Genomic DNA, 144,179 nt, shown 5'->3' with positions numbered 1-144,179 from the left:
CCTTCAGTACTGCACTGGGAACATCAGCGTGTGACAGTGCAGCTCCCCTTCAGTACAGCACTGGGAACTTCAGCATGTGACAGTGCAGCTCCCCTTCAGTACTGCACTGGGAACATCAGCGTGTGACAGTGCATCTCCCCTTAAGCACTGCACTGGGAACATCAGCGTGTGACAGTGCAGCTCCCCTTCAGTACTGCACTGGGAACATCAGCGTGTGACAGTGCAGCTCCCCTTCAGTACTGCACTGGGAACATCAGCGTGTGACAGTGCAGCTCCCCTTCAGTACTGCACTGGGAACATCAGCGTGTGACAGTGCAGCTCCCCTTCAGTACTGCACTGGGAACATCAGCGTGTGACAGTGCAGCTCCCCTCTAGCACTGCACTGGGAACATCAGTGTGTGACAGTGCAGCTCCCCTTCAGTACAGCACTGGTAACATCAGTGTGTGACAGTGCAGCTCCCCTTCAGTACTGCACTGGGAACATCAGCGTGTGACAATGCAGCTCCCCTTCAGTACTGCACTGCGAACATCAGTGTGTGACAGTGCAGCTCCCCTCTCGTACTGCACTGGGAAAATCAGCGTGTGACAGTGCAGCTCCCCTTCAGTACTGCACTTGGAACATCAGCGTGTGACAGTGCAGCTCCCCTTCAGTACTGCACTGGGAACATCAGTGTGTGACAGTGCAGCTCCCCTTCAGTACTGCACTGGGAACATCAGGGTGTGACAGTGCAGCTCCCCTTCAGTACTGCACTGGGAAGATCAGCGCGTGACAGTGCAGCTCCCCTTCAGTACTTCACTGGGAACATTAGCGTGTGACAGTGTAGCTCCCCTTCACTACTGCACTGGGAACATCAGCCACTGACAGTGTAGCTCACCTTCAGTACTGCACTGGGAACATCAGCGTGTGACAGTGCAGCTCCCCTTCAGTACTTCACTGGGAACAAGAGCCCCTGACAGTGCCGCTCTCCTTCAGTACTGCACTGGGAACATCAGGGTGTGACAGTGCAGCTCCCCTTCAGTACTGCACTGGGAAGATCAGCGCGTGACAGTGCAGCTCCCCTTCAGTACTTCACTGGGAACATTAGCGTGTGACAGTGTAGCTCCCCTTCACTACTGCACTGGGAACATCAGCCACTGACAGTGTAGCTCCCCTTCAGTACTGTACTGGGAACATCAGCGTGTGACAGTGCAGCTCCCCTTCAGTACTACACTAGGAACATCCGCCACTGACATTGCAGCTCCCCTTCAGTACTACACTGGGAACATCAGCGTGTGACAGTGCAGCTCCCCTTCAGTACTGCACTGGGAACATCAGCGTGTGACAGTGCAGCTCCCCTTCACTACTGCACTGGGAACATCAGCCACTGACAGTGTAGCTCCCCTTCAGTACTGCACTGGGAACATCAGCATGTGGCATTGCAGCTCCCCTTCACTACTGCACTGGGAACATCAGCCACTGACAGTGTAGCTCCCCTTCAGTACTGCACTGGGAACATCAGCGTGTGACAGTGCAGCTCCCCTTCAGTACTACACTAGGAACATCAGCGTGTGACAGTGCAGCTCCACTTCAGTACTACACTGGGAACATTAGCGTGTGACAGTGCAGCTCCCCTTCAGTACTACACTGGGAACATCAGCGTGAGACAGTGCAGCTCTCCTTCAGTACAGCACTGGGAACATCCGCATGTGACAGTGTAGCTACCCTTCAGTACTGCACTGGGACCAACAGTGTGTGACATTGCAGCTCCCCTTCAGTACTTCACTGGGAACATCAGCGTGTGACAGTGCAGCTCCCCTTCAGTACTGCACTGGGAACATCAGTCTGTGATAGTGCACCTCCCCTTCAGTATTGCACTGGGAACATCAGCGTGTGACAGTGCAGATCCCCTTCAGTACTAGACTGGGAACATCAGCCCCAGACAGTGCAGCTCCCCTTCAGTACTGCACTGGGAACATCAGCGTGTGACAGTGCATCTCCCCTTCAGTATTGCACTGGGAATATCAGCCCCTGACAATGCAGCTCCCCTTCAATACTGCACTGGGAACATCAGCCCCTGACAGTGCAGCTCCCCTTCAGTACTGCACTGGGAACATCAGCGTGTGACAGTGCAGCTCCCCTTCAGTACTGCACTGGGAACATCAGCCCCTAACAGTGCAGCTCCCCTTCAATACTGCACTGGGAACATCAGCCCCTGACAGTGCAGCTCCCCTTCAGTACTGCACTGGGAACATCAGCGTGTGACAGTGCAGCTCCACTTCAGTACTGCACTGAGAACATCAGCGTGTGAGTGTGCAGCTCCCCTTTCGTACTGCACTGGGAACATCAGCGTGTGACAGTGCAGCTCCCCTTTAGTATTGCACTGGGAACATCACCCCCTGACAGTGCAGCTCCCCTTCAGTATTGCACTGGGAACATCAGCGTGTGACAGTGCGGCTCCCCTTCAGTTTTGCACTGGGAATATCAGCCCCTGACAGTGCAGCTCCCCTTCAGTACTGCACTGGGAACATCAGGGTGTGACAGTGCAGCTCCCCTTCAGTATTGCACTGGGAATATCAGCCCCTGACTGTGCAGCCCCTCTTCAGTACTGCACTGGGAACATCGGCGTGTGACAGTGCAGCTCCCCTTCAGTATTGCACTCGGAATATCAGCCCCTGACAGTGCAGCTCCCCTTCAGTACTGCACTGGGAACATCAGCGTGTGACAGTGCAGCTCCAATTCAGTAGTGCACTGGGAACATCAGCGTGTGACAGTGCAGCTCCCCTTCACTACTGCACTGGGAACATCAGCCTGTGACAGTGCAGCTCTGCTTCACTATTGCACTGGGAACATCAGCGTGTGACAATGCAGCTCCCCTTCAGTACAGCACTGGGAACAACAGCGCCTGACAGTGCAGCTCCCCTTCAGTACTGCACTGGGAACATCAGCGTGTGACAGTGCAGCTCCCCTTCAGTACTGCACTGGGAACATCAGCGTGTGACAGTGCAGCTCCCCTTCAGTACAGCACTGGGAACTTCAGCATGTGACAGTGCAGCTCCCCTTCAGTACTGCACTGGGAACATCAGCGTGTGACAGTGCATCTCCCCTTAAGCACTGCACTGGGAACATCAGTGTGTGACAGTGCAGCTCCCCTTCAGTACTAAACTGGGAACTTCAGTATGTGACAGTGCAGCTCCCCTTCAGTACTGCACTGGGAACATCAGCGTGTGACAGTGCAGCTCCCCTTCAGTACTGCACTGGGAACATCAGCGTGTGACAGTGCAGCTCCCCTTCAGTACTGCACTGGGAACATCAGCGTGTGACAGTGCAGCTCCCCTTCAGTACTGCACTGGGAACATCAGCGTGTGACAGTGCAGCTCCCCTCTAGCACTGCACTGGGAACATCAGTGTGTGACAGTGCAGCTCCCCTTCAGTACAGCACTGGTAACATCAGTGTGTGACAGTGCAGCTCCCCTTCAGTACTGCACTGGGAACATCAGCGTGTGACAATGCAGCGCCCCTTCAGTACTGCACTGCGAACATCAGTGTGTGACAGTGCAGCTCCCCTCTCGTACTGCACTGGGAAAATCAGCGTGTGACAGTGCAGCTCCCCTTCAGTACTGCACTTGGAACATCAGCGTGTGACAGTGCAGCTCCCCTTCAGTACTGCACTGGGAACATCAGTGTGTGACAGTGCAGCTCCCCTTCAGTACTAGACTGGGAACATCAGTGTGTGACATTGCATCTCCCCTTCAGTACTTCACTGGGAACAAGAGCCCCTGACAGTGCCGCTCTCCTTCAGTACTGCACTGGGAAGATCAGCGTGTGACAATGCAGCTCCCCTTCAGTACTGCACTGGGAAGATCAGCGTGTGACAGTGCAGCTCCCCTTCACTACTGCACTGGGAACATCAGCCACTGACAGTGTAGCTCCCCTTCAGTACTGCACTGGGAACATCAGCGTGTGACAGTGCAGCTCCCCTTCCGTACTGCGCTGTCATCATCAGCCCCTGACAGTGCAGCTCCCCTTCAATACTGCACTGGGAACATCAGTCCCTGACAGTGCAGCTCCCCTTCAGTATTGCACTGGGAACATCAGCGTGTGACAGTGCAGCTCCCCTTCAGTACTGGACTGGGAACATCAGCCCCTGACAGTACAGCTCCCCTTTAGTACTTCACTGGGAAAATCAGCCCCTGACAGTGCAGCTCCCTTTCAGTACTGCGCTGGGAACATCAGCCCCTGACAGTGCAGCTCCCCTTCAGTACTGCACTGGGAACATCAATCCCTGACAGTGCAGCTCCCCTTCAGTACTACACTGGGAACATCAGTCCCTGACAGTGCAGCTCCCCTTCAGTACTTCACTGGGGACATCAGCCCCTGACAGTGCAGCTCCCCTTCAGTCCTGCACTGGGAACATCAGCGTGTGACAGTGCAGCTCCCCTTCAGTACTGCACTGGGAACATCAATCCCTGACAGTGCAGCTCCCCTTCAGTACTGCACTGGGAACATCAGTCCCTGACAGTGCAGCTCCCCTTCAGTACTTCACTGGGAACATCAGCCCCTGACAGTGCAGCTCCCCTTCAGTACTGCACTGGGAACATCAGCCCCTGACAGTGCAGCTCCCCTTCAGTACTTCACTGGGAACATCAGCCCCTGACAGTGCAGCTCCCCTTCAGTCCTGCACTGGGAACATCAGCGTGTGACAGTGCAGCTCCCCTTCAGTACTGGACTGGGAACATCAGCCCCTGACAGTGCAGCTCCCCTTCAGTACTTCACTGGGAACATCAGCCCCTGACAGTGCAGCTCCCCTTCAGTACTGCACTGGGAACATCAGTCCCTGACAGTGCAGCTCCCCTTCAGTACTGCACTGGGAACATCAGCGTGTGACAGTGCAGCTCCCCTTCAGTACTTCACTGGGAACATCAGTCCCTGACAGTGCAGCTCCCCTTCAGTACTGCACTGGGAACATCAGCGTGTGACAGTGCAGCTCCCCTTCAGTACTTCACTGGGAACATCAGTCCCTGACAGTGCAGCTCCCCTTCAGTACTGCACTGGGAACATCAGCGTGTGACAGTGCAGCTCCCCTTCAGTACTGCACTGGGAACATCAGACTGGTTTTTATTTTCAACCCAAGTGTTTCTTTGCGAATCACCCCCACCCTCCCACAGACTAGTCCCTGTTATAATGATTGGAATGTGATACTAACTTGGGATTTACGTCAGCACGTTGTTCAGGGGACATTTATAACAAAAACATTCTTCCCCAGAAAAATGATAATAAAACACATGGTGCTCTTATCAACTGACTCTCACCAGCAGTAACAATGTTAACCCATCTGATTGACACCAACATTAGACAGCTCAATGACACCATCCACTCACAGTCCAGTACAAAGCTCAGAATAATTCCCAGCTGTGTATTCAGATGCCCTGCTCTAGAATCTCCTGCATTTTGAGAACTCATCCCTCCTCAAATTCTCAGCCCCATGCTCATTCTCAATTTGTAATCATTCTACCATTAGTGTACATGCCTTCAGCTGCACGAGCTTTAGTTTCTGGTATTTCCTGTTAAAACTTCTCTGTCGCTCTGATCATTAAACTGCTCCTTAAAAATACCCGCTTTGACCAAGTTTCAGGTCACCTTTCCTACTATCTCCTTATAGAGTCATCATGTCTCGCAGTAATAGAGATTCACAGCACAGATAAAGACCTTTCAGCCCTTCGCATTTACAAATACTACCCCCTCACTATTCTAAACCCCTTTCCCAGCACTTAGCCCATAGCCCTGTACACCTTGACATTACAAGTGCACATCTAAATCCTTCTTCAATGTGATGGGGGTTCCTGCCTCTCCCAGGCAGACAGTTCCAGGTTCCCCACCCCACTCTGGGTGAGAAAAGTCTTCCTTGCATCCTCTCGAAACCTCTGCTCCTTCCTTACAATCTATCTCCCTCCCTCCGCCGGACACCGATCCCTCTACCAAGGGGAAATGTCTATCCCCCTCACCATTTTATCCATCACAATCATGTCCCCTCTAAATCTCCTGTGCCCTAAAGAAAACACCTGTAGTCTATCTAATTGTTCTTTGCAACTAAATCTCTCCAGCCCAGATAACACCCTGGTCAATCTCCTCTGCACCCTCTCCAGTGCTGTCACATCCCTCCTGTAATGTGGAATACCGAAATCTTCCAGCTGAGGCCTCACCAGCTTTTTAGACAGTTTCAGCATAACCTCCCTGTTCTTAACCTCTTTGCCTCAATACGCTGAGTAGCCTAGTGTCGAAGACCTTGGATAACCAGTTCTGGGTAGCATCTTAGAACAAGGGGCTTTGTTAACAACACCACATAAATGCAAGTTGTTGTTGTTTTGGGGCATGACAATGTGTGTGTAATTGCTCTGTTGTGATTGTGTGAGACAGTGTGAGTGTAATTGAAACGTGCTTCTCCTAATTGTGATTCTATCTTTTCGCACACGCTGGTCCCAGGTACAACAGAGTTAAAATGAGTGTCTACAGCACCAGAGAGATACAATGCAGAAAGGTCACTGTCACTGTCACTGAGTCCTGGGAGTAGGAGCACTGATGTATGAAGACAGACTGGATCAGTTAGGACTGTACTCACTGGGGTTCAGAAGATTGAGGGGTGGGGGGGGGGGGTGCAATCTCATAGAAACCAGTAAAATTCTAACCGGACTGGACAGGGTCATCACAGGAAAATGTTCTTGATGATGGGTGAGTCCACAACCGGGGGTCACAGTGTTAAGATATGGGGTGGGCCATCTAGGACTGAGCTGAGGAGAAAGGTCTTCACCCAGAGAGTGGGGAATCTGTGGGATTCTCTCCCACAGAAAGCAGCTGAGACCAAAACATTGAATATTTTCAAGAAGGTAATGGATACATTTCATAGGGCTAAAGGGATCAAAGGAGTATGGGGAGAAAGTGGGAACATTGGGACTGAGTTGGATTATCAGCCACGACCATATTGAATGGTGGAGCAGGCTTGAAGGGCTGAATGGCCTACTCCTGGTCCTAGTTTCTATGTTTCTAAGGCCTCTCAGCGAGAGATTGGAAACTGGGATGAATACCTTGACCTCTGTGACTTTGTATAAAGAACATACTTTATGGACAGGAAAGTATTGAAACTGGAAAAAGGCACCTTGGAGTGGAACATGGCGCCTGGAGAAAAGTTTATTATTTGCATTTTCCATAATTTCCAACTTGGAATGGTTCACCCTTGGGCTGGATACCTGATGTGGAGTGCTCATCTTAATTAAAATATTGCTATCATATTGAGGTGCCCAAGAAGGCCGCAGGCTGTATGAAGACAAATCGAATATTTTTGCAAATTCTGTAATATTCAAGTTCAACTGCTTTGTAATGTACTTTTTACAAATGTTATGAACAAAGGGTGTTTTTGGAAAATAAAGCTAACACATTATATAGAACAAACCTAAACCTCCAGTGACTGAAAACACAGTACATGGAATGCATTAACTTGTGATGAATGGATTATGGATTACTGGAGTTTGCTAGAACAACTTTTGCAAAATACTATAGCCAAAGGCAAACAGTGCAGTTTCAAGATGTATGTTGCCATTTCAAAACTTCCTCTGATGGGTTCTGAAGTCAACCCATGGGAAGCGTGAATATGAGATTAAACGTGTGAACATTATTTTGGGGAAAAAAAATTGAAAACAGATAAAGAACTAATAAAAGACTCCTGTTTGTGAGTCATGATTCCAATTATCTCTGGTTTCTGGTGATACCAAAGTTTTACTTTTCAGACAGTTCTTTACAAATATAACGCATCAGCAAAGTTCAGTATTTGGTTGACCTGTCGAAGCAACTCCCTGTGCCCATAAATAATGTCGAATGTATTCTTTGATTAATTGTGTGAAAAACATTTTCCAAATTAGATTTATTGTGTTCTAAGCTTCATTAACTTTTTTTTGCCGTAAACAGATTACTTAGCAGAATAAAATGGTTTTTCCATCTCAGTATCTGATGTTACTTTCTCTCCATTTTACCAGCCTGCCCAGGTCACAGATCTCTTTCTGATCTAAGTTCAAGTACAGGGCCACCGCGTTTGGGAAAGAGTGGGGATTAATTGGATAGTTCTGTCAAATAGCAGTGACAGGAACAAGGGGCCGAGTGGCCGCTAGCAACATGTGCTTCCAGTCAATACATAAAATTGAAGTGGTGCATTATCATTTAGGTTGACAGCCTGCTAACGCTTCAATGTAAAAATCCTTATCCTTGTCTACAAATCTGCCCCACTTCTTCCTATCTCAGCAGCCTCCTCCAGCCCGATTACCTACAGAGTTAAATAAAAGCCCAGCGCTGTGGGGGCTGAAGATCTGAAATAAAAGCAGGAGTGCTGGAGGAACTCAGCAAGTCTGGCGGCAACTGTTGAGAAAGAAGCAGAGTTTTGAGTCCAGGGTGAATCTTCTTCAGAATTTCAAAAGATTGACCCTCCTGCAGATCCAGAGTTTTGCACATTGTCACATTTATCCTCTCCACCGTCAGTGTGCCTTCAGCTCCCTTTGCCTTAAACTGTGAAATTCCCTTTTGAGATCTCTCTAAAACTTCTCCACCTTTAAGATGGACCTTATAATCCTTCCTTTTAACCAATCTTTCACCTCACGTCCTATAATGAACAAGGAACAAGATCAGGCCACTCGGCCCTTTGAGGCTGCCCCACCATCAATATGATCCTGGCTGGTCTGATTTTAACTCTGAGTCTACACTCCTGTATATCCCCCCGATAATCTTCCATGCCCTTGGTCATCAGGAATCTATCCACCTTCACCTTCAAAATATTTACAGATTCTGCACCCACTGCCGTTTGAGAAAGGGAATTCCAAAGACCCTCAACCTATCCCTATTTCCCTATCTCTGATCTAAATGGGCTGACCCCCCCCCCCCCTTATTTTTAAACTCAGACCCCAAGTTCTAGATTTTCTCATTCTCCCACATCCACCTGGTCAGGGTCCCTCAGGATCTGAAATGTTTCAATAAAGTCTCCTCTGTCTCTTCTAAACTCCAGAGGATACAGGTCTCAGCCTGTCCAGCCTTTCCTCATCAGGCAATCCCCACATTCCAGGGATTAGTCTGGGAAACCTGCTCTGAGCTGCGTCCAACACATGAACATGTGTGGACGCACGGTGGTGGGGGGCGGCACGGTGGCACAGTGGTTAGCACTGCTGCCTCACGGCGCCAGAGACCCGGGTTCAATTCCCGCCTCAGGCGACTGACTGTGTGGAGTTTGCACTTTCTCCCCGTGTCTGCGTGGGTTTCCTCCGGGTGCTCTGGTTTCCTCCCACAGTCCAAAGATGTGCTGGTCAGGTGAATTGGCCATGCTAAATTGCCCGTAGTGTTAGGTAAGGGGTAGATGTAGGGGTATGGGTGGGTTGCGCTTTGGCGGGGCGGTGTGGACATGTTGGGCCGAAGGGCCTGTTTCCACACTGTAAGTAATCTAATCTAATCTAAACATCCATCTGTAAGTACGGGAACGACACAGTACACAGGACTCCAGATCCGGTCTCATCAACACCCTGTTTAACTGTTTCATTATGTTGCTGAGTGAACATTTTTTTTTGATAACACTCCAGTGGCACTTCTTGGGATGTTTTACTGAAATAAAGGTGCTATGTAAATGCAAGGCATGTAGTGTATAAATGAAGTTTGAGATTCTGGTGCTAACCCCATTACACTATACCACTTTCAAGCAACCACCCACGCAAAAAACTTCATCAGCACTTTTATAATATCTTTCACATGACCTTTCACACATATGAATTTTTACAGTCTTACCATTGGTTATGTGACTTTTTCTGTTCAGACACCCAGCCACTCCTGCAGCTTTGCTGCACTGTATTTTTGCAAAACAAGAATAACAATTGCCTTTGCTTGTTCTTAAACCGTGCTGTAAGCCATTGGGAAGGGGGTGGTGATTGGGTACACCACATCCTGAAAACTGTTTCCAGTTATCTGTACATTAGCAACCTGCTGCATCCCTGATGTGCCACCTCAAAACATATTTTTACTCAGATTCAGATTCAGTGGTAATTTTCCCAAGCAAGGAATGAATGCAAAACGTTCAGAGGGCATTGGTCAGGCTTCAGGGTGGGTTTTGTGCCCAGTTCTGAGCTTCATACTTTAGGAAGGTCAGCCAAGAGTGAGAAGGAGATTTAGTCAAATGAGAGCACATGTGCGGGACTTCAATAACGTGGAGAAGCCGGGATTGGTCCTCAGAAAGGAGAACGTTGAGGGGTCATTTAAAGGACGTGTTCAAAATTATGAAGGATTTGATAGAATTCCTACTGTGTGGAAGCAGGCCATTTGGCCCATTGAGTCCACACTGGCCCTCTGAAGAACAAACCACCCAGACACACCTCATCCCTGTAACCCTGCGTTTCCCAAGGCTAACCCACCTAGCCCGCATATCCATGGACACTATGAGCAATTTAGCATGGCCAATCCACCCTAATCTGCACATGTTTGGACTGTGGGAGGAAACTGGAGCGCCCCCATGCAAACACAAGGAGAATGTGCAAACTCCACACAGTCTCCCAAGGGAATCAAACCCGGGTCCCTGGCACTGTGAGGCAGCAGTGCTAACCACCGAGCCACTATGTCACCCTTAGATTAAATACTGAGATGTTTTCCATTGATGGGGGTGTCATTAAATCCTTCCAATTTATATTGTGTATTCCTGACTTCAGGATGTGTTTTACAGCCCATTGAGGAAGTGTAATGACCATAATAATGGAGACAAAGCAGCAACTAAACGGCACACAGGAGGAGACCACAACAGTAACATGAGAATGACCACACAATGAGTTTGGACAACATTGGTTGAAGGATAAATATTGGTCAAGATAGCAGGGAGAACTCCCCCTCTTCCTTGAGATCTGCTTTGAAAGATGACACTTTGATTCCTCTAACATTTCCTCAGTTTTGCATCAGTTTTGTACTCAAGGTCTGGATTGAGATTTGAAACACAACCTTTAGGTTCGAAGGTGAGGAGAGCGACCAACTGAGTCACACCAAAAACCAGATACTGAAGATTTCAGCAGATTTGGCAAAAAGAAACAAAGGAGGAAATGAGGTGTTTGTATGCAATGACTTGGATCTTATTGTATGATGGGTAAGAGGCAGGCACAGTCTGTAAAGACAGGGCAAGCCATTTCAACAGCAACATTTATCTGAGAATTATAGAATACCAGAAAAGGGAAAAAGATTGTTGGGCTATTGAGGAAGAGCAGGGTGACTGAGATTAATTGGATAATTTCTTTTTAGCAAGGATTTGGCATAGACCCATTAGAATGAATAGTCTTCTGCATTTTTTGTACGCTTTGTGTAAAGAAAACCAGTCAAATTTCCATCTTTGGTCATCAACAAGACCCTTTCCTGTAATTGCTAGACAACGAGATGTGTGTGGTGCAGCCTCGTTTTATGAGACAGGAAGAGGTTATGGTTTGTATATCACTCCGGTGCCATCCAGAGGCAGCTGCTGTCAACAAGGAAGCACTGTGTGCTGATTGACTCGATTAAACCTCTTCCATCGTGCAGTTTGATGTCAGATTAGGAGTTTGGGCTCTCTCCAGACCAGTCAAGGAGAAGGTAAAGTCAAGAAAGGTCTTCAGCCTTAAATCTCCAATTCACACAATTCGCTACATTTTAAGACTATATGCAATACTTAGTAAACATAGGCATAGGCTGTGATCATATAGTTTCCTTCAGTAAGGTGACAAATCTGTCTTTTATAAGCATTCATCTCCAGGTGCTCTCAGACTCACAGAATGTTTATGGTGCAGAAAAAGGCCATTCAGCCCCTCATGCCTGTACCAGTCCCCTTCCCCAGTGCAATCTCCAGCCTCTTCCCTTTATCCCCGGACACTCAGCTGTCTGCTGGAGAGTAAGATGTTAGAGTGTACTTCCAGTGTGTTCTGACTGAGCCCACACTGTTTCAGTGACAGTGATATACACTTACTCGTGGGAATAGCCTGAGATCTCCCAGGAGACACAGACACAGCGTAACTAGCTGTTTGGCAAGACTGAGCTTCTCTTCTGTTGAAGACTTTGTGGGAGCTTCTTTTTTCATTTGCTATCAGTAACACAGACTAACACCAATCGGGACGATTGAAGGTAAGGCAGAAGGTTTTCAGGAATATCTTCATGGAGGAACCAGAAGCTGAGAGGGTCAGGGAGGGATAATCCAGAGTTTAGGGACTAGGCAGCTGAAGGCAAGGCCAACAGTGCAGACCAATACAAAGGAAGAAGGATCTAGAAGCCCAAAGGGCATCAATACAGAAACCTCAGAGGGTTAGACAGAGCGAAAGGGGTGACAGAGATAGGGAGGGGGTGTAGGGGCTGAAGGAGGTGACAGATAGGGAGGGGGTGTAGGAGCTGGAGGGGGTTACAGAGATTAGATTCCCTACAGTATGGAAATAGGCCCTTCAGCCCAACAAGTCCACATTGACCCTCCGAGGAGTAACCCACCCAGACCCATTTCCCTCTGAATAATGCACCTGACTCTATGGGCAATTTAGCATGGCCAATTCACCTAATCTGCACATCTTTGGACCATGGGTGGAAACCACAGCACCCAGTGGAAACCTGCGCAGACACGGGGAGAATGTGCAAACTCCACACAGACAGTCACCTGAGGTCCCTGGTGCTATGAGGCAGCAGTGCTAACCACTGAGCCACCGGGAGTGGTGTAAGGGTTGGAAGAGCTGACAGAGATAGGGAGGGCGTGGAGGTTAGAGGTGGTTACAGAGGGACTGTAGGGGCTGGAGGTGGGTACAGAGATGGGGGGGTGCAGGGGCTGGAGCAGGTTACAGATAGGGAGGGGGTGTAGGAGCAAGAGGAGGTGACAGAGAAAGGGAAGGGGTGTAGGGGCTGGAGGAGGTGACAGAGATAGGGAGGGGGTGTAGGGGCTGGAGGTGGTGACAGAGTTAGGGAGGGGGTGTAGGGTCTGGAGGGGGTTACAGAGATAGGGAGGAGTGTTCTAGAGGATCTGGTTGCTAAGAGGCCATGTGGACAGTGGGGTAATACTGAGAGTTAACCTGGCAGTGACAGCTGGTATAGGAGCTAAAACAGTCTTGGTTTGGTTGTGCTGCCACAGAATCTGCTGTTGGAAGGAAAAGATTCCCTTTAACCGAGAAACATCTTACTATGGCTGCAAGATCATGAGGCTGCAAGATCATATGATATTATATCATATCCTATAATGATGAATACTCTCATTCTCATTCGCATATCGGTCTGACTTAACCCTTTCCACTTCATTACCAGATGACGTGATTTACAATGTAAGGTAAATACAGAGAGACCCTTCATTTTTGATGTTATAAGAATATAGGAACAGGAGGAGGCCACTCAGCCTCTCTTCTGCCTGTTTCCCCATTTCTGTTCGATTGTGGTTGAGCTTGGTCTTGGCCCCATTTAACCACTTTGCTTCAATAAAAAAAACCTATGTCCATAAACCCCTATATCCATAAAACTCCTTATCCAAAAAGTCCAATATCCATAAACCCCAATATTCATAAATCCCTATATCCATAAACCTCAATATCCATAAACCTCAATATCCATTTCCATATATCCCTATATCCATAAACCCCAATATCTATTAATCCCTATAGCCTATAAACCCCTATATCCAAAAACCTCTACAACCATAAACTCCTCAATCCATAAACTCCTATATCCATAAACCCCTGTATCTATAAACCTCTACATCCATAAACCTCTATATCTATAAATCCCTATCTCCATAGACCTCTATATACATAAAGCCCCAAATCCATAAACCCCTATAATCATAAACCTCTATATCCATAAACCCCAATATCCATAAACTCCAATATCCATAAACCCCAATATCCATTAATCCCTATATCCATAAACCCCTATATCCATAAACCCCAATATCCATAAACACAATATCTATTAATCCCTATATCCAATAAATCCCTACATCCATAAACCCCTACATCCATAAACCTCAATATCCATTAATCCCTATATCCATAAACCTGTATATCCATAAACCAAAATATCCATTAATCCCTATATCCATAAACCCCTATATGCATAAATTCCAATATCTATTAATACCTATATCCAATAAATCCCTATATCCATAAACCCCTATATCCATGAACCCCAATATCCATAAACCCCAATGTCCATTAATCCCTATATCCATACATCCATATCCATAAACCCCAATGTCCATTAATCCCTATATCCATAAACCTCTATATCCATAAACCCCAATATCCATTAATCCCAATATCCATAAACCCCTATATTTATAAACCCCAATATCCATAAACCTCTACATCCATAAAACCCTATATCAATAAACACCAATATCAACTAATCCCTGTATCCATAAACCCCAATATCCATTAATCCCTATATCCATAAATCTCTATATCCATAAACCCCAATATATATTAATCCCTATAACCAATAAACCCCTGTATCCATAAACCTTTACATCCATAAACTCCTATATCCATAAACCCCTGTATCTATAAACCTCTACATCCATAAACCTATATATCTATAAATCCTTTTCTTCATAAACCTCTATATCCATAAAACCCCATATTCATAAACCCCTATATCTATAAACCTCTACATCCATAAACCTCTATGTCCATAAACCCCATATCCATAAACTCCAATATCAATACACCCCTATATCCATATACCTCTAAATCCATAAACCCCTCTATCCATAAAACTCTATATCCATAAACCCCAATATCCATTAATCCCTATATCCATAGGCCTCTGTATCAATAAACCCAATAGCCACAAACCCTTCTATCCATAAACCACTAGATCCATAACCCCTTTTTCCATAAAACTCTACATCCATAAAATACTATATCCATAAACCCTATATCTATAAACCGCTACATCCATGAACCTCTATATCGAGAAATCCCTATCTCCATAGACCCCTATATCCATAAACTCCCATAGCCATAACTCCCTATATCCATAAACCTCTAAATGCATAACCCCCTATATCCATAAACCCCTATATCCATAAACCTCTATATCCATAAACCCCTGTATCCGTAAACCTCTATATCCATAAACCCCAATATCCATTAATCCCTATATCCATTAACCTCTATATCCATAAACCCCAATATCCATAACCTCTATATCCATAAACCCCAATATCAATAAACCTCTATATCCATAAACCACTATATCCATAAAACCCAATATCCATTAATCCCAATATCCATAAACCCTATATCCATAAACCCCAATATCAATTAATCCCTATATCCATAAACCCCAATATCTATTAATCTCTACAGACAATAGGCAATAGACAATAGGTGCCTGAGTAGACCATTCTGCCCTTCGAGCCTGCACCACCATTCAATATGATCATGGCTGATCATCCTTAATCAGTATCCTGTTCCTGCCTTATCTCCATAACCCTTGATTCCACTATCTTTGAGAGCTCTATCCAACTCTTTCTTAAATGAATCCAGAGACTGGGCCTCCACTGCTCTCTAGGGCAGAGCATTCCACACAGCCACCACTCTCTGGGTGAAGAAGTTTCTCCTCATCTCTGTCCTAAATGGTCTACCCCGTATTTTTAAGCTGTGTCCTCTGGTTCGGCACTCACCCATCGGCGGAAACATGTTTCCTGCCTCCAGAGTGTCCAATCCTTTAATAATCTTATATGTCTCAATCAGATCCCCTCTCAGCTTTCTAAACTCAAAGGTATACAAGCCCAGTCGCTCCAGTCTTTCAGCGTAAGGTAGTCCCCCCATTCCAGGAATTGACCTCGTGAACCTACGCTGTACTCCCTCAATAGCCAGAATGTCTTTCCTCAAATTTGGAGACCAGAACTGCACACAATACTCCAGGTGTGGTCTCACCAGGGCCCTCTACAGCTGCAGAAGAACCTCTTTGCTTCTATACTCAATTCCTCTCGTTATGAAGGCCAGCATGCTATTAGCCTTCTTCACTACCTGCTGTACCTGCATGCTTACCTTCATTGACTGGTGTACAAGAACACCCAGATCTCTCTGTACTGCCCCTTTACCTAAATTGATTCCATTGAGGTAGTAATCTGCCTTCCTGTTCTTGCCACCAAAGTGGATAACCATACATTTATCCACATTAAACTGCATCTGCCATGCATCTGACCACTCACCTAACCTGTCCAGGTCACCCTGTAATCTCCTAACGTCCTCATCACATTTCACCCTGCCACCCAACTTAGTATCATCAGCAAATTTGCTAATGTTATTACTAATACCATCTTCTATATCATTTACATATATTGTAAAAAGCTGTGGTCCCAGCACTGATCCCTGCGGTACCCCACTGGTCACTGCCTGCCATTCTGAAATGGAGCAGTTTATCACCACTCTTTGTTTTCTGTCAGCCAACCAACTTTCAGTCCAAGTTAGTATTTTGCCCCCAATACCATGCACCCTAATTTTCTCACCAACCTCCTATGTGGGACTTTATCAAAAGCTTTCTGAAAGTCCAGGTACACTACATCTACTGGATCTCCTTGTCCATCTTCAGAGTTACATCCTCAAAAAATTCCAGAAGATTAGTCAAGCATGAATCTATGCTGACTCTGACCTATCCTGTTACTACTATCCAGATGTGTCGTAATTTCATCCTTTATAATAGACTCCAGCATCTTTCCCACCACTGAGGTCAGACTAACTGGTCTATAATTTCCTGCTTTCTCTCTCCCACCTTTCTTATAAAGTGGTACAACATTAGCCACCCTCCAATCCGCAGGAACTGATCCCGAATCTATTGAACTCTGGAAAATAATCACCAACGCATCCACGATTTCTCGAGTCACCTCCTTCAGTACCCTGGGATGTAGACCATCAGGCCCCGGGACTTATCAACCTTCAGACCTAACAGTCTCTCCAACACCAATTCCTGGCAAATATAAATTCCCTTCAGTTCCGGTCCTTTAGCTACTGTTACCTCAGGGAGATTGCTCGTGTCTTCCCCAGTGAACACAGATCTGAACTACAAATTCAATTCTTCTGCCATTTCTTTGTTCCTCGTAATATATTCCCCTGTTTCTGTCTTCAAGGGCCCAATTTTAGTCTTAACCATTTTTTTGCCTTTCACATACCTAAAAAAGCTTTTACTATCCTCCTTTATATTTTTGGCCAGTTTACCTTCATACCTCATTTTTCCTCTGCGTATTTCCTTCTTAGTAATCCTCTGTTGTTCTTTAAAAGCTTCCCAGTCCTCCGTTTTCCCACTTATCTTTGTTATGTTATACTTTTTCTCTTTTAACTTTATATGTTTCTTAACTTCCTTCATCAGCCACGGCCACCCATGCCTCCTCCTAGGATCTTTCTTCCTTTTTGGAATGAACTGATCCTGCATCTTCTGCATTATACACAGAAATATCCGCCATTGTTCCTCCACTGTCATCCCTGCTAAGGTATTGTACCACTGAACTTTGGCCAGCTCCTCCCTCATAGCTCCATAGTTCCCTTTATTCAACAAAAATGTTGTCACTACCGATTGTACCCTCTCCCTCTCAAATTGCAGATTGAAGCTTATTGTATTATGGTCACTACTTCCCAATGGCTCCTTCACTTCGAGGTCCCTGACCAATTCTGGTTCGTTGCACAATACCAGATCCAGAATTACCTTCTCCCTGGTCGGCTCCAGCACCAGCTGTTCTAAGAATCCATCTCTGAAGCACTTCATAAATGCTCTTTCTTGAGGTCCAATACCATCCTGATTCTCCCAGTCTACCTGCATGTTGAAATCCCCCATAACAACTATAGTAAGATCTTTGCGACAGGCCAATTTCAGCTCCTGATTCAACTTACATCCGACATCCAGATTACTTTTTGGGGGCCTGTAGATAACTCCCAAGAGGGTCTTTTTACCCTTGGAATTTGTCAGGTCTATCCACACTGACTCTACATCCCCTGATTCTAGGTCCCCCTGCGCAAGGGACTGAATATCATCCCTTACCAACATGGCCACCCCACCCCCTCTGCCCGTCAGTCTGTCCTTACGATAGCACGTGTAGCCTTGAATATTCATTTCCCAGGCCCTGTCCACTTGAAGTCACATCTCTGTTATCCCCACAATATCGTATCTGCCAATTTCCAAAAGAGCCTCAAGCTCATCCATCTTATTTCTAATGCTTCGTGCATTCATATATATAGTTAATTCTATATCTAATAAATCCCTATATCCATAAACCCCATTATCCATTAATCCCTATATCGAATAAATCCCTACATCCATCAACCCCTATATCCATAAACCCCTATATCCATAAACCTCTATATCCATAAACTCCTATACACATGAACCCCTATATGTATAAACCTTTACATCCATAAACCTCGATATGTATAAATCTCTTTCTCCATATACCTCTATATCCATAAATCCCCATATCCATAAACCACTATATCCATAAACCTCTACATCCATAAACCTCTAAGTCCATAAGCCCCTATATCCATAAACCCCAATATCCATAAAACCATATATCCATAAATCCCAATAACCATAAACCTCTATATCAATAAACCGCTATATCCATAAACCCCTATATTTATTAATACCTATATCCAATAAATCCCTATATGCATAAACCCATATATCCATAAATCCCCATATCCATAAACCCCTATATCCACAAACCTCTATATCCATAAATCCCTATGCCCATTAACCTCTACATCCATAAACCCCAATAATAATAAACTTCTACACCCATAAACCTCTATATCCACAAACCCGTATATCCATAATCATCTGCATCCATGAACCCCTATATCCATAAACCCCTATATCCATAAACCCCAATATCCATAAACACCTATATCCATAAACCTCTATATCCATAAACCCCAATATCCATTAATCCATATATCCATAAACCTCTATATCAATAAACCCCAATATCCATAAAACTCTATATCCATAAACCCCAATATCGATTAATTGCTATATCCATAAACCTCTACATACATAAATCTCTATATCGATAAACTCAATATCCATTAATCCCTATATCCGTAACACTCTACATCTATAAATCCCTATATCCATAAACCGGAATATCCATTTATCCCTATATCCTTAAACCCCAAAATCTATTAATACCTATATCCAAAAATCCCTATATGCATAAACTCCTATATCCATAAACCCCCATATCCATAAACCCCTATATCCATAAGCCCTAATACCCATAAACCCCTATATCCATAAACTCCTATATCCATAAACCTCTCTATATATACCCCTCTATATCCATAAACCTCTATATCCATAAACCCCTATATCCGTAAACCTCTACATTTATAAACCTCTACATTCATAAACCTCGATATCTATAAACCTCTACATCCATAAACCTCTATATCCATTAATCCCTATATCCATAAATCCATATATTCATAAACCCCAATATCTATTCATCCCTATATCCATAAACCTCTTTATCGATAAACCCCTATATCCACAAACCTTTATATCCATAAACCTCTAAATCCATAAAGTCCTATATCCATAAACCCCAACATCCATTAATCCCTATATTCATAAACCCCTATATCCATAAACCCCAATATCCAATAATCCCTATATCCATAAACCTTGATATCCATAAACCCCAATATCCATAAACCTCTATATCCGTAAAACACTATATCCATAAACCCCTATACCCATAAATCTCTATATCCATAAACCCCTATATCCAAAAACCCCAACATCCATAAACCTCTATATCCATAAACACCTATATCCATAAACACCAATATCTATTAATCCCTGTATCCATGAGCCCCTTTATCCATAAACCCTAATATCCATAAACCCCAATATCCATAAACATCTATATCCATAAACCCCTATACCCAATAACCCCAATATCCATTAATCCCTGTATCCATAAACCCCTATACCCATAAACCCCTATATCCATCAATCTCAATATCCATAAAAGTCTATATCCAATAATCCCTATATCTATAAACCCCTATATCCATAAACCTCAATATCTATTAATCCCTATATGCAATAAATTCCTATATCCATGAACACCTATATCCATATACCCAAATATCTATTAATCCCAATATCCAATAAATCACTATATCATTCATTCCTATATCCATAAACCCCTGTATCCATAAACCTCTACATCCATAAACCCCTATAACTACAAAACCTCTTCATCCATAAACCTCGATATGTATAAATCCCTATCTTCATAGACCTCTATATCCATAAAACCCAATACCCATAAACCCAAATATCCATTAATCCTTTATACCCATAATTCTCTATATCCATAAACCCCATATCCATAAACTTCTATATCCATAAACCTCTATATCCATAAACACCTATATCCATAAACCCTAATATCCACTAATCCCTGTATCCATAAATCCCTTTATCCATAAACCCCAATATCCATAAACCCCAATATCCATTAACCTCAATATCCATAAAACTCTATATCCCTAAATCACTATATCCATAAACCTCTATGTACATAAAACCCTATATCTATAAACCCCAATACCCATTAATCCCTATACCCATAAATCTCTATATCCATAAACTCCTTTATCCAAAAACCCCAATATCCATAAACCTCTATATCCATAAACACCTGTATCCATAAACACCAATATCCATTAATCCCTGTATCCATGAACCCCCTATACCCAATAACCCAATATCCATTAATCCCTGTATCCATAAACCCTATACCCATAAACCCCTATATCCATCAACCCCAATATCCATAAATCCCTATATCCATAAACCCCTATATCCATAAACCCCAAGATCTATTAATCCCTATATGCAATAAACCCCTATATCCATGAACACCTATATACATATACCCAAATATCCATTAATCCCTATATCCAATAAATCATAATATCCATTCGTCCCTATGTCCATAAAACCCTGTATCCACAAACCTCTACATCCATAGACCCCTATAACTACAAAACCTTTACATCCATAAACCTCTATATCCATAAATACAAATATCCATTAATCCCTATATCCATAAACTCCTATGTCCATAAACCCAGTATCCATAAACCCCTACATCCATAAACCTCTATATGCATAAACCCCAATATCCATAAACCTCTATATACATAAACCACTATATCCATAAAGCACAATATCCATAAACCCTATATCCATAAACCCCAATATCAATAAACCTCTATATCCATTAATCCCTTTCTCCATAAACCCCTATATTCATAAACCCCAATATCTATTAATCCCTATATCCAATAAATCCCTATATCCATAAACCACTATATCCATATACCCCAATATCCATTAATCCCTATATCCAATAAATCCCTATATCCATTAATCCCTATATCCATAAACCCCTATATCCATAAACCTCTACATCCATAAACTCATATATCCGTAAACCCCTGTATCTACAAAACCACTACATCCATAATCCTCGATATCTATAAATCCCTATCTCCATAGACTTCTATATCCATAATCCCTTATATCCATAAGTCTCTACATCCATAAATCTCTATGTGCATAAACAGCAATACCCATAAACCACTATATCCGTAAACCCCAATATCCGTAAACCTATCCATCCATAAACCCCTATATCCATAAACCTCAATATCCATTAATCCCTATATCCATTAACCCCTATATCCATAAACCCCAATATCTATTAATCACTATATCCAAAAAAACCCTAAATCCATTAATCCCTCTATCTATAAACCCCTATATCCGTAAACCTCGACATCCATCAACTCCTATATCCATAAACCCCTCTATCGATAAACCTCCACATCCATAAACCTCTATATCCATAACCACCTATATCCATAAACCTCTATATCCATAAACCCCAACATCCATAAACCTCTACATCCATAAACCCATATATCCATAAACCCAAATATCCATTTTTCTCTATATCAATAAACCCCTATATCTATAAACCCCAATATCCAATAACCCCTATATACATAAACCCCTATATTCATACACCCCAATATCCATACATCCCTAAATCCATACACCCCAATATCCATACATCCCTAAATCCATAAACCCAATATCCACAAACCACTATATCCATAAACCCCAATATCCATTAATCCCTATATCCATAACCCCATATCCATTAACCCAATATCCATTAATCCCTATATCCATAAACCTCTACATTCTTAAACCCCAATATCCATAAATCTCTATAGCCATTAATCACTACATCCATAAACCATGGCATCTATTAATCCCTATATCCATAAAACCCTATATCCATAAACCCCAATATCCATTAACCTCTATATTCATAAACCCCTATATCCATAAACTCAAATATCCATTAATCCCTATATCCATAAAACCCTATATCCATGAAACTCTATATCCATAAACCTCTATATCCATAAACACCCATATCCATAAATCTCTATATCAATAAACCCCTATATCCATAAACCCCAATACCCATTAATCGCTATATCCATAAACCTCTATATCCATAAACCCCTATTTCCATAAACCCCAATATCCATAAACCTCTCCATCCATAAACCCCTATATCCATAAACCTCAATATCCATAATCTCTATATCCATAAACCCCTATATCCATAAACCCCATTATCCATTAATCACTATATCCAATAAATCCCTATATCCATTAATCCCTATATCCATAAACCCCTATATCCATAAACCTTGACTTCCATGAACTCCTATACCCATAAACCGCTCTATCAATAAACATCTACAACCATAAACCTCAATATCCATAACCCCATATATCCATAAACCTCTATATCCATAAACCCCAACATCCATAAATCTCTATAACCATAAACCCCTATATCCATAAACCCCGATATCCATTTTTCCCTATATCTATAAACCCCAATATCCATAAAACCCTATATACATATGCCCCTATCTCCATACGCCCCTATATCCATAAACCCTATATCCATAAACATCTATATCCATAAACCCCTGTATCCATAAACCTCTACATCCATAAACCCCTATATCCATATACCCCAATATTCATTAATCCCTATATCCATTAACCCCTATATCCATAAACCCCAATATCCATTAATCCCTATATCCATTAATCCCTATATCCATAAACCCCAATGTCCATTAACCTCAACATCCATAAACCCCTCTATCCATACACCCCCCCTCTATCGATAAACCTCTACATCCATAAACCTCTATATACATAAACGCCTATATCCATAAACCTCTATATCCATAAACCCTATATCCATAAACATCTATATCCATAAACCCCTGTATCCATAAACCTCTCCATCCATAAACCCCTATATCCATATACCCCAATATTCATTAATCCCTATATCCATTATCCCCTATATCCATAAACCCCAATATCCATTAATCCCTATATCCATTAATCCCTATATCCATAAACCCCAATGTCCATTAACCTCAACATCCATAAACCCCTCTATCCATACACCCCCCCCCTATCGATAAACCTCTACATCCATAAACCTCTATATACATAAACGCCTATATCCATAAACCTCTATATCCATAATCCCCAACATCCATAAACCTCTATATCCATAAACCCCAATCTCCATTTTTCCCTATATCTATAAACCCCTATATCTATAAACCCCAATATCCATAACCCCATATACATAAACTCCTATATCCATACACCCCAATATCCATACACCCTATATCCATAAACCTATGTATCTATAAACCACTATATCCATAAACCCCAATATCCATTAATCCCTATATCCATGAGTATCTATATCCAAAACCCCCAATATCCATTAATCCCTATATCCATTAACCCTATATCCATAAACCCCAATATCTATTGATCACTATATCCAATAAACCCCTATACCCATTAATCCCTATACCCATGAACCTCTATATCCATAAACCTCAACATCCATAAACTCCTATATCCATAAACCCCTCTATCGATAAACCTCTATATCCATAAACCCCAACATCCATAAACCTCTATATCCATAAACCCATATATCCATAAATCCCAATATCAATTTTCCCTATATCTATAAACCCCTATATCTATAAACCCCAACATCCATAAATGCTGAGATACATAAACCCCTATGTCCATACACTCCAATATCCATACACCCCTATATCCATAAACCCTAATATGCCTTAATCCCTATATCCATAAATCTCTATATCCATAAACCCCTATATCCGTAAACCCCAATATCCATAAACCTCTCCATCCATTACCCTCTATATCCATAAACCCCATTATCCATTAATCATTATAGCCATAAACCCATATATCCATAACCCTCGATATCCATCAACCCAAATATCCATTTACTCCTGTATCTAATAAATCCCTATATCCATAAACCCCAATATCCATTAACCCCTGTATCCAATAAATCCCTATATCCACTAATCCCTATATCCATAAACCCTTATATCCATAAACCCCTATATCTATAAACCTTTGCATCCATAAACCTCTATATGTATAAATCCCTTTCTCCATATACCCACATATCCATAACCCCTATATCCATAAACCTCTACATTCATAAACCTCTATGTTCATAAACCCCAATATCCATAAACCCCAATATCCATTATTCCCTTTAACATAAACCCCTTTATCCATCAACCTCTATATCCATTAATCCCTATATCCATAAACCACAATATCCATTAATCCGTATATCCATAAACCCCTGTATCCATAAACCTCTATATCCATAAACCCTAATATCCATAAACCTGTATATCAATAAACCCCTATATCCATAAACCCCAATATCCATTAATCCCTATATCCGTAAACCTATATATCCATAAACCCCTATATCCGTAAACACCAATATCCATAAACCTTTCTATTCATAAACCCCTATATCCATAAACCCCAATATCCATTAACCCCTGTATCCAATAAAACCCTATATCCACTAATCCCTATATCCATAAACCCCTATATCCATAAACCCCCCTATATCTATAAACTTTTGCATCCATAAACCTCTCTATGTGTAAATCCCTTTTTCCATAAACCCACATATCCATAAATCCCTATATCCATAAACCTCTACATTCATAAACCTCTATCTCCATTAACCCCTATATCCATAAATCCCAATATCCATTAATCCCTATATCCATAAACCACAATGTCCATTAATCCCTATATCCATAAACCACAATATCCATTAATCCGTGTATCCATAAACCCCTGTATCCATAAACCTCTATATCCATAAACCCCAATATCCATAAACCTGTATATCAATAAACCCCTATATCCATAAACCCCAATATCCATTAACCCCTGTATCCAATAAATCCCTATATCCACTAATCCCTATATCCATAAACCCCTATATCCATAAATCCCTATATCTATAAACCTTTGCATCCATAAACCTCTATATGTATAAATCCCTTTCTCCATATACCCACATATCCATAAATCCCTATATCCATAAACCTCTACATTCATAAACCTCTATGTCCATAAACCCCAATATCTATAAACCCCAATGTCCATTAATCTCTATATCCATAACCCTCTATACCCATAAACCCCAATATCCTTAAACCTGTATATCCATAAACCCCAATATCCATTAATCCCTTTATCATAAACCCCTTTATCCATCAACCTCTATATCCATAAACCCCTATATCCATAAATCCCAATATCCATTAACCCCTATATCCATAAACCACAATATCCATTAATCCATATATCCATAAACCCCTATATCCATAAACCTCTATATCCATAAACCCCAATATCCATAAACCTGTATATCAATAAACCCCTATATCCATAAACCCCAATATCCATTAATCCCTATATCTGTAAACCTATATATCCATAAACCCCTATATCCGTAAACACCAATATCCATAAACCTTTCTATTCATAAACCCCTATATCCATAAACCCCAATATCCATTAACCCCTGTATCCAATAAATCCCTATATCCACTAATCCCAAATCCATAAACCCCTATATCTATAAACCTTTGCATCCATAAACCTCTATATGTATAAATCCCTTTCTCCATATACCCACATATCATAAACCCCTATATCCATAAATCTCTACATTCATAAACCTCTATGTCCATAAACCCCAATATCCATAAACCCCAATGTCCATTAATCTCTATATCCATAACCCTCTATACCCATAAACCCCAATATCCATAAACCTGTATATCCATAAACGCGTATATCCATAAACCCAATATCCATTAATCCCTTTATCATAAACCCCTTTATCTATCAACCTCCATATCCATAAACCCCTATATCTATATATCCCAATATCCATTAATCCCTATATCCATAAACCACAATATCCATTAATCCGTATATTCATAAACCCCTATATCCATAAACCTCTATATCCATAAACCCCAATATCCATAAACCTATATATAAATAAACCCCTATATGCATAAACCCCAATATCCATTAATCCCTATATCCATAAACCTATATATCCATAAACCCCTATATCCGTAAACACCAATACCAATATCCATAAACCTCTCTATTCAAAAACCCCCATATCCATAAACCCCAATATCCATTAATCCCTATATCCAAAAACCCCTACATACATAAACCCCAATATCCATTAATCCCTATGTCCATAACCCCTATTTCCATAAACCCCAATATGTATTAATCCCTATAACCAATAAATCCCTATATCCATAAAGCCCTATATCCATAAACCCCAATATCCATTAATCCCTATATCCAATAAATCCCTATATCCATTGGTCCCTATATCCATAAACCCTTATATCCATAAACCTCTACATCCATAACTTCTATATCCATAAACCCCTTTATCTATAAGACTCTACATCCATAAACCTCTATATCTATAAATCCCTATCTCCATAGACCTCTATATCCATAAACCCCCATAGCCTTAAACCCCTATATCCATAAACCCCAACATCCATAAACCTCTATATCCATAAACTCCAATGTCCATTAATCCCTATATCATACACTCCAATATCCATTAATCCCTATATCCATAAACCCCCATTTCCATAGACCCCAATATCCATTAATCCCTATATCCATAAACCCCCATATCCATTATCCATTAATCTCTATATCCGTAAATCGATATATCCATACACCCCTATATCCATAAACCCCAATATCCATTTTCCCCAATATCCATAAACCTCTATAGCCATTAATCCCTATATCTATAAACCCCGATATCCATTAATCCCTATATCCATAAACCCCATATCCATAAACCTCTACATCCATAAACTCCTATATCCATAAACCCCTATATCTATAAAACTCTACATTCATAAACCTCCATATCTATAAATCCCTATCTCCATAGACCTCTATATCCATAAACCTCTACATCCATAAACCTCTATGTCCATAAGCCGCAATATCCATAAACCCCTATATCCATATACCACTATACCCATAAACCCTTATATCCATAAACCCCTATGTCCATAAACCCCAATATCCATAAACCTCTATATCCATTACCCCAATATACATAAACCTCTATATCCATAAACCCCAATATACATAAACCTCTATATCCATTACCCCAATATACATAAACCTCTATATCCATTACCCCAATATACATAAACCTCTATATCCATAAACCCCAATATCTATTAATCCCTATATCCATAAACCCCTATATCCATAAACCCGAATATCCATTAATCCATATATCCATAACCCCCTATATCCATAGACCCCAATATCCATTAATCCCAATATGTAATAAATCCCTATATCCATTAATCCCTATATCCATAAACCCCTATATCCATAAACCTCTACATCCATAAACCTCTATAGCCATAAACCTCTATATCCAAACCCCCTGTATCCATAAACCTCTATATCCATATATCTGATCAAAATCTACCAATCTCATTTTTGAGCCCAGCTCAACAATGGTTTTGGAAAGCAAGTTCTAGGTTTCCACTAAAAGTGTTTCCTGATGCCAACCTTAAAAAGCCCAAGTGTAATTTTCAAGTTACAGCCCCCTTGTCTCATTTTCCTCTGTATTCCCCATCTAAGTCCCCCGATCACTGTAAGCAGCTCATCTCAATCACCCCCAATTCTTCTGTATCAAGAAAACACAGTCAGTTCAAGTACTTGATATCCCTGTGACCTCAGGACATCCCAAAAATACTTTACAGTCATGTCTGCTGTAACGCAGTAGTTCCCTTCTCATGCACTCCCATGTTATAAGAAAATTGTGCAATAGCAGCCCCATTTAATTCAATGGGACTTGAATCGTGTTATAACCAATACACGTTTTAAAACTTTCTGCTTTAGAAACAGTATCCCCAATTCCTCAATAGTGTTATAGCAAATTTGTGTTAACAAAACATAGAATGACCTGTACAGTGAATGAACTAACTCTTGTCGCTGTCTCTGGATGAAGAGAACAGCACATGACTCAGTAGTAGTGGCACTATGGCTCAGTGGTTAGCACTTATGCCTCACAGCGCCAGGGTCCCGGGTTCAATTTCAGCCTCGGGTGGAGCTTGCACATTCTCCCCATGCCTGTGTGGGTTTCCTCCGGGTGCTCTGATTTCCTCCCACAGTCCAAAAAGATTAGGTGAACTGGCCATGCTAAATAGTCCATAGTGTTCAGAGAGGTATTGGAGCATTAGTCAGGGGCAAATGTAGGGGAATGGGTGTGGGTGGGTTACTCTTCGAAGGGTCGGTGTGGACTTGTTGGGCCGAAGGGACTGTTTCCACACTGTAGGGATTCTATGAATTAATGACTTGCCTCTGCTCTGGTAATGAGAAGATTCAGTGGATCCAAGAGTTGCTGCTTTATCCCTTGTTTGGAATATGGGCATCATTGGAGAGAGCAAGGATTGCAGATGTTGGAGAGTCAGAGTCAAAAAGAGTAGTGCTGGAGAAGCACAGCATCTGAGGAGCAGGAGGGTTGACATTCCGTGCAAAACCCTTCATCTGGAGGCCAGTATTTGTTCCGCATGTATTGAGAGGCTTGGCAATCCTATTCCTGTGTCTGGAGTTATTTATGAACCACACTGGGAAGTTCAATGGGGTTCTTACAACAATCTCCAACTTCCTACAACTCCAATAGGAGGTGATGGACTGCTGGTATTATCGTTAGACTGTTAATCCAGAGACTTGGGTGATGTTCGGGGGGGGGGGCCTGGGTTCCAATCCTGCCATGGCAGATGGTGGAATTTGAATTCAATAAAGAATCTGGAATTAAGGGTCGAACAATTATCAGGAAAAAAACCATCTGGTTCACTAATGTCCTTTAGGGAAGGAAACTGCCATCCTTAACCCGGTCTGACCTATACGTGGATCCAGACCCACAACAATGTGGTTAATTCTGGGCAGTTGGGGATGGGAAATGAATACTGGTCTAGCCAGAGAGACCCACATCCTGGGAGTGATTGTTTTTTAAAAACTGCTATTTTCCATTGAAACCAGATTACCTACTGAGAACATAGAACATAGACCATTCCAGCGCAGTACAGGCCTTTCGGCTCTCGGTGTTGTGCCAACCTGTGAAATCAATCTGAAGCCCATCTAATCTACACTATTCCATTATCATCCATATGTTTATCCAATGACCATTTAAATACCCTTAAAGTTGTGTTTGTTGCTGCATTTCTCTCGGTGGGATCTTGCTGTGCATTAAGAGGGTGACTGTTTCATTGGTTATGAAGCACCTGCAAACACCCTGAGTTTGTGGAAGGCACAATATAAATGCAGGCCTTCCTCACCCTCCTGTCATGTCATTGACCTGGGTCTAGGAGGTAAATCTCCAGTTGTCTGATCTGACTTTGGCATCAAAGCCATTTGGTAAAAAGAGCAATTACCCTTACCAGGTGAGGAAGCAGGTGAGACACACTCCCTGCTGTGCTGTCCCTTTGAGAGGTACATCTACATTTTGCAGTTGGCCCATGTACAGGTATAAACACAGTCCCACCCTCCCACACACCAACGTCCCACCATCCCTGAGACTCCGATGGGAGCTGTGATTATTTGTACTGTGGTGCCCTCTGCTGGCCCAGCTCGCTGTTACCTCGGGGTTTTCACTGTGGGCTCAGTGACTGGCTCAGTAAGCTGTTTCGACGAACCCTCGGCCTGAGGAAACACCCCGTGGGAACTGGAGGCACAATGCTGGGAGGTTGAGAGGATGACAATACTGAGGAAGGGCAACTCAGTAATCAAGGGGTGGCGACGATAGAGCGTGGGACGGGAAGGGGGCACGCAGGAGGAGCTGGCGTGGACAGTAAGCAGCAGCCTGGCCTCAATGATGGGGGTGGGGGTTACATTTAGGCTTCACTCTGTCAGCCTGGAGCCCTGGGGCAATAAGGTACAGGCTCAGGTGGATGGGCTGAGTGGCCACGTGATCAAGGGTGGAGGCTATGGACTGATGGGAAGGGGTTGACGGGGAGGGGGTGATGGGGAGGGGGGGTCATAGGGAGGGGTGGCATAGGGAGGGGGGTCATGGGGGGGTGACAGGGAGGGGGTGACAGGGACTGGTGAATGGGGAGCATGATGGAGGGTTGAGGATGACGGGAAAGGGGATGTTTACATTTGAGATTCACTGAGACAGAGAGGCTGAGACTCACTGTGGGCTGGCCTGGGCTGGCCTGGGCTGGGTTGGACTGGGCTATGCTGGGCTGGACTGTGCAGGGCTGGGATGTGCTGGGTTGTGTGTGGCTGGGCTGGGCTGGGCTGGCCTGGGCTTGGCTGGGCTGTGCTGTGCTGGGTTGTGCTGGTCTGTGCTGGGCCAGGCTGGGCTGGGCCGGGCTGGGCTGGGCTGTGCGGGGCTGTGCTGTGCTGTGCGGGGTGTAAGGTGAGGACCTGGGGTGTGGGTTGTGTCCTTGTTGCAGTTGTAGGGGTAGGGTTTGAGGGTGGAGGTGCAGGAAGTAGATGAAATGAGCTTGAGGGCATCAGTACCCACGTGGAGGGGAAATTGCAGTCTTTAAAGAGGAGGCCATTTGGTGTGTTCTGTGGTGCAACTGATTCTCCTGGGAGCAGCTGCGGCGGATGCGGAGGAATTGGGAATAAGGGATAGCATTTTTACAGGAGGCAGGGTGGGGGGGGAGATGTAGTTCAGGTAGCTGAGGGAGTCAGTGGTTTTGTAGAAAATGCCAATGTTGAGTTTGTCATCTTTAATGGAGATAGAGAGGTCCAGGAAGGGTAGGGGAGTGTCTGAAATGGTCCAGATGAACTTGAGATCAGGGTAGAATGTGTTGGTGAAGTTGATGAACTGTTCAAGGTCCAAACACTTCAACTCCCCCTCCCACTCCACCAAGCACATGCAGATCCTGGGCCTCCTCCATTGCCAACCACCTGACGCCTGGAGGAAGAACGCTTCATCATCCACCTTGGGACCCTCCAACCCCAGGGCATTAATGTGGACTTCACCAGTTTCCTCATTTCCCCTCCCCCCCCTTACCCCAGCTCCAACCTTCCAGCTCAGCACTATCCTCATGAACTGTCCTACCTGCCTATCTCCCTTCCCAACTATCCACTCCACCCTCCCCTCTGACCTATCACCATTACCCCCACCTCCATCCACCTAGCGCATGCTCAGCTGCTTTCCCCCCAGCCCCACCCCCCTCCCATTTATCTCTCTGCCCCCTCAGCTCACAGCCTCATTCCTGATGAAGGGCTTTTGCCTGAAACGTTGATTTTCCTGCTCCTCGGATGCTGCCTGACCTGCTGTGCTTTTCCAGCACCACACACTCAACTCTGATCTCCAGCATCTGCAGTCCTCACTTTCGTGTGGTTTTAGTCAGAACCAACCTGTTCACCAGTTCATGATGAATCCTCCTATACCCACCCCAATGTGGTCATCATTGTTCAAAACTGTAGGAGATTATTCTGTCCAATTAATCGCAGCTTAAATCCATTGTGTGAAAGCAGACATTGACGGGAGTGAGTTCATGTTTATTTTGCTCTTTTCATTCAAAACAATTAATTATAAGAAATAGCTATTTCGTTCTAACTTGACATCATAATGTTGGCATCTAGAAACTGCAAAATTCACACAGTAAAATATGAATACGTGAGAATTAGAAATGTGAAATGTCCTTATTTCAGCTGTTCTCTGCCCTCGTGTTTCTCTAGTGGCTCCAATGTTGTGTTGCACAGAATTTATAAATGTTACAAAGAATGCAGAAATCCCTTGATCTGTAAGAGAAAATGTTTGAAGAGTTTTTAAAGATCAGAATCCGAGACTGGGAGACAGCTCTCAGAATAAAGATACCTTATTCAAACTTCCCTCTCGAAACTGCCTTCTGAAGTGGCTCAGTGAGCCAGTGAGTTGGAACAAACCTTAAAAAAATAGAATCTCTATAGCGTGGAAGAAGGCCATTCATCCCATTGAGTCCACACTGTTTCTATGAAGAACATTCCACCCAAATCAAGATCCAGAACCTCACCGTATCTAGTATCCCACATCCCTGAGCACTACAGACAATTTAGAATGGTCAATTCACCTAACCTTCACACCTTTGGACTGTGGGAGGGAACCAGAGCACCCGGAGGAAACCCACGCAGACACGGGGAGAATGTGCAAATTCCACGCAGACAGTTGCCCGAGGCTGGAATCGAACCCGGGTCCCTGGCGCTGTGAGGCAGCAGTGAGCCACCATCCCATCCAACCTGGCATTGACCTAGGTACTCGAAATAACAATGACAAACTCATCTCTGTCTGACCTGCAAAGTCCTCCTAATTATCACCTAGTGCTAACATTGGGAGAGCTATCTCACAGACTAGTAAAGCAATAGTAGCAGTAGTGTGTATTAACTAGAAGATACACTGGAAACATTCACCAAAGCTCCTTAGATAGCACCTTCCAAACCCACAACCACTTCTATCTACAAGGACAAGGGCAGCAGCTACATGGGAACACCACCCCCTGCAAGTTCCCCTCTAAGACCCACACCACCCTGACTTGGAAACATATCGCCATTCCTTCAGTGTCACTGGGTCAGAATCCTGGAATTCCCTCCCTAAGGGCATTGTGGGTCTACCTACAGCACGTGGACTGCAGCGGGTCAAGATGGCAGCTCACCCCCACCTTCTCAAGGGGCAACTAGGGAAGGGCAATAAATGTTGACCCAGCCAGCGACCCCCACATCCCACGAGTGAATCAAAACCTTTAATATTTTTAATTATTAATATTTTCTCTTTAATCTTCCTGATTTCAGAAAAACAGAAGATCAATTTTCCTAAGCATTTGGGAAACTAATTTTTGGAGTATTACAGATTCAGCAGCGCACTCTCTCAAAGCCCTGTTAAAAAGTTCATTTTGGAAATGTCTCTACATTGAATTTAAAATAGAGTTAGCTTTGGCAGACCAATCTCCCAAACAACATCGCCAGCACGGATGACTTTGCCATTACTGTGTTTGCCAAGTGACAACAATTTGATATTTGATCACTTTGAGCTACCTTTTCAATGAGGTTATTACACTGTGCTTCATTGTCTTTAAAATCTTCATTAACATCCAATGTCAAAACTGGAACTCTCGTCAAGTAGTCAAAATGAAGCCTGAAATTAGAACATGGAATTAAACACAGCGTCAAATAAACCAAATATTTGCACTCCATGTAAGCCTACTTTCAACGTCTCTGTGTTCATTCCCATAAGGCTTTGTTCCATTGACAGCCTTCATCTGGATTAGTGGTGCTGGAAGAGCACAGCAGTTCAGGCAGCATCCAAGTAGCTTCGAAATCGACGTTTCGGGCAAAAGCCCTTCATCAGGAATAAAGGCAGTGAGCCTGAAGCGTGTAGAGATAAGCTAGAGGAGGGTGGGGGTGGGGAGAAAGTAGCATAGAGTACAATGGGTGAGTGGGGGAGGAGATGAAAGTGATAGGTCAGGGAGGAGAGGGTAGAGTGGATAGGTGGAAAAGGAGATAGGCAGGTAGGACAAGTCCGGACAAGTCATGGGGACAGTGCTGAGCTGGAAGTTTGGAACTAGGGTGAGGTGGGGGAAGGGGAAATGAGGAAACTGTTGAAGTCCAACATTGATTCCCTGGGGTTGAAGTGTTCCGAGGCAGAAGATGAGGCGTTCTTCCTCCAGGCGTCTGGTGGTGAGGGAGCGGCGGTGAAGGAGGCCCAGGACCTCCATGTCCTCGGCAGAGTGGGAGGGGGAGTTGAAATGTTGGGCCACGGGGCGGTTTGGTTGATTGGTGTGGGTGTCCTGGAGATGTTCCCTAAAGCGCTCTGCTAGGAGGCGCCCAGTTTCCCCAATGTAGAGGAGACCGCATCGGGAGCAACGGATACAATAAATGATATTAGTGGATGTGCAGGTGAAACTTTGATGGATGTGGAAGGCTCCTTTAGGGCCTTGGATAGAGGTGAGGGAGGAGGTGTGGGCGCAGGTTTTACAGTTCCTGCGGTGGCAGGGGAAAGTGCCAGGATGGGAGGGTGGGTTGTTTGGGGGCGTGGACCTGACCAGGTAGTCGCGGAGGGAACGGTCTTTCCGGAAGGCGGAAAGGGGTGGGGAGGGAAATATATCCCTGGTAGTGGGGTCTGTTTGGAGGTGGCGGAAATGTCGGCGGATGATTTGGTTTATGCGAAGGTTTGTAGGGTGGAAGGTGAGCACTAGGGGCGTTCTGTCCTTGTTACGGTTGGAGGGGTGGGGTCTGAGGGCGGAGGTGCGGGATGTGGACGAGATGCGTTGGAGGGCATCTTTTTCTAAAGAAGGAGGCCATCTGGTGTGTATGCTGCCTGAACTGCTGTGCTCTTCCAGCACCCCTAATCCAGAATCTGGTTTCCAGCATCTGCAGTCATTGTTTTTACCGCCTTCATCTGGGCTGCCAAATTGGGTAAGATAGTGATAGAGTCATAGAGCTGTACAGCACGGAAACAGATCCTTCGATCCAACCCGTCCATACTGATCAGATATCCCAACCTAATCTAGTCCCATTTACCAGCACTTGGCCCATATCCCTCCAAACCCTTCCTATTCATATACCCATCCAGGTGCCTTTTAAATGTTGTAATTGTACCAGCCTCTACCACTTCCTCTGGCAGCTCATTCCACACACATAACATCCTCTATGTGAGAAAGTTGTCCCTTAGGTTCCTTTTAAATATTTTCCCACTCACCCTAAACCTATGCCCTCTAGTTCTGGACACCCCACCCCAGGGAAAAGAATTTGTCTATTTATCCTATCCATGCCCCTCATAATTTTATAAACCTCTATAAGGTCACCCCTCAGCCTCTGACGCTCTAGAGAAAACAGCCCCAGCCTGTTCAGCCTCTCCTTATAGCTCAAACCCTCCAACCCTGGTAATATCCTTGTAAATCCTTTCAGCACTCTTTCAAGTCTGACAACATATTTCTGATAGCAGGGAGACCGGAACTGAATAAGATGAAAAGTTAAACCCCTTATTTTTACAGGAACATAAAATAACACATAAAGAGTCCATTCAGCCCATCAAACCTGCACTAAATCTTACTTTTTTAAATCATTCATGGGTTTGAGGACATCACTACCCATCCCTAGGACCCCAGGGGGCAGTTAAGAGACAACCCCATTACTGTGGGTCTGGAGTCACGTGTAGGCCAGATCAGGTAAGGATGGCAGATTTCCTTCCCTGAAGGACATTAGTGAACCCGATGGGTTTTTCCAACAATGGACAATGGTTACATACTTAGGTTAGCCTTTTTTCTTTCTTAGCTCCAGATTTTAAACAGCTTTAAAATATCTTGGGAAAAGGTAACTGGGCAAAAGCCATGGGCAACAGGAAAAACTGACATAGATTTATACTGATCAGGAATGAACTGCTGAAAGAACAGTGGAAGTATGTTCAACAGGAACTTGCATAAGGGATAAAATTGCAGGACCAGAGGGAAAGAGCAGCGAGGGTAGTATTGGGAATCCATATTTATTATTAAGAAGTATCTGGGAAAAATGGAAGACTTTGAGCCAGTCGGACATTCTCTGAATCAAAAATAGTTTTTAACCATGAAATTTTTCCGTAACTAAGAAATTAAACTAATAGATTAATGCAATGGTTTAACTGCTGTTTACTAAAAATTAGGTGGCTTTGGAGAAACAGCCAAGCAAAACTTTCAAGGAGATAAAAGGTGGGGTGTATTGCCTTAATTGCTGGAAAAATCTGACTTTGAAATTTTTGTTGTTGTTAAAATTCTGCTTTACAAACACAGAAAATACACCAGCAGTTTCAGAGCTCTTTCCTGAAATCGTGTTTCTCAGCAGATGCTCTTTGGAACATGGTCAAGTTTCCAAAAATCCAGAGGAACCTCAATTATCCAGCATTTGATTATCTAGACTGTCCGATTATCCGGCAAGATCGCAATGTCCTGATGCTTGGCTAAACTGTGTTATTCAGCATTCAATTATCCAGAATTCGATTAACCAAACAAAATACACCCCGCCCATGTCCTTTGGATAATCGAGGTTCCTCTGTACCAGTATTTCTGGCTATCTGATAAAACCTGGAGAAGTGGACTCTGACCAGTCCCCAACAACTCAAATGCAAATTGTTTGGAATGAGACCTAGATATTTATCACCAATCTACACCCAGGAGCAGTTCAGCTTTGTCAACAGGAAATTCAGTGGATATGAGAAGACAGTACTTTTTATTCTTTATTTCTGAACCCTTGACCCACCAGTGTTGCTTTTTAAAAATCATCATCTCTGCAGAGACTCCTACCTCAGAGATAAGGACACTATCACTGCACCATAAGGTCTTTTCCTATGCTCTCTGATTCTAACTCCTCTTAAAATTTTTAATGTTCTTTCAACCTCAGGAACCCCACTTGCAATTCTCTGCAGTTGTTGTTTCCCTACTACTGAATCCACGTATTGATCTGTCTACAGCTCTGTAAAATTTGAATACTTTTCAAATCGGAGGAAGGTAAAGAACATTGCACTGACCTCATTGTCCTGTGTTGCAGCCAGCACTCATGTTTGACGTGAAGCTTTTCCAGATATTCCATTGGGATTCCTTTCTCTTCCGGGCGACCTCTCAGGGTCAGCCTCTTCATACAATTCTGAAAAACAAATAGCCATGCAGGTTCTCCAGAAAATATTTTATCTTCCAAAATACTCCAGTCCTTGCTTTGAAACCTATATTCTCCCCACCTACAGCCTTCTTCCCATTATCATCTCAATGACCTCTCTCCCACTTGTCCATTCAGAGCAGTCACTATCAACTACAAATGAACCTTCTTTTCCAATTGTCTCAGTCAATAACATCTCTATCTGTCTGCCTATAAACCCTGCTGAGTTTAGTAGCTTGCTGTGTTGGAGAAGGTGTTGTGTGCCAACAATTCATTGCCAACCCAAACTTTCACAGAATCCCTACAGTATGGAAGCAGGCCATTCGGCCCATCGAGACCACGCCAAGCCTCTTGTTGGATCCACGGAATGTATTCACACTTTCTTCTAAGACCTTGAGGCAATTGTCAATCTCGATGAATTTGTTGTGCCTCAGTATACGCTTTGAGTCTCTGAGAACTGGGTTTGAATTTGTCACAGTATGAAGAGGATTTGGCCTCCAGTCTCTGTGGATGACAGGTGACAATGTGAAAGCATTTACAACAATTGGATGCTTTAATTGGGGTACAATACAATCAGAACATGGCAGTAAATTTGAAGGGACAGTTCACAGGGAGCAATGCACTGTCAAGAAATAAGTACCGAGGGAGTGCCGCACTGTCAGAGGGTCAGTACTGAGGGAGTGCCGCACTGTCAGAGGGTCAGTACTAAGGGAGTGCCGCACTGTCAGGAAATAAGTACCAAGGGAGTGCTGCACTGTCAGAGGGTCAGTGCTGAGGGAGTGCCAGGCTGTCAGGAAATAGGTACTGAGGGAGTGCCACACTGTCAGGAAATAAGTACCGAGGGAGTGCCACACTGTTGGAGGATAAGTGCTGAGGGAGTGCTGCACTGTCAGAGAGAACGCCGCACTGTCAGAGGGTCAGTGCTGAGGGAGCATACTGAGGGTACTGAGGTGGTCTCTCCTAGGTGATTACATTGACGTGTATGATTGGGCTAGTACTCATTTTCTAAATGACAGATTTGACCATCTCTCCCTGTCATTTTCTCATGATGATGTACGTTGGACTGGAATCACCTGTACTCCAGGGGAGGGAGATTTTGGCGAATTTTGTTTTTGATGAGCTTTCGTGAAGGTAATGGGTGGCAAAGAGTCATAGAGATGTACAGTATGGAAACAGACCCTTCGGTCCAACCCATCAATGCCAATCAGGTATCCTAAATTAATCTAGCCCTATATACCAACATTTGGTCCATATCCCTCTAAACCCTTCCTATTCATATACCCATCCAGATGCCTTTTAAATGCTGTAATTGTACCAGCCTCCACCACTTCCTCTGGCAGTTCATTCCATACACACACCACCCTCTGTGTGAAAAAGTTGCCCCTTAGGTCCCTTTTAAATCTTTCCCTTTTTACCCTGAACCTATGCCCTCTAGTTCTGGACTCCCCCACACCAGGGAAAATAGCTTGTCTGTTCACCCTATCCATGCCCCTCATGATTTTATAAGGTCACCCCTCAGCCTCCGACACTCCAGGGAAAACAGCCCCAGCCTGTTCAGCGTCTCCCTATAGCTCAAATCCTCCAACCCTGGCAATATCCTTTTAAATCTTTTCTGAACCCGTTCAAGTTTCACATCCTTCCAATAGGAAGGAGACCAGAATTAAATGCAATATTCCAAAAGTGTAACCTAACCAATGTCTTGTACAGCTGCAACATGACCTCCCAACTCCAATACTCAATGTACTGACTAATGAAGGAAAGCATACCAAATGCCTTCTTCACTATCCTGTCTTCCCGTGACTCCACTTTCAAGGAACAATGACCCTGAACTCCAAGGTGTCTTTGTTCATCAACAATCCCAGGACCTTACCATTAAGTGTATCAGTCCTGCTCTGATTTGCCTTTCCAAAATGCAGAACTTCTCATTTAGCAAAATTAAACTCCATCTGCCACTCCTCAGCCCTTTGGCTCATCTGATCAAGGCCCTGATGTACTCTGAGATAATCTTCTTCACTGTCCAATACACCTCCAATTTTGGTGTCATCTGCAGACTTACTGACTTTACCTCCTATATTCACATTCTAAGCATTTATATAAATGATGAAAAGCAGTGGACCCAGCATTGATCCTTGCTAGTCACAGGCTTCCGATTTGAAAAATAATCCTCCACCACCACTCTTCTTACCTTCAAGTCAATTTTGGATCCAATTGGCTAGTTCTCCCAGATTTCATGTGATCTAACCTTGCAAAGCAGTCTACCATGAAGAACCTTGTTAAAGGCTTTGCTGCAGTCCATAGAGACAGGTCTACCACTCTGCCCACATCAATCTTCTCCCCTTCAACAAACTCAATCAAGTTAGTGAGGCACAATTCCCCATGCACAAAACCATGTTGACTATCCCTAATCAGGCCTTGCCCTTTGGGCGGCACGGTGGCACAGTGGTTAGCACTGCTGCCTCATTTCCCGCCTCAGGCGACTGTCTGTGTGGAGTTTGCACATTCTCGCCGTGTCTGCGTGGGTTTCCTCCGGGTGCTCCGGTTTCCTCCCACAGTCCAAAGATGAGCAGGTCAGGTGAATTGGCCATGCTAAATTGCCCGTAGTGTTAGGTAAGGGGTAGATGTAGGGGTATGGGTGGGTTGTGCTTCGGTGGGGCAGGGTTGACTTGTTGGGCCGAACTATAATGCAATGTATTCTATATGTGTCAATCCTGTCCTTCAGGATCCCGTTCAACAACATTCAAACATCAGGCTGACTGGTCTATTGTTCCCTGGCTTTTCCTTACTACCTTTCTAGGATTATAGCACCGTATTAGCCACCCTCCAGTCAATCTAGCAATTTTGCACTATGTTTTTCTCTCACATAGCTCATTAATTGCCAGGTATACAGAGGTCTGTTTCACTGTTTTTGAAAGGAAGGAGATGGTTTCAGGGGTTCTGGTTTATAATTCAATGGTTGGAACAGCTAGGATCCAGACTGTCAGAAACCCTCACCTCAGGTGTTGCCTGGAGATAGATGATGCCACTGAGTTCGATATTTTTACCAAAGTAGCTGTGTATCCAGCCGTGCCAGTCCTGGTACATAATCCATTCAGTCTCATTGATGTACTCAGATTCATAAAGGTTGGAAGCAAAGACATACCTGTGAATGGAATAAAATTGAAACGTAGATTAATATCAGTTGTCCACCTGCTGTTCTGATTGCTATAAATGTAGCTGTTCTGCTGAACAAAGACCCCGATAAAGCATTATCACAGAGAATTGGATCACTGAGGGAGAGGATTTACTCATCATCATCATCAGAGATACAGAAAGTCTCACAGTGCAGAACAGGCCATTTGGCCCCTCTGGTCTGTACTTCACAGGACCCACCTCTCCCTTTCGACATAACTTTCTATTCCTTTCTCTCCCTCTCACTTATTAAGAGCCCTTTTCTGTTAAATAATAAGAGAAATTCTAACCACTGACGATTGACATTCAATGGCATTGTCATCGTTGAATCTCTACTATCAACATCCTGGGGTTACAATTCACCAGAAACTGAACTGGGCTCACCACATAAACACAATGGCTATAAAAACAGGTCAGAAGCTGGCAATCCTACAGCAAGTAACTCACCTGACTCCCCAAAGCCCACCATCTACAAGTTACAAGTCAGGAGTGTGATGGAATACTCCCCACTTGTCCCTGGATGGGGGCAGCTCCAACAACACTCAAGAAGCTCAGTACCATCCAGGACAAAGCAGCCGCTTGGTTGGCACCACATCCATTAGTTTTAACATTCACTGTTCTCAGCACTGCTGCACAGTAAGAGCAGTGAGTACCACCTACAGAATCCATTGTGGTAACTCATCAAGGTTCCTTTGACAGCACCTTCCAAACCTGTGATCAGCATTCCCTTTAATTCCTTTTCCAGTTGCCTGGAGCTCCGATCTCTGTGCATGGTAATGGTTTCAGGAACCAGTAGTCAATACGATAATTGGTGTTGGCACTGTGATTACTGCACACGGAACCATCGAGAGACTGTTATCAAGCAGCTTAGAGGAAACTTTGCCTCTGACTACTATAAGGACAAGGCAGCAGATACATGGGAACACCACCCCCTGCAAGTTCCCCTCCAAGCCTCTCACCATCCTGACTTGGAAATATATCGCTGTTCCTTCACTGTCACTGGGTCAGAATCCTGGAATTCCCTCCCTAAGGGCCTTGTGAGTCTTCCTAAGGCACATGATTAGATTAGAATCCCTACAGTATGGAAACAGGCACTTCGGCCCAACAAGTTCACACTGACCCTCTGAAGAGTAACCCACCCAGATCCATTCCCCCACATTTACCCTTTCACCTAACACTACGGGCAATTTACCATGGCCAATTCACCTAACCTGCACATCTTTGTGATTGCAAGGTTTGTGAAGGTTTGTAGCTCAGGTTGAGGTTTAGGGTGTAGGTTTGCTCGCTGAGCTGTAGGTTTGATATCCAGACACTTCATTACCTGGCTAGGTAACATCATCAGTGGTGACCTCCAAGTGAAGTGAAGCTGTTGTCTCCTGGAACCCCACCCAGGACAAACATATAAATAGAAGGCAGGAGACAACAGCTTCGCTTCACTTGGGGGTCACCACTGATGATGTTACCTAGCCAGGTAATGAAACATCTGGATATCAAACCTACAGCTCAGCGAGCAAACCTACACCCTAAATCTTTGTGATTGTGGGAGGAAACCGGAGCACCCAGAGGAAAGCCACACAGACACGGGGAGAATGTGCAAACTCCACACAGACAGTAGCCCGAGGCTGGAACCGAACCTGAATCCCTGGTGCTGTGAGGCTGCAGTGCTAATCACTGATCCACCATGCCGCTCCCATGGACTGCAGCGGTTCAAGAAGGTAGCTCACCCCCACCTTCTCAAGGGGCAACTAGGGACAGGCCCCTGGATGAATAAATAAAAAGGTATTCCTGTCCCTGAATAACGTTCAAGTCTTCATTTTTACTTCCTCCAACTCTTTCCTTTCCCAAAAAGCTTTCCCATGGGCATCTAGTGTGGTCAATAGTGTGTTCAACTAGCTATTTAACCAAGAGTAGGGACACATTCCCTTATTCTGCTCTCTGGTGACTTCCTCATGTATACAGTTCCATAGCAGCTGTGACTATCACTGTTTGCAATCAGAGGGAACACCACTGGAGCAGGCTCTCTGCCCCTGGGTTGACTTCACAACAAATTAAACCGATATTTCCCTACAATGCTTCTGCAAAGGAATATTGTGGAGATGCCGGTGTTGGACTGAGGTGGACAAAGTTACAAATCACACAACACCAGGTTATAGTCCAACAGGTTTAATTGGAAGCACTAGCTTTCGGAGCGACGCTCCACGTTGCGTTGTTGCCGAGCAGAGGCTGATAGCCAAGTTCGGTCCCAATGGGGCTGGCCTCAACCGGGACCTTGGGTTCATGTCACACTACAGGTGACCCTACTGCACTATACACATATACAGAGACACACACTCACAGACAGATACACACACAAACACTCCCACAGACCATAACACTCACGCAGACCCACTCTCATACACAAGCTCTCTCTCATATGCTCACACATACACTCACACACACACATACACACCCTCTCACAGACTTATACCCCTTTACACTCACACACATACACACACTCTCACAGACACTAACAGCCCCCACCCCCCCACACACACTAATAACCCCCACCCCATCCCACTCACACACCCACATGCACACACACATATATAAGTTTATGGGGGAAATTTGTACTTGCAGAATTACATTTTATTTTGCTCAAAATCTGTATGAATCCATGTAAGATTCTGTAAATATCTTTTTAGATTAGAATTAGTCTGAACATTGAGGCACAGACAGCCTCACATAGGGCACCTCACACCTTCAATGCATTATCTGAGCTGACATGGCACCTATTGTTAACATTCACTTGAGAATATAACTTTAAGAAAGTTCTGGGATTTACATATGAAAGAACTGAAACCAACATGGTCATTCTAAAAGATAAGAGACTTAACAAACAATCCAGGTCTTTTTCAATATATCATCTCAGTTACATCACACTGTAAACCTTTGCTATAAATTCTATGTCCTACGATCTTATACTCCACAATCACCTGATGAAGGAGCAGCGCTCCGAACGCTAGTGCTTCCAATAAACCTGTTGGACTATAACCTGGTGTCGTGTGATTTTTAATTCTGCAAAGGAAGAAATATTTGTATTTATATAGCAACTTTTGTAAACACAGGACATTCAATAAAGAACATCCAAAGTATAGTCCTTGTTGTAATGTAAGCAAGATGGCAGCCAATTTGCACACAGCTAACTTCCCTTCCCACCCTGAACAACAATGTGACAATGTGATAATCTGTTCTCGTTGTGATGACTGAGAGATAAAGTACTGTCTGGGACACAAGGGCAAATGTCCCAGAATGTCTTCCTAGAAATCCTGCCAGGGAATCTTCTGCAGCGAGGACAGGCAGGAGCCCAGTTTACAGCTTCACTGAAGGACAGTGCCTCTGATATTGCAGCGCCCTGTGCTCAGTGTCAGTGTGGACACTGCGTTATTCTCTGGAGTGGGACATGAAGTGACAGTGTGCTGAGAGAGTGATTGACTGACAGACAGCTGACTCCTTGTGTTACTGGCGGATGGAGGGGGAGAAATGAATAAAATCACAAACACACGAGAAACCTCTGAGGTGCCTCATTACCTGTCACTGTACAGAGATCGCTCAAAGAATTGAACTGGCTGGGCCGAATCTTTCACTCTGTCGCTGAGAGGGATGAGTTGTGACCGTACTCTGCTTAAAGAGGCATAGTTCTGAAAGGTGTAGGACCAGCGTTCTGGCTTGTCGTACATCATTTGCAGCAGGTTCCCTCCATTCTTTTGCGATGCAGTTAACTCCTTTAACGGACAAAGAGTTCAGTTTAAACAGACATGATATACACGGCAAGAAAGACTCACACCACTGGAAAAACAAAGACTTGATGAGACCTTCTTCAAAGGAAGTGCTCCATGCGGGTCCCCACCCAGATGGTCAGTTTCTAGCACGGCCAAGGAGACCAAGAGAGGGGACCTCAAAGAGGTGAAGCCTGATGAAGGAGCAATGCTCCAAAAGCTTGTGATTTCAAATGAACATGTTGGGCTATACCCTGATGTCGTGTGACTTCTGACTTTGAACAAGTGCAGGGGAGTTCTCCTCAAGGTCCTGAGGCCAATTTTCATCAGACATCTGTCAGAAAGTGACAGGGAAGAGTGCTCTGAAAATCGTGTTCCACCAGCTCTGACAACACATACAAAATCCTCATGAGATCACCAAGACAACCAAATGGCCCGACTGACTGCTAATCAGGGAAAAAACAATTCCCAGCAGGTTTTATAATTAACTCACTTAACTTTAGCAAATCACAGAGAAAACAAAGAATAATTATTCTGTAACTGAAACTCTACCATGGGTTTGACACAGGTACAGTCAGATCTTCCGTAATGTGATGGTATGTTCTTATGCAACTTTTGTTTTTAGATTCCCTACAGTGTGGAAACAGGCCCTTCAGCCCAACCCAACCCTCCAAAGAGTAACCCATTCCCCTCTGACTAATGCACCTAACACTATGGGCAGTTTAGCATGGCCAATTCACCCTAACCTGCACATCTTTGGACTGTGGGAGGAAACCAGAGCACCTGGAAGAAACCCATGCAGACATGGGGAGAATGTGCAAACTCCACACAGACAGTAGCCCAAGGCTGGAATCGAACCTGGGACCCTGGTGCTGTGAGGCAGCAGTGCTAACCACTGAGCCACTGTGCCACCCCTGTGCTCCAGAAACAGCGCTTAAAGTGTTGGTGATGTAATCCTGTTACAGCCAACACACATTTTAAAAGTTCGCGCTTTAGAAACACTGTCCCCAATTTGTCAATCACATTTCAGTGATTTTGTGTTGATGAGGCATGTGGTATAACAGAAAGCCCCGTATTATGGGGGGAAAAATACAGGGGACAAACTACTGTAGATGAAGAGGCCAGACCATTAGAGTGGGTTGATCTTTAGCGCTGATGATACGCTGTGGCCTATAAACAATGGTCATTCCTTACTCTGATAGCAGATCAGATGGGCCCAGGTATTTTTCTTGTTGGAATTCCTTGTTTTAACCTTTCGTGGTTTTTCTGTCTCCTCACTCTCTCATGTGGAGAGAGACAAGGTGAGAAAGATGTTTTCAATTCACAGGCTCTGGATATCTGGCTGCTGGGCACTTTTGTATTTGTAACAGACAGCAGCTCAGGCAATTCGCAGACTGTCGGTGAGTAATATTTCCCTTCGGCAACAGACTCTTGGTGTTCTGTCTCAAAGTAGTGCCTTCACATCTTTGGAAAGCAATATTGTCTTGCACAGCTAAAAGTGTGCACCACTTAACTATAAAGCTCTCCTGGCATTTCAACAACACAGCCAGTCTACAGTCCATTTGTTTCACTGTTTGACATAAAGAATATCCCCACATCCTATTCCTCCACTCGGGAGGAGATCTGCCAATACTCAGGACCTACTGGGTAATCCGATTGGGTAGTGGGCACTGCCAGTCATAGTCTGAAGAGGATCAGGGTTGCCCTGGAAAAGGTGAATCGGGGGCATTTAGGATGTGATTGGGAGGGGTGGGTGCAAAGATTGGGCTGAGGGGACAGGTTAGGGGAGTCAGATGGTGCTTGAGAAAAGGGTTTTACATCATTGTATATGTGTGTCCCCCCCCCCCATAATGTGAACAGGACACCTACCAAATGATATGCCTCACATTCTAGTCTGCCCATTTTCACTCTGAGCATAAATGGCAATCTGTCTTCCCGTTTGACCATGTTATTGTGTGAGCAGTGTGTTGTTCAACTCAATCAACCCTCCAGCCCAGCCCAGCTTGGAAATGTATCACTGTTCCTTCAGTGTTGCTGGGTCAAAATCCTGGAATTTCCTGCCTAAGGGCATTGTGGATGCCCTTTTGTCCCACCGGTTGTAGCTGTTCAAGCAGGCAGCTCACACCCACCTTCTCCAGGTTAACTAGGAACAGGCATCAAACACTGGCCTAGAGTGGTATCCATTACAGGAGATTGTTTTGCAGGTTTCACTGTGCTTTCCTGTCTCTCTCAGCACCCTCAGGGTGAAAACATTGCTCCTCAACCTCACTCCTAAGTGGCCAACCTCAGATGGAGATGATTGCAATAACCAGTTTGGTCTGGACAGTACATATCTGTGATTGGAATTGTATACACAGAGTCAGAGAGTCACACAGCGGGGGAACAGACCCTCTAGTCCAACCTGTCCATGCTGACTCGATATCCTAAATTAATCTAGTCTCATTTGCCAGCACTTGATCCGTATCCCTCTAAACCCTTCCTATTCATATACCCATCCAGATGCCTTTTAAATGTTGTAATTGTACTAGACTCCACTACATCCTCTGGCAGCTCATTCCATACACACCTCCTCCCCACCGCCCCCCCCCCCCCTCCCGTGTGAAAAAGTTACCCCTTAGGTCCTTTATTATTCTTTCTCCTCTCACCCTAAAAATATGCCTCTCTAGCTTCAAACTCCCCCACCCCTGGGGGAAAAAGACCTTGGCTATTCACCTTACCTATGTCTTGATAAACCTCTGGATTGTACACTACCCATTTGGATCACCCTGTGTTTTCGGTGACAGGTGCAAGTGTATAAAACACAGCAGCTGGTAAAGCCTGCCCCCGCACCCTGCCCACCCCTACCACCCTGCCCACCCCCAGCCTCATTTTCCCGATCATCCCTACCCAGCCCCTGTTCAAGGGGGGCTAGCAGGGACTGATATTGGCAGCTGGCCTGAAATTTGAAGAAAAGAACCTAACAGACAATTGTGTCTATGTACAAGCCAACAGACCCAACTATGCCACACTGCAGCTGGCTTACCAAGGGTGTGCCAGAGTCAGAAGGCCATAATATCACAGAATCACATTGTTATGGAACAGCAAGAGAACATTCGGCCCATTGTGCCTCTACTACCCAGTGCCAATCTCCTGCTTTTTCTCCATACCCTTGCATACCATTTCTGTCCCGATAACCATCCAGTGCACCTCTTGAATGCCTCCATTGAAGCTGCCTCTGTCACATTTCCCAGCAGTGTATCTCAGTGAATATGATCCTGCTCGGATCAGCCAATAATTTTTACATGACATCTCAGAAAAGGCAGCGTCAAAAATTGTGGTGCTGGAAAAGCACAGCCGGTCAGGCAGCATCTGAGGAGCAGGAGAGTCAACGTTTCGAACCAACATTTAAGAAGCATTTGGATGGGTGTCTGAATAGGAAGGGTTTGGAGGGAGATGGGCCGGGTGCTGGCAGGTGGGACTAGATTAGTTTGGAACATCGGGTAGGCATGGTCGGGTTGGACATCTCTGTGACTCTATGACTCCCAGTCTCTGAAAAGGCAAGAAGGGCAAGTGCATCATTTGGAGGGGAGGCTGTATACATCAGTGCCAATGTGGGCAAAGTCTTATAGTGCCTGGTTTTCACTCCCCTGCCCCCCACTACCCCAGCCCCCCACCCCAGCCCGCCTGGCTCCCAGTGAGAGGCAGAAATCTGGCTCCCACTCCCTCAATGTCACCTGGAGCATGTGACACTGGAAGAGAGGCCAGGTGACCCCAACACTTCATCGTGGGTTGGGGTTGGGGGGTGGGGGTATGAACAGCATGCTCCCTCCCACGGAATACTCACCCCCTTACCTCAGAGTCGTCTCCCTCAGTTTGCACGTTACACCAACGGGCGATGGGCTCAGCGACCACATCCCAATCCTCACTGGCCTGCCCCAAAATCTGCACCAATGTCGATTTGCCAGCAGCTGGAAGCATATTTGAAGAAGATGGCATTCATTGAAGTAGGCGGCTCCGAGACCAAATGTGACGTGAGTGATGGAGCGGGTTTGGAGAATTGGAATGACCTTCTGTTCCTCCACAGTGTGGGAGGAGTTTGCAGAGTTTACAGGAGATAGATCTTTCAGATGGGATGAACAGATCAAACAGGAAAGTGGCTTCGAGGATGGAGATTAGCCATAATCTGGATTAACGGAAGATCAGGCCCAAATGGTCCACTCCTGTTTCTCTTTCCCATGAGCCAACACCACATTGATGGGCCGAGTGGGTTTTCCCTCTCTGTGCGGATGGCTATAAGAATATAGCAGGTAAGATTCCTCCGCCATGATCAGACGGTGCCTTGTCCAAATCACTATTGGCGTCCTAATGACAACTCGGATTTATGTTATACCTTTATTAAACACATCCTGCAATGTTTACAGGAGGGGGTTATCAGAGAAACATTGATACACGAGGGGATGTTGGGACAGGTGACCAAAAGAGTGAAAGAAAAGGAATATGTTAAGGAGTTCATTTATAGACACAGAAGAAGAAGAGTTTCTTCTCTCCAAGGGGAGTGTACCCATGGAATTCTTTACCACCAGCGGGCTACTCAGGCTGAGTCATTAAATTATATTCAAGGTTAAGATTGATAATCAGGAAGGCAATCAAGGGGTTGTGGCAAAAAGGCTGGAAAGTGGAGTTAAGGATTATCAGATCAGCCACAATCTCATTGAATGGCAGAGATTTGATGGGCAGAATGGTCTACTTCTGTTCCTGTGTCTTAAAGTTTCTGAAAGGTATACAAAACAAGGTAGAGAGCTGGAATTCCAGAATGAGAAGTCCATGCAGCGGAAGGTACGAACACCAATGGCAGAATGATAAAAATCGGGAATAACGGAGGATGGAATTGGAAAAGCACAGAGATCTGAAGTTTTTAAGACCTGGAGGAGGCGACGGAGATAGAGAGGGGGTATAGGGGCTGGAGGGGGTGACAGAGATAGGGAGGGGGTGTAGGAGCTGGAGGAGGTGACAGAGATAGGGAGGGGGTGTAGGGGCTGGAGGAGGTGACAGAGATAGGGAGGGGGTGTAGGGGCTGGAGGGGGTTACAGTGCTAGGGAAGGGGTGCAGGGGCTGGAGGGGGTTACAGAGATAAGGAGGGGGTGTAGGGGCTGGAGGGGGTTACAGTGCTAGGGAAGGGGTGCAGGGGCTGGAGGGGGTTACAGAGATAAGGAGGGGGTGTAGGGGCTGGAGGGTTTTCAGAGATAGGGAGGGGGTGCAGGGGCTGGAGGGGTTACAGAGATAGGGAGGGGGTGTAGGGGCTGGAGGGTTTACAGAGATAGGGAGGGGGTGCAGGGGCTGGAGGGGGTTACAGAGATAGGGCAAGGGTGTAGGGGCTGGAGGGGGTTACAGAGATAGGGAGGGGGTGTAGGGGCTGGAGGGTTTACAGAGATAGGGAGGGGGTGCAGGGGCTGGAGGGGGTTACAGAGATAGGGCGAGGGTGTAGGGGCTGGAGGGTGCTACAGAGATAGGGAGGGTTGTTGGGGCTGTAGGAGGTGACAGAGATAGGGAGGGGGTGCAGGGCCTGGAGGGAGTTACAGAGATAGGGAGGGGGTGCAGGGGCTGGAGGGGGTTACAGAGATAGGGAGGGGTGTAGGGGCTGGAGGAGGTGACAGAGATAGAGAGGGGTGTAGAGGCTGGAGGGGGTTACAGAGATAGTGAGAGGTGTAGGATTTGGAGGGGGTTATAGAGATAGATAGGGGTATAGGGGCTGGAGGGGTGTACAGATGGGGAGGGGGTGTAGGGCCCGGAGGGGGTTACAGAGATAGGGAGGGTTGTAGGGGCTGTAGAAGGTGACAGAGATAGGGAGGGGGTGCAGGGCCTGAAGGGAGTTACAGAGATAGGGAGGGGTTGCGGGGGCTGGAGGGGGTTACAGAGATAGGGAGGGGTGTAGGGGCTGGAGGGGGTTACAGAGATAGAGAGGGGGTGTAGGGGCTGGAGGGGGTTATAGAGATAGGAAGGGGGTGTAGGGGCTGGAGGGGGTTACAGAGATAAGGAGGGGTGTAGTGGCTGGAGGAGGAGACAGAGATAGAGAGGGGGTGTAGTGGCTGGAGGAGGTGACAGAGATAGGGAAGGGGTGTAGGGACTGGAGGGGGTTAAAGAGATAGGGAGGAGGTGTAGGAGTTGGAGGGGGTTACAGAGATAGGGAGAGGTGTAGGGTTGGACTGGGTTACAGAGATAGGGAGGAGTTTAGAGGCTGGAGGGGTTACAGAGATAGGGAGGGGGTGAGACCATGGGGAATTTGGGAACAACAATGAGAATTTCAAATTAAGGACATCACTGTACCAGGAGCACACACACAGAGACACACACACACACACACACACACACGCACACGCACACACACACGCACACACACACACACACACACATACACACACACCCCTGGGGTTGGAGCTGGGTTACACAGAGTGTCAGAGGGTGTCACAATTTGAGGCAGATGTTGACCTCACACCTCACATTCACAGACCGAGTGAGGGACGGACAGATTATAAATAACATTGAGGATCTGCTTTTATTTGATATTGTGTCACAACTGACAGCTTGATGTAAAACAAGCACTGCATTCAAGAGAGGGACTGTCCCTTTAACCAGTGTACACTGACCCAACCCTTTGCTCCTCAATATTTGACATGCAGCAAGAACAAGCATTCTCTGAGCAACACTGGAGCTCAACACTGGGGCTGAACACATCAGGTATAGCCAGGACCGATTACACACTGTGGTAGGGAGCTCTCGGGGCCAAGCTCTGGTTTCTAGGCAGCCTCAGTGTGTTAACGATCACTGCGTTGTGTGTGTGAGAGGGAGAGAGCATGTGTGTCAGTGTGTGTGTGTGTGTCTGTGTGTCTGTGTGTTTGTATTTGTGTGTGTGGTGTGTCTCTGTGTGTGTGTGGGTGTGGTGTGTCTCTGTGTGTGTGTGTGTGTTTATGTGTGGGTGTGTGTGCGGTGCATCTGTGTGTGTGGGTGTGTGTGGTGTGTCTCAGTGCGTGTCTGTGTGTGTGTTTTGTCTGTGTGTGTGTGTGTGTGTGTGTGTGGTGAGTCTCAGTGTGTGTGTGTGGGTGTGTGTGTGGGTGTGTGTGTGTTCCGTCTGTATGTGTGGATGTGTGTGGTGTGTGTGGTGTGTCTCAGTGCGTGTCTGTGTGTGTGTATGTGTATGTGTGTGTGTGTGTGTGTGTGTGTGTGTATGTGTGTGTGTACAGCTCTTCAGCACTTACCAATATTCCCCTCGATTGAAACTTTCTGAGGCTTGATGCTGTTGGTCTGATGTCGGCTCCTTTTACTTGGAGGGACAGCCATGGTCAGGGCTGGAGTTGAAAGCAGGAGTGAGAGCTGGTGGCAACCTCTCTGTCTCTCTCTGAACTGAAGTGGTCCAGCTGGCTTAGTGAGAGTTAGGGACAGGAAACACATTCTCACTCATTCATTCATTCAATTAATTAATTCTGCACTAGCTCTTTGTGGGCCTGTGACCTCAGGAAGCCAGAGTAACAGTTTTACTATTAACCACCAACCCCTCGTTTTCTCATCTGAACTGAAGCTGCACCAACTCCCAGTCATTTCGAGAAACTCAGGTGCACGGCAGAAAAATAGCACATTGGCAACTGAAATAACAACACATTTATATAGTGCCTTTAACAACTGAATAAAATCCCAAGGAACCTCGAACAGATATTCTAATAAATTTGCCACACAATACGATACAAGTCATAGAACCCCTACAGTATGGAAACAGGCCATTCAGCACAACAAGTCCACACCAACCCTCCAACGAGTAACCCTCCCAGACACATTCCCCTACTCCATTGTCCTAAATCTAACCCTGATTAACACACCTAACCTACACATCCCTGAACATTATAGGCACTTGAGCATTGCCAATTCAGCTAACCTGCACATCTTTGGAGTGGACATCTGGAAGGAGGCTGGACCAAACTCACGCAGACACAGGGAGAATGTGCAAACTCCACACAGACAGTCACCCAAGGCTGGAATTGAACTGGGGTTCCTGGCTCTGTAAGGCAGCAGTGCTAACTACTGAGCCACTATAACATCCTATAGACAATAGTTCAGTCAAAGAGGTAAGGGTTTGGAATTTTTTGGAGGCTAGCGATATGGAAAGTTAAGGGAAATGATTTCAAAGCTTGGGCCCAGGCAACTGGGGGCTGGGCTGCGAGTGGTGGAGCGATGGGAATCGGGGAATGGTCAAGGTGGAGCGATGGGAATCGGGGGATGGTCAAGGTGGAGCGATGGGAATCGGGGGATGGTCAAGGTGGAGCGATGGGAATCGGGGAATGGTCAAGGTAGAGCGATGGGAATCGGGGGATGGTCAAGGTGGAGCGATGGGAATCGGGGGATGGTCAAGGTGGAGTGATGGGAATCGGGGAATGGTCAAGGTGGAGCGATGGGAATCGTGGCATGGTCAAGGTGGATTGATGGGAATCGGGGAATGGTCAAGGTGGAGCAATGGGAATCGGGGCATGGTCAAGGTGGATTGATGGGAATCGGGGAATGGTCAAGGTGGAGCGATGGGAATCGGGGGATGGTCAAGGTGGAGCGATGGGAATCGGGGCGTGGTCAAGGTGGAGCGATGGGAATTGGGGAATGGTCAAGGTGGAGCAATGGGAATCGGGGCATGGTCAAGGTGGATTGATGGGAATCGGGGAATGGTCAAGGTGGAGCGATGGGAATCGGGGCATGGTCAAGGTGGATTGATGGGAATCGGGGAATGCTCAAGGTGGAGCGATGGGAATCGGGGGATGGTCAAGGTGGAGCAATGGGAATCGGGGAATGGTCAAGGTGGAGCGATGGGAATTGGGGAATGGTCAAGGTGGAGCGATGGGAATCGGGGCATGGTCAAGGTGGAGCGATGGGAATCGGGGCATGGTCAAGGTGGATGGATGGGAATCGGGGAATGCTCAAGGTGGAGCGATGGGAATCGGGGGATGGTCAAGGTGGAGCGATGGGAATCGGTGCATGGTCAAGGTGGAGCAATGGGAATCGGGGGATGGTCAAGGTGGATTGATGGGAATAGGGGAATGCTCAAGGTGGAGCGATGGGAATCGGGGGATGTCAAGGTGGAGCAATGGGAATAGGGGAATGGTCAAGGTGGAGCGATGGAAATCGGGGGATGGTCAAGGTGGAGCGATGGGAATAGGGGAATGGTCAAGGTGGAGCGATGGGAATCGGGGCATGGTCAATGTGGAGCGATGGGAATCGGGGGGGGGGTGGTCAAGGTGGAGTAATGGGAATCGGGGGGGGTGGTCAAGGTGGAGCGATGGGAATCGGGGGGGGTGGTCAAGGTGGAGCGATGGGAATCGGGGGGGGTGGTCAAGGTGGAGTAATGGGAATAGGGGAATGCTCAAGGTGGAGCAATGGGAATCGGGGGATGGTCAAGGTGGAGCGATGGGAATCGGGGGATGGTCAAGGTGGAGCGATGGGAATAGGGGAATGGTCAAGGTGGAGCGATGGGAATCGGGGCATGGTCAAGGTGGAGCGATGGGAATCGGGGGGGGGGTGGTCAAGGTGGAGTAATGGGAATCGGGGGGGGTGGTCAAGGTGGAGCGATGGGAATCGGGGGGGGGTGGTCAAGGTGGAGCGATGGGAATCGGGAGGGGGGTGGTCAAGGTGGAGTAATGGGAATAGGGGAATGCTCAAGGTGGAGCAATGGGAATCAGGGGATGGTCAAGGTGGAGCGATGGGAATCGGGGGATGGTCAAGGTGGAGCGATGGGAATCGGGGAATGGTCAAGGTGGAGCAATGGGAATCGGGGGATGGTCAGGGTGGAGCGATGGGAATCGGGGGGGTGGTCAAGGTGGAGCGATGGGAATCGGGGGGGGTGGTCAAGGTGGAGTAATGGGAATAGGGGAATGCTCAAGGTGGAGCGATGGGAATCGGGGGATGGTCAAGGTGGAGCGATGGGAATCGGGGGATGGTCAAGGTGGAGCGATGGGAATCGGGGGGGGGGGTGGTCAAGGTGGAGCGATGGGAATCGGGGGATGGTCAAGGTGGAGCGATGGGAATCCGGGGGGGTGGTCAAGGTGGAGTAATGGGAATAGGGGAATGCTCAAGGTGGAGCGATGGGAATCGGGGGATGGTCAAGGTGGAGCGATGGGAATTGGGGGGGGGTGGGTGGTCAAGGTGGAGAGATGGGAATCGGGGGGGTGGTCAAGGTGGAGCGATGGGAATCGGGGGGGGTGGTCAAGGTGGAGTAATGGGAATAGGGGAATGCTCAAGGTGGAGCGATGGGAATCAGGGGATGGTCAAGGTGGAGCGATGGGAATCGGGGGATGGTCAAGGTGGAGCGATGGGAATCGGGGAATGGTCAAGGTGGAGCGATGGGAATTGGGGGGGTGGGTGGTCAAGGTGGAGAGATGGGAATCGGGCGGGTGGTCAAGGTGGAGCGATGGGAATCAGGCGGATGTACAAGGTGGAACGATGGGAATTGGGAGGTGGTCAAGGTGGAGCGATGGGAATCGGAGGGGGTGGTCAAGGTGGAGCGATGGGAATTTGGGGATGTACAAGGTGGAGAGATGGGAATCAGGGGGGTGGTCAAGGTGGAGCGAGGGGAATCGGGGGGGTGGTCAAGGTGGAGAGATGGGAATCGGGGGGGTGGTCAAGGTGGAGCGATGGGAATTGGGGAGGTGGTCAAGGTGGAGCGATGGGAATCGCGGGGGTGGTCAAGGTGGAGAGATGGGAATCGGGGGGTAGTCAAGGTGGAGCGATGGGAATTGGGGAGGTGGTCAAGGTGGAGCGATGGGAATCGGGGGGTGGTCAAGGTGGAGAGATGGGAAAGGGGGGGTGGTCAAGGTGGAGCGATGGGAATCGGGGGTTGGTCAAGGTGGAGCGATGGGAATTGGGGGGTGGTCAAGGTGGAGAGATGGGAATCGGGGGGTGGTCAAGGTGGAGCGATGGGAATCGGGGGTTGGTCAAGGTGGAGCGATGGGAATTGGGGGCTGGTCAAGGTGGAGAGATGGGAAAGGGGGGGTGGTCAAGGTGGAGCGATGGGAATCGGGGGTTGGTCAAGGTGGAGCGATGGGAATTGGGGGATGGTCAAGGTGGAGCGATGGGAATCGGGGGATGGTCAAGGTGGAACGATGGGAATCAGGGGGTTGGTCAAGGGGGGAGTGATGAGAATCAGGGGATGGTCAAGGTGGAGTGATGGGAATCGGGGGATGGTCAAGGGGGGAGCGATGGGAATCGGGGTGGGGGGTGGTCAAGAGGCTTCAATAGATAGCAGCAATTCCAGAGGCTGGAGCAGATCATGGAGATCAGGAGGGGAGGGGTTGTATTCAAGAATGTCTCAATGACCACCACCCGGTGGCTCTGACTGCCGTCATTATGAAGGGCTTCGAGACGTTTGTGATGACTCACATCATCTCCAGCCTCCTGGCCAACCTTGATCCTTTATAATTCACCTACTGGTGCAACAGGTCCACAGCAGACACCATCTCCCTGGCCTTACACTTATCCCTGGAACATCTGGATAAAAAGGATACCTAGGTCAGACTCCTACGTATTGACTACAGCTCCATCTTCAACACCATAATCCCAAACAAACGCATCTCTAAACTCCAAGACCTAGGTCTGTGCTCCCTCCTCTCTAACTGGATCCTGACCCATAGACCACAGTCAGTAAGATTCTGTCCTGATTTATTCATGTTAACATGGCAGTCAAGAAAGTACAACATCTCTATTGCCTCTGGAGGCTAAGGAAATTCAGCATGTCCTCAATGACTCTTACCAATTTTTATAGATGCTCCATAGAAAGCATGCTATCCAAATACAGCATAGCTTGGTACGGCAACTGCTCTGCCCAAGAAACCACAGAGAGCCACGAACACAGCCCAGTCCATCACACAAACCAGCCTCCCATCCACTAACTCCATCCACACTCTCCACTGCCTCGGGAGAGCAGCCAATATCAAAGAGCCCTCCCACCCCTGGAATACTCTCTTCCACCCTCTTCCGTTGGGCAGAAGATAGAAAAATTTGTTTACACCTACTGACAGATTGAAGAACAGCTTCTTCCCCTCTGTTATCAGGCCTTTGAATGGGCCTTGTTAATATTAGTGTTGATCTCTGTCTCTCTCTGCACCTTCTCGATGCTGTAACACTGTATCCTGCACTCTGTTCTGTTACCCTGATGCACTATGGTACAATCGCCTATACAGCATGTAAGACAGCACTTTTCACTGTACCACGGTACACATGACAGGAATAAAGGAAATCAATCCTAACAGGCTTTGCTACCCTTCAGGCAGAGGAGGTTAAGTGGAGATTTATTCGAGATGTTCAACAACATGAAGGGTTTCGGTAAGGTCTGAACAGAGAGACTGTTTCCACGCAGAAGACTCGGTCATCAAGAGAGACAGATTACAATCATTACAGCCGGAGAGATGAGATGTTTCTCTTTTACATGTAGTGTGGTTAATGTCTCATAACCATTTGTTTCCTGTGAAGCGTCCTGGGATGTTTTACAGTATTAAAGGTGCTTTCTAAATGCAGATGTTGTTTATATTTGCACCAACACGGCCTCAGTGCTATTGCAGCCAATGATTTAGAATCAGTAGCAGAGTGTAGGAGCTGGCAGAGTCTTCGTTACTGTCCGTCACCTGAACAGCCTCAAGCTGGAGTCCAGCCCTCGCGGCGGGATGGGGGGGTCGGATAGGACAGTCAATGGGAACATTAATACAGGCCTCTCCTCCTGTTAGATACTGCTCAGGAGTTACCAAACCGTCCGTGTCACTGCATCAACATCCTGTTACTCCCTCACTAACTGCACTGTGTGACCCACCTGCACCCAATGAACAGCAATGGTTCAAGGAGACAGTTCACCACAACCTTCTCAACAGGCAACTAGGGACAGGCAAGAAATGAAACATAGAAAACAGGAGCAAGAGTAGGCCATTCGGCCCTTCGAGCCTGCTGCACCATTCAATATGGTCATGGCTGACCATCCAACTCAGTCCCGTGTTCCTGCTGTGTTTCCCATACTCTTTGATCCCTTTAGCTCTCAGAACTGTATCCATCTCCTTCCGAAAAGCATCCAATGTTTTTGCCTCGACGGCTTTCAGTGACAGTGAATTCCTCAGGCTCCCCACTCTCTGGGTGAAGACATTTCTCCTCATCTCACTCCTAGATGGCCCAGCCCAGGGAGAAATTCATAAAACCATGAGGGGTACAGATAGAGTTAATGGTAGTTGTCTTTTTCCCTAGGATGGGGGATTTGAAGATTTGGGACACATTTTTAGGGTGAGAGGAGAGAATTTAAAAATGACATGAGGGTCAATTTGGGTGGTTTGTGGTGTTTCAATATGTACATTTCAATATGTACATCGATAGGTAAGATTTGGAGGGATATGGGTCAGGAGCAGGCAGGTGGGACTAGTTTTTTTTGGATTATGTTCGACATGGACAGGTTGGACTGAGGGGTCTGTTTCTGTGCTGCATGACGTTATGAATAATTTTCCCAAATAAATATTGACTGGAAAAAAAATTTTCTATCTTTACAGTTTTACCAAAATTTCTTCTGATGCTGGATCAGGAAACCTGAGTCTCAAAATGGGACACAGCACATGGAAGATCTGGGTTCAATTCCCGCTTCAGGCAACTGACTGTGTAGAGTTTGCACATTCTCCCCATGTCTGCGTGGGTTTCCTCCGGGTGCTCCGGCTTCCTCCCACAGTCCAAAGCTGTGCAGGTTAGGGTGGATCGGCCGTGCTAAATTGCCCATAGTGTCCAGGGATACCTGGGTTAGATGGGTTAACCATGGGAAATGATGGGCTCCAGGGATAGGGTAGTGGGGTGAGTTTGGGAGGGATGTTGTTTGGAAGGTCGGTGTGGACTTGATGGGCCGATCGGCCTGCCTTCACACTGAACGGATTGTACATGAATCATTATGATAGGTTTATGGAGGGGTATTCCAGAACTTAGGGCCCAACAGCAGAAGACAGAGGCAGGGACAGAAATCACAGATGCCCTTACAGCTCCTGGCTCGCAGTCATTACAGAAGGCAGTTAATAATCAATCTCATTGCTAAGGGATTGGAGTCACATACAGGCCCGAACAGGTAAGGATGGCAGATATCCTTCCCTAAAGGGTATTAGTGCACCAGATGGTGTTTTATGACAATCAACGATGGTTACTCGGTCAATATTAGGCTTGCTTTTAATTCCAGATTTTTATTGAGTTCATATTTCACCATCTGCTGTGGTGGGACTGGAACCCAGTTATCTCAAATATCAGGCTACTAGCCATCCTGCCAGTGGAAACAGTCGCTCCTTACTTATTCTTCATAAAACCTTTCCTAGATTTTCCTGTATCAAATCCCTCTTTAACCATGTCAGCTCTAAGGAGAACCCTCCCAGCTTCTACATTGTCCTCCAGCCCTGATACCACTCCAGTAAATCTCCTCTGTACTCTCCAATGCCTTGGCATTGAAAGTGCAGAGGACAGAACTGGACCCAATACATTTTGGCTGATTGTGTTTTGTACTCTCTGTCTGTTTCTGAAGCACAGGGATCCTTCAACAGTTTGAGTGAATGATAACCATTAAGGATCTGCATCATCTGGGCAGCTCTCATGTGCTCTAATTGGTTGTCAATCCTTCATGAGCACATGACCCAGACCTGAACCCTCAGGACCAAGAATGTGCTGGGTTTGAGGTTTCTCAGGGTTTGGAAATGGGATATGAAAGCGGCCGGGAATACTGACACTGAAAGCAGACAGACAGTCCATGACCCTATCCTACTGCTGGAACAGGCAGCTTTGTATCCAGGGAAACGGGCAGGGCAAGAACTTTCAAAAGCTGATTGGGCACAGTTGCAGGTAAAGGGACGGCTGGAAAATGGGAAGCCTTCAGAAATGAGATAACGAGATTCCAGAGATATTTCTGTCAGGGTGATAGGAAACACTGGTAGGTATAGGGAATGCTGGATGATGAAAGAAATTGAGAGTTTTGTTAAGAAAAAGAAGGAAGCATATGTCAGATATACACAGGATAGATCGAGTGAATCCTTAGAAGAGTATAAAGGCAATAGGAGTATACTTAAGAGGGAAATCAGGAGGGCAAAAAGGGAACATGAGATAGCTTTGGCAAATAGGGTTAAGGAGAATCCAAAGGGTTTTTGCAAATATATTAAGGATAAAGGGGTAACTAGGGAGAGAATAGGGCCCCTCAACGATCAGCAAGGCAGCCTTTGTGTGGAGCCACAGGAGATGGGGGAATATTTTGCATCAGTATTTACTGTGGAAAAGGATATGGAAGATATAGAATGTAGGGAAATTGATGGTGACATCTTGGAAAATGTCCATATTACAGAGGAGGAAGTGCTGGATGTCCTGAGATGCATAAAGGTGGATAAATCCCCAGGACCTGATCAGGTGTACCCTAGAACTCTGTGGGAAGCTAGGGAAGTGATTGCTGGGCCTCTTACTGAGATATTTGTATCATCGATAGTCACAGGTGAGGTGCCGGAAGACTGGAGGATGGCTAAAGTGGTGCCACTGTTTAATTAGGGTGGTAAGGAAAAACTAGGGAACTATAGACCAGTGAGCCTGACCTCGGTGGTGGGAAAGTTTTTGGAGGGAATCCAGTAAGGCATTCGACAAGGTTGCCCATGTGAGACTGGTTAGCAAGGTTAGATCTCATGGAATACAGGGAGAACTTGCCATTTGGATACAGAACTGGCTCAAAGGTAGAAGGTGGTGGGGGAGGGTTGTTTTTCAGATTGGAGGCCTGTGACCAGTGGAGTGCCACAAGGATCGGTGCTGGGTCCTCTACTTTTTGTCATTTATATAAATGATTTGGATGTGAGGATAAGAGGTACAGTTAGTAAGTTTGCAGATGACACCAAAATTGGAGGTGTAGTGGACAGCAAAGAGGGTTACCTCAGATTACAACAGGATCTTGACCATATGGGCCAATGGGCTGAGAAGTGGCAGGTGGAGTTTAATTCAGATAAATGCGAGATGCTGCATTTGGGAAAGCAAATCTAAGCAGAAGTTATACACTTAATGGTAACATCCTGGGGAGTGTTGCTGAACAAAGAGACCTTGGAGTGCAGGTTCATAGCTCCTTGAAAGTGGAGTTGCAGGTAGATAGGATAGTGAAGAAGGCATTTGGTAAACTTTCCTTTATTGGTCAGAGTATTGAGTACAGGAGTTGGAAGGTCATGTTGTGGCTATACAGGACATTGGCAAGGCCACTGTTGGAATATTGCGTGCAATTCTGATCTCCTTCCTATTGGAAAGCTGTTATGAGACTAGAAAGGGTTCAGAAAAGATTTACAAGGATGTTGCCAGGGTTGGAGGATTTGAGCTATAGGGAGAGGTTGAAAAGGCTGGGGCTGTTTTCCCTGGATCGTGGGAGGTTGAGGTGTGACCTTATAGAGGTTTATGAAATCATGAGGGGCATGGATAGGGTAAATAGGCAAAGTCTTTTCCCTGGGGGTTGGGGAGTTCAAAACTAGAGGGCATAAGTTAGGGTGAGAGGGGGAAGGATATAAAAGAGACCTAAGGGGCAACTTTTTTCATGCAGAGAGTAGTATGTGTATGGAATGAGCTGCCATTCTAGTACAATTGCAACATTTAAGAGGCACTTGGATGGGTATATGAATAGGAAGGGTTTGGAGGGATATGGGCCAGATGCTGGCAGGTGGGACTAGATTGGGTTGGGATATCTGGTCGGCATGGACGGGTTGGGCTGAAGGGTCTGTTTCCATGCTGTACATCTCTGTGACTCTATGACTAGGGTAGGGGTGAGGGGTACAGAGGCAGATCCTGAAGAACACTATATTCAGATCCTGTGGGTGTACAGTTCTTGCAGTCTCCATCCCCTAGGAAAATTTAACTGAGATCTAACTGGACATCAAAATGTCAAGATCTTAGGGAAGGCAGCGGCTCAGTGCTATTATTGTTAGACTGTTAATCCAAAGACCCAGTGTTATGGACTCGGTCAGATCCCCCCCGGAATCGTTTCAAGAAGACAGCTCAGACCCTAATTTTTCTGATTTTATTGAGTCCGTGTAAAGTGGATATTGCAGGAGGGATGCAGCTGATCAAAACCTCTCAGTTTCAAATAAAACAGAACTTACTTAAAGAGTACCGAATGAAACACAAAAGAGAACAGAACACAGATTAACTTAACCTCTCCGAAAACCCAACAGATTGTCCCAACTTAATGATGCTGTTCCAAATTCCTGCAACAATCCCCATTAACACCCCTTTGCCAAAAAATGGTAAAATCAAACACGGGGTCTTACAGGAGAGAGAGAGAGAGAGAGAGAGAGATGGCAGAGGGATTCAGCATGGTACACCTTCCTCAATGGAGCTGTTTGTTGGACTAGCAGCCTCAAAACATGGACTTCTTATTAAAACCAAACTAAACCAAACCAGAGAAAAACTCAACTGGGAGAACTGGCCACTCCCCTTTCATTGTACAAGTGTTTTACCTTAAAACGTAAAAACTTCTTCAAGTCGAATATACTGGCTGAATTCTGGGCCCCTTGTGGTGCACTGGCAATGTCCTTATCCCTTGTCTGGGAGCCCCAGGTTCAAGTCCCAGAGATGTGTAATAAGCTGGCACTATGTCTTAATTGATTAAAGTACCTGTCTAGTCATTTGGAGATCCTGGGTTCAAATCCCAGCAGCGCCTATACCTCATTTTAATGGTCCCTCACATGTCATGGCATTAGGGGCCCTCTTGTGGCACAGAGGTAGTGTCCTTATCCCTGGACTGGCAGGGCTGGGTTCAATACATGTGTAATGGCATCTCCGAATAAACTGTTTAGGAAAATATGTTAAATAAAAAAATAAGGAGCTGAGTTCTCCTGTCCACTTTGATTTATTCCCTAACCTCTCACCCTGAACCCCTCCCTCCCCTCACCTTTAGTGTTTGCACATGTATGTAAGTTAATCGATTGGAAAACATGGGGCATTCATTGAGTTATGTGTAGGAGCATTTCTGGATATAAAAGCAAGGGAAAAATCAAATTGAGTTCTTCATATATTGATAAAAAAGGTCAGAGTTCTTGTCCCTGCCTCTGAGCCAGGAGCCCCTGGTTCAAATCCCACCTATTCCAGAGGGGTGGTATAACAATCTCCCTACTCAAGGTTTGTGTAACAGTTTGTAGCTCGGCTGTCGGTTGCCGTAACTGTGGGTATATTCACCGGGCTGGGATGTTGATTTTCGTCCCCTGTCTCGGTGACATCTTCAGCGCTTTGAAGCTTCCTATGAAGAACTGATGTTCTGTGTCTTCTGGAATCTATTTGTTTCCGTTTCTGTTGCTTCCTTTTGCTGGCTCCAGTCCATAAACCAATAGCCACGCTCAGACTATTCACCAAGACAAAAGACCCGTTACCCATAATGTGCAAGACTGATGTAATTTACAGGATTCCATGCAAAGACTGCACGAAACACTATCTAGGACAAACAGGCAGACAACTAGTAATCCACGTCAACGAACACCAACTAACCACTACACCCCACAACCAGCTGGCCCCAGTAGCCACACACACATGACACAGACCACATATGTGACTGGGACAACACAACGATCACAGGACAAGCCAAACAGGGTACAGCCAGAGAATGTGTAGAAGCGTGGCACTCATCCATGGACTCTATCAACCAAGATATAGACCTGGACCTAATATACCGACCACTACAGCGAGCAACTGGAAGCAGCAGGAACAGAACTAAATAAATTCCAGGAGAGACAGTACAGCAGTGCTTCACAAGAGACTGAGTCAAAAATTGTGGTGCTGGAATAGCACAGATGGTAAGGCGGCATCCGAGGAGCAGGAGAGTCGACATTTCAAGAAGAGCATGCTCAAAAAACGTATGCTCGAGGTCCCATCTCGCTCTCCTGAACTTCAGGGGAATCTCTCTCTATCTCTCTCTCTCTAGTTGGGTAATGTCAATTTTTATTCTCTGTGCACGTATGTCAGTTACCATGGCAATAAATGAATATTCACTGTTATTTTAATAAACCACTCCTGATGTGCGTAATATATATAGAGACCACAGACTTCAATGGAAAACATGTGTTTCTTTGGTTTTCCAATGACATTACATAGATAAACATTTACTCTACTATACTCAGTCAGTTCAATAAAATATTGTGTTTTATTGTGAGGGGAATTGAGTACAAGGGTATTGAAGGTTATGCTTCAGTTAAACAGGGTGTTGGTGAGACCGGATCTGGAGTCCTGTGTACTGTGTCGTTCCCGTACTTACGGACGGATGTTCATGTGTTGGACGCAGCTCAGAGCAGGTTTCCCAGACTAATCCCTGGAATGTGGGGATTGCCTGATGAGGAAAGGCTGGACAGGCTGAGACCTATATCCTCTGGAGTTTAGAAGAGACAGAGGAGACTTTATTGAAACATTTCAGATCCTGAGGGACCCTGACCAGGTGGATGTGGGAGAATGAGAAAATCTAGAACTTGGGGTCGGAGTTAAAAATAAGGGGGGGGGGGGGGGGGGGGGGGGGTCAGCTCATTTAGATCAGAGATAGGGAAATAGGGATAGGTTGAGGGTCTTTGGAATTCCCTTCTTCAAACGGCAGTGGGTGCAGAATCTGTAAATATTTTGAAGGTGAAGGTGGATAGATTCCTGATGACCAAGGGGATGTAAGATTATCAGGGGGATATACAGGAGTGTAGACTCAGAGTTAAAATCAGACCAGCCAGGATCATATTGATGGTGGGGCAGGCTCAAAGGGCCGAGTGGCCTCCTTGTCCATATAGAATCATAGAGTCATAGAGATGTAAAAAACAGACACAGACCCTTCGGTCCAACTCGTCCATGCCTACAGATATCCTAACCTAATGTGCTCCCATTTGCTAGCACCCAGCCCATAGCCCTACAAACCCTTCCTATTCATATACCCGTCCAGATGCCTTTTAAATGTTGTAATTGTATCAGCCTTTCACCACTTCCTCTGGCAGCTCATTCCATACACGTACCACCCTCTGTGTGAAAAAGTTGCCCCTTAAGTCTCTTTTATATCTTTCCCCTCTCACCTTAAACTTATGCCCTCTAGTTCTGGACTCCCCCACCCCAGGGAAAAAGCCTTGTCTATTTAGCCTATCCATGCCCCTTGTGATTTTATAAACCTCTATAAGGTCACCCCTCAGCCTCCGACACTCCAGGGAAAACAGCCCCAGCCTATTCAGCCTCTCCCAAGAGCTCAAATCCTCCAACCGTGACAACGTTCTTGTAAATCTTTTCTGAATCCTGTTAAAGTTTCATAACATCCTTCCGATAGTAGGGAGACCAAAATTACACACAATGTTCCAAAAGTGGCCTAACCAATGTCCTGTACAGCCACAAATGACCTCTCAACTCCTATACTCAATGCTCTGACCAATAAAGGAAAGCATACCAAACGCCTATCTACCTGCGACTCCACTTTCAAGGAGCTATGAACCTGTACTCCAAGATCTCTTTGTTCAGCAACACTCCCTAGAACCTTACCATTAAGTGTATAACTCTTGCTCTGATTTGCTTTTCCAAAATGCAGCACCTCACATTTATCTAGATTAAACTCCATCTGCCACTTCTCAGCCCATTGGCCCATCTGATCAAGATCCTGTTGTAATCTGAGGTAACCTTCTTCGCTGTCCACTGCACCTCGAATTTTGGTGTCATCTGCAAACTTACTAACTGTACCTCTTATGCTCACATCCAAATCATTTATATAAATGACAAAAATCAGTGGACCCAGCACCATGTTTGCATGTAAATTATATACTGACTAACATTAAGTATTATGAATATTTATCTTGGGGGAAAAAGGCAGGGTTCTTCCCCAAAGGCGATTGGCTGCTGGACAGGGAAAGAATCCAGAAGGGCATGGTAAAAGCTGTTTTTACTGAGCTATAGACTTACGTTACAACATTTCTAAATCTCTGAAAGTCTACTGCTGCTTAGTTTGATACAGTGATATCGGTGCATGGAACATTCAAGCGTTTCCGAGGTTTGGACAGCCAGGTTTTGGATAATGTACCTGAAACTGCCAATGTGGAGCTAACAACAACAGATACAGCTAAAGCAGCTCAAACACCCTGAGAATAACCAACATCTCGACCAAGTGTGTGAAGGCCTCAGCCCTGAAAACCTCAAGAAACAACACGTTTCAGTGAAGACTTTATGAATCATATCCAAAATAGAACACTTTTTATAATCAGTGGAATCCTCCCTCGATGAGGTGTCAGCCCAGTGTGTTATTTTATTCTTTTATCAAAACACTGAAAAGAAAGAAAAATAAATTGGAATTTATGAAACAATGCAGGCACTTGGAGAAGGTAGGTTCTAATTGGTGCCAATGAATTACATTTTACAGGCATCGGAGGATTGTGTGCAGCGCAGCAACATGCCTTAGCGAAAGCTGTCTGTGCGTGTGGTGACTTGCTTAAAGAGAAGTCTAGAATCATCTTGTATCAAACCTTCGAATGAAAAACACTTGCAATTTCATCAGCACTAGCATTGCGTGGATTTTACAACATCCAATCCATCGCCTGTGTCCAGTTGTGTTAAAGAGGGGAAATGGATTGTGTTTCTCTCTCAGCTGCTTTCTATCTGTCCTTTGTAGTCAGTTTCTCGATCAGTTCCTGCAATGGAGCCAATTCCTTCCGGTCTATGAGGTTAAACTCCTAAAAAAAGGAAAGAGATGGTGTATTATTGCAGAGTTGTCATGCTTCAACCTGACAATCTGCTGGGGGTGACACAGAAAAAGAAAGGTTCACATTGTACGTGCTGCCTTGCGTGAGATGGACACGTGTAGAATTGTTGGAGGTTTCAAAATGCAAATTGTTAAATGCAATACTGCATTCATTCTGGTCTCACTGCTACAGGAAGGATGTTGTGAATCTTGAAGGTGTTCAGAAAAGATTTACAAGGATATTGCCAGGGTTGGAGGATTTGAGCTACAGGAAGAGGCTGAATAGGCTGGGGCTGTTTTCCCTGGAGCATTGGAGGCTGAGGGGTGACCTTATAGAGGTTTATAAAATCATGAGGGGCATGGATAGGATAAATAGACAAGGTCGTTTTCCTCAGGTGGTGTATCCAAAACTTGAGTGCATGGATTTAGGGTGAAAGGGGAAAGATATAAAAGAGACCTAAGGGTCAACTTTTTCACGCAGAGGGTGGCGCGTGTATAGAATGAGCTGCCAGAGGAAGTGGTGGAGGCTGGTACAATTACAACATTTAAAAGGCATCTGAATAGGAAGGGTATATGAACAGGAAGAGTTTAGAGGGATATGGGCCAAATGCTGGCAAATGGGATTAGATTTGGTTAGGATATCTGGTTGGCATGAACGAGTTGGACCGAAGAGTCTCTGTCTGTACTGTCCATCTCTGTGACCCTAAGACATAGTTTTTCTGTTCAGTCTTTCTCTTCTCTCTTCTAATTGGTATTTCCCTCACTTCATTTCTCTTTCTAGAACTGATTTTATTTCTGTGGCTTCTGCTGCTTGTAGCTTCTCCAGCCACAGAATATGCTGTCTGACTTACACCATCTCCATCATCCACTGTAGCTCACCTGTGACCGACCTACATTGTCGATTTCAATTCACCCACTCTGAACTTGCACTTCTCAGTCCTTACGTTGCCAATTTCACAGTCCATTCAATCTAATTGGTTACGTGGTGTCAGATACCCGATTTTGCTCATTGCGACATTATCATTTCAGCCGAGAGTGTGGTGTTGGAAAAACACAGCGAGTCAGGCAGCAGCCAAGGAGCAGGAGAACCAACTTATGCCCGAAACGTCGATTCTCCTGCTCCTCGGAAGCTGCCTGAGGTGCTGTGTTTTTCCAGCACCACACTTTCGACTCTGATCTCCAGCATCTGCAGTCCTCAACTTCTCCCAACATTATCATCTCACACTCTCTCAAATGAAAAGAAATGTATAGGACTTTCCAGCCTTCAGGACTCAATACTGAATTCAACAACCTCAGAGCATGAACACTGGCTTTTATTTTGATTACATCCTCTCCTGACCCCCCCAATGAAGAGTTTCTACCCAAAACGTCAATTTTCCTGCTCCTCAGATGCTGCCTGACCTGCTGTGCTTTTCCAGCACCACTCTAATCTTGACTCTGATTTCCAGCATCTGCAGTCCTCACTTTTGCCCGCATCCCCCCGCCAACCCCAGTGGCTAGTTTGCATGGGCTTGTTCTCAGCAAAACCAACCTATTTTTGGCTATTTACACCTACCATTAACACCTATTTTATAACTATATCACTCCTTTGCTACCATTAACACTACCTTGGTCTCTTGTTTTGGATGTCTTTAACACATTCCCCCTTCCCCTTTATCAATCATTAAAATAACATCATTTTGCAGCCCCCTTCAGTTCTAAAAAAATTATCAAGGGACTGGCAATATTAGCTCTGTTTCTCTCTCAACAGCAGCTGGCAAACCCGCTGAATTTCTCCAATAATTTCTGTTCTTATTGTGAGTAAGTAAAACTTAAAATGCCAAGGAGCCAGTGTAATTGACGGCAGGAGTTACATCTACCGCAAATTATGGCCCACAAATGTGTGGCTTCTGGTAATTGGATCCAGCAGAGTTAGGGAGGCTCTAGTTAAGAAATTGCAGGGGGATCCTTCATCTTGAATTATTTAGCCTGGACTCAGTCTTCGCAACAATAAGACAAGTCATTCCTGCCTGACGCTGTTGTTATTCATCTTGGGTTAGAACCCAGAGCCAATTTCAGTAAAGGATTTTCACAACTGGCTGTACCTGAATAAAAAAGATAAAGTGTTTGAAGGAAGTGTTGAGATGAGCCTCTTCCTGGAGCTGGATCACAGAATCAAAATGTTGATGATAAATGTGGGCATAGACTCGGAACAGGCGTTTCAGGATGGTTTTTGCGACTGACATGAAATTCCGGGGGAAGGGAACGCCTAGAGAGAGAGAGAGAAAGAGAAAAATTAATATTGCACTGCCTTGATGTAAAACTACTTTGATGTTAAAAAATAATTTGAAATCGTAGAGTAGCTTTCACCATCTTGGAAAGTCCCAAAGTGTTTTAGTCGCTGCACTACAGGGTGATGTGATTTCCCTGGAGACGGTGCAAAGGGATTGTTTCACCTGGATGTTCCTTGGGATGAAGCATTTCAGTGATGGAGAGAGCCTGGATACGTTGGGTTGGTTTTTTTTTGGGTGTGGAGGTGCCAGTTTGGGGTTGACAAGGTCAGGAGTCAGGTTATAGTCCAACAGGTTTATTTGAAATCACAAGCTTTCAGAGTCTGGCCGTCATCAGGGTGAAATGACGAAGGAACAGCGCTCTGAAAGCTTGTGGTTTCTAATAAACCTGCAGGACTATAACCTGGTGTCATGTGACTTCTGACTTTGTTATCTTTGGAGCAGAGAGGGTTGAGGGGGGGTCCTGAGAGAGGGCTCGAAGGTTATGAGGGACATGGTCAGCGTGGATAGAAAGCAGCTGTTCCTTTTAGTCAGAGTCAATAAACAAGGGGACATCATTTTAAGGTGGAAGGCAGGAGATTCAGAGCAGTTTGAGGAAAACCCTTCACCCAGGGCAGGGTGACGGGGGGTGGGGGGGGGGGGCGGGGGAGGTAGTAAATACACTGGGGGAGGGGGAGGATGTGAAATACACTGGGGAGAGGAGGAAGGGGAGGGGTGAAATACACTGGGGGGAGGGGGAGGGGAGGGGGTGAAATACACTGGGGGGAGGGGGAGGGGAGGGGGTGAAATACACTGGGGGGAGGGGGAGGGGAGGGGGTGAAATACACTGGGGGGAGGGGGAGGGGAGGGTGTGAAATACACTGGGGGGAGGGGGAGGGGAGGGGGTGAAATACACTGGGGTAGGAGGAGGGTGTGAAATACACTGGGAAGAGGGGGAGGGGAGGGGGTGAAATACACTGGGGGGAGGGGGAGGGGAGGGTGTGAAATACACTGGGGGGAGGGGGAGGGGAGGGTGTGAAATACACTGGGGGAGGGGGAGGATGTGAAATACACTGGGGAGAGGAGGAAGGGGAGGGGTGAAATACACTGGGGGGAGGGGGACGGGGAGGGGTGAAATACACTGGGGGGAGGGGGACGGGGAGGGGTGAAATACACTGGGGGGAGGGGGAGGGGAGGGGGTGAAATACACTGGGGGGAGGGGGAGGGGAGGGTGTGAAATACACTGGGGGGAGGGGGAGGGGGAGGGTGTGAAATACACTGGGGTAGGAGGAGGGTGTGAAATACACTGGGAAGAGGGGGAGGGGAGGGGGTGAAATACACTGGGGGGAGGGGGAGGGGAGGGTGTGAAATACACTGGGGGGAGGGGGAGGGGAGGGTGTGAAATACACTGGGGGGAGGGGGAAGGGAGGGGGTGAAATACACTGGGGGGAGGGGGAGGGGAGGGTGTGAAATACACTGGGGGGAGGGGGAGGGGGAGGGGTGAAATACACTGGGGGGAGGGGGAGGGGGAGGGGTGAAATACACTGGGGGGAGGAGGAAGGGGAGGGGTGAAATACACTGGGGGGAGGGGGACGGGGAGGGGTGAAATACACTGGGGGGAGGGGGAGGGGAGGGTGTGAAATACACTGGGGGGAGGGGGAGGGGAGGGTGTGAAATACACTGGGGGGAGGGGGAGGGGAGGGGGTGAAATACACTGGGGGGAGGGGGACGGGGAGGGTTGAAATACACTGGGGGGAGAGAGAGGGTGTGAAATACACTGGGGGGAGGGGGAGGGGAGGGTGTGAAATACACTGGGGGGAGGGGGAGGGGAGGGGGTGAAATACACTGGGGGGAGGGGGAGAGAGAGGGTGTGAAATACACTGGGGGGAGGGGGAGGGGAGGGTGTGAAATACACTGGGGGGAGGGGGAGGGGAGGGTGTGAAATACACTGGGGGGAGGGGGAGGGGAGGGGGTGAAATACACTGGGGGGAGGGGGAGAGAGAGGGTGTGAAATACACTGGGGGGAGGGGGAGGGGAGGGTGTGAAATACACTGGGGGGAGGGGGGAGAGAGAGGGTGTGAAATACACTGGGGGGGAGGGGGAGGGGAGGGGGTGAAATACACTGGGGGGAGGGGGAGGGGGAGGGGTGAAATACACTGGGGGGAGGGGGAGGGGGAGGGGTGAAATACACTGGGGGGAGGGGGAGGGGAGGGTGTGAAATACACTGGGGGGAGGGGGAGGGGAGGGTGTGAAATACACTGGGGGGAGGGGGAGGGGAGGGGGTGAAATACACTGGGGGGAGGGGGAGGGGGAGGGGTGAAATACACTGGGGGGAGGGGGAGGGGAGGGGGGTGAAATACACTGGGGGGAGGGGGAGGGGAGGGGGTGAAATACACTGGGGGGAGGGGGAGGGGGAGGGGTGAAATACACTGGGGTAGGAGGAGGGTGTGAAATACACTGGGAAGAGGGGGTGAAATACACTGGGGGGAGGGGGAGGGGGTGAAATACACTGGGGGAAGGGAGAGGGGGTGAAATACACTGGGGGGAGGGGGAGGGGAGGGGGGTGAAATACACTGGGGGGAGGGGGAGGGGAGGGGGTGAAATACACTGGGGGGAGGGGGAGGGGAGGGGGTGAAATACACTGGGGGGAGGGGGAGGGGAGGGGGTGAAATACACTGGGGGAGGGGAGGGGGTGAAATACACTGGGGGGAGGGGGAGGGGAGGGGGTGAAATACACTGGGGGAAGGGAGGGGGTGAAATACACTGGGGGGAGGGGGAGGGGAGGGGGTGAAATACACTGGGGGAAGGGAGAGGGGGTGAAATACACTGGGGGTGGGGGAGGAGGTGAAATATACTGAGGGGAGGGGGAGGGGGTGAAATACACTGGGGGAAGGGAGAGGGGGTGAAATACACTGCGGGTGGGGGAGTGGGTGAAATACACTGGGGGGAGGGAGAGGGGGTGAAATACACTGGGGGGAGGGGGAGGGGAGGGGGTGAAATACACTGGGGGGAGGGGGAGGGGAGGGGGTGAAATACACTGGGGGGAGGGGGAGGGAGAGGGGGTGAAATACACTGGGGGAAGGGAGAGGGGGTGAAATACACTGGGGGTGGGGGAGGAGGTGAAATATACTGAGGGGAGGGGGAGGGGGTGAAATACACTGGGGGAAGGGAGAGGGGGTGAAATACACTGCGGGTGGGGGAGTGGGTGAAATACACTGGGGGGAGGGAGAGGGGGTGAAATACACTGCGGGTGGGGGAGTGGGTGAAAGACACTGGGGGGAAGGGGGAGGGGGTGAAATACACTGGGGGTGGGGGAGGAGGTGAAATATACTGAGGGGAGGGGAGGGGGTGAAATACACTGGGGGAGGGGGACAGGATAGGGGTAAAATACACTGGGGGGAGAGGGAGGGTGTGAAATACATTGAGGGGAGGGGGACAGGATAGGGGTAAAATACACTGGGGGGAGAGGGAGGGTGTGAAATACACTGGGGGGAGGGGGACAGGATAGGGGTAAAATACACTGGGGGGAGAGGGAGGGTGTGAAATACATTGAGGGGAGGGGGAGGGGGTGAAATATACTGGGGGGAACGGGGACGACATGGGGGTGAAATACACTGGGGGGAGGGGGACGGGGTGAAATACACTGGGGGAGGGATAAAATATACGGGAGGAAGGGGGAGGGGTGAAATCCACTGGAGGGAGGGGGAGGGGAGGGGGAGTGGAAGGGAGAAGGGGTGGAATACACTGGGAGGAGGGGAGGGGGTGAAATACATTGGGGGAAGGGGAGCGGAAGGGGGAGGGGGTGAAATACACTAGGGGGAGGGGGAGTGGGGGAAATACACTGGGAGAGGGGGACGGGAGGGGGAGGGGGTGAAATACACTAGGGGGAGGGGGAGTGGGGGAAATACACTGGGAGAGGGGGACGGGAGGGGGAGGGGGTGAAATACACTGGGAACACTACACACCCGGGAACACACACACCCGGGAACACACACACCTGGGAACACACACACCTGGGAACACACACACCCGGCACACACACGCACATCCGGGAATACACACACCCGGGAACACACACACCCGGGAACACACACACACCCAGGAACACACACACCTGGGAACACACACACCCGGGAACACACACGCACCCAGGAACACACACACCTGGGAACACACACACCCGGGAACACACACGCACATCCGGGAATACACACACCCGGGAACACACACACCCGGGAACACACACACACCCAGGAACACACACACCTGGGAACACACACACCCGGGAACACACACGCACATCCGGGAATACGCACACCCGGGAACACACACACCCGGGAACACACACACACCCAGGAACACACACACTTGGGAACACACACACCCGGGAACACACACGCACATCCGGGAATACACACACCCGGGAACACACACACCCGGGAACACACACACACCCAGGAACACACACACACCCGGGAACACACACACCTGGGAACACACATACCCGGGAACACACATACCCGGGAACACACACACCCAGGAACACACACGCACATCCGGGAATACACACACCCGGGAACACACACACCCGGGAACACACACACACCCAGGAACACACACAACCCGGGAACACACACATCCGGGACCACACATGCACACCCGGGAACACACACACTCAGGAACACACACCCAGGAGCACACACACACCTGGGAACACACATACACCTGGGAACACACACACTCGGGAACACACACACACACGGGAACACACACACCCGGGAACACACACACCCGGGAACACACACGTACACTCGGGAATACACACACCTGGGAACACACACACCCGGGAACACACACACACCCAGGAACACACACACACCCGGGAACACACACATCCGGGAACACACACTCTCCCGGGAACACGCGCACACCCGGGAACACACATGCACACCTGGGAACACACACACTCAGGAACACACACCCAGGAACACACACACACCCGGGAATACACACACACCCGGGAACACACACTCTCCCGGGAACACACGCACACCCGGGAACACACATGCACACCCGGGAACACACATACACCTGGGAACACACACACCCACCCAGGAACACATATACACCTGGGAACACACACACATAGCCGGGAACAAACATACACCTAGGAACACACACACTCGGGAACACACACGCACACCCGGGAACACACACACACCCAGGAACACACACACACCCGGGAACACACACACACCTGGGAACACAGACACACCCGGGAACACACACACCCAGGAACACACACACACCCAGGAACACACACACACCCGGGAACACACACACCCGGGAACACACACACCCGGGAACACACACACACCCGGGTACACACACACACACACCCGGGAACACACACACCCGGGAACACACACACACCCGGGTACACACACACACACACACCCGGGAACACACACAGCCGGGAACACACACACCGGAACACACACACACACGGGAACACACCACACACCCAGGAACACACACACCCGGGAACACACACACACCTGGGAACACACACCCAGGAAAACACACACACCCAGGAACACATACACACCTGGGAACACACACACCCGGCAACACACACACACCTGGGAACACACATACACCCAGCAACAGACACACCCGGGAAAACAGAAACCCGGCAACACACACACAGCACACAGAAACACATGCACACATGGGAACACACACACACACATACACACACACACACGTGGAAACACACACACCCGGCAACACACACACACCCGGGACACACACACCCGGGAACACACACACCAGAACACACACACACACACACACACACACACACATGGGAACACACACACACACCCGGGAATACACACACCCGAAATACAGAAACCCGGCAACACACACAGGAACACATGCACACATGGGAACACACACACACACACACACACGCGTGGAAACACACACACACATGCACACACACATGGAAACACACACATACACACACACATGCACACACATGTGGAAACACACACATACATACACACACACACATGGAAACACACACACACACATACACGTGGAAACACACTCACACACACACGTGGAAACACCCACACACATACAGACACACACACGGAAACACACACACATACACACGCACACACACACGTGGACACACACATGTGGAAACACACACACACACGTAGAAACACACACACACATACACGCACACACACACACACACGTGGAAACACACACTCAAATATATACACACACACAATCAGACCTGGGAACACATGCACCCTCCTGCAGATAAATTGTTGTGATTGTGTGAAATTTGGCATTCTTGCATTTCTCCTGATGAATGCAAGATGTAAAGTTTCAGCGATGCCTCTCTTCTCTATAATCAGGTGCTTAACATTGTGACCTTTAATTCGTGAACAGATTCCCTAAAGTTACTGCCACAGCTGTTGTTTAATCTACAAAGGCTTTGAGATTGTAATAAATATACATTCCAGTGTGGCCAGGGTTGAACTGTGAAGACCTTACCTATTTTGGATGGAAACAGAGTCTCATCATCGAGCTGGTCCTGTACCCAGGTCATCAGGTAATCAATGTATTTTGGTGCTGAGCATTTGATTGGTTTCTTTATGTTTGTTCCATCTGCCCAGTGATACTCATACCTGCAATATTTATGAGTAAAAACAGACGGGCACCATCATTAGTAATGAAGATAGTTACTGGAACGTACAGCACAGAAACAGGCCATTCGGTCCTGACTGGTCAATGCAGATTTTTATAATCTCCACAATCCTCCATCCAACCTCCAATGTCATCCAATCCCCTGCTTCATAAAACTCATAAAGAGATGGAAGTGATTGAGAAGTTAATGGACTCAGTGTGACAAAGAAATGATCCATGGATGTTCTGACAAAATTCAGAGAGGTAAGTGATCTTTTGTTTCTATTCTGTAAATTAAGGAAACCTCCATTTTGCGAGGGATTGTACTTATTTGTCAGCTGAGATGATCAGAATTATCCAATCCCCTTCTACTTTGGATTTTATTTTAACATCTATAACATGGCCTTGAGTTATGAGGACAATTTACACTTAATACATATCCTTGTCAGAATGCAGCACTTGCTGCCGTGTTGGTTTTTTGGGAAATTAACAGTCTGTCATCCAAGCGTCCCAACCAAGAAGGGGCAGGGGGTGGGGGAACTGACCAGTTTGTCCCGTGAGGATCCAGCATTCGATTAGTGGGCTGAATGGCCTCCACCTGTTGAAGAAATCATTAGACAAGATAGCAGCGTAGGCGAAAGTGGGTACTGCAGATGCTGGAGATTAGAGTGGTGCTGGAAAAGCACAGCAGATCATGTAGCATCCAAGGAGCAGGAAAACCGACGTTTCGGGCAAAAGCCCTTCATCAGGAAACTAGTAGTGTACATGATCACACATTCCCCTTGCCTTTGCACCTTCCCCAAGATTACCGTCTTGGTGGGAAGGTCAACAGTTGGCCAACTGAGGTTTTAAGGGGCCAGATCCCAGTGTAACTGTGGTCTGTTGCTGGGCAGCGTAGGTCAAACTGTATGGGTTGCTTGTCATCTCACAGTGGGGTCAGGCTATGATCCCTCAGTAAAAGGCTATCAGTGCTTGAACAAGGAACTCGACATCAGGAGACACCCCAATTCCCTCCTTTCTGAAACTGCACCCCTCTCCCCCACACCCTTCGCCCTGTGCTTGCCACACCCCTCCCCCAAACCCTCACCAGCTCCACCCCCACAATTCCATGGTCTAGCTTGGTCAGTGACTCTGAGACTCCAGTGCCTGTCCTTCTGGCAGCAGCCACTACCCTCCCAGTGGCACTGCTGAGCACAAGAGCTGTTGCCGTCTGATTGCCCAGTCACTTTTGCTGGGCAGGACCCCGGTGCCACTGGCAGTGGTTCTGATTCCAGGTTAAGGGCGACCAGTCATTTCATCACTCCCTGATTGGCATGTCCTCTGATTCTGTCATGCAGTTGCAGAAACCCTGACCCCCCAAAAAAAATCCAGCCTGGAGAAAGTACCAAAGATTAAAGAGGAGGTGCCCAGGCTTGGCCCAGCCCAGAGTGAGGCAGCCTCTGACTGCAGAGACACACATAAAAGGCAACGTGAACAAAAGTCTATCACACAAACCAACCAACAATCCATTGACTCCATCTATATCAACAGTATCAAAGACCCCTCCCAGTTATAATCTCTTTCAGAATCATAAAATCCCTACAGTGTAGAAACAGGGTCTTTGGCTCAACCAACCCTTTAAAGGGTAACCCAGCCAGATGCATTCCCCTGCCCTATTATCCTACATTTACACCTGACTATGAACCCAACCTATATATCCCTCAACACCATGGCCAATTCACCTAACCTGTACATCCGTGGACTGTGGGAGGATACCAGAGCACCCAGAAGGGATATGGGGAAATGTGCCAAGTCCAGACAGACAGTCACCTGAGGCTGGAATTGAACCCAGGTCCCTGACGCTGTGAGGTAGCAGTGCTAACCACTAAGCCACCATACCACCCCAGCCCTGTCAGGCAGAAGACACAGAAGCTTAAACACAAGTATCAACAGGTTTATGAACAGCTTCTTCCCCGCTGTTATTAGACTTCACTATGGACCCTTCAAATTTCAAATCTAATGTTGGTCTTGCTTCTTGTGGACCTTCTCTGCAGCTCTAACATAATTTTCCTCACCGTGTTCAATCACCCTATGATCGCTGTATGGTATGATCTGCCTGTACTGCACACAAAACAAAACGTTTCACTGTACCGAGGTACACGTGACAATAATAAAATCAAATTATCCAACAGAAGCACTGTTGTTCCTTGAAGCTCTTTTTGTCATTTAGAGTCCAGTTTGTTGAGGCCAGTTACTGCTGTGAGCTTTCAGTTGGACCCATAAGTGACAAAAGCAGAAGCAGAGTATATTTATGTTGGTTTTGTCACAAGACAGACTTCACTGATGATGCAGCAATCAGGAGGGAGAAGGCCATTGGGCCTGGTCACTGAGATCATTCCGAGAATTCCAAATGTGAACACTTCAGTTTCTTTCTTCGCCCAGTGTCACAGTTAACACTGTGAGCCTTTGAGTATTCAAGATGTATAATCGTACAAGTGTGTTCATTGTACAGTGGGAGGTCTGTGGGTAAATGAGTTATTGAGATGTGGTGTTCAAACAGAATCTGAAACAAGGTTTTACACAATTCTGGATTCTCACATGATAGGCAAACATGGAAACTGGGAGCAGAAGCAGGGTATTCAGCTAATTTCAGCCTGCCCTGCTGGTCAATATGATCATCACTGATCCTCTATCTCAAGGCCATATACCCACTTTCATCCCAGACCCACTGATTCCTCTAAAGTTGGAAATTGTATTGATTTTTTTGCTGAATGATGATCTCATTGGTGAGATGCATTTTGCCAGACCAAAGTGCAGTCATGGATAAGCAATAACAAAAAGCCTTCTGCTTTTATTCATTTATTATTTGGGGTGACACGGTGACTCAGTGGTTAGCACTGGTGCCTCAAAGAGCCAGGGACCCAGGTTTGATTCCAGCCTTGGGCGACTGCCTGTGTGGGGTTTGCACATTCTCCCCGTGTCGGCATGGGTTTCCTCCGGATACTCCGGTTTCCTCCCACAGTCCAAAGATGTGCAGGTCAGGTGAATTGGCCATGCTAAATTGCCCATTGTGTTAGGTGCTTAGTCAGAGGGAAATGGGTCTGGGTGGGTTACTGTTCGGAGGGTTGGTGTGGACTTGTTGGGCCGAAGGGCCTGTTTCCACACTGTAGGGAATCTAATCTATTAAAACCTTTAAGACGATGGCCATCCTGAATTAACTGGATGATGACCTTCCCTTCATATATCAATTGAAAGAATTGCCATTTCTGTACATGACGATGCTGCTCCTTGAACAAGGTTATGTTGTCCTTTTTTTTCAAGAGGTCATAAAGACACAGGTTCCAAAAAGTCTGGGGTTGGAGGGGTTTAGGACCAGTTTGAGTACAGCTAACAGAGACTGCCTCAGGCTTTCAAGTTTAAAAAAAGACACTTGTACAATGAAAGGGGAATGGTTAGTTCTCCGAGCTCCATCATTCTCTGGTTTGGTTCAGTCTGGCTGTTCACTGAAAGCAGTCAGTCAGTTGTGAAGCTGCTGGACCCAAAGAAGCAGCCCCATGCTGACCCTCCCTCTCTCTGACATCTCTCCTGTAAAACCCTGGGTTTGAGTTTACCTTCAGTGCCAAGGGGTGTTTATGGGGATTGTAGCAAGGATTTGGAACAGCATCATTAAGTTGGGATGGTCTGTTGGGTTTTCGGAGAGGTTAAGTTATTCGGTATTCTGTTCTCGTTTGTTTGTGTTTCATTCAGTAATCTTGTCAATAAATTCTGTTTTGATTAAGATTAAGTGGTTTGACCAACTGCATCCCTCCTGGAAAATCCACGTTACACCTGATTAAAACAACGAGCAACGTTAGGGAGGGGCTACTTTCGTGAGGGGGGTTTTGAGGGGGTCTGGCCTGGTCCATGACATGTAGCACCTTTCACAACCTCAGAAATTCCCTCAGCACCTCACAACCAATGAGGTACTTCTGAGGTATAACCACTCCGTAACTTAAGAAACGTGGCAGCCAATTTGCACACAGCAAGATCCCACAAATTCGGCAATGTGACAATTCTGAGGGTGGCAGGTTGTCTTTGTACACCAGTCAATGAAGGTAGACAGGCAGGTGCAGCACACAGTTAGGAAGGTGAATGATGTATCGATCTTCATGGCAAGAGGATGAGAGTTTGGAAGTAGGGATGTCTTACTGCAGTCATACAGGGCTTTGAGACCATTCCTGGAGAATTGTGTGAACTTGTGGTCTCCCTACCTAAGATAGATTACGGTTCACTAAGCAGGGATGGCAGGACTGTCCAGAGGAGAGATTGGTTTGACTGAGCTGATAGTCACTAGAGTTTAGAAGGATATGAGGGGATCTGATTGAACAGACTAGATGCAGGGAGGATGTTTCTCTGGTTGGGGAGTCTAGAACCAGGGACACAGTCTCAGGATACAGGGTAGACCATTTTGGACCAAGATGAGGAAAGATTTCTTTTACTCAGTGAACTGTTGGAATTCTTTACAACAGAAGGCGACGGAGGCCAAGTCACTGAATACACTCGGTAAAGAGACAGCTCAAACTTTAGATTTTAAAGGTGTCAAAGATTTTGGAGAAAAAGCAGGAATATGATATTGGGTTGAATAATCAGCCAGGATTGTATAGAATGGTGAAGCAGCTGTGTTGGGCAGAATGGCCGAATCCTGTTCCCAGTTTCTATGCTTTGCGAACAACCAGATGGCCTGAAATCTGCATGGTGTTGTTACAGAGCAGAAAAAGGCCATTCAGCCCATATGTCTGTGCCAGCTCTCCAAGTGAACATTATCTCTTCCTTTTGCCCTGTAACCCTGAACAGTCTTCCTTTTCAAACAACCATCTAAATCCAGCTTGAAAACCAAACCCGCCTCCCCCACACTCTCAGACAGTCCATCCCAGACCCTAACCCCTGCCTCCCCCACACTCTCAGACAGTCCATCCCAGACCCTAACCCCTGCCTGTCCCACACTCTCAGACAGTCCATCCCAGACCCTAACCCCTGCCTCCCCCACACTCTCAGACAGTCCATCCCAGACCCTAACCACTGCCTGTCCCACACTCTCAGACAGTCCATCCCAGACCCTAACCACTGCCTCCCCCACACTCTCAGACAGTCCATCCCAGACCCTAACCCCTGCCTGTCCCACACTCTCAGACAGTCCATTCCCGACCCTAACCCCTGCCTCCCCCACACTCTCAGACAGTCCATCCCAGACCCTAACCCCTGCCTCCCCCACACTCTCAGATAGTCCATCCCAGACCCTAACCACTGCCTCCCCCACACTCTCGGGAGGGGTTGGTGGAGTTGGGGAACGAGGGGAGAGAGATTCCAGCTTCACTTGAGAAAAGGCCTCAGTTTAATTTCTTGCTTGTTCCTCTGCTGTAATATCAACATCTCAATGTTGTGTGCTCTGTCAGCCTGAACTTTGGACTTAAAATCATTTCAAAAAGTTTAAGCCCACAACCAGCTGACACCTTGTGTTCTCTGAAGGACTCAAAACATTTCAGGATATGAAAGTTTAGAAAAAATATGTTTTTTTTCCAACAATTGCAGAGAAACCTATCTTAGCAAGAGAGAGGGAAACTCACTCTTTACACTTCAGGCATTCCCACTGGGATGAAAATGTGTTGCTGGAAAAGCGCAGTAGGTCAGGCAGCGTCCAAGGAACAGGAGAATCGACTTTTCGGGCATGAACCCTTCTTCAGGAATCCTGATTCCTGAAGAAGGGCTCATGCCCGAAACGTCGATTCGCCTGCTCCTTGGATGCTGCCTGACCTACTGTGTTTTTCCAGCAACACATTTTCAGCTCTGATCTCCAGCATCTGCAGTCCTCACTTTCTCCATTCCCACTGGGAGTCAGGCGGTGAAATTCCAGTCTCCATCACAGGGAATACAAACATTGTCACTTTTCCACCATCATTTAATGAGAAAAGACCAAGTCCGCGTCTAAGCCTGGTTTCTCCTCCAGCCACATTTCTTAGTTTGGCAAAGGAAGACTTCAAACACATGAGAAGCATCAAGAAGTTGCTCCTGGATCGATGACAGTCTCTGGGTCAATGGGACTGGCTCTTTGTTAATGCAGAACAAAAAAATACTGGTACGCAAGTCAGCGTCATAGTGTCATACAGCATGGAAACTGATCCTTCAGCCCAACTGCAGATGCTGGAGATCAGAGTTCTAATGAAGAGCTCCTGCCCAAAACGTCGATTCTCCTGCTCCTCGGATGTTGCCTGACCTGCTGTGCTTTTTCAGTACCACTCTAATCTCCCCTTCGGTCCAACCAGTCCATGCCGACCACTATCCCAAACTAAACTAGCCCCACTTGCCTGCTCCTGGCCCATATCCCTCCAAACATTTCTTATTCATGAACTTATCCAAATATCTTTTAAATATTGTAACGGTACCTCCACCCACCAGTTCCTCTGACAGTTCATTTCAAACACAAACGACTCTCTACATAAAAGAATTGCCCCTCATGTCCTTTTCAAATCTTTCTCCTTTCACCTTAACACTATACCCCGTCATCTTGAAATCCCCTGCCCTGGGGAAAAGACAACTGTCATTCACCCTATCCTTGCCCCCCGTGATTTTATGAACCTCTATAAGGTCGTCCCTCAGCTTCCTACGCTCCTGTGAAAACAGTCCCAGCCGATCTGGCCTCTCCCGATAACTCAAACCCTCCATTCTCTGCAACATCCTGGTAAATCTCTTCTGAACCCCCTCCAGCTTTAATAATATCCTTCCTATAACAGACAGAATAAGTCAAATGTAGGGGAGGTGGTGCAGTAGTGGTAATGTTACCAGACTAATACACCAGAATCTGGTTTCCAGCATCTGCAGTCATTGTTTTTACCTAATACACCAGAAACACAGGCTAATGCTCAGGGACACAGGTTCAAATCTCACCATGACAGCTGGTGAAACTAGCGGTCAATAAAATGTGGAATTAACAGGATCGTGACCGTGCAATGGTTATTGTTAAAAACCCAGAGCACAGTGGGTGCTTTGTTGTTGAGTAGACTCAAGGCTGGGATTGATTGGCTTTTTTATCAGTGTTAATGCTGTGCTTCCCAAGTATTTCCCCCACTGTGACCCCATTCCAATATCGGCATGAAGCCAAAGTGAGAACAGTGGGACTGGTTGGTCAGGGTCAGGGTCAGGGGTGGGATCTGTCTGACTGAGGGAGGGGGCAGCTGGGAGGGGATAGGAGATGGAGAGGGGTGTGATCTTTTTAATCTTCAGTAACTTTTCGCCAGATTTTTGGGAGAGGGTGGGGGTCTCAAAGATTGGTCGGTTCAGCCATGTCCACCAGGAGAAAAAAAACGAGAGGCCGTTATCACTCACTCAGAATCTGTGTGAACCATTACTACCTCAGAGTTCATAAACCCACAACCCCAATGGGGGTCACAATTTGAGAAACCCTGTGCTGAGTAAATCAGGGAACATGGAGTTAGGATGAAAAGTGGATTTGATGTAGAATTTAAATTCTATTGATAAAATCTGGAGTTCTACATTAATCTCTATAATGGTGACCCAACGGTGACCATGCCAACTATTCTCCATTGTCATCAAAACCCAATCTGGTTCACTAATGTCCTTTCCGGACGGAAATCTGCCATCCTTACCTGGTCCTGGCCTACATGTGACTCCAGACCCACAGCAACCAAGCAGGAAGAACGAGGAATATTTGGAAATGAACAGACTGACCTCCATCTTGCTCTCAATGAGAAAACGCCTCATTCATTGATTTTTTTTTTTCCCTTCTGGCAGTGTGGCAAACTCTTAACCGCTCTCGAAATGCGGCTACAAGACCAATTAAGGATGAGCAACAAATACTGGATTAGTGGTGCTGGAAGAGCACAGCAGTTCAGGCAGCATCCAAGGAGCTTCGAAATCGATGTTTCGGGCAAAAGCCCTTCATCAGGAATGAACAACAAATGCTGATCCCACCAATGACAGCCACCCCCCATGTGGGAGTCTTGTACAAACATATTCCTACAAAAATCTCACATTGCCGCACACTGCGTTGCTTCTTTTGCAGCAAGCTGGGAAATTAAACCTCACAAGACGGCTCGGTGGCTCGGTGGTTAGCACTGCTGCCTTCCAGCGCCAGGGACCTGGGTTCGATTCCAGTCTCAGGTGACTGTCTGTGTGAGTTTGCACATTCTCCCCATGTCTGTCCGGGTGCTCTGGTTTCCTCCAGCAATCTAACAATGTGTAGGTTCGGTGAATTGGCCATGCTTAATTGCCCATAGTGTTCAGGGATGTGTAGGGTAAGTGCATTAGTCAGGGGTAAGTCTAGGATAAGAGAATGGTCTGAGTGGTTTACTCATCGGGGTGGGTGGGTGGGAGGAAGGTCAGTTTGGGCTTGTTGGGCTAAAGGGCCTGTTTCCACACTGTAGGGATTCTATGAAACAATAGAAGCTCGGACAAGAATATTGTGTGCAATTCTGGTCTCCTTCCTATTGGAAAGATGTTGTGATACTTGAAAGGGTTCAGAAAAGATTTACAAGGATGTTGCCAGGGTTGGAGGATTTGAGCTACAGGGAGAGGCTGAACAGGCTGGGGCTGTTTTCCCTGGAGCGTCGGAGGCTGAGGGGTGGCCTTATAGAGGTTTACAAAATTATGAGGGGCATGGATAGGATAAATAGACAAAGTATTTTCCCTGGGGTGTGGGAGTCCAGAACTAGAGGGCATTGGTTTAGGGTGAGAGGGGAAAGATATAAAAGGGACCTAAGGGTCAACTTTTTTACACAGAGGGTGGTGCGCGTATGGAATGAGCTGCCAGAGGAAGTGGTGGAGGCTGATACAATTACAACTCTTAAATGTTGTAATTTGGATGGGTATATGAATAGGAAGGGTTTGGAGGGGTATGGGCCAGGTGCTGGCAGGTGGGACTAGATTGGGTTGGGATATTTAGTTGGCATGGACAGGTTGGACCGAAGGGTCTGCTTCTGTGCTGTACATCTCGATGACTCTAAGGTCCTGAGAAAGTGGGCTAAAAGGCGAGGTTAAATCTGGTACAGTACTCACTTGGGCCCAGCTGACATAACAGGGCAACCATCCTCTGTGCAGTAATCGGTTATTGTTCCATACAGCAGGTTAATCTGATTGAAGAAATCCACAGCTACGTTTGGGAAAAAAACAATAACACAAAGTTAGAAAAGTTACTGCGTTAATACTCGACAGTGTTACAATGTTGCAGGATTTTACTGTCACCAAAGAAAGAGCAAGAACTTGAGGGAAGGTTAACAGACTAAAAGGTTAACCCTCTTTCTCTCCCTTGGTGCTACCAGTCCTGCTGAGTGCTCCCAGCATTTTCACATTCAGTCATAGGAATCTTGTAGGTCAGAAGAATTCCATTCAGCCCTGAATTAGGTCAGTCTCAGCTCTCTGAAGGAGCTAACCAGCGGATCCAGTTCACCCTGCGCTGTCCCTTTAGTCCTGCTAATACTTCCTGCTCCAGGAATGATCCTTGCACAAGTGACTGGTCAATCTGCTTGCACTGCCCTTGCAGTTTGGGCTCAGGTGTTAACCACTTGGCCCTCACTTCCTGTATTTGTTAAAGAGCCTCTGGCAGCAGCGATGTCCCCCAGACACCCAGGCCAACATACATCCCTCCGTCAATGTCACCCCAATCAGACAACTGCCTGTCATCACAGTGTTCATTGTAGAGGATCTTTTGTCACATCCTCAAAAAACTCAATCAAGTTTGTGAGACACGATTTTCCATGAACAAATCCTGAATGGTAGCATTTGACAAAGTTGGTTGCACTGAAATGATAGAATCATACAGTACAAAGGACACTCCAGCCCATCGGCCCTGTACCAATGATACATTACACTAAATCGACACTAGCTCCATTGACTAACATTAACATTACAAATCTGGTATCACTCATCTTCAGAACAGACTGAAAACACTCCTGGCGTTGTTCTCAACATTTCTATTGGAGCTTCTTGATAACACAGACCATGTTGGAGATCCTTATGGAAGGTTTGTGTCTCTGGGAGGGCTCTCACAGCCATAGGGAGTAGGCAATCCAGGAGAACATGCATGTTCCCTGCTACAGGCAAGATCATTTCTGCTGCACGATTTATCTCCCTTCTTGATTCCTGAAGTCAGGGGAGTTCTTCTTCCTCCCTAATCCACTCAGAATCTGGACGTGTACAGGGCTGGTGTGAGAGCGACAGTCTTTAACATTAAGGCTGCACTCAGCAGAGTGTGGCATCAAGGAGCCCGAGCAAGCCTGGAGCTGTAGGGTATTGGGGGATAACTCTCTGCTGCTTGGAGTTGTACCTGGCATGTTGGAAGATAGTTGCGGATGTTGGATGTCAGTCATCTCAGCTCCAGGACATCTATGCAGGGTAGTGTCCTAGGCTTCATCAACGACCTTCCCTCCATCGTAAGGCCAGAAGTGGGGATGTTCACTGATGATTGCACAGTATTCAGCACCATTTACGACTCCTCAGATACTGAAGCAGTCCGCACTCAAATGCAACAAGATCATCAGTGAACATCTCCACTGCCAAGAATCCTGTCTTTAATCCTATATTCAGCATTCAAGTTTGACCTTCCAAAATGCTTCACTTCTCACTTATCCAGGTTGAACTCCATCTGCCATTTCTCAGCCCAGCTCTGCATCCTGTCTATGTCACGCTGCAGTCTGCAGTAGCTCTCAATACTATCAATGGCACCTCCAACCTTTGTGTCATCTACAAAGTTACTAACCCACCCCTCAACCTCCTCATCCAAGTCATTTATAAAACCTACAAAGAGCAGAGGCCCAAAAACAGAGCCCTGCGGGGCCCCACTCAACACTGACCTCCAGGCAGAATACTTTCCACCTACAACTACTCTCTGCCTTCTGTCAGCCAACCAATTCTGAATCCAGACACACAAATCTCCCTGTATCCCATACCTCCTGACTTTATGAATGAGTCTACCATGGGGAACCTTATCAAATGCTTTGCTGAAGTCAACATACACAACATTCACTGCTCAACCTTCGTCGACCTCTCTTGTCACCTCTTCAAAGAACTCAATAAGATTTGTGAGGCATGACCTGCCCCCCACAAAGCCATGCTGACTGCCTTTAATCACACTATGCTTTTCCAAGTAGTCATAAATCCTATCCCTCAGAATTCTTTCCAAAACTTTGCTGACCACTGAAGTAAGACTAACTGGTCTGTAATTGCCAGGGATTTCCCTACGTCTAGATTAGAGTGATGCTAGAAAAGCACATCAGGTCAGGCAGCATCCGAGGAGCAGGAAAATCGACGTTTCGGGCAAAGGCCCTTCGTCAGGAATAGATGCATAGATCCCTCAAATTTGCCACCCAAGTGGATAGGTTGTTAAGAAAGCATATGGTGTTTTGGCTTTCATTAACAGGGGATCGAGTTTAAGAGCCGCGGGGTTTTGCTACAGCTCTACAAGTCCCTGGTGAGACCACACTTGGAATATTGTGTCTAATTCTGGTTGCCCTACTGTAGGAAAGATACAGAGGCTTTGGAGAGGATGCAAAGAAGGTTTGCCAGGATGCTGCTTGGACTGGAGGGCTTGCCTGATGCAGAAAGGTTGACTAAGTTTGGACTTTTCTCTCTGGAGAGAAGGAGGAAGAGAGGAGACCTGATCAAGGTATACAAGATAATGAGAGGCATGGATAGAGTCAATAGCCGGAGACTTTTCCCCAGGGCAGGATTGAATGGCACAAGGGGTCATCACTTTAAGATATTAAGAGGAAGGTATAGACGAGATGTCAGAGGTAGGTTCTTTATGCAGAGAGTTGTGAGTGTATGGAATGTGTTGCCAGCGGCGGTGGTGGAAGCAGAGTCATTAGGGACATTTAAGCGACTTCTGGACATGCAGTTTATCTATGTTCTATGTTCTAAACAGTGAAGGAAGTTTGCCCATTTGTCCCAGTCTGTGGCTGGCCCACAAAAATTCTGCATATGTCTTGGTAGTTAGTGTATTGTTGGAGCACTAACCCTTTATGTACCAGATATCTTTTTTGTTCCGGAATTGTCTCAGGGCATTAGCTGTGACTATTGCAATGCTGCCACCTTGATCCATGACCTTGTGTTTTGCTGCACAGTGATTACAGCCTTTTGTTCTTTCATTCCAGGTGTTCACATATCTCAGTATTGTCTCTGTCAAACCCACTCTCGTGAGGACAATGCAGAAAGCCAATAGCCTGGACCCGGGAGGTTATGGTTGTTCTGTTTGGAGCAGAGAAGGTTGAGGGGTATGGACAGGGTGGATAGAGAGCAGCTGTTCCCCTTAGTTGAAGGGTCAGTAACAAGGGGACCTCATTTTAAGGTGAAAGGCAGGAGGGGGGGGGGGATTTGTGGAAGGGTGTCAGGAATGTATTGTCTGGCAAGGGAGTTGAGATGGGAAACCTCACAACCGTTAAACAGTATTTGGATGGGCACTTGGAATGTCATAACAGTTAAGGCAATGGGCCCAGTGCAGGATAGTGGGACTAGTGTATTTTTGACAGTACATACTCGATGGGCTGAAGGGCCTGTTCTGTGCTGTGTGATTCTGTGACTCGAGATGAAAATTAATTCCCAAACAAAGGCTGAAGTGAACTCGTTTCCTCAGTCACTTACTATTGACAGCAATCCATTCATTCAAATCTTCACCATCTGGTAACATCACAGCCAGGCGGAGATTACCACTGCCCAGAGTGGCCTCTGCATGTTTCAGCAGCTCATACTGATGGGAACCTTCTGGAATGTTCTTCCTCGGCTTGAAGGTCTTAGACGAACGGTTTCCACTGTAAAACACAGAGTGGCCAAGATTAATTCCAGGTAGACTTGTCCTTTAATAGATTGTACTAAAAGAAACAAACTCTGTTCAACTCTGGAAGCAATTTAGAACAAAGAACCATACTGCACAGGAACAGGCCCTGTGGCCCATCAAACTGATTCCTAGCCCTTGGTTAGACTCACTGCCCATTGCCAGTGCACAGTTTCTATTCCTCTGTTCGCCTCCTGTTCATGTGTCTATCAAGTTACATCTTCAACGTTGCTGATGTATCTGCTTCCACCACATCTATTGGCAGTGTGTTCCAGGCACTAGCCTCTGTGTGAAACATTTTCCCTGCATTTCACTCCTAAACTTTCCCCCTCTCACCTTGAATCTGTGCCATCTTCTAGTTGACCTTCCCACCCTGGGAAAAAAGCTTCTGTGCCTCTCATAATTTTGTAGACCTCTATCAGGTCTCCCCCTCAGCCTCCATCTTTCCAGAGAAAGATCTAACCTCTCCTCATAACTATAACCCTCTGGACCAGGCAATATCCTGGTAAACATTCTCTGCACCCTCTCCAAAAGCATCCACATCCTTCTGGTAGTGTGGCAACTGGAACTGCACGCAATATTCAAGATTCACACAAAGGGTTCCAGGAATGAGGAACTTCTGCGATGTAGGTAGGTTGGAAAAGTTGGGGCTGTTCACCCTGGGCTAAAAGAAGCTGAGAGGGGAATTAAGAGAAGTTTACAAAACCATGACCAGTGTAGATCGAGTAGACTGGGAGAAACTATCCCAATTGTGAAAGGACGAAGAACCAGGGGGAAGAGTTTAAAGTCGTGCTCTGAGGAAGCTGGGGTGATGATGGATAAAAAACTCTGCCACCTGGAAATATAGGGGAGGCAGGTTCCACTGATACATTCCAGAGGGGCATTGGATCACTAGTTATGTAGAACCATTGTGTAAGAGTTATGGTGAAAAGGATTGGAACTAAGAGAGCTGGGCAGAAGTGGGTACTGCAGATGCTGAAGAGTAGAGTGATGCTGGAAAAGCACAGCAGGTCAGGCAGCATCCAAGGAGCAGGAAAATCAACGTTTCAGGCAAAAGCCCTTCATCAGGAAAGAGAGCTGGTTCAGACATAATGGGCCAAATGGCCTCCTTCTGCACAGCAACAACTCTGTTGTTCTGTTTCCTTTTCCCTGCTCACAATACTCCAGACCCCACTGAGGAGCCAGCCCTCAGTCTGATTGGCGCCAATCTGCCCTTGCCCCTTCACCCTGCCTGCAGGATGTTTGGGGGATTGAGGGGAAGTGGGGAGCGGGTGGGAGGAATTTCATGTCAAGCATCAACAGCAGCACACACCAGTTGGACCGAATGGCTTCTTTTTGTGCTATAATTTCAATGTGATGCTTTGCTTAAAACAGATTAGATTAGATTCACTACAGTGTGGAAACAGGCCCTTCAGCCCATCAAGTCCACATTAATCCTCCAAAGAGTAACCCACCCACACCGATTCCCCTACATTTACCCCTGACTAATGCTCCTAACACTATGGGAAATTTAGAATGGCCAATTCACCCGACCAGCACACCTTTGGACTGTGGGATGAAACCAGAGCACTCGGAGGAAACCCACACAGACAGGGGGAGAATGTGCAAACTCCACATAGAGCGTCGCTTGAGGCTGGAATCGAACCTGGGTCCCTGGCGCTGTGAGGCAGCAGTGCTAACCACTGAGCCATTGAAGATGCTATGCCCAATCATCACAAGCTGACAAATTAGTTCAATAAGTTGAGACTGCCTTGTGTCTTATTCTCAACAGGAAAGAGAACAGGGAAAGACTGGTGGGTGGGTGGGGGGGGGGGGGAGCGGGGAATGGGATGAATTAGCCACTGTTGCTGAGCTGTATTGGACAATTGTTCTGTTTACTCAGCACCTCAATTATACGGCAGGATTAAAGCAACTCCTTAACCTCAGACTGAGGGCAGAGGGCAAGATTAAATTATTCTGTTGTGAGCATTCCCCATGCTATAATCTAATAAAGTTTCTCTTATGGTAGTAATGCCTTATAGTAAACTTCATGGTCTAAACAAAAGTGCAGTACAGTCCTGCTTCAGACTGAGACGCCTTCCAAAGGTTTCCTTATCTGGAATTGTATCTCTGTCACCTGGATCATCCAGCAATGGCCCCAGGCAGACAGGAACAATCAACACCAATCACACATGCAGCAATGAGTAGGTCACTCATTCACCTGCATCTAAGACTCTGGACTATATTACAATGAAGCACAGTAATGTTCAATCCAACCAAATCGAACTCCCTAAACCCAGGACCCCTGTCCCCCTTTTGGAGTGAGGATCGTGAATGGGAAGGTGTTAGGATTAAAGGTAAAGTTGCCATAGTCTCACTAGAGAGGGAGAACAGAGCTGGTGGTGGTTTAGCCCGAGGGTCAGTTTGCCTCAGAGGAAGGGCTCATGAAGTTAGAACCTTAGATGGAACAGGAACTTGGAACCCATGCTGTCACTCTCACTCTATATCACAAACCAGCCATCCAGCCAACTGAGCTAACCAGATTAGACCGAGATAATTGACATCAAATACATGGAAGATGAAAACCATTGTTTTCGGTCCCTACGACGCACTCTGTTCCTGCTGGCCAATCCCTGAGATTAACCCAAACTGTTCACAGCCTCGACGTTGTATCTGATCTTGAGGTGACCTTTCCATACCATTCCCAAAACCATCAACTTCCACCTTCCGCAGCACGTCATGGCTCAGCCGAAGCTCTTACCCACAGCTCTGCTACAGCCAGACATTTCCACCTGCAAACCCCATAACTATGAGCTCCTCAAACTCTCTCCTGCCCATATCCTAAAGCTCACCATGTCCAGCCCCCCAACCCCCCCCTTTCTTTGGGACCTCAGTGTCCAGGCACAGGGTTAAATGGGAATCCATGGATTAGCTTTGGTTTGCTTACACATCACTGAATATAGGATTTAAAAATAAATACTCAGTGTAGAGTATAAGGGGATAAGGGGATCTTTTTCAGACCATGACCCATGACCAACAGGCCTCAGTGCTGGGAACATAACTGGTTACAATAAATATTAATGACATAGAGGAAGGAAATGAAGAGACTGTGGCTAAATTTGCAGATGACAGTAAAGTAGGCGGTGAGGCAGGTTGTGAGGGATCCAAACAATTTACACAGAGATATTGATGGGTTCAGTAAGTGGGCAAGATGTTGGCAAACAACGTATAATGTGGAAAAATGTGAAGTTGCTCATTTTGGAAGGGAGAACAAAAGAACAGAATATTGTTTAAATGGGGAAAAGCTGCAGAAAGATGCAACTCGGAGGAAGTTGTACATGAAACGCAGAAAGCTAGCACACGGGGCAGCAGCTAATCAGGAAGGGTCATGGAATATTGGTCCTTATTTCAAAGGGATTGGAGTATAAGAGGAGGGAGGTCTTTCAGCAACTGTACAAGGGGCTGAGGAGACGATGTCTGGAGCACTGTGAGCAGGTTTGGTCCCTTATCTAAGGAAAGATATCATTTCATTGGAGGTTGTTCACAGAAGGTTCATGAGGATGGTCCCTGGTGTGGAGCGATCTTCTTGTAAACAAAGATTAAACAGGTTGGATCTCTACTCCCTGGAGTTGAGAAAAATGAGAGGTGACCTCATTGAAATATATTGGATTCTGAAGGGGCTGGACAGGGTCAATACTGAGAGAGTGTTCCCCCTCATGGGAGAGTCTGGGACCAGAGGGTACAGTCTCAGAATAAAGGGGCACCAATTTAAGATGGAGATGAGGAGGAATTTCTTCCCTCAGAGGATTATGGGTCTTAGGAACTCCTGGCCACAGAGAGCTGTGGGGCAGAGTCCCTATGAATATTTAAGGCTGAGATTGGTAGAATGTTGATCACTTGGGAGATCAAGGGTAATGGTGAAAGGGCAGGAAAGTGGACGTGAGGAATGTTGGGTCAGCCATGATTCCATTGAATGGTGGAGCAAGCCCGAGGGGCTGAATGGCCTACTCCTGCTCCTATTTCTTATGGTCTTATCGGAGCACAGGAACTCAGACTATTGTTGTCACAAGAATGAGAGCAGATAAGCAAGAGGTTTTACTCCAGTTATACCGGGCCCTGTGATACCACACCTGGAGAACTTTGGCCAGTTTGGTCTCCTCTCACTTTGGAGAGAGTGAGGCCAATCTTCTCAGGAATGGGAGAATTATTCCATGAGGAAGGATGGAATAGACAGTCCTACACTATTTAGAAGATTGAGAGGCAAGGTCTTGGAACATGCCAAATTCTAAAAGGTCTTGCCAGGGTGGAGCTGAGAAAAACATAGGCCCTGACTAAGGAGCCTTGAACATGGGATCATTGTCTCGGAGTAAGGGGTCAGCCCTTTAGGTCTTAGATGAGGAGGCAGTTCTTTACTGAAAGGATTGTAACTCTTTGGCACTCTCTACCACAGAGAGCTGTGGCTTCTCAGTCATGGCGTGCATTTAAAACTGAGGCTATTCAGCCCCTTAGGGACTCCCAGAGAGTCGATGGCTGCAGCAGGAAAGTAGATTTGAGGTTGAGCCACAATCTTTAATGAATGGCGAAGCAGGCTTGAGGGGCTGAATGGCCTACCCCCAAATCCTGTTAAAATATTCCAAGGCCTTTTGGAGGAACCATCACCAAATAAAATTTGCCATCGAGCCATCGCTATCAGGTCATGTGACAAAACATTTAGTCAAAGAGGTCAATTTTGAGAAGTCTTAGAGGGAGAGAGGGAGGGAAAATGAGAAAGAGATAAAAAGTGTGAGGTTTACGTTACATAAGACCATAAGAACCAGGAGCAGGAGTAGGCCGTCTGGTCCTTCGAGCCTGCTCCACCATTCAATAAGATCATGGCTGACCTTTTCATGGCCTCAGTTCCACTTACCCACCCTCTCACCATAACCCTTAATTCCCTTATTGTTCAAAACATTACCTAATTTAGCTTTAAAGGCATTTACTGAGGAAGTCTCAACCACTTCACTGGGCAGGGAATTCCACAGATTCACAACCCTCTGTTGGGAAGGGATTCATAGAAGATTGGAGCAGGAGGAGGCCATTCGGCCCTTTGACCCAGCTCTGTCATTCATCACGATCATGGCTGATCATCCAACTCAATAGACTAATCCTGCTTTCTTCCCAAAATCTTTCATCCCATTTGCCCCAAGTGCTATACCTAGCCGCCTCTTGGATCCATTCAATGGTTTGCCATCAACTCCTTCCTGCGGTAATGTATTCTCCAGGCTCCCCACTCTCTGGGTGAAGACATGTTTCCTCGTCTCTGTCTTAAATGGTCCAGCCCGAATCCTCAGTCTGTGACCCCTGGTTCTGGATGCTCCAACCATTGGGATGTCCTCCCTGTGTCTATTCCAGAGCTTGGAGCCAAGCTGCTGCACAGAGGGCTGTTAGTAACGGAGTGATTTCAGTCAGGGAAATGTAACCAGCTAGAGTTCAAAGAAAGTTCTTTGACGATTGTGAGGCTGGTGGAGATGACAGGTTAGGGAGGAGGTAACATTGCAGGAGGATTGGAACACAAGGTGAGGAAATTAAAACTTAAAATCTCTGAATGGGAGGCAATGTAGTTCAGTGATCACAACAAAACCAGAATCTGCTGGAGAAACTCAGCAGATCTGGCAGCACCTAAGGAGAGAGAAACAGAGTTAATGCTTCGAGTCCAGTGACCCTTTATCAGAAGTGCACAGGATTGAGGGAAGGGTGATATGTTTAGGTTGATGACAGGGGGTGGTGGGGGCAGAGGGGGTTAACAGAGAGAGCGTTAGGAGCCCAGAAGGAGAGAAAGATGGTTAGACAGGTAAAGGGATGGATAATGGTGAAATAATGGAGAGGATGCGTGGGTGGGAATGGGTGTGATAACAGCCCCCTGTGATGACAGGGTCTGAGGTGTAGGGTCGGGTAAAGGACATGGAGGAAGGGGCTCAGTTCTGTTGACCTTGATACTGAGTCCAAAAGGCTGTAGAATCCTCAAGCAGAAAATGAGGTGCTGTTCTTCCAGCTTGTACCGAGCTTCACTGGAGCACTGCAGCAATCCTGAGGCAGAGATGTTGGCCAGGGAACAGGGTGGGGGTGATAAAGTGGCAGGTAACTGGAAGCTCAGGGTCATATTATGTGGACAGAAATTAGGTGTAGTGTGAAGTTGTTGCGAGAGGCTGGGGGTGTTGGCTGTTCAATCGGATGGGGGGGTGTGGAGTTAGGATATAAACAGCAGACCAATACATAAACCTCCCAAGGTCAAAACATCTTCCAGCCTGAAGCGGTTGTGAACTGTGTGGTCCCTGCTCTGATGGAAGCAAGGAACAGAGGGCAATACATGCACAGTGTGACTCCCCAACAGCAACGTGATCAAGATCAGCTGACCTGTTTCAGGGAGGATCGTTGAGGGAAAAATATCGGTCAGGAGTTGGGGCTACGAAATAATGCTGGGTGAACCTGTCTGTTAATGGGATTGGGGGATTCAAAAGTGGAAATCGTGCCTGATACATTTGCGAGAATTCGTTGAGGAGGTAACAAGCAGGAGAGATGGAAGGGAGGCAGTGGATGGAATACATTTTGATTTTAAGAAGGTGTTGGATAGGTTGCTGTACACCACGTTGTAACTAATATGAGCTCAGGGATTGGGGAATAGTACAGTAACAGTGTACAGCCAGGGATTGGGGAGTAGTAAAGTAACAGTATACAGTCAGGGTTCAGGGAGTAATACATTAACAGTGTACAGTCAGGGATTGGGGTGTGGTACAGTAACAGTATACAGTCACGGATTGGGGAGTTATATAGTAACAGTATACAGTCAGGGATTGGGGAGTAATACAGTAACAGTATAGAGTCAGGGATTGGGGAGTAATACAGTAACAGTATACAATCAGGGTTTGGGGAGTAATACAGTAACAGTATACAGTCAGGGATTGGGGAGTAGTACAGTAACAGTATAGAGTCAGGGATTGGGGAGTAATACAGTAACAGTATACAGTCAGGGTTTGGGGAGTAGTACAGTAACAGTATACAGTCAGGGATTGAGGAATAGTACAGTAACAGTATACAGTCAGGGATTGAGGAATAGTACAGTAACAGTATACAGTCAGGGTTTGGGGAGTAGTACAGTAACAGTATACAGTCAGGGATTGAGGAATAGTACAGTAACAGTGTACAGTCAGGGATTGGGGAATAGTTCAGTAACAGTGTACAGTCAGGGTTTGGGGAGTAGTACAGTAACAATATACAGTCAGGGATTCAGTAGTACAGTAACAGTATGCAGTCAGGGATTGGGGAGTAGTCCAGTAACAGTATACAGTCAGGGTTTGGGGAGTAATACAGTAACAGTATACAGTCAGGGATTGTTGAGTAATATAGTAACAGTATACAGTCAGGGATTGGGGAGTAGTCCAGTTACAGTATACAGTCAGGGTTTGGGGAGTAATACAGTAACAGTATACAGTCAGGGATTGGGGAGTAATACAGTCACAGTATACAGTCAGGGTTTGGGGAGCAGTACGGTAACAGTATACAGAAAGGGATTGGGGAGTAATACAGTAACAGTATACTGTCAGGGTTTGGGGAGCAGTACAGTAACAGTATACAGTCAGGGATTGGGGAGTAATACAGTAACAGTATACAGTCAGGGTTTGGGGAGCAGTACAGTAACAGTGTACGGTCAGGGATTGGGGAGTAATACAGGAACAGCATACAGTCAGGGTTTGGGGATCAGTACAGTAACAGTGTACGGTCAGGGATTGGGGAGTAATACAGTAATAGTGTACAGTCAGGGTTTGGGGAGTAGTACAGTAATAGTATACAGTCAGGGATTGGGGAGTAATACAGTCACAGTATACCTTCAGTGTTTGGGGAGTAGTACAGTAACAGTATACAGTCAGGGTTTGGGGAGCAGTACAGTAACAGTATACGGTCAGGGATTGGGGAGTAATACAGTAACAGTATACAGTCAGGGTTTGGGGAGTAATACTGTCACAGTATACAGTCAGGGTTTGGGGAGCAGTAGAGTTCCAGTATACAGCTAAGGATTGGGGAGTAATACAGTAACTGTATACAGTCAGGGTTTGGGGAGTAATACAGTAACTGTATACAGTCAGGGGTTGGGGAGTAATACAGTAACAGTATACAGTCAGGGATTGGGGAGTAGTACAGTAACAGTATACAGTCAGGGTTTGGGGAGTAATACAGTAACAGTATACAGTCAGGGTTTAGGGAGTAATACAGTAACAGTATACAGTCAGGGTTTGGGGAATAATACAGTAACAGTATACAGTCAGGGATTGGGGAGTAATACAGTAACAGTATACCTTCCGTGTTTGGGGAGTAATACAGTGACAGTATACAGTCAGGTTACATGACTGGGTATAAACTTGGTATGTGGACCGTCAGTGTGTAAATTAGCTCACCGATGATGCTACCTAGTAGGGTGATGAAACGTCTGAAAAGAAACCTTCCAGCTCAGTGAGAAAACCTACATCCAGAACCTCAACCTGAGCTATAAATCATCTCAAAAATCGTGAAGATGGCATAACAATTTGTTTTGTTCATTCACGGGATGTCGGCATCACTAGCTGGACCACTGTTTATTGCCCATCCCTAATTACTCAGTGGGCAGCTAATCTTCGATCACATTGCTGTGGGTCTGGAGTCACGTGTAGGTCTGACTGGATAAAGATAGCAGTTTCCTTCCCGAAAGGACATTAGTGAACGAGTTGGAGTTTTCCCAACAATTGACTACAGATTCATGGTCATCATTAGGGTCTTCATTCCAGGTTTTTATGTAATTCAAATTGCACCATCTGCTGTTGTGGGACTTGAACCCAGGTCCCCACACATAAATTGAGTTTCTGGATTAATATTCTCGCGGTAATATCACTTGGCCATTGCCTCCCCTGAGGAGAAACGGTATTAAATGTGAGGTGATGTGATTTTACAGAAAGAATATGGTGCAGATTATTACTTAAATGGAGAAATACTGCAGAAAGCTGCAGAACAGAGGGATTTGGGGGTCCTCACCCATGGATCATAAAAATCTCGCATCCGAGTTCAGTGGGTCATAGGGAAGGCAAATGGAATATTGGTCTTTATTTCAAAGGGGTTGGAGAATAAAGGATGGGAAGTTTCACTGAAACTAAACAAGGTATTCGCCAGATCACAACAGGAACACAGTGAATTGTTTCAGACCCCCTATCCAAGGAGAGATAGACTGGGATTGAGAACAATCCAGAGAAGGTTCACTCAGCTGATCCTGGGTATCGAGGGCCTGTTTATGAGGAGAGGGTGAGTAAATTTGGTTCTGTACTCATTGGAGTTCAGAGGAATGCGTGGTGCCCTTATTGAAACAAACAGGACTCTTAGGGGACTTGACAGAGGAGATGTGGAGAGGCTGTTTCCCCTTGGGGGGAGATGAGGAGGAATTTCTTCTCTCAGAGGGGAGTGAATCTGTGGAATTCTTTACCACAGAAGACTGTCTGCTGGGTCATTCAGTATATTCAAGGCTGAGAGAGACAGATTCTTAATCAAGAGGGAAATTGAAAGTTAGAGGGATAAGGCAGGATGGTCTCATTGAATCGCGGAGCAGACTTGACAATTTAATGGCCTACACCTTTTCCTACAACGTACGGTCTTACAGGGTCTCAGTTTAAGATCGCAACTTATGTTCAACAAGTCGGAAACTATGGCAGAGCAGGGTTGGGCTCCCTCTACCTGACACTGCAAGTGTGGAAAGATTAGAATGAGGAATAGGAGTCGGTCACTCTCACTTTGAACCTGGTCTATCACTCCATCCAATCGTGGCTTATCTCTTATCTGCACTCCCTCTTCACCCAGTATCCCCTGCCCCTTAAAGGAAATAAAAAAGTTGCCTTTGACACCAAGAAAATTACTCCAGAGGAGAGCTGCAGAAACCTTTAATGATAAATAATAGGACGTTCTAGATGTCAAACAGCTGGGGCTGAGTGACATTCTGTCTCAGTGATAGCTACCTTAAAACTTTGTGTGAGCGTTTAGGGGAAGCCCTGTAAACAGGTAAGTATCTATCTCTCGATTAAAAGCATTGCATAAAGCAGTCACATCTTATAAACATTGGGCCTACCTTCCCCCACGCTGCTCCTGTCATCTGGCAGAGGGACACAATATGAGATATTGATCTCAGTTACAGACTATACCGTACTGTTTGAAGCGAAGCAGTGACAATCCCAGACATTCTTGTCACTATTTCAGCCTCTCCACTAACATGACTAAACTGGTAAGACTTTGCTTAGTTAATCAGTCATTTTGCTGTTTATGGGATCTTGGTGTGCACATTTTGGGTGATATATCTTCCCAAAATGAATTGAACATAAAAGGTGGTTCATTGGTTTAAAACGCTTCAGGACCAGTTGTTCTGTTATTTCACAATCACCTTTAATTAATCAATAAATAATTATTTTTAAAAATTCATATTAATGCAGCCCCTATTTGAGACACTCTTCCTGCGGATGTTTTGATATGATGACAATCTGATACATACAGGGCTGAGGGACTTGAAACTGTTTTCATGAGAGAGAAGGTTGAGAGGTGACTTAAATGAGACATATAAGATAACCAGAGGGTTAGATAGGGTGGACAGTGAGAGTCTTTGTCCTCGGATGGTGATGGCTAGCACGAGGGGACATAGCTTTAAATTGAGGGGTGATAGATAAAGGACAGATGTTAGAGGTAGGTTCTTTACTCAGAAAGTAGTAAGGATATGGAATACCTGCCTGCAACAGTAGTAGACTCACCAACTTTAAGGGCATTTAAATGGTCATTGGATAAACATATGGATGATAATGGAATAGTGTAGGTTCGATGGGCTTCAGATTGGTTTCACAGATCGGCGCAACATCGAGGGTCAAGGGGCCTGTACTGCGGTGTATTGTTCTATGTTCTATACAGACAGCTTGATATAATATACACCAATCTGTTACACACCAATCCGTTGCACACCAAGCTGTTACAGGCCAATCTGTTACAGGCCAATCTGTTACGTACCAATCTGTTACAAACCAATCTGTTACAAGCCAATCTGATACAAGCCAATCTGTTACGCACCAATCTGTTACGCACCAATCTGTTACAAGTCAATCTGTAACAGGCCAATTTTTTATAGGCCAAACTGTTACAGGCCAATCCGTTACAGGCCAATCTATTACACACCAATCCGTTACAGGCCAATCTATTACACACCAATCTGTTACAGGCCAATCTATAAAGGGCCAATCTGTTGGAAATGCAACTGTCTCTGGGGATGGGAGGAGAGGGGGGAGACTCTGTCTCTCTGAAGGATGGATCCCACAGTCGAGCAGCTTTTGTACTCACAATAAGAAGCTCATGGTTTCATTCAGGATCCCGCAGTGTGGGGACAGGCTGACGGTGAGCTCTCAGGGCCAGAGATTTCACCAGCTGCTGCTCCCTGGCAACAAGTAAACTCCTGTAGCTGCTCCTACTCCAGATTCCAGCTGGTCCTGCTCCTGCTCCTGGTGCGGCTCCTGCTCCTGGTGCAGCTCCTGCTGTGATTTCTCTGCTGCTCTAATTTGCAGGTTTCTGTTCCTATTCCTGCAGCTGCTGTGTCTGTCTGCTTGTTGTGAGGGGCCCTCCCAGCACTCGCGAGATTGCAGCTGTAGTCTGATCTTGCAGCTCCAGACAGATTGCTGATGCTGCTGCTGCTGCTGCTTTAACTCACAATGTGTCCACCCATCCCAGTGACTCTCCACAACCATACACCACATCAGCACAAGCAAAGAAACAAGCACTCTTACTTAGAACACGTAAAGCTGTTTGCTCCACACTCTGATTGCTGTCTAAGTATTGTGTTCTGATACAGCTTTTGTCTTTTAATTTCCTTTGTCACGTTGCATGAACAAGATGGGAATTTGTGGTAGTTACTACTAGATTAACATGAACATCTGATCATGTCAAACGAGGAAAAAAAGTTGCACTTTTTAAAGCCTTTATTTATAACCTCGGGATTTTTGAAAAGCATTTCATACCCATCACTGACAAATCACCAGCAATTTTCACTGGCCTGAAATGAAATGAATGTTTCATCACGACAGTGTTTCTTTTTGGAAAGGGGAAGTTGCTTCCAGAATGTACAGAAAAGTAGATTTTCAGCGAAACAGTGTGTGTCATCTGTAGCTATGACTCAGAGCTTAAAGTCAGATGGTCGTGTGTTGTAATCTGTCGAGGGCAAAAATCCAGGCTGACCCTCCCATGCTGGAACCCAGGGAGTGCTGTTCTGTTGGTGGTGCTGTCTTTTGAAGTATGGAGGTCCTCTGACGTGGGTGTTAAAGATCCCATGACTCTGTTTTGAAGATAAGCAGGAAGCTTCCCCTGGTGGCCTGGCATCAACATAACAAACAATCAAATCCAATGGTTTGATCTTTATCACATTACTGCTGGTGATAGCCTGTGCATACGTTTTGATGCTGTGTTCCCTACAATGCCCACACTTCAAATGAACTTCATTGACTGTAAACAGTTTCGCAACGTCCTGAGCTGCTACATATTTTGGGCTTTCAGTGTTTCAATCCAGATTTCCGACTCCAGTCCCATAATGCTGTACATCCACTCCCTCCACCACCAATGCTCAGTAGCAACAGTGTGTACCACTGAGAGGATATTCCTCAATAATTCACCAAGGGCTCCCCAGACAGCACCTTCCAAACCCATGACCAGGTCCATCCAGAAGGACAAGGGCAGCAGATACATGGGAAAGGGCTTTTGCCCGAAACGTCGATTTCGAAGCTCCTTGGATGCTGCCTGAACTGCTGTGCTCTTCCAGCATCACTAATCCAGATACATGGCAAAACCACCCCCTACAAGATCCCCTCCCCCTCGCAGCCAGTCACCATCCTGACTTGGAAATATTTCACTGTTCTTTCACTGTCAATGGGTCAGAATCCTGGAATTCCCTCCCTAAGGTCATTGTGGGTCAACCTACAGCACATGGACTGCAGCAGTTCAAGAAGGCAGCTCACCCCCACTTTCTCAGGGGACAACTAGGGACCGGAAATAAATGCTGACCCAGACAGCAATGCCCACATCCCATGAATGAATAAACAAGCCCTAACGTAAGACTGCAACTTGCACATCTCACAAATGTTAGTTAGGACTGAGGCTGGATAATAATGACATTCCTATTTATTCATACAACGTCTACAGTCTTTCAGAGGAAGACTGTTATAACTTGCTGGACCAGTGAGATGGTATTATGTGTATGTCCTCCTGTGCTACAGATGGCGATGTGTGTAGACGTTAGCATCAGACAGTTTTTAACAGCACAAAGAGAGGCCCTTTGGCTCATACTCTTGTCACAAATTAACCATCCATTCAAATCCATTGTCTAGCACTCAGTGTTGCACACAATGGCATTTCAAGTGTCCATCTATTCTTAAATGCCTTGAGGATTCCTGTCTTTACCACCCTCTCAGGTAGTGGCTTCTAGATACCCATGATTCTGGATGAAAATGAAGTCCTCAAATCCCCTTTAAAACCTCCAGTTCCTTAGCTTATATCTGTGCCCCTAGTCATTGACCCTTCTACAAAGAGGAAATAGTTTCTCCCTCTCTCACCTATCTCTGACCCCCAGAATCCTGTCCCCCTCATCCTTCTGTGCTCTCAGGAAAATAACCCCGGCCTCTCTCGTCTCTCTCCATCACTGAATCGCTCCATCCCAGGCAACATCCTGGGGAATCTCCTCCACACACCCTCCAGTGCAACCACATCCTTCCTATAGTGCGGATGCAGAATTGCTCAGAGTGCTCCAGCTGTGTCCTAACGAGTGTTATATACAGCTCCATTATAACCTCCCTGCTCTTATATTCAATGTTTTGTCTAATAAATATCTTCTTAACCACCTGTCTTGCTACCTTCAAGGGTCCATACACTTAATGATAAAGTCCTTGGGAGTGCTGCTGAACAAAGAGACCTTGGAGTGCAGGTTCATAACTCCTTGAAAGTGGAGTCGCAGGTAGATAGAATAGTGAAGAAGGCGTCTGGTATGCTTTCCTTTATTGGTCAGAGTATTGAGTACATGAGTTGGGAGGTCATGTTGTGGCTGTACACAACATTGGTTAGGCCATTTTTGGAATATTGCGTGTAATTCTGGTCTCCTTCCTATTGGAAGGATGTTGTGAAACTTGAAAGGGTTCAGAAAAGATTTACAAGGATGTTGCCAGGGTTGGAAGATTGGAGCTATAGGGAGAGGCTGAACAGGGTGACTTTATAGAGGTTTATAAAGTTATGAGGAGCATGGATAGGCTAAATAGACAAAGTATTTTCCCTGGGGGCGGGGAGTCCAGAACTAGAGGGCATAGGTTTAGGGTGAGAGGGGAAAGATATAAAAAAGACTCTGGGGCAATGTTTTCACACAGAGGGTGGTACGTGTATGGAATGAGCTGGCAGAGGAAGTGGTGGAGGCTGGTACAATTACAACATCTAAGAGACATTTGGACGGGTATATGAATAGGAAGGGTTTGGAGGGATATGGGCCGGGTGCTGGCAGATGGAGACTAGATTGGGTTGGGATATCTGGTCGGCATGGACGGGTTGGACCGAAGGGTCTGTTTCCATGCTGTACATCTCAATGACTCCATGACATACACAAAATTACCAGACAGCCTTCCATCCTATGGGTGACGCTGTGTGTGGAGGTTAATGAGGCAGCCTTCCGTACTATAGGTGGCGCTGTCTGTGGAGGTTAATGGGTAGCCTCCGATGCTATGGGTGGCGCTGTACGTGGAGGTTAATGGGTCGCCTCCTGTGCTATTGGTGGCGCTGTGTGTGGAGGTTAATGTTTAGCTTCCCGTCCTATGGGTGGCGCTGTGTGTAGAGGTTAATGTTTAGCCTCCAGTCCTATGGGTGGCGCTGTGTGTGGCGGTTAATGGTTAGCCTCCCGTCCTATGGGTGGCGCTGTGTGTGGAGGTTAATGGTTAGCCTCCCGTCCTATGGGTGGCGCTGTGTGTGGAGGTTAATGGTTAGCCTCCCGTCCTATGGGTGGCGCTGTGTGTGGAGGTTAATGGTTAGCCTCCCGTCCTATGGGTGGCGCTGTGTGTGGAGGTTAATGGTTAGCCTCCCGTCCTATGGGTGGCGCTGTGTGTGGAGGTTAATGGTTAGCCTCCCGTCCTATGGGTGGCGCTGTGTGTGGAGGTTAATGGTTAGCCTCCCGTCCTATGGGTGGCGCTGTGTGTGGAGGTCCTGTAGCCGATGCCGGGGCCTCAGTGAGCGAGGGGAGAGGCTGCTGGCGGTACCGGCTCTGGCGAGCGATTCAGTCCGGATTCTGATCCGGTCTCCATGGCCGTCAGCTCCAGGCTTGGTGTCTTCCTGAATTTGCGTGCTCTATCCCGGGCTTACAGCCTGTTGGTGGCCGGAGGCCGGAGTCCCTGCTTCCCGTCAGTGTCGGTGTCCGTGAAGGAGCCGCAGGCCCGGAGTGGGGCCTCGGCCTCGAGTACAGTCAGGGCCGGGCTCCATCCCCGCTACTCACATCAGGTAAGAAGCTGCTGGTGGGAAATGGGGATTACAACCAGGAATGCACCCTCACCAACCCACATAAACATCTTTGCAATTGAAGAAATGTAAAAGTGTTCATAAAATACTGTTAAAGTGTTAAGTGCTTAGTTATGGAAAATATAAAGTCAGGATATAAATGTCCCATTTCAAAAAAAATCTTAGTAAAATAGTTATATAAAGTATTTCATGTGTGTCAGCATTGAAAATAATATTGTATTTAATGTGCATTTATTTATGGATAATTGTGTGTGTTGGTTGTATTACTGCAGCTTGTACTCAGAGCATTTAATGTTGTAAAATGCCCCTTTGGTTGATCATTACAGACAGTTTTACAACACGGCACACAGCTAGGTATTAGGATAAATAACCACAACTTGATCAAGGAGGAGTTCAGTTTAAAGGGGATTCTAATGGAGGAGGAGGGGGATGCAGGGATTTGGGGAGGGGATTTCAGAATTAGGACCCAGGCCACCGAAGGCACAGCTGCCAACGACAGAGCGACTCAAATCAGGGAGATTTGCTCACTGGAGACCAGAATTAAAGGATGTCTTCCCTAGTGGGAGAGACTAGACCTAGGGGATACAGTTTAAAAATAAGGCACTGACTATCTAAGACTGTCATGAGAAATATTTTTGAGATTATGTTAAAGCTAGGTTAGTTGATTATTTGACTAACGAGTCAGTCAAAGGGTAGCAGGTAGGCAGGAGCATGAAGTTCATCAAATCAGTCAGGATATTAATTGGCAAGAAGGCTTGAGGGACTGAATAGCCTACTCCTGATTTGTTGGGATATGAATTCTGGGATCTGAAGTTTGTAGAACAATTTTTAAGATGCTAGGAGAAAGGTATAGAGGAGTCATCGGAGGTAGATACTTTATGCAGAGAGTTGTGAATGCATGGAATGTGTTGCCAGCGGTGATGGTGGAAGCAGAGTCATTAGGGACATTTAACCAACTGCTGGACAGGCACATGGAGAGCAGTGAGTTGAGGGGTGCGTAGGTTAGGTTATTTTACATTAGGATTAATCCTCGGCACAACATCGTGGGTCGCAGGGCCTGTTCTGTGCTGTACTTTTCTATGTTCTATGTTCTAACTGGAGACTGGGAGGGATGAGGCCAAGGTGAGATTTCAAAACAAGGATGAGAATTTTAAAATACAGGTGTGCCCAGACTGGGAACTAATGCAGCTAGCACAACATTAATGTATTAGTGTGAGAGTGTATTTATTCATGTTCCTAGTAAACACTGGTTAACTATAACGGATGCAGGTAGCACTCTCTGTTGCTCATGAGTCTTCTCCTAACCAGTAAGTTTTAAAAGCTTCTTCATTTGATCACATCTGATTCACTCCAGTGGGTGTATCATTTTAGCAAGGTTGTCTGGATGTTTGTGTTTATCTACCTAGATAACATTTAGCTGAACTTTTCCATTTTGTTTTTGGCTCATTGGTACTGTTATGGTATTCATCTTTGGCGTGCAATTGATGCCAGCTGGCCCACCATTTATTGCCAGTCCCTAATAGCCCTGGTGAGTTGTCTGTTTGAACTGCTGTGGTTCATTAGGCGGAGGGACAGCCACAGTTCTTTTAGGAAGAGTGTTCCAGGGTTTTGTGTCTTTGACAGTGAAGGAATGCTGGGTATAGTTTCATGTCAGGATGACATAGACTTGGAAGACAACTTGCAAGTTTCTGATCATAGAAAATAGGAGCAGGAATAGGCCATTCAGCCACTCATCTTGCCCCCCCCCCCCCAGATGGTAGTGGTCACAGGTTTGGAAGATGATGCTGAAAGATCCTTCATAAATTTCTGAAATGCAACTCATAGATGGAGAAAGTGAGCACTGCAGATGCTGGAGAGTGTGGTGCTAGAAAAGCACAGCTGGTCAGGCAGCATCCAAGGAGCAGGAAAATCGACGCTTCGGGCATAAGCCCTTCATCAGGAATGAGGCCTGTGGCCCAAGGGAGAGGAGGGTGGGGCTGGGGGGTGGGTAGCTGGGAATGCGATAGGTAGCTGAAGATGGGGGTGATGGTGATAGGTCAGAGGGTGGAGTGGATAGATGGGAAGGAAGTTGGACAGATAGGACAGTTCAAACTGAGTTGGAAGGTTGAGACTAGGATAAGGTGGAGCGAGGAGAAATGGGGAAACTATTGAAATCCACATTGATTCGGTATGGTTGGAAGGTCTCAAGGCAGAAGACGTGTTCTTCCTCCAGGCTTCGGGTGGTTAGGGTTTGGCGGTGGAGGAGGCTCAGGATCTGCATGTTCTTGGTGGAGTGGGACGGGGAGTTAAAGTATCAGGTGGTTAGAGTCCGTTGCGCTTGATGTGGTCTCCTCTACATTGGGGAGACAGGATGCCAACTTGCGAAACGTTACAGCGAACATCTCTGGGATATACGCATTAGCCAACCCCACCGCACTGTGGCTGAACACTTTAACTCCCCCTCCCACTCTGCCAAAGACATGCAGGTCCTGGGCTGCCTTCACTACCGAATCCTAGCCACCCAACACCTGGAGGAAAAATGCCTTGGGACTCTCTAACCACATGGTTTCAGTGTGGATTTCACCAGCTTCCTCATCTCCCCTCCCACCACCTTATCCCAGATCCAACCTTCCAATTGGAACTGCCCTCTTGAACTGTCCTACCTTTCCATCTTCCTTCCCATCTATCTGCTCCACTTTCCCCTCCAACCTATCTCCATTGCCCCCACCTGCATCCACCTATCGCATTCCCAGCTACTTTGCCCCCCCCCTTGCCCCACCCCCTTCCCATTTATCTCTCAGCCCCCCCGGGCCACAAGCCTCATTCCTGATGAAGGGAAATCTCCTGCTCCTCAGATGCTGCCTGACTGGATGTGCTTTTCCAGTGCCACACTTTTTGAACTTGTAGGTGATGCTACTGAGCGTCAGTCTTAAAATGCTTAATATCATGGTGTTAATGAAGTAGGCTGCTTTTCCCTGGTGTCTTTTGAGCTGCTTATGTTATTGGGCCTGCACCCAGCTAGGCAAGTATTCCATCACATTCCTGACTTGTCTCCTGGATTAAGATCCTGTCAATGAATCTTGATTTGTGAACCAAACTCCAGCATGTCTTCACTATCAACATCTCAGATGCTAGGTCCAAGTTAAGACCCTATACATGAGCAATATCAGCTTTTTCCCCCATGTCCGATATCTTATTGAGATTTTTCTAACTCTGAAGCACAGCCTTGCATTGTCACTGGTTTAGCTCTCTCTACTGTTAAAACCCAAGTCTATAGCTTTATCACCTTCAAGGTCAACCAGGGATGGACTGAGACTGCTGGCCCAACCATCGAAGCTTACATCCTGTGAACGAGTGAATGAATGAAAAACACGGTCTGACTCTTTGTTCCTGCTTCCCCCGTTCATTATCTACAACCAGTTCCGAGTGCTTTATTTAATCTTCTGAAGAAGAATCATGATTGTCTTGATATGTTAACTCTCTCTATCTCCACAAACCCTGCCAGACCTGCTTAGTTTCCCCCAGCATTCTGCCTGCCTCATGAAATGTGGTTCACCACTACAGCACATCCCACACTATTACCCTCTCCTTTTGTCTTTTGTGCACCTTCGTCTCCTTGAGTTTGCTTCCTTTTCCTCCTTGATCCTACTCTGCCAACCTTGGAGATCCAACTCCACTCTGTATACAAGCTGGATTCTCCCAATATTAACTTTCTGATCATAGAAACATAGAAAATGGGAGCAGGAATAGGCCATTCAGCCCTTTGAGCCTGCCCCACCATTCCAGTGTGATATCTCTGATTATCCAACTCTGTCCCCTGTTCATGTTTTCTTCCACACCCTTTAGCCCTAAGATCTGAATCTAACATCTTCTTAAGAAGGTTCTAGGCTGTGACCTCAATTTTCTTTTGGTAGAGAATCCCGCAGGCTCGCATTCTCTGGGTGGAGATGTTTCTCCAGTATCAGTCTGAGATGGCCTCCCTATACCCTTAGATTGTGACCCGCGGTCATTATGTAGGTGAGAGGGTGCATTCACTGTGTACTCTACTCCGATTTCAGCAAGGCCTTTGGCTAAGGATCCACTTGGGGGACTGATAACAAAGGGAGGAGCCCATGGGCTGCAAGGACATTTGGTAAATTGGTTCCAGAATTGGTTAAGTGGCAGAAAGCAGTGGATTATGATCAGGGGGTATTTTTGTGATTGAAACGCTGTGTCCAGTGCAGTTCCACAGGGTTCAGTGTTGGGACTCTTGCTGTTGTGGTATCTATAAACAACTTTGGCTTGAATGCAGGAGGGTTGTTCTGTAAGTTCACAGATGATACAAAAATTGCATTGTAGTAAGGAGGATAGTTTTAAATTACAGGAGGATATAGATGGGCTGGTCAGTGGCCAATGGAATTCAATTCAAATAATTGAGAGATGATGCACTTGGGCAGGAGGGCCAGGCAAGAGTAAGGAAGGCCAGGCAAGGGTATACATGGTGTTTGATAGGACTCTGAGAAGCACCAATTACCAGGATGACCTTGTATGTGCAACCACTGGTCCCTTAAGGTAGTGAGACAGGTACATAATGTTGTTAAAAAGGCACATGAGATACTTACCTTTATCAGTTGAGTTAGAGTTGAAAAGCAGGGAGGTTTATACTGGAACTGTATAAAACATTGGTTGGATCACAGGTAGAGAATTGTGTACAGTTCTGGAATGGACATTGTAGGGGGATGTGATTGCACTGGAGAGAGTACAGAGGAGAGTCACTAGGATGTTGCCTGGGCTGGAGAGCTTCAGTTATAAAGATCTGTTTAGCATATTGGTTAGCAAGTGGAGTTCGAACAAGGGGTCTGTTTCAGTGCTGTATATCTCTGTGACTCTATAAGAGATTATGGACAGACTGGGATGGATTTCCTTCGAAGATTGAAGGGGACATAATTGAGATGTATGAAGTGATGAGGGGCATAGACAGAGGAACATCTCCCCTTGGTTGAGGGATGAATCACAAGGATCATACATTTAAGAGAAGGGGCTGGAGGGTTTAGAGGGGCTGTGAGGAAAAATATTTTCAATCAGAGGGTGATGGGGAAGCTGCCTGTAATGGTGCTGGAGGCAGGAACTCTCATAACATTGAGGAAGTATTTTAGATGTGCACTTGTGGTGTCATGGCATAGAGAGCAATGGAAAAGGCACTGGAAAATGGGATGAAAATAGTCAGGTGGTTGTTTTGACTGGTGCATACAGAGTGGCCAACAGATCTTTACCATGCAGTAAATCTCAATGACTCTATAACCCTGTGAAATTCTGTTCGAATTTTAGTCTTGTTGCGAAGCCCTTCCATACACACTACTGACCAGCTAAACATTTGTATATAATTTGGGACTAAACTGAATGGAGGGTGAAGAAAAGGAGTTGATCCACGTCAAGCTTCAGATAAGCTCATTCGTGGCTGTAAGTTAGGTCAGTTGTTTTGGCGGATAAGTCTCGACCTCCCTCCCAGTCTCATTCTGATCCAGTGATCAATGTCAGCCTTGCAGCCTCCAACCTCAGAACTATTGCTCACTCCCACCTCTACCTTACCTCCACTGCTGTCAAAACATTTACTCAAACTCTCAAATACCCAACTGTCCAGTCTCCTGCCATCTGACTTTGCTAATCTTCAAATTATGCAATTATCTGCTTCTGGTATCTCCTTTTCAATTAAAGTCCTGTTCATCATCATCATCATCATCCTCGGTGATTGTCTGATTGTCTCTGATTGCTGCATAACCCTAGTATGAAATTTAAAATCCTCTCCTCCCCCCCCACAATCCCTCTGGGTTCTTATTCCCACCTCATCACCCTCCAGCCTTTTATCATTGTTTTCCAGTGAGTGTTTTTTCCAAAGGGCCCAGCGTATTCCTCACCAAGCTGGTCATGATAAAGTCAGCACTCTTCGATTTTTTGTTAATGGACAGATTTTGTTTAGACTTCAGTCCACTGAAAATACACCTTGTTCAAAAATGGGCCAGGTTTTGACAAAATATGGGCCAGCTCACAGTTATGTGATGGAAATCTGTGGCTCGGTGCCCAGATATACACTAGACAATGTGAAGAATCATCATTGTGGACTCAAAATGGTAAATCTGTTTCTGTCTCCACAGATACTGCATTTCTCCAGCATTAACTTCCATTTTTATTTCAGATTTCCAGCAATGGCAGTGTTTTGTGTTTCTATATTAGGCATTGCTTCTATGCTGGCAGTTTGCTGTGCTGTTTGTAGCCAGTCACCGTACTTTATTCCTTGTTTGTTTTCCCCAATCTAACGCAGGAGCCGTTTCAACCTGTGCACGAAGACTATCCCCCACTCCCTGATTATGTGCCAGCTCCAGTAGAGATGGGGACCGATGTGTTTGTAGTCAGGGCTCGGGGATTGCCATGGTCCTGCTCTGCAGAAGATGTGCTGAGTTTTTTCTCAGGTAAGCTATTTACCACAATCTAGATATCCTATCCATTTAATTTCTGCCCCTTGAGACTGATCGTAGCGTGACAGCTGCTTTATAAGAGTTGTTTTTTTTAAATCTGTTGTGGAGTCCAATTTGTATTGCGATGTTTTTGTTGAAGACTGAGAGAGTGCCTCTGTGCTTGCTGATCCAACAACGGTAGCATTCTCATTCTCGATCTCAAATGCTTTTGTCGCCTTGCCTTCCCTATTTCTGGAAACACACAGCCTCCGAGCTGACCTTCCATTTAAGTTAATCAAAACCAAACTTGCTGGAGACTCCAGTGTGGCAGCTTACAGTCCAATATAACTTTACCCTGCATTTTGATCTCCCAACCTTTTCTTGCATTTTGTGTTCCTTCAGAGCTGCCCTACATCCTGTTTATTAATACCTGTTGTGGTCGTGCAGATGTGCCTTCTCTGTCACCATTAACACTCCCTATTCCTTTTGTTCTGTGATTTCTAATGTCCTTCAACCTCTAAATTTCCCCTGTTCCACTTGCTCCTCCCCATCTTTTTCCACCATCTCAAACCCATCAAGTCCCCTTTAGTTTTGAGGAAGTCATTATTGGACTCGAAGCATAACATTAAGGAGAAAATTGCAGCATAAATAGGATTAAATTGTTTGCAAGCATATTGTTTGTAATGGACATTGTGAGAGTGATTTTCCTAGTCTACCTCAGTACAGCACCAGTTTCCAGGGTTCAAAGGCAAGGATAAGAACTTTAAAATTAGGTTGTTACTCAAAGCAGAAGCCAGAATAGATTAATAAATGGAGTGATAGGACTTGATGCAAGTTAGGATAGGAGTAGCAGAGTCTTGAATGAACTCTGTAAGGAGTGTGTGAGGCTGACCAGGAGAACATTAGTAAAGTTAAGTCTGAAGGTGTCAGACCTTGTGAGTTTCAGCAGTAAATGTGCTGAAGCAGGGACAGAGTCATGCTGTAAATAGATGGTCTTACGATGGAGAGAATAATGAGGTGGCATGTTGTGGTGGGGGGTCACATATTGATACTGACATTGCAGTCAGCTTAGGGCATCTGACACTGGCCAGGGAGAGGGATGGACTCAGTGGCAGTTTGTAGCAAAAATTGAAGCCATTGAACCTGATAAGAGATCAATAGTTGCAATAGCTCATGGAGAACTGAAGTAGATCCATATCCTTTCATTTGGTTCTTTCACATTCATAATGTTTTCTGGTTGTCATTGTTTTTTGCAAATGATGATGCAGCTCAGCTCAGTTCTGTTCAATAGCATAGTTTCCTGGTTTGGAGTATATTCGCTGAGCTGGGAAGCTGGTTTGCAGGCGTTTTGTCCCCTGTCTAGTTGATATCTTCAGAGCTTTGGAGCCTCCTGTGAAGCGCTGGTGTACTGTGTCTTCTGGGATTTATTTGGTTCCATTCCTGCTGCTTCCGGTTATTCATTGTAGTAGCCGGTATATTGGGTCCAGGTCTACGTGTTTATTGGTGGAGCCTGTGGGATGAGTGCCATGCTTCTCAAAATTCTCTGGCTATCCTCTGTTTGGCTTGTCCTATGATCATTGTGTTGTCCCAGTCAAATTTGTGGTCCTTGTCATCTGTGTGTGTGGCTACTGGGGACACCTGGTCGTGGCTAGTTGGTGTTTGTGGATGCGGATTACTAGTTGTCTGTCTGTTTGTCCTATATATAGAAGAACCTCGATTATCCAAATGACACAGGCGGGGAGTATTTTGTCGGATAACACCGTTTAGCCAAGCATTGGGATCTTGCTGGATAATCTGAAATTTGGATGATTGAGGTTCGTCTACAGTGTTTCGTGCAGTCTTTGCATGGAATCTTGTAAATTATATTAGTCTTAGGTATCTGGTCTTTTGTCCTGGTGAGTTGTTGTCTGAGCGGGGCTGTCGGTTTATGGGCTGTCATGAATCCCAGTGGGCAGAGGGGTCTGGTTGTCAGTTCCATGACATTTTTTATGTAAGCTGGCATGGCTAGTGAGTTAGGTCGTGGTCTGGCCTTGTCACGTTGTTTGTCTTAAGATGTCATTGATGATGTCACATAGACAGGGGATGAAACGTCTGCAGATCAACTTCCCAGCTCAGTGAGCATGCCCACAACCACGGCAACTGGCACCCGAGCTACAAACCTTTCCACAAACCTAGAATAATTTCATCTTGGACTGATGGTGAGACAGTTTCCTGTCCATAGTATTTTAAAGACTGTGATGTATTGTATTGCTTCTAACTCACTTCTGTTTGCAGCAAGTCAGTAATAATGTGTAAAATGGGCACTTGATGTACCAGTTGGTACAGAACACTGTCAGAGACAGTGCAGCACAGTGGCAAGTGTGTAGATGCTGTGATTCAAGAATATGCAGCACACGCTGGCTGGCTGGTGTGTGCTAATGTCTATGTTCCACGCAATCCTCTGCCACGCTTGTTCACCTAGTGTTATTCCCAATCAGTCAGTGATATGCATACATGTATTGGGTTGCAGATGTCAAACCTGTTTGGTCTGCTGGTAGCCCTGTTTTCTGCTGTGTCTCTGGGTGTAGACTCCTGCTTTCTGTTTGTCTACATATCTCTTTGTTTCTCTGGATTAGATTGTGGCGTGGTGGATGGTATTAAAGGTGTGCACTTCCTGTGCAGCAGAGGTGGCAAGCCAAGTGGAGAAGCAATTATTGAACTCCAGTCTGCAGAAGATGTGAAAAAAGCTCTGGAAAAGCACAAGAAATACTTGGGGCAGCGTTACATTGAAGGTACAGTATCATGAGCTCCAGAATCCTGAATTACAAGGTCTGAGGAACCTTTACTTCTCCTGTATAATTATACATCATAGGAAGAAGTCATTCAGCTCAATGTCACTTTGCAAGTGCTATCTATTTTATCCAATGTGCTCGTAACCATTTATAGATTTCTTCAAAATTATTTGTATTTCCCTGGTGCATTTCCCCAAGGCCATACCTCAGCCAGTCAGAATTGACTTGTCAACCGATCAGCGACTTGTTCTTATGCAGTATAAGTTGTTCCTCCCTTCAAATTTTGCAATCTTGCATCTGTTAATGTGAGGGCAAGACAAAAGATTTTGACAACATGACTCATTTTTCACAGCTATACTCAAGTTCCATCCTGCCCAGCAACTCTTCTTCCTTCACAGATGTTTATCTGTTGTCCTATTGAAAGTTGCTGTTGAATCAGTTATTACTGCCTTTTTAGTACATTTCAGATCATAGCTCACGGTCTAAAAAGATTTTACTTGAAACTGTCTTCTAGTCTGGCAATGATCTAATGTAGATCATAGAATTCCTACAGTGTGGAAACAGGCCATTTGGCACAATAAGTCCACAATGACCCTTCAAAGAGTAACCCACCCAGACCCATTCCCCTAACCTATTACCCTATATGTAGCCCTGACTAGAGTCGTAAAGATGTACAGCACGGAAACAGACCTTCGGTCCAACCCGTCCACGCCGATCAGATATCCCAACCCAATCTAGTCCCACCTGCCAGCACCTGGTTCACATCCCTCCAAATCCTTCTATTCATATACCCATCCAAATGCCTCTTAAATGTTGCAATTGTACCAGCCGCCACCACTTCCTCTGGCAGCTCATTCCATACACGCACCACCCTCAGTGTGAAAACGTTGCCCCTTAGGTCTCTTTTATATCTTTCCCCTCTCACCGTAAACCTATGCCCTCTTGTTCTGGAATCCCCGACTCCAGGGAAAAGTCTATTTATCCTATCCATGCCGTTCATAATTTTGTAAACCTCTATAAGGTCACCCCTCAGCGTCTGCCGCTCCAGGGAAAACAGCCCCAGACTGTGTTGCCTCTTCTTGTAGCTCAAATCATCCAAACCTGGCAACATCCTTGTAAATCTTTTCTGAACCCTTTCAAATTTCACAACATCTTTCCGATAGGAAGGAGACCAGAATTGCACGCAATATTCCAACAGTGGCCTAACCAATGTCCTGTACAGCTGCAACATGACCTCCCAACTCCTCTACTCAATACTCTGACCAATAAAGGAAAGCATACCAAATGCCTCCTTCACTATCCTATCTACCTGCGACTCCACTTTCAAGGAGCTATGAACCTGCACTCCAAGGTCTTTGTTCAGCAACACTTCCTAGGACTGTACCATTAAGTGTATAAGTCCTGCTAAGATTTGTTTTCCCAAATACAGCACCTCACATTTATCTGAATCAAACTTCATCTGCCACTTCTCAGCCCATTGGCCCATTTGATCAAGATCCTGTTGTAATCTGAGGTAACCTTCTTCGCTGTCCACTACACCTCCAATTTTGGTGTCATCTGTAAACTTACTAACTATACCTCTTATGCTCACATCCAAATCATTTATATAAATGACAAAAAGTAGAGGACCCAGCACCGATCCTTGTGGCACTCCACTGGTCACAGGCCTCCAATCTGAAAAACAACCCTCTGTCTTCTACCTTTGAGCCAGTTCTGTATCCAAACGGCTAGTTCTCCCTGTATTCCATGAGATCTAACCTTGCTATTCAGTCTCCCAAGGGGAACCTTGTCGAGTGCCTTACTGAAGTCCATATAGATCACACCTATCACTCTGCCCTCATCAATCCTCTTCATTACTTCTTCAAAGAACTCAATCGAGTTTGTGAGACATGATTTCCCACGCACAAAGCCATGTTGACTATCCCTAATCAGTCCTTACCTTTCCAAATAAGTGTACATCCTGTCCCTCAGGATTCCCTCCAACAACTTGCCCACCACCGACATCGACTACTGTACCTAACTGTCATATCCCTGAACGTTATGGGCCATTTAGCACGGCCAGTTCACCTAACCTGCACATCTTTGGACTGTGGGAGGAAACACACGTTGACAAGGGGAGAATGTGCAAACTCCACATGGAGGCTGGAATTGAACCTGGGCCCCTGGCACTGTGAGAGAGTGTACTAACCACTGAGCCACCGAGCCACATTCTGATTTTCTTAGTCACTTGTGGCCAAGCCTGGTGTAGTCTAAGATTTTCATGAAGTTTTGAGCTTCCTTGCTATTACCGTGAACTGCCATGGTGTTATTCCATGTGTTGACACTGAGCTGAATCTTTGTTGCCATTTGCTGTGATGGTCCCAAGGGGCTGAATGCTATTCTGTTGTGCTGCATCTCCCTGAGGTGAGGGAGGCAGAGGTTGGGTCAACATCCTGAAGGCTCTGACGATCGCTGACTTTTATAAATGATCACTGGCTATTGAACCATTAAGTGTATAAGTCCTGCTAAGATTTGTTTTCCCAAATACAGCACCTCACATTTACCTGAATCAAACTTCATCTGCCACTGTCCCATATACATATCCAGAAGACTCTGTCCTGTGATACTGTCATGTTACCGCTAATGTTTAGCAGCACTTGCAGTTGAAATAAAATCCTTCTTAGCCTTAATAACTGATATAATCTTCATATTTTTCAGGCTTGGATCAAATTATTCTGAGATGCAACTGAAACATGAACGGTAGCATAACCAGTGCCTCAGAAAAACAACCCTTATAGATTATAGTAGAATACATGGTGATAAAGGCCAGGAGAGACTGGCTGGGCTGAGTGGCTTAATTTTGTTATGTTGGATTTTTGGTTCCAAGTGGAATGAGCAAAAGTGACTTTGCCTTGCATTGACGTCTGCTCAGCAATAAACAACCGAGAGTATATAATTAATGTTTTCAGTCCAGTCTGAATCTTTTGGTTTTGAAGAAGAGTCTTTGAACTTGAAACGTTAATTTTATTTCTTTCACCACAGATATTGCGAGGCCTGTTTTCTATTTTTATTTCAGATCTCCAGCATCTACTGTAGTTTGCTTTTGGTGTTTAAAATATAAACAGAAAATGCTAGAAATATTCAGGCGAGACAAATCTGCAGAGACGTATCTACGGATGCTGCCTGATTTGATGAGGATTTGTTTATATTTCAGGATTCCAACATCAGTATTTTGCTTTGTATGTGATATACACATCATCCTGGTTCTTTAATAGAATGAGCTTTATGACCCCAGCCCACACTTAAGCATAGTTAATCATCAGCCATGTTAAGATGTTGATGAAACATCAATGACTTAGTCTCATTATCCAGTCCCAGTACAATACTGCCATTTGATGACTACTAATAGAATGCTATTAAAACCCCCTGATAGGGTAGACATTGTCAGGAAAGATTGAACAAGCTAGAGCTCTTTCCTCAAGCTGAATTGTTGCAAGTTCTGTACCAAAGGCTATCGGTGAGCCTGGAATTAGAGGCCATTAATTTAAGAGCGTCACTAATATTTTTACTCTAGATCAAGAGAAACCAATTTTTCCTGGAGACTTCTATTGCCTGCCCCAGTTACCCCTTGAAGGTGGGGGTGAGCTTCCTCCTGCAGTCCATGTGCTGTAGGTAGTCACTCATTTCCGCCCCCCCCCCCAACCTTAGGGAGGGAATTCCAGCATTTTTGACTCAGTGACAGTGAGGAGATGGTGATATATGTCCAAGTCAGGATGGTGAGAGGCTTGGAGGGGAACATGCAGAAGGTGGTGTCCCTCTGTATCTGTTGCCCTTGTCCTTCTGGTGCAAGTAGTTTGAAAGGTGCTCTCTAAGGATGTACGCTAAGTTGTCAGTTTGTGTTATTTCATTTGACTTTGGGAAATAAAAATAAGCATAACTGTTTTGCAAATCCTTTTGTTTCATTCCATAACATCCAGTAACATTTATTACTGTCTCGTCACTCCACCATTGGATGGATGTGTCTTCAACTTCCAGGCTACCTAAGCTCTGGAATTCCGTCCCTAAACTAGTCCGCCTCTGACTCATCCTTAACTAAGGTTTTGTCATTAGTCCTAATATCTCCCTATCTGGCTTAGTGTCAGACTCAGTCTAATTTATGCTCCTGTGAAATATCTTGAGCTTTTTACTGTTAAAGGTACTACAGTATATACAGTAAATGCTAGTCGTTTTCCAATGCACTATAATTAGCACATGAGCTTTTTTAAAAATTGCCCTAAGCTCCTCCTGAGTTTCTTACTTTGACTGGAGGGGAAGGGCTGGACAGATTCTCTCTCTATTGCTCTCTGTACCATCAAGCAGAATCCAAAAAGCACCTTACTTATTTTTGGCATGAAATGGAGAGAACAAAAGTCAAAATGGAGAAATATTGAGATAAATTATAAGTTGTACAGATTAGAATAAAGTATGTGTTTTTCTGAAGAGTAATTTTCACAAAAAGAAGTTAACTAATCAAACTTTTTGCCTCACCTGCCACAGTGTTTGAACTAAACAACAATGATGTCAGCGTCCTACTGAAAAGGCTCCACTCCAGTGAAAATGAATTGACTGATGGTCGCGTTGTGCGTCTGAGGGGCCTACCGTTTAGCTGTACTGTGGAGGACATCACTCAATTCTTTGCTGGTTTGTTGACTTTTTCTTTGCAACATCTTTTGTTCTTGGCCTGTAGCTGTCTGTGTTTATGTATGTTAAATGCGCTTTGGTGCTGTTCAACTCATCCTAGCATTCTTTCTCCAAGGCACTGCCAATTATTTTTTACAAATATTTATCAAAGTCCCCCCTTTGAAGGTTACTATTGAATCTGTTTCCATTGATATTTTAATTTACTGCATTCCAGATCAAAACTGCTGTTCTTGGCTGATTCTGTTTTGAGAGAATTAGTTTAATTGCTGCATCCTGGTCTTTGTGAAGTTCTGTGAATCAGGGTCTTCTGCCCATTTATTCTGACAGTCCTATTAGTTGCTTTAATATGTATTTGTTTAAAGTAAAAATGTATTTCTAAGTTTTTATGCCCCGTACTCCCTGTATTGGAAGCCTTGTCCATCTCTTTGAGTGAGTGATAGAGGGCAAAAAATGGTTGCAGCATTTTAGTGAAGACCTTTGTAAAGATCTGGAATGGTAAACTGAAGGGGATTAAGAGGAATGCAGCTGTTTTGGCCTATCTTATTGAATCAGGCCAAATTGATTAAAATGATCATCTAATCATGATTGTGAACTCTCATTTTCTTACCTGGCTTGAAATAAAATCCCTGAATAATTTGTATCAAGCCTGATCTTATCACATGCTCTCCCCTCTGACCTATTGTAATTACTCCCCACCTGCACCTACCTATCCCCTTCCCGGCGACCTTTCCCCACCCCCATTCCTCCTATTTATTTCTCAGCCCCCTCTCCCTCCGACATTCCTGATGAAGGGTTTATGCTCAACACATCGACTCTCCTGCTCCTCGGATGCTGCCAGTTCAGCTGTGCTCTCCCAGCGCCACACGTTTCAACAGTTACCACATGCAGCATGCTCGTCAGTCTGTACTGTGACTGAGCCTGAACTGTGCCATTGGGAATTGAAGACAGTGCTTTACTTCTATATTTAAATCCTAATATGTACAATTTTAGATTGGTTGGTGATATTTGTTGGAACGGTGTGCAGAGGCAAGGTGGCAAAGTCTGCTAAAATAGGTGGGGAAGTCAATTGTTTTTTGCTTGTTGTGGGAGTCACCGTCTGTGACAGAGCTCTGAGCTTTAGCAAGGGCACCCATGGAGGGAAGGGGGCACCCATCACGCCCCAGAGTCTGAAGAAGACAAAAGCAGTTTTCACGTATAGGTTGAGTGGACAAAAATCTGGCAATAAGCCTGGAGCAACATCAAGTTCACTTTGTCAGGAAGAATGAAAATGCAGAATGTCTGTGGAATCCCAAGGTGCTGAGGGATTTAGGTGTTCAGGTACATGAGAAACAAAACTGTAGGATGCAGGTAGAACACGTAATCAAGAAGGTTAATGGGATTCTAGCCTTTATTATGAGAAGAATGGGAAAACATAAAGGTGAGAATGTTATGCTTCACTTATACAGGACCTTAGTCCACATGTCAAATACAGTGCAGTTTTGGCCTCCTTATTTAAGGAATAATCTAACAGCATTGTTGCTGGTTCAGAGGAGACTTGCTGGATTGAATGACTTGAGGATGTGTTGGAGAGGCTGCACTTGTGTCCATTGGAGTGAAGGGTGAGTTGACACCCTTAATACAATAAGCTTCAATCTGCAATTTGAGCGGGAGAGGGTACAATCGGAAGTGACAATATTTCTGTTGAATAAAGGGAACTATGGAGCTATGAGGGAGGAGCTGGCCAAAGTTCAATGGTGCAATACCTTAGCAGGGATGACAGTGGAGGAACACTGGTGGATATTTCTGTGTATAATGCAGAAGATGCAGGATCAGTTCATTCCAAAAAGGAAGAAAGATCCTAGGAGGAGGCATGGGTGGCCATGGCTGACGAGGGAAGTTAAGAAACATAGAAAGTTAAAAGAGAAAAAGTATAACATAGCAAAGATAAGTGGGAAAACGGAGGACTGGGAAGCCTTTAAAGAACAACAGAGGATTATTAAGAAGGAAATTTGCAGAGAAAAGATGAGGTACGAAGGTAAACTGGCCAAAAATATAAAGGAGGATAGTAAAAGCTTTTTTAGGTATGTGAAAGGCAAAAAAATGGTTAAGACTAAAATTAGGCCCTTGAAGACAGAAACAGGGGAATATATTATGAGGAACAAAGAAATGGCAGAAGAATTGAATTGGTACTTCAGATCTGTGTTCACTGGGGAAGACACGAGCAATCTCCCAGAGGTAACAGTGGCTGAAGGACCTGAACTGAAGGGAATTTATATTTGCCAGGAATTGGTGTTGGAGAGACTGTTAGGTCTGAAGGTTGATAAGTCCCCGGGACCTGATGGTCTACATCCCAGGGTACTGAAGGAGGTGGCTCGAGAAATCGTGGATGCGTTGGTGATTAATTTCCAGAGTTCGATAGATTTGGGATCAGTTCCTGCGGATTGGAGGGTGGCTAATGTTATACCACTTTTTAAGAAAGGTGGGAGAGAGAAAGCAGGAAATTATATACCAGTTAGTCTGACCTCAGTGGTGGGAAAGATGCTGGAGTCCATAAAAAAGGATGAAATTACGGCACATCTGGATAGTAGTAACAGGAAAGGTCAGAGTCAGCATGGATTTATGAAGGGGAAATCATGCTTGACTAATCTTCTGGAATTTTTTGAAGATGTAACTCTGAAGATGGACGAGGGAGATCCAGTAGATGTAGTGTACCTTAACTTTCAGAAAGCTTTTGATAAAGTCCCACATAGGAGGTTCGTGAGCAAAGTTAGGGTGCATGGTATTGGGGGCAAAGTACTAACTTGGATTGAAAGTTGGTTGGTTGATAGGAAACAAAGAGTAGTGATAAACGGCTCCATTTCGGAATGGCAGGCAGTGACCAGTGGGGTACCGCAGGGATCAGTGCTGGGACCGCAGCTTTTTACAATATATGTTAATGATATAGAAGATGGTATTAGTAATAACACTAGCAAATTTGCTGATGTTACGAAGCTGGGTGGCAGGGTGAAATGTGATGAGGACGTTAGGAGATTACAGGGTGACCTGGACAGGTTAGGTGAGTGGTCAGATGCATGGCAGATGCAGTTTAATGTGGATAAATGTATGGTGATCCACTTTGGTGGCAAGAACAGGAAGGCAGATTACTACTTAAATGGAATCAATTTAGGTAAAGGGGCAGTACAAAGAGATCTGGGTGTTCTTGTACACCAGTCAATGAATGTAAGCATGCAGGTACAACAGGTAGTGAAGAAGGCTAATAGCATGCTGGCCTTCATAACAAGAGGGAGTGAGTATAGAAGCAAAGAGGTTCTTCTGCAGCTGCACAGGGCCCTGGTGAGACCACACCAGTTTTGGTCTCCAAATTTGAGGAAAGACATTCTGGCTATTGAGGGAGTGTAGCGTAGGTTCACAAGGTCAATTTCTGGAATGGCGGGAGTACCTTATGCTGAAAGATTGGAGCGACTGGGCTTGTATACCCTTGAGTTTAGAAAACTGAGAGGGGATCTGATTGAGACGTATAAGATTATTAAAGGATTGGATACTCTGGAGGCAGGAAACATGTTTCCACTGATGGGTGAGTGCCGAACCAGAGGACACAGCTTAAAAATACGGGGTAGACCATTTAGGACAGAGATGAGGAGAAACTTCTTCACCCAGAGAGTGGTGGCTGTGTGGAATGCTCTGCCCCAGAGGGCAGTGGAGGCCCAGTCTCTGGATTCATTTAAGAAAGAATTGGATAGAGCTCTCAAAGATAGTGGAATCAAGGGTTATGGAGATAAGGCAGGAACAGGATACTGATTGAGGATGATCAGCCATGATCATATTGAATGGTGGTGCAGGCTCGAAGGGCAGAATGGCCTACTCCTGCACCTATTGTCTATTGTTTCTTGACTGAAGTATGTAAGATCCTGACTAGTCTTGACAAGGTGGATGTGAGTAGGATATTTCCACTAGTAGGTCAGCCCAGATCTAGGAGACACTGTTAACTCCATTAGAAGGAGAAATGTTTGCTCTGAGGATTAAGCAATGTTGGAGCTTACTGCCTTGGAAGGTGGTGAGGCAGGTTTATTTGATAATTTTAAAACCGAGGTAGATTCTCGATAAACAGAGGAATCAAGGGGTAGATGAGGGCATTGATTTGTACACGTTTCAGATTCAACCATGATCTTATTGAAAGGTGGAGTAGGCTCAAGGGGCCAAATGGTCTACTTCAGCACTTATTTTGTATATTTCTGTGTGTTCCTTCGGTACAGCACATGGAGTTTTAAAGAAAGACATAAATGTTATTATAAACTAGAGAGTTATTGCACTATGGTGATGTATCTCAATTATCTTTCCAGAATTTATCTTCATTTAATGTTGTGTTCATCACGTACTGGTGAACGCCATTCTAATTTTGATGGTTAATGCTACTGTGCACTACTTTCAAATTGTGCGTATTAAGGAGCAGCCACCTTCACAGGTGCTGTGAGTACTTGCTACAGGGCGAAAGTGAGGGCTGCAGGTTCTGGGCATTAGAGTCAAGGGCTTTTGCCCGAAACGTCGATTCTCCTGCTCCTCGGATGCTGCCTAACCTGGTGTGCTTTTTCAGCACCACACCCTCGACACTATTTGCTACAGGAACCTAGTGCCACCTTCATGGAATTGTAGACAGTTATGAGCTGTATTCTCAGTAGCAAATGGCTTGAGTGTGTTCTGATTCACTCTGGTTGTTTGTGACAAAGGGATGAGTTCTTCAAACTCTGTCAGAAGTTCCAGCTTCCTGAGATAAAAGGGAGGGCATTGTAACCTTAGCTTCATGTCACTGTATTGTCTACTAGTCATATCGAAGGATGTTTTTTTTTTCTGAATATCATTAACTTTAGGGTTGGAGATTGTCGAAGATGGTGTAACCATAACGAGGGATCACCGTGGAAGAAACACAGGAGATGCTTTTGTGCAGTTTGTGTCTCAGGAAGTTGCAGAACAGGCCCTGACGAAAGACCGACAAATGATAGGCTCCAGGTAGGTGCTCGCTTAGAAGTGAAAGAACGAAATTGCATTCTAAATGGAATTGTCCTGATTCTAAAGCATCTGTTAAGCAACCAATGAATCGTCTTTGTTTCAGTAAAAAAAAAATCTTGCACTAGAATGCAAGCAACAAGGCCACACACAAGCAGGTTTTGTTTGTTGAAGGTCAGTTACTTCAGCTCATTGTTGTTCAGCACAGAAACAGACCCTTCGGTCCAACCAGTCCATGCTGACCATAATCCCAAACTAAACTAGTCCCACCTGCCTGCTCCTGGCCCATATCCTCCAAACACTTACTATTCATGAACTAATGCACATACCTTTTAAATGTTGTATTTGTACCTGCATCCATCACTTCCTTTGGAAGTTCATTCCACACATGAACCACTGTTTTTAAAAAAAAAATGCCCCCGTGTCTTTTTTAAATCTACTTCTGTCACCTTAATAAATTTTCCCCCGGTCTTGAAATCCCCAACCTAGGGAAAAGAGCACTACCATTAACCCCATCTATACCCCACATTATTTTATAAACCTCTATAAGCTCCTGGACGTCGCTGCAGTTTTCCAAGGTAGATATGTTTGAACCACCTGCTTAGACTTGTGGGACACTACCACAGCACCACCAACCCTCTTAAATTCCTCAGGACGGTGTCCTAGGCCAGTCACCTCAGCTGCTCTAGTGGTCAGAAGTGGGATGTTCACTGATGATTGTACAATTTTCATGATTCTTCAGGTACTCAAGCATTTCGTGTCCAAATGCAGCAAGACATGAACAATGTCCAAAGTTGGGCTCATAATTAACAGGTAACAAGTGCCAAGCAATCCCCATCTCCAACACGTGTGAATCTAACCATTGCTCCTTGACATTCAATGGCATTACCTTCATTGAATTTCACACTATGAATATTCACACTATTTAAATACTGTGGCTGCAAGAGCTGGTCAGACACTAGGACTCCTGTGGCAAGTAACTCACCTCTTGACTCCCCAAAGCCTGTCCACCATCTACAAAACACAAGTCAGGAGTGTGATAGAATACTCTGCACTTGCCTGGATGAATGCAGCTGCAACAATACTCAAGAAGCCTGGTGTGATCCAGGACACACTACCCTGCTTGACTGTCACCACATCCACAAACACTCACTCCCTCCACCATTGATACACGCTAACAGCGGTCCCATCTATGAGACACACTGCAGAAATTTACCAAAGCTCCTTCAACAACACCTTTCAAATCCATAATCACAATCACCGTAAAGACAAGGGAGTGGTTACGTTGGGACGTTACACCTACGACTTTCCCTCTGAGCTGCTTACTATGCTGACTTGGAAATATTGCGCTGTTTCTTCAGTGTCTTTGGATCAAAGTCCTTGAATTCCCTCCCTGAGGGCATTGGGAGTATTTGCACCAAATGGGCCGCAGTGGTTCAAGAAGGCAACTTCACCACCACCATCTTGAGCGTAACTAGGGATGTGCAATAAATGCTGTCCTCTGAATGAATTTTAAAAAAGGTAAAAACCAAAGATGCTGGAAATGCTGCACACCGTGTAGGATCTTTGAAGAGAGAGTGACACAGTGCATCTTTGGGGTGCCACGGTGGTTCAGTGGTTAGCACTGTTGCCTCATAACAACAGACACCCAGGTTCGATTCCTGCCTCAGGCGACTGCTTGCGTGGAGTTTGCATTTTCCCTTCGTGCCGGCATGGGTTTCCTCTGGGTCCTCCAGTTTCCTCCCATAGTCCAAAGATGTGCAGGTTCTGTGAATGGCCATGCTAAATTGCCCGTAGTGTCCAGGGATGCATAGGCCAGGTGGGATAGCCATGGGAAATGCAGGGTTACAGGGAATGGATGGGATGCTCTTTGAAGGGTTGGTGTAAACTTAATGGGCCGAATGGCCTGCTCCCACATGGTGGGGATTCTGAGCATTTCAGGTTGCAGAGTTATCGTTGATGTGGAGATTAAAGATAAGAGTATAAATCCTGCAGGCCGTCTTTGGGGTGAGGAAGTGGTATTCCTGGGACAGAAGTGACATTGTATTACACATTTAAAGTGAAATGATGCTGATGCTGGAAGTCTGAAATAAAGAGTGGGGGGTGGGGGGGGGGGGGGGGGGGGGGGGATGGAAAGACCAAGTACAAACTGAAATCACTGTAGAAAACCTCATTAAAAAAAATCAACAATCTTTTTGCAATAAATCACACTTATTAATATTCTGACTATAGTCGGAAATTCATGGTTTGGGGAATTGCATGAAAAGAAATATCCTGTAATTCCAGTCTCCATTCCAGACCAGGATGATTGGTGACCAGGTGTCACCTTTTTTTTTGATTCTAATAAACCTGTTCAGAGATGTTGTTACGCACCTCTGGAGCAGGTGGGGACTTGAACCTCGCTCTCCTGTTGCCTTATTGGTAATTCAAGCAAAATAGTTTCAGCTTTACTTTGTTGTCTGAACTAACTGTCTTAGTAGCTGATTGAGTGGAAAAAGGAGGAAAAGAAATTGGTAAATAAATTGTGTCTTTCACCTGCAGAATGCTGCTGTCAATGAATTATGTCGGTAATCAATCCAGCCTGCGATTACTTGTGTAGAGAAGTGCGGAAGTTCATTTCAACTGAGCACATTTGCTCAGTCTAATGAGACACTCCGTTCAGTGGAAATTAGGGGTGGACCAGAAATGTTAGCTCTGCCTGGAACACACACATCCCATAAAAGGATGTAGAAAAACAAGTGTCCCCAGCCACCAGGTTATCTGATTATCCATCTCATGGTTATTTGTGGGATGGTCGTTTCCTTCATTACAACAGTGACTGTAACTCAAAATGTACTTCAATAAAAGAGAAAGACTGTCATAGAGATGTGCAGCATTGAAACAGACCCTTAAGTCCAATTCTTCTGTGCTGACCAGATATTTCAATCTGACCTAGTCCCATTTGCCAGCACTTGGCCCATATCCCTCAAACCCTTTGTATTCATATATCCATCCAGATGCCTTTTCAATGTTAAAAATCACACAACACCAGGTTATAGTCCAACAGGTTTAATTGGAAGCGTACTAGCTTTCAGAGCGACGCTCCTTCATCAGGTGGTAGTGGTGGGCTCAATCCTAACACACAGAATTTATAGCAAAAATTTACAGTGTGATATAACTGAAATTATACTTTGAAAAATTGGTTGTCTGTTAAGCCTTTCATCTGTTAGAATACCGTGATAGTTTCACTTCACTGTTGTAATTGTTCCAGCCTCCACCATTTCCTCTGGCAGCTCATTCCATACAGTCACCACCCTCTGTGTGAAAATATTATGCCTCAGTCCCTTTTTAAAATATTTACCCTGTCCCCTTAAACCTAGGCCATCTAGTTTTGGATTCCCCAACCAGAGGAAAAAGACTTTGGCTATTCACCCTATGCATGCTCCCCATGATTTTATAAACCACTATAAGGTCACCCCTCAGCCTCCAACACTCCAGGGACAGCAGCCCCAGCCTATTCAGCCTCTCCCTATAGCTCAAATCCTGTAATCCTAGCCATATCCTTGTAAATCTTTTCTGCACCATTTTATGTTTAACAGCATTCTGCCTATAGAAGGGTGACTGGAGTTGCATGCAGTATTTTCAACAGTGGCCTAAACAATGTCTGTAACAGCTGCAACATGACCTCCCAATTCCTATACTCAGTGTATTGACCAATAAAGGCAAGCATGCCAAATGCTGTCTTCACCACCCTATCTACCTGTGACTCCACTTCCAAGGAAATATGCATTTTCATCCCTGAGTCTCTGTTTGCAACACTCCCCAGGGCTCTTCCATTAACTGTGTCAGTCCTGCCCTGATTTGCCTCAGCAAAATACAACACCTCACATTTATCTAAATTAAATTCCACCTGCCACCCCTCAGCCCATTGGCCCATCTGATCAAGATTCCATTGCACACAAATAATCTTCACTATCCACTACACCACAACCTGTTTTGATGTCATCTGCAAACTTACTAACCATGCCTCAAAACTGATCCAAGTGGCATACTGCTGGTCACAGGACTCCAGTCTCCGAAACAGCCCTCTGTCATCTACCCTCAAGTCAATTAGTATCCAATTAGCCAGCTCTCCCTGTACTCCGTGATCTAACCTTACTAACCAGTCTACCATGTGGAACCTTATTGAACGCTGTGCTGAAGCCCATATAGACAATGTCTACCGCTCTGCCTTCATCAATATTCTTTGTCACTTGTTCAAAAAAACTCCGTCAAGTTAATGAGACACCATTTCCCATGCACAAATGCAAATTGCTAAACCTCATCCGTCCTTACATTTCCAAATGCATGTAAATCCTGTCCCTCAGAATCCTCTCCAACAATTTACCCACCACCGATGTCAGGCTCAGCGATCTATAGTTCCGTCTTTTCCTTACAGACTTTCTTAAATAGTGGCACCACACTAGCCAACCTTCAGTCTTCTAGCAAGTCACCCGTGGCTGTCGATGATACAAATATCTCAACAAGGAACCGGGCAATCTCTCCCCTAGCTTCCCACAAAGTTCTGGGAAACACCTGATCAGGTCCTGGGGATTTATCTACCTTTGTGCATTTTAAGACCCCAACACCACCACCTCTGCGATCCAAACTCCTTTCAAGACATCACTTTATTTCCCCAAGTTCTCTAGATTCCATGTCCTTCTCCACAGTAAATGCTGACGTGAAATATTTAATATCTCACCCATCTCCTGTGGTTTCACACATAGATGGTCACATTGATGTTTAGGTGCAAAAGCCATTCCTTGCATCCCCTTTTTGTTCTCTTGATTTCCCTATTAAGTATATTTGGCTGTCCTTATGTTCCTCAAGGGATTCACTCGATCCCAGCTGCCTGTCCCTGCCATGTGCTTCCTTTTTCTTGACCAGAGCCTCAAAAACTCTAGTCATCCAGCATTCCCTACACCCACCAGCTTTACCCCTCAGACTAACAGGAGCATACTGTTGCTGAACCCTTGTTATCTCATTTTGAAAGGCCTCCCACTTCCCAGCTGTCCCTTTGCCTGCGAGTGGCCTCGCTCAGTAAACGTTTGAAAACTCCTGTCTAATAAAATTGACCTTACTCCAATTTAAACTTTTTAATCAGTTCTTTCCTTTTCCATAACTAATTTAAAACTAATTGAATTATGATCACTTGCCCCAAAGTGCTCCCCGTTGCCACCTCAGACAGTTATCCTGTGGATGCTAGAAATCTAAAATAAAAAGAGAAAATACTGGAGATAAGCAGCAGGTTTGGTCACATCTAAGGAGAGAGAAATAGTTAACGTTTCAAATCCAATAAGACTTCTCTTCAGAACTGATGACAATTATCGTTGATTGTTATAAAAATCCATCTGGTTCACTAGTGCCCTATAACAAGGGAAATCTGCCCCCCCCCCCACCCCCCCTTAACTGATCTGGCCTGCCCGTGACTCCATACCCATAGGTTGCCTCTGAAACAAACTAGCAAGGCAGTTAGTTTGTCAGGCAGTTAGGAAAGGGGATAACAAATTATGGCCTTGTTGGTTCTGCTCGCATCCCATTGAAGATATAAAGAGGAAATATCTGGTCACGATCACAGTGTCGTTCTTGAGATTCTGCTCTGTGCAAATTAGTTGCAGTATTTGCATTCGGAAAAATAGTTGTTACTGTTAAATCCAATGTAGTATTCAGGAGAGACATTTTTTACCCAGAAGTTGATTAGACTATGAATTGTGCTACCACAGGGAGTTCCTGAGGTCAGTAAGGTGGATGCACTCGAGGCAACCCAGGTAAGGACAGGAAGGAAAGAGGAATAGAAGTCTGTGTGGTGAGGTGAAGTCAGTGGGTGGAGACATAGACCAGTTGACCCACATGGCCTGCTCCTTTGCTGTAAGTTAAATGCAATTCTGTGTAACCCTTGAATTCTACAGTACTTCGACTCACTGATTTCTCCTGCTGTCTGTCTTAAATCCCATGCATTTAGTAAATTTCTGGTTCTGTGTTCATGACTCTTCAGCTGAGAGACCAGTCTGTTACTTTCTCCTTTTTTCCCATCTTTTTGCATTTGTGAACATTTCCGCCATGTCTAGTAACTTTTCATTGTCCCAAACAACATCGCCCAATGTTTCAAATCTGTCCCTGTATTTGTAATGCCTCATCTCAGGCAGCTTTCTAGTGAGTCAGTTGTACTGTCTCTCAAGTCTCTAACCTATAGGATGGGCCCATTACTGTCCTCTCGCTGCGTTCTTAATGCAATCCTGCAGTCTTATCAACACCTCCCTCATTTCATGTTTGTATTTTTTGAGATAAGAATTTAAAAAGTTAATACAATTCTTATTGCCCTTTTGACCTGTAAGCGTGTGCCTCCACATCCCTCTGTTCCTCCATAGCATTGGATCTGATGCTGTTCAGTATGAGTAGCAGCAGTGTTGCCAAGTTTTTTTTTGTGGGACGTTGGTGCCGCTGACAAGGTCAGCATTTGTTACCCTCTAATTACCCATGAGCTGAGTGGTTTGCTAGGTCAGTTCAGAGGTTGGATAAGAATCAACAGTGCAGAAAGTGAGCAAGAGGAGGTGATTCAAGCCTGCTCTGCCATGCAGATAGATCATGGCAGATCACCATTCTCCACCCCATGTTTCCCCTCCTCCATATCCCCTCACTACCCTCATTTGTTTGATGTCATTAGAATCCATAAATCTATCAGTTTCTGTCTTGAGTATATTTACACAGCCCTCCTGAAGCAGAGAACGCCAAAGAATCACCAGCTGTGGGTCTGGAGTCACATATAGGCCAGACCAGGCAGATGGTAGATTTCTTTCCCTCAGAATCCATACAGGCTTTTACAACAACAGATGGCAGTTGTTATGATCATGGCCACCACATTGAGACTTTTCTTAATTTTCACTTTGATTTGAATTTAAAGGCTACCAGCTACTGTGGTGGTTGCTGCAATATCCCCAAAGGATTAGTCTGGGGCTTTAGATTGCAAAGGCCACTGATATTACCACTACACTAGCTCCTTCAGTAAAAGATGGAAGGTTAATTTATTAATAAGGCTGCCCTGAAACAACGGCACCACGTTACAGAGAGAGCACTGCCTTAGCTTGCTGTAAGCACGACTGATTCTGAATAACATCTTTGCTATGTTTCTGTTATTTTTGGTCAGGTACATTGAAATATTTAGGAGCACCAAGAATGATCTCCGTTTATACATCAGTCCTGCAAAGAGACTGCCTCGATGTCCCACAGCACGGGAAATCGTAACAGATGATGAAAGCTGTACCATAGCTAACAATGAGAGTAATAATGGGGTTCTAGAAGAGAGTCTTCAGAATGGTAAGATACATTAATAAGCTAACCGCAAAAAAATCAGTATTCTGGCGCAATTGTGAACCACTCATTCAGGTTCTGAAAACTACCTAGCATGTTTGCCATCTGAGCTGTGGAATTATATTCCATCCTTCACATGCGACACTGGCATTGATTAATCATAGTGTTTTAAGCATTAGTGAGAGTTTTAGACCTGTTCTTCCACTTTTGTGTGAAAGATGATGTGAAAAGTTAGTGTCCGATGTTGGCGTGAGTTAATTAATTATGGTCGGTTTGAACAGAAATCGTCAGGAAACTTTAAGAACCGGTTCCATTGTAACTGAGTTTTGTTTCTATTGAGTAAGATATTAAGGGATGTGGGACCAAGATAGGATGTATAATTAAATGACCCATGGTCTTGTGAGATGATGGAACAGGCTGGGGGTCTGAATCAATTTAATATTAGTTTGCCTGAAGACTTGCCCTGTCTTAGTGTTTCATATCCATAAATAAGAACATATGGAATAGTCGCTGAAACTGATTATACGGTCCCTCAAGCCTACTGCGTTGTTTAATATGATCACGTTTGATTTTAACCTCAGTTTAATGTTTCTGCCCTGTCCACACATTCCTTAATGTCCGTTGGTCTGTCTTGAATCAACTGAGCCACAAATTCCAAAGGTTTATAGTCAGTTAAAGGAATTGCATCTCACCTCAATCCCTTGTTCTGAGATTGTGATTGCTGGTTTTTAGATTTCCCAACCAGGGAGAAAAATCCTCCCAACATCTCCCTGTCAATCCCAATAATAATGTCATTCAAGGGAACCCAATTTATGAACGTTCACCTTGACAACGGCTGATACTTAGGAACGCAATCCCATACCGATCCAACACATGAATATTTTCTGTACTTACAAATGGCTGCTTTATATTATTCTGATTGTTTTCTGACTTGCAAACAGACTCCAGAGTGAAATCCAGTCACAACTTGGGACTGTCTGTATATTTTAACAAGATCATTTTACATTCTTGTCAATTCGAGGCAATATAGGCCTAAGTCAATTGAATTTCTGTTCTTAAGACAAACTCCTCTTTTATCAATCGAGTGAATTTTTTGTCATACTCCCTCTAAAGTAAACATATCCTATTTTAGGTGAGGCAACTAAATTACTTTGAGCCTGGCCATACCAGAATCCTATACAATTGTGTATACTTGCTTTCTCCCATACTCACTCCAGTCCCTTTGGAATGAAGGCTAACATTGTACAGAGGAACCTCTATTATCCAGCATTCGATTATCCAAATATCAGATTCTCCGGCAAGATCTCAAGGTCCCAATGCTTAGCTAAACTATGTTATTTGGCATTTGGTATCCAGAATTCGATTAACCGAACTGAATACTCCCTGCCTGTGTCTTTCAGATAATGAAGGTCCCTCTGTATTTGCTTACTTGATGCCTCAGCATCTGACTCTGGAATGTTGCTTAGCTTTATTGGTTGTTTGGGGTGTTTAACCAGCTACATTTCTAAGATATTTGGCATTTTAATGTTAAAGCTCTCTTGATAATCATTTTTTAATAGAATTGTGATTTTCTTTTAATAGTGCAGCTACCTACAAATGATTTAGTATCGAATCACTGTGTTCAAAGATCTGAAGTACATAATGTACATATGAGGGGCCTTCCATTTCGTGTTAATGGACAGGACATTGTAAAGGTAAGTGCCTTGTTCGTGAAAAATAATCTTTGTATTTGTAGCACGTGCTGTGTCACACCTTCCAGTTCATGACCAGGAATGTATGTTCATCTGCATCGTGACAGCACTTGTCTCCACTGACCTTTGTAAAGAGAGTGACACAATACCTTTTTATTCACACTGTTCCTGCCTGTTCCTGAAAGTTGCCTATATTGCATGAATGGAGATTGCAAGTTCCTTATTGTTCAAACAAGGGGCGATTACAAATGTGTTGCTGAAACTGTTAATTGTACCAGTTATTTTGGGCAATTGGACATGTTTATATCTCCCAATTACATATGTCCTAACTACTAATCACCCCATCCATGTCCAGTGACCTCTAGAGCCCTGTCGTGGCTTGACTCTGGATTTGAACATTTTGTAACCTTTGTGATTAGTTGTGTGCATTCAGAGTTTAAAAACGTAGCCTTTTGCCCAGGAGCCCAAGTCAGACAAATCCTAAGTGTCTAGCTTTGCTATTGCACAATGTGTAAACAGATCAGACAAAATCAAAACAGCAAGAAGTGGACATTGGAAAGCAGTGTGAGCCTCCAGCCTGTGACCTAACCTAATGGGAGCGACCAGTACAACTGTTGCAGTGATGTTGGCTGAGCAAGAAGTAATTGGTCCAGCACAGTAGCCAGCTGTTTTAATCCTGTAGACATGAGAGAGGGGTTGTGGTTTCATGTCCAGTCCAAAAAACGGCACAGGGCTGCACTCCTTAAGTACTGCCATGGAATGTCAGTGTGGATTTTGCTCCAATCTCTGGAGTGGGGCTGGAACCCCTAACTTCTGACTCAGAATTGAGAGTGCTACCAGGTGAGAGACAGCTAGTTCCTTATTGACTTTTTTTTTAAAAAAGCTATTCAGAAATGTTATGAAACACTTCTGGAGCAGTTGGCACTGTAACCCAGTCCTCCTAGCTCAGAGATGTGTGATGATACTGCTCCTTTAACAAGGTTATGTTGTCCTTGTTTTTTTTTAAGAGCGGTTGTAAACCAGAAGACTCTGGAATATCTAGATTTGAAGGGTTTCAGGTCCAATTTGTTATAGCTAACAGATGCTGCCTTAGGCAAAAGGGCTTTCAAGTTTAAAAAACTCTTGTACAATGAAAGGGGAGTGGCTTTTCTCTGGTTTGGTTTGAGCAGTCAGTTGTGAAGCTGCTGGACCCAAAGAAACAGCCCCATGCTGATCCTCCCTCTTTCTGACATCTCTCCTGTAAAACCCTGGGTTTGAGTTTACCTTTAGTGCCAAGGGGTGTTTATGGGGATTGTAGCAAGTATTTGGAACAGCAACATTAAGTTGGAATAGTCTGTTGGTCTTTCAGATAGTTTGTTATTCTGCATTCTGTTTTGTTTTGTGTTTCATTCGGTAATCTTGCAAATAAATAGTGTTTTGTTTTAAAACTAAGTGATTGGGCCAGCTGCATCCCTCTTGGAATATCCACTTCACACCTGCTTAAAGCAACCAGCAAAGTTAGGGTCCGGGCTACTTTCTTAAAATGTTTTGAGGGGTCTGGCCTGCCCCATAACAGACACAAGCAATACCACTGTGTGACAAGAGCCCTCATCAGCTTGCTGCTGAGATTGGAAAGGTGAACCAGGAAGGAGGTTAAATGAGCTCACCAAATGAGGTGTTGCTTCCAATGTAAATCCATTTTGTTTTTGTCTGGGACCTAAATGTTAATAGTGTCTAATTAATAAGGCAGTGTTCACACTGCAGAAACACTGACAGCTTGGAATTTGTATAGAACCTTTAACATGATCTAATGTTCCAAGTTCCTTTACCAGAGTGTTATATGAAAAAGACATCTAGCCACAAAGTATATTAGATCAGATAATAAAAAGCTCAGTTTTTAGGTGTATATTAAAGGAGAAAATTCAGGCAGAGGGGTTTAAGGAGGGATTCAGGAGCCAGGGGACCACAGAAACCCATTGCGTGAGGCGAGGTAAGAGGATGAAAGGAAGTTTTGAAGTTGAGCTGGTGTGTGTCCAGGGGATGGGATGTGCTCTGCATGACTGGTTGTAGAAATGTTAATTTTATATGTAATTTTAAAAAAAAATCTGCTATAAACTAAAAGACATTTGTTCAGTTGATTTAAAAGACTTCTCAGGAAATGTTAAATATTTCTGCTCTAGTTCTTCCAGCCATTGAGGCCAGTACGGATTATTGTGGAATATGGTCCTGATGGAAAAGCTACTGGAGAAGCTGATGTACATTTTGCTACACATGATGATGCTGTTGCTGCCATGACAAAAGATAAATCTCACATGCGTAAGCACGTTTCTCATTTCACATTTCTAAGGCAGTGCTTCAGAGTTAAACCATCTTGTTGAAGGTGTGCTCTTTCACACTAAATCTCTCCATTCCAATTTTGAGTAAATTCCACAATGTAGGGTTGTATTGCAGAGAGGATTTTCAGCCCTTTGTGGTTAATGTGGCTGTTTTGAGAATGCTATTCGATTAGATCTACTCCTCTAATTTCCCCCACAGCCTCTGTAAACTTCTCCAGTTCAAATATTTATCCTGTTTCCTTTTGAAAGTTTCTATTGAATTATTTTCCACCAACCTTCCAGAGAGTAAAACATTATCAATCTCAGTTTTGATATGATTTGGAGAGAGTTTCACACTTCGCTCTCCCTTCAATATGAAGCAGAACTTGCCTAACTTTTTTCCTGAATTGCTTGGCACTGATTAAGACCTACCCACCCCGGTTCTCCCCCCCTTCCACCAACACTTCACTGTTAGTGAGACCATGGCCAATCTGACTGTTATCCCAACCCACAAGGGGGAACTCCCTTGTCCATCAAATATTTGTCCAACTCAGCCTTGAACACATTCCATGGGCCTGACATCTGCCACTCACTGGGAAGAGAGGTCCGAACACTAACAGACCTCCTGAGGAAGAAATTTCTCCTCATTTTCGTCTCAATCTCCTGCTTGTTCTTGATTTTCCCAGTAAATATCCACTTAACATCTACCCAGTCGGGGTCCCTCAGAATCTGTACACCTCAGTAAGATCAACGCTCCTTCTAAATCAGAGAGAGTATAAACTCAAATTACTTGACTTTTCCTTCCAAGAGAACCCCTTCACCCATTTGATCATCTGTTCCATCAGAGTGTTGTATAATCTCATCCATGTCCAATGTGCCCAGAGTTTTTAGCCAGTGTGCTCAGTGCCACAGCTGCTAACCTTTGATGCTCTTCCTGCAGAACATCGCTACATAGAACTTTACCTGAATTCGGCATGTGCTGGGATTAATAGCCCATATAATGACCAGGGAAATCAAGTAAAGGGTAAGACCTTTAGTTATTTCACTTCATTGTCAAACTGCTGATATGTAAATAATTTCCAGGGGCTCGTTGCTGAGTTAATATTCCTCTGAGTCAGATGTCTGCTTTAGTGTGGTGTACAGTTTGGTCTTTATTTGTATGAAAACATTTTGTTGTTTGTTGATTTTTTCCTGGTAAGGAAGGGTCACCAGACCCAAAATGTGAACTCTGATTTCTCTTCACGAACGCTGCCAGACCTGTTCGACTTTTCCAGCAATTTCTACTTTTGTTTTGGATTTGCAGCATCCACAGCAGCACTAGGGTACACCTGATCAGGTCCTGGGAATTTATCCACCTTAATGCATTTCAAGACACTTCCTCCTCTGTAATATGGATATTTTTCAAGATGTCACCATCTATTTCCCCACACTGGTGGCACGGTGGCTCAGTGATTAGCACTACTGCCTCACAGCACCAGGGTTCCAGGTTCGATTCCAGCCTTGGGTGACTGTGCAAACTCCACACAGACATTCTTCCCGTGTCTGCGGGGGTTTCCTCCGGGTGCTCCGGTTTCCTCCCACAGTCCAAAGATGTGCAGGTTAGGTGGATTGGCCATGCTAAATTGCCCATAGTGTTAGGTGGGTCTGGGTGGGTTACTCTTCGAGGGTCAGTGTGGACTTGTTGGGCCGAAGGGCCTCTTTCCACACTGTAGGGAATCTAATCTAATCATTCTATATCTTCAGTGACTTTCTCCAAAGTAAATACTGATGCAAAATACTCGTTTAGTATCTCCCCCATCTCCTGCAGCTCCACACAAAGGCCGCTTTGCTGATCTTTGAGATGTCTTATTCTCTCCCTAGTTACCCTTTTATCCTTAATGTATTTGTAAAAACCTTTTGGATTCTCCTTAACCCTATTTGCCAAAGCTATCTCATGTCCCCTTTTTGCCCTCCTGATTTCCCTCTGAAGTAGACTCTTACTGCCTTTATAATCTTCTAAGGATTCACTCGCTGTATCCTGTCTATACCTGACAAATGCTTCCTTCTTTTTCTTAACCAAACCCTCAACTTCTCTAGTCATACAGCATTCCCTATATCTACCAGCCTTTCCTTTCACCCTACCAGGAATATACTGTCGCTTGACCCTTGCTATCTTATTTCTGAAGGCTTTCCATTTTCCAGCAGTCCCTTTACCTGCGAACATATGTCCCCAATCAGCGTTTGAAAGTTCTTGCCTAATTCTGTCAAAATTGGCCTTCTTCCAATTTAGAACTTCAACTTTTAGATCTGGTCTATCCTTTTCCATCACTATTTTAAAACTAATAGAATTATGGTCACTGGCCCCACCAACACCTCAGTCACCTGCCCTGCCTTATTTCCCAAGAGTAGGTCAAGATTTGCACCTTCTCTAGCAGGTACATTCACATACGGGATCAGAAACATTTCTTGTACACTCTTAGCAAATTCCTCTCCATCTAAACCCTTAACACTATGGCAGTCCCAGTCTATGTTTGGAAAGTTAAAATTCCCTACCATAGCCACCCTATTATTCTTACAGATAACAGAGATCTCCTTACAAATTTGTTTCTCAATTTCCTGCTGACTATTACGGGGTCTATAATACAATCCCAATAAGGTGATCATCCCGTCCTTATTTCTCAGTTCCACCCAAATAACTTCCCTGGATGTATTTCCGGGAATATCCTCCCTCAGCACAGCTGTAATGCTACCCCTTATCAAAAACTCCACTCTCCCTCCTCTCTTGCCTCCCTTTTTATCCTTCCTGTAGCATTTGTATCCTGGAATGTTAAGCTGCCAGACCTGTCCATCCCCGAGTCACGTTTCTGGAGGATATCCCAGTCCTGTATTCCTAACCATGCTCTGAGTTCATCTGCCTTCCCTGTTTAGGCCCCTTGCATTGAAATAAATGCCATTTATCAGTCCTACCTTGTGCTCTGCTTTGTCCCTGCCTGCCCTGACTGTTTGACTCTCTTCTTTTCCCAACTGTATCAGTGTCAGATTGATCTCTTTCTTCACTATCTCCCTCGGTCGCACCTCCCAGCCCCCCACCTTACTAGTTTAAATCCTCCTGAGCAGTTCTAGCAAATTTCCCTGCCAATATATTAGTCCTCTTCCAATTCAGATGCAATCCGTCCTTCTCGTACAGGTCACATCTATCCCAGAAGAGATTCCAATGATCCAAAAATGTGAATCCTTCTCCCATACACCAGCTCCTCAGCCATGCATTCACCTGCTCTATCCTCCTATTCCAACCCTCACTAGCTTGTAGCACCAGAAATAATCCAGATATTAATGCTCTCGAGGACCTCCTTTTTAAATTCCTGCCTAATTCTCTATATTCTCCCTTCAGAATCTCAACCTTTTCCTTTCCTATGTCGTTGGTTTCAATGTGGACAATGGCCCCTCTCCCCCTTGAGAACATTCTGCACTCTTTCTGAAACACCCTTGAAAAAACATTGCTCCACATTTGTCATGGTTGGGTTGCTTCTCTACATGGAATGTGTTGTTGCACTTTATGATCAACTCAGCCACACACCCTGATGGATGCAGAAGAGAAAGAGATTCAAAGCAGGAAAACATGCACCAGTTCCAAATCATGCAAACCACCCTCAATCAAATGTCTGTAAATAATAAACACTTTTTGACATGCTGAGGAATTGCTGGAAATTTTGGTTGCCATGGTGCCAAATAATGCAAATATTACTGTATTGCCTGGGTTTATGTGCACATCACATAGTTTCAATCACTGTATCATTCTGTACTTGTGTCTGAAACACTGACATGTTGTTCAAATTGTTCGTTATACTCCAAAACCTCTGACTAATGGTTAATTAAACTAACATTTCTTTTTCTTTCAGGTTCTGAAGCAAGTTAAGTAGTCATTCCTTTCAGAATGGCACTTGCTTTGGATATGAAACTTAAGCAAATTACCCAGACACTAGAAAAACTAATAAGAGAAAGTGGCACAGGCGCTCACTGCTGCATCAAAACCAGGCACAGCAATTGTGGTGGACCGACTGACAGATCAATCGCATTGATATCATCACTGGTAATGAGAGGGGAGTCAGCTCTATTTTGTTTGCTACCCTGTTGTAGCCTGTATTCTGGATTATGCCTCTTGTAACACGTTTTAATGTTACATTACCAGATAAAATAAATGCAGGTATTTTAACAACTTACGTCCTTAACATTTTGAGTGCCTGACTGTATTGCGTGTTTGGCAGAAATGTAAAATTATTAACTTCAGCATCTATATTATTGTGAACTAACTTTTTAATGTATTGAAATGTTAGTTGAACAGATTTAAGGGCTTATTACAGCCTTGATTTTCCACTCACCTGGTTAGAAAAGGAAAAATGGATGAGATGCAATTCTCTTGTGAAATATCTTGCATTTTGTTTTCATGAATGACTGTAAGGAACAATGCACTGATGGCAAGAAATCCCCTAGTGGTGGTGGTTTGGTTTTTCAAAATCACCTAATTGACCGAAAAAGGCATTGCATTTGTACATGTAATAAAATGTTCATTGTATTTGCAATGACAAACAAAGCACAGAACAGAAATGTTCCAAGGTGGTCTTCTGACTCTGCGTTGGAAATGGTTTTCTCAACAGGTGCTTGGCTTCAATCTGGGAGAGAACCATCACATTTCACTCTAATGGCTGGCTGTGCAGCAATACAAACTGCAGTTTCACCCACCACTAAATGAGCCACCTCAGAAAATAAAGACCAGCTACACACAATCTTTCAAAACCTCAGGATGTTCCCAAAGGACTTTACAGTGAAGTACATTTTATGTGTAGTGTTACCAGCTGATAGCAGTTTGCCTTGCCTAACATTACTGCGTGAAATCAGGCTTTATAGACCATCAGGTTTATTTTTCCATTTGTTTTCTTTCGTAGTTACACACTGAAAATACTCACATTAAGCAGAAGAGCTGGTGTTACACCCGAAGGGGGGGGGGGGGGGGGGGTGGGGGGGGGTAGCAGCACCAACTCTTTTACACTAAGAACTATGTAAATGGTCTTATTTCTGTGGGAAGATGGCGGTATAGTGGTAATGTATTGAACTAGTAACTGGAGTCCTAGACTAGCATCAAAGGGACGTTGCTTCATATTCATAGTGACAGACGGTAAAATTTAAATTCAATTGTAAAAAATCTGGAATTAAAAGTTAGTCTAATGAGACCATGTGTCAATTTTCATAACTGTCCATCTGGCTCACTAATGTCCTTTAGGGAAGGAAATTACTTGGTTTGTTTTACATGTGAGGTCAGACCCACAGCGATGTGATTGGCTTTGAAGTGCCCTTTGAACTGACTGAACAAACTGCTCAGTCCGAACATGGTTACTGATCAGTTATAATGCTGACCTTTCCAGCTATGCCCACATCCCCTGAATATTTTTTTTAAAAGTTCAACTATCAGAAAAATCCTCAATTGACTGATATCTTTGTAGCATCCATAGACACAGGTGAGGTGCCAGACGATTGGAGGGTTGCTAATGTCGTCCCCCCGTACAAGAAGGGTAGAAAGGTACCTACAGTCCTGTGAGACTGACGTCAGTAGTGTGGAAGTTGCTGGAGAAGGTACTGAGGAATAAAATTTTTATATTTGGAAAAGAATGGGCTTAGCAGTGATAGGCAACATGGTTTTGTGCAGGGGAGATTGTGCCTTACCAACTTAGAGTTCTTTTAGGAAGTGACCAAGTTGTTAGATGAAAGAGGGGCTGTTGATGTCATATATGTGGACTTTAGTAAGGCGTTTGATAAGGCTCCCCATTGTAGACTAATGGAGAAAGTGAAGTCACATGGTGTGCAGGGTATTCTAGCTAGGTGAATAAAGAACTGGTTGAGCAACAGGAGACAGTAGTAGCAAAAGATAGTTTCTTGAAATGGAGAAAGGTGGTGTTCCACAGGGGTCAGTGTTAGGGCCACTGTTGTTTGTAATATACATAAATGATCTGGAAGAGGGCACTGTTGGGATGATCAGCAAGTTTGCAGATGACACAAATTGGTGGAGTAGCAGAAAGCATAAGGGACTGTCAAAGAATACAGGAGGATATAGATAGACTGGAGAGTTGGGCGAAGAGTACAATCCAGGCAAATGTGAGGTGATGCATTTTGGGAATTCTAATTCTAGAGCGAACTATACTGTAAATGGAAGAGCCTTGAAAAAATGTTGATGAGCAGAGAGATCTGGGAGTTCAAGTCCATTGTATCCTGAAGGTTGCTGCATAGGTGGACAGAGTGCTCAAGAAGGCATATGGTATGCTTGCCTTCATTGGATGGGATATTGAGTATGAGAGCTGGCAGGTCATGTTAAAATTGTACAAGACATTGGTTTGGCCGCATTTAAAACAGTGTACAGTTCTGGTCGCCACATTACCAAAAGGATGTGGATGTTTTGGTGAGGGTGCAGAGAAGGTTTACGAGGACGTTGCCTGATAAGGAAGGTGCTAGCTATGAAGAGAAGTTGAGTAGGTTAGGATTGTTTTCATTAAATAAAAGGAGATTGAGCTCTACAAAGTCATGAAGGGTATAGACAGGGTAGATAGAGAGAAGCTTTTTCCCAGGGTGAAGAATTCAGTAACGAAAGGTCACGCTTTCAAGGTGAGAGGTGAAAAAGTTAAGGAGGATACACGCAGTAAGTACTTTACACAGAGGGTGGTGGGTATCTGGAATGCGTTGCTTGCATTGCTAGCAGAGTTAGTAGAGGCAGGCACGATAGATTCATTTAAGATGCGTCTGGCCAGATGCATAAGTAGGTGGTGGGGAGCAGAGGGATACAGATGCTTAAGAATTGGGTTTTAGGTTTAGGCAGTGGATTTGGATTGGCTCAAACTTGGAGGGCCAAAGAGCCTGTTCCTGGGATATAAATTTTCTTTGAGTATCTGAAAGACTGCAAAGAACAATCTTCAACTGGAGTCTTTCAGATTCTCGAATGTCAGTTGGGGGGGGGGGGGGGGTCACCTTGATTTTATTACAAATTCTTCCTGCAGTTGGTGGGGGGGCTATACTGGGCTGTTTCTCAGGGAAGGTATCTGTTCACTCAATGTTACCTCCTTTGTCTCTTCATGAGATCCTTAAACTGCAATCCTAACTCATTTACTTCTGAGCTTGTGTTCCTTAAACTCATGAGATTCAGCAGCCTTGTCGGATGTTCTCCCCTCTGACCCCTGAAAGACTTTTGATTCTGGGGCTATTTTATTGTCCAAGTCACAAAGGACTTGATTGCTGCTACCCTCCCCGGACTATTGTTGGGCCTTTTCCTTCTCAATGGCCAGCTTCTGTCTGAAAGAAATCTGCCCATTCACTGAGCACCTGGATGGTTCCGCTTGTTTCATAGCGACAACTTGTTGCTACACAACTATCCTTTCTTCTTCTACCTTTGACTTTTGTTTTTTGAAGCAATGAACTATTCCCCTCACTTAGAGTCATTATACCAATCAGATATTCTAATCTAGTCCCGTCTGCCAGCATTTGGCCCATTTCCCTCCAAACACTTCCTATTCATATACCCATCCAGATGCCTTTTAATGTTGTAATTGTACCAGCCTCCACCATTTCCTCTGGCAGCTCATTCCATACACACACCACCACCCCAGATTGAAAGATTGTCCCTTAGGTCCCTTTTTATATCTTTCCCCTCTCACCCTAAACCCTTGCCCTCTAGTTTGGGATTCCCCCACCCCAGGGAAAAGACCTTATCCATGTCCCTCAATTTTGTAAACCTCTATAAAGGTCACCCCTCAGCCTCCAACGCTGCAGGGAAAACAGCCCCAGCCTGTTCAGCCTCTCCCTATAGCTCAAATCCTCCAACCCTGAAACATCCTTGTAAATCTTTTCATGTTTTACAACATCTTTCCAACAGGAACGAGACCAGAATTGCGCATGCTATTCTAACAGTGGCGTAACCGATGTCCTGTACAGCCACAACATGACCTCCCAACTCCTATACTTGTTTGCTTTTTCCAATTCTTGGTTTAATGTATGGAAAAATGGCACTTTTACAATGCAGTATTCCCTTAGTACAGCAGGTAGTGGGGAAGCATTGTCAGTGTGCTTTTTATATTCAAGGCCCTGAACTGGGGCTTGAACCTCCAATTTGCTGACATGGGTGAGTTGGAAATCTTTCTGTAGTCTGAAACAGCTGGGGAATTCCAGAAGAAAAGCAAGGATGGGAGCAATTCCTTGGCTGCTGATCTTTCCATAGTTCTGCCATTATGATTATGAGCTATATTTTGGTCAGCCCTTTTTTTAAACCAGTTGTCATAATCCCCCATATGTTACAGATCTTGTTTGTTTTACTGACTCTGGTTATCTTGGACACATTATGCTGACTTTGCATTACCCTGCTGTGTTAGGCAGACATGTACTTCCATCCTCCATTATCCTGCCACTATATCCCTTTCTCCCTCTTCTCTGACCAGTTTTCCTTTCAATGTATCATTGCAATCTGCCTCTAACACTAGTCCTGTATAACTATCTTCCCTGTATGACTGTAATAATGAGACTAAACTGTGCAAATTATCCAGTGTGTTCTGAACATTGGACTGTGTACTGTAGGGTAGAGTATGGGTTTATTTTTGTTTGAAAGCTTTTGATGTTTAACTTGCTCCCAGTCAGTCCAATGACACGAACCTGCTGAGGGTTTACTAGAAATTCCCCTGCTCGGTATTTTCCCAGCCCATGTCAGCAATATCTTCAGAACACGGATTACCTCCTCACCACAACATTTAATCTGTACCCATCACAAGGGGATAAATATCTGACCTCCAATCTTGTACAAAGTGTAGAGCCCAGTGTGGGGAATGTTTACATCAGATCTCCTCTACAGCTGGCCCACTAAAGGTTACAAAAGATGTGAAGGCCCTGAAACCATTTCAGTCTCTCATGTCTGGTCTCAGCACAGCAGCTCCAGGCAGTCTGTGCAGCATTTTCTTCACCATCGTGGCGATCAGGGCCAGGATTCCATGAAATGGACTAGATTGACTTTGAATTCTTTATATTACCATGGAAGGACTGTTACTCTGAACATTTTATTTCTTTACATTTCTGATTTATTACTGTGATTTTTACTGCTGGACATTTTATTTTATTTTTTCTCTAAGAATTTGTTCTGAAGAGTCTGTATCTTTGTACCTCAGATGGCACTAAGTAGCAACTTGTAAATGTCACTATACTTGTGATAATAAACCAAATTCAATTTAAAAATCTTGAGAGACAGTGTAAATACAACAGCCGTTTCCTGGATTAGGTCTAGTTTGGCCATTGAACTGCTAATCAGGACTGACCTCCAAAGAAAAATCAATAGACCTGGAACATTAACTCAGTTTCTCTCCATAGAGACTGCCAGACCTGCTGAGTTTCTCCAGCAATTTGTTTTTATTTCAGACTTCAAGCATCTGCAATCATTGTTTTACAATCATAAACATAACTTCACAGGATTGTATTTGAAAGATTTCAGACCTGAAACTCTTAAAAGTCTTTTTGAAAACAGTAATTATATTCAGTGTAGGCGACAGGGCAGAGAGTATCCCTTCTGCAGTTTTCAAGGTGGAGTTGAGAGTTCTTACAGCACAGATAAAGACCCCCATTGTGGACTTGTTGGTATTCAAGTTAGCTGATGGCTATACTTCTAACAAAGTGTAAGAAAGGTGATTCCAGAATGTAGACTGAAACATCCAAATGTAGGGGGATAAGAGACATGCCTGGATAAAAATGTTCCCTTGTGCTTTCAAGTGGTGGAGGTTGCTGAGAGAGAACAGACTGTCTAAATCAGTTTGTAACATGTGTAAAATGCTTATAATGAATTCAACAGCAGGCTGTTTGGGGCTAGATAAATGTTGCACTCAGTTGCATGCTGCTGCCATCTGAGCAATCTATCGCAAAGACAAGGTCAGGGTTGGACTGTAGTTAGTCAAGAAAATATCCACTGCCTTCAAGGGGCAATTAGGGACGAATAGGGGCCTTGACATCCCATGACTGAATTTTAACCAAGTCCTTATATTTTTTTTAACCTTGGACCGTCGCAGGTTCGTGCACAATTAAACATTTGTTCAAACACTATTTCAGATAACGACAGAACATCAGGAAGCACAGTTAAACCTCGACAATAAATGCACCAAGGTTCCACTGGGGGTGTTTTATACTGAACAGAACTCCAGCCCCACAATACAACTCACATTTCTTTGAGAGATGTTAATGCAACAATTGTCACATTAAGAATATAAAGAGTCATCTTGTACACTGACATTAAAATTAAGAATGTTGTTCTCATCTTAGATTATACTATCTATTTAATAATGGCTGGATTTCCAATGGCTGTAAATATCACTAAATCAAACAAGTATTAATCTCATAATAAACAGTCCTAGTACATTCACTTCTTAAAACTCTGTGAATACCTGGAAAACAAACATTAGCCACATAAATAAATACCTGCTGTTTTTGGTTTGAACTACACATTGAAGAACGTGGTGTTAAATGTGATTCCAGGTATAGCCTTCGAAATTGTCTGTGAATCTACTCCACGTGGCAAAAACGAATCTGACAACTCTCGCTTTATTCAGCCTGGTATCTCTAGCTCTAATCTTGTGGCTGGGTACAGTCTTGGAGATTGACAAACATTTGTTCTCCCTGATGTACAAAATCATAAATTATGATTGTAGAACACTCCTTGAATCAGTGTTGATCAAAGAAAGAAATACAGGAACATAATTCCCAAAAAGCGCTGCTGGTTTTCAATGGGGTAGCTATAGCCTTCTCGATGCCACAACCCCAAGATGGCGAGAGAGGAGGCGGTCTTCCGTATCAAGTCTTTACAGTCCAAGGTTGAGCTGGACCATTCTGATTGCTGCTTCTGACTCTCTGCCAAATAGCTGCTCCCAATAGCCCCAGAAAGTGAGTATCTAATCTCTTATTTTTAATGAAGGTCACCTTAACAGACTGAGGTCAGTTGATGGGCA

General features: G+C 45.4%; 3 protein-coding genes across 3 annotated transcripts; 1 reads left to right on the top strand and 2 right to left on the bottom strand.

Moving 5' to 3' along the window:
- Positions 1–32,079: 32,079 nt before the first annotated feature.
- Positions 32,080–51,468, bottom strand: LOC140485464 (deoxycytidine kinase-like). Its single transcript, XM_072583668.1, has 7 exons — positions 51,330–51,468; positions 47,929–48,044; positions 43,910–44,103; positions 40,166–40,313; positions 37,050–37,165; positions 33,587–33,686; positions 32,080–32,320 (listed from the first exon to the last, which is right to left on the bottom strand). The coding sequence occupies exons 1-7, from the start codon at positions 51,409–51,411 to the stop codon at positions 32,294–32,296; spliced, it is 783 nt and encodes a 260-aa protein (XP_072439769.1). The 5' UTR covers positions 51,412–51,468; the 3' UTR covers positions 32,080–32,293.
- A 13,851-nt stretch (positions 51,469–65,319) lies between these two features.
- LOC140485558 (MOB kinase activator 1B) lies at positions 65,320–99,177 on the bottom strand. The gene is made up of 6 exons (XM_072583786.1): positions 98,873–99,177; positions 87,340–87,506; positions 83,761–83,854; positions 74,602–74,735; positions 67,861–68,024; positions 65,320–65,768 (listed from the first exon to the last, which is right to left on the bottom strand). The coding sequence occupies exons 1-6, from the start codon at positions 98,884–98,886 to the stop codon at positions 65,691–65,693; spliced, it is 651 nt and encodes a 216-aa protein (XP_072439887.1). The 5' UTR covers positions 98,887–99,177; the 3' UTR covers positions 65,320–65,690.
- Positions 99,178–102,754: 3,577 nt separating this feature from the next.
- Positions 102,755–137,390, top strand: LOC140485557 (G-rich sequence factor 1-like). Its single transcript, XM_072583785.1, has 10 exons — positions 102,755–103,042; positions 109,338–109,485; positions 112,086–112,241; positions 116,757–116,900; positions 121,745–121,883; positions 129,043–129,212; positions 130,788–130,900; positions 133,057–133,192; positions 134,132–134,215; positions 137,070–137,390. The coding sequence occupies exons 1-10, from the start codon at positions 102,848–102,850 to the stop codon at positions 137,084–137,086; spliced, it is 1,302 nt and encodes a 433-aa protein (XP_072439886.1). The 5' UTR covers positions 102,755–102,847; the 3' UTR covers positions 137,087–137,390.
- Positions 137,391–144,179: the final 6,789 nt, after the last annotated feature.

The sequence above is a fragment of the Chiloscyllium punctatum genome, chromosome 14, assembly GCF_047496795.1.
Source record: "Chiloscyllium punctatum isolate Juve2018m chromosome 14, sChiPun1.3, whole genome shotgun sequence".
In the NCBI taxonomy this organism is placed as follows: Eukaryota; Metazoa; Chordata; class Chondrichthyes; order Orectolobiformes; family Hemiscylliidae; genus Chiloscyllium; species Chiloscyllium punctatum.
This window is presented reverse-complemented; position numbering and strand designations above follow the sequence as displayed.

Bases quoted from the DNA above. Each gene is read 5' to 3' on its own strand.
- LOC140485464 (XM_072583668.1), bottom strand. From the start codon at position 51,411: ATGGCTGTCCCTCCAAGTAAAAGGAGCCGACATCAGACCAACAGCATC. The intron at 40,314-43,909 runs GTAATGAGGCAC...TTCCATTCACAG, and splicing joins CGATCTCTGTACAGTGACAG to GTATGTCTTTGCTTCCAACC. The intron at 33,687-37,049 runs GTCAGTGCAATG...TTCTAATTTCAG, and splicing joins CTGCAACACAGGACAATGAG to GCTTCATTTTGACTACTTGA.
- LOC140485557 (XM_072583785.1), top strand. From the start codon at position 102,848: ATGGCCGTCAGCTCCAGGCTTGGTGTCTTCCTGAATTTGCGTGCTCTA. The intron at 121,884-129,042 runs GTAGGTGCTCGC...ATTTTTGGTCAG, and splicing joins CGACAAATGATAGGCTCCAG to GTACATTGAAATATTTAGGA. The intron at 130,901-133,056 runs GTAAGTGCCTTG...TTTCTGCTCTAG, and splicing joins ATGGACAGGACATTGTAAAG to TTCTTCCAGCCATTGAGGCC.
- LOC140485558 (XM_072583786.1), bottom strand. The intron at 74,736-83,760 runs GTGAGTACTGTA...TAAATATTGCAG, and splicing joins GTTATGTCAGCTGGGCCCAA to GTATGAGTATCACTGGGCAG. The intron at 65,769-67,860 runs GTACAGCCAGTT...TCCTTTTTTTAG, and splicing joins ACTTTATCTTTTTTATTCAG to GAGTTTAACCTCATAGACCG.